The 112,098-nt window shown below is 37.6% G+C and overlaps 1 protein-coding gene and 2 long non-coding RNA genes across 3 annotated transcripts; 1 reads left to right on the top strand and 2 right to left on the bottom strand.

The window, feature by feature from the left end:
* Positions 1 to 10,366: 10,366 nt before the first annotated feature.
* LOC135297896 (uncharacterized) lies at positions 10,367 to 28,253 on the top strand. Its single transcript, XR_010359824.1, has 4 exons — positions 10,367 to 10,461; positions 12,701 to 12,951; positions 14,911 to 14,993; positions 24,003 to 28,253. It is a non-coding gene; the product is annotated as an uncharacterized LOC135297896 (long non-coding RNA).
* Positions 28,254 to 42,804: 14,551 nt separating this feature from the next.
* APOB (apolipoprotein B) lies at positions 42,805 to 78,907 on the bottom strand. Its single transcript, XM_064411804.1, is given in 30 exon segments — positions 42,805 to 44,048; positions 44,050 to 45,660; positions 46,714 to 46,897; positions 47,754 to 47,868; positions 48,360 to 55,940; positions 56,683 to 57,059; positions 58,775 to 58,920; positions 59,189 to 59,376; positions 59,501 to 59,676; positions 60,910 to 61,120; positions 61,687 to 61,808; positions 62,026 to 62,208; positions 62,548 to 62,759; positions 63,940 to 64,107; positions 64,856 to 65,047; positions 65,338 to 65,514; positions 66,056 to 66,293; positions 66,632 to 66,843; positions 68,276 to 68,422; positions 68,585 to 68,702; positions 68,873 to 69,100; positions 69,884 to 70,103; positions 70,828 to 70,913; positions 71,114 to 71,238; positions 72,164 to 72,319; positions 72,503 to 72,656; positions 73,676 to 73,821; positions 74,645 to 74,760; positions 77,381 to 77,419; positions 78,759 to 78,907. Coding segments are annotated over 30 exon segments (13,896 nt in total). The 5' UTR covers positions 78,817 to 78,907; the 3' UTR covers positions 42,805 to 43,838.
* A 24,366-nt stretch (positions 78,908 to 103,273) lies between these two features.
* On the bottom strand, positions 103,274 to 109,667 carry LOC135297895 (uncharacterized). The gene is made up of 3 exons (XR_010359823.1): positions 109,575 to 109,667; positions 106,825 to 107,079; positions 103,274 to 103,705 (listed from the first exon to the last, which is right to left on the bottom strand). It is a non-coding gene; the product is annotated as an uncharacterized LOC135297895 (long non-coding RNA).
* Between the last annotated feature and the right edge of the window lie 2,431 nt (positions 109,668 to 112,098).

The raw sequence follows: 112,098 nt of genomic DNA, 5'->3' as shown, positions 1-112,098 counted from the left end.
TGCATATAAGGATTGTTTGTGTGCATGTGTGTTCACGTGAATATCACATGTATATTTAATGGTAAGTAAATCTAATGCACAATTTTTGATATACAATACATAGCTGTCATTGAAAATAGGTGGATCACAGGGGAGCTGAGGAGATCCTACTGGAGTTAGTTGCCAGTTTCCAGAAGATGTGTTTTTTCCCTTTAAATGAGTAGATGAAGTTTTGAATAAAAATTTTAAAGAATGAAAAGTGTTGTAAAGTTTCAAAGCCATCAGCCACTGATAAAAATTTAAGTGATAAATGCATGTGAAATATCCAGGATGGGAAGAGCTATTAAGAGCATGGATTATTTAAGAAATATCATGCTAATATTTTGTGCTAACAGTCTCTGCCAAGCATGGTCACATGGCATTTACAGGCAGGATTTCAGGAGGACATGAATATATCCACGTATTAGATCCATTTTTCCATCTCCATCTCTTCTGGTGAAATATTCATGCAAAACACTTAATGAATTTCCATATTTTTTCTCTCTTCCATTAGACTCAGCACAATCCCACACATCCTCAAAGCTGAAATGACCAAGGAAGAATATTGCAGCTGTTTCCTTACTACATATGGAATGTTTTTGCAGGTATTGACCTGGTGCAAAGTTGAGAAATGTGTCTGGTCCAGGTTCATCAATTTGGAGCAACTGTTTAAGGAAGCCACTGCTCCTGGAGGTACCTCCAGGACCCAGGACATGACACTCCCAGGGGATGTTGGCAGAGTTGGCAGGGTGCAGCAATCTCTCCTGTTCAACTTGCTGAGTGAAAATGAGTGAACGGAGGTAGTGCAGTCCAGGTCAGTGCCTCGCATGTCATTTGGTGGCCTTTCAGTTGTTGATTGCTTTCTCCATCGTAAGGTCTTTGATTTTAATTGGATCATTGTGTGCACATATGGATATTCCTGGTGGCCTAACCAGTGAACATAATTAAAAGAAATGATTGCCTTTCACTTTAAGCAAACATCTGGTTTTACTTGAAGCAAGATGACTTAGCTGTTTCAGAAACATTCTTGTAACCCTGGATTCACATTTTCATCTTAAAATATATATTTTCTCTGTTCAAGCAGCATGTTAATGTAAACACTATATATAACTGACAACCAAAATTTTCAGAAGTATTTGGTGCTCTAAGCATTAGTGAAACCACAAGAATTATTACATTTTTGATTTGATCTCTGTAAATCTGTTTCAACAGTCACTCTGATTTAAACAATTATTCTGATTTATATTCCAAGAACTATAATTTGCAGAAAATGTAACCATGTGAAAACATGTTTTTGTATAGTATATCTTGGCAACCTTGTTTTGTTGTGATGTCATTGCCTTGGGTTTCATGGAAATACTGAGGGAATAAAAGGAAAACAAGACCCTCTCTTTGAAGTATATTTGCGCATCCCCTCTCTCTACCTCTAAAACAGTTTTAATGTCCTTTTTCCATAATGACACTGAGTTTTCTGTTATTGCTTGACTGACATTATGGCCAGAAATGTACTAAAGACTCTCATGAAGGGAATTTAATTGAGAGGGAAGGATTTGTCACCTTTCACTTCTCCCAGTCAGGTAGTAATCATCATTTATATAACGAGATATTTTGTGATCCCGGGGTCTTTACTTTCATGTTGTTGCAATTCCAGTTTCTAAACAGTTAAACACAGGCACGTAAGCAAGGTACACAGAGCAGAGAAAATGAAATTTCAGACCATTTATCAACAGCAGAAGTAACGCTGGAACTTTATCCATTAAAGCTCTATCTAATCTGGTTTATTGTAACATCTGAGAGAAGATGACTGTGCTTTATTAAACCAAGAGCTCTCATTCACTTCACCACATCTGCTCTTTCTAAAAAAAAAAAGTAAAATAAAATAAATACAAGGTTATTAAGAGTAGCCCTTCCTTATAAAAAGCATAAGTTACAGATACGTACAATAGAATGAAAAATGGCAGAAGAAAATGTCTTCATATGGAAGCAATCCATCTGGATACACCTAGATATGCTATATGGGGATTTCCAGTACTATTAAAAAGGTTATCCCTAGTACAAGATATTAAAAATATGCCTTGTATGATTTAGGGATTCTAAACATTTCCAGTGTTTTTACTGAAGGAAAAGGAAAAGAAAATGGGGAAAAGGAAAGCATCACATTCAGAAACATTCCTGACAGGCTTCATGATTTTGTTTTTTCAGCACCAACACGAAAACACATCAGAGACGAGCTCATGCCTGTCAGAAGTGATCATATGCTAAATCAAATGACATCATTTGCTAATTTCATTTCCCCAGTACGTGCACTTGTGTGTTTGTCTCGCTGTTATGTCTCTGGGATGTTTGGAAACTGCAGATTTTTCTTATCTGCTTTGTTGCACAATGAATTAAAAGGAATTTTTCTGTTGGGGCTGATTGTGCACTTGGTCACCTTATTGCTTATCCTGAGCAATTTCATTGATTTCAAAGTCTTTTACCTGATTAAGAGAATGGGTGGAAAATTGTCACTACTGACCCTGTAAATTTTATCAACCACTTAAGTGCTTAACTACTGTGAGTTCTCTCCTTTGGCACTCTCTATTAGGCATAGGACCAGGCAAGTAATGCATCCTTTGACTAGCACCAAGTCTTTGTAGGATCAGATAGGATAGATTTTTTCATAGGAGAGATTTTTTTTTTTATAAATGCAATTTTCAAGCAGTTAAAAATCACAAATAGTTTATGTTGGTTCTGAGTTTATGGGTTTGCTTTTAAATTATACTTTTTAGCCTACATTTAGCCTACCTCTACATATCTTCTCTTCAATATATTATTATCAAAAAATCCCTTTCATTTTGTGAATTGGCAGCTATTTCATCTCCTCTTGCAAAAGTAAATGAGCAAAATGTACATTGGACATGATCTCAGCACTAGTCATATACTACGTTATAACTGTTGAAGGCAATGGTCTATAAATCTCTACAGGTATATCCATAGATTTGAGTAATCTACCATATTTCCTTCAAAATGCCAATCATGAACCTCATCTCTAGCAAATTTGGTACTTGTTACAATAAATAAAATTAATGTTCATGCATTAAGAAGAGCCACTGTAAATCATTGCTCCCTCTTTCAGGGCTATTGCTTTAGCAGTTGGTGTAGGAAATGAAGTCGTTTTGGGGGGTAGGAAACAGCAAGAGTTGTAGAGTACATTTGAAACTCAAGTTAAAGCTGATCTCAGCTCACCTCCACATTAGTCACTCCAAGATCTACTGCAGGTGGTCTTCACACAGAAGCTCAAAAGAGTCCACTTGTGCCAAAGCATGGAGCTGGGAGGGGAAAGTGATGGAGCATTCACAGGGAACAATAAAGCTTTCATTCTACGGAAGGAGTGGAGAACCAAGCTGAGCAACTTGGAAAAATGTTAGCATGTAGAAGGCAGAAATAAGAATATAAATTTAAAAAGCGTGCAAAAAAGAGAAAGGCAGACTTTGTCTTTGGGTAAGCATGGAAGCAGTTCCAGAAGAGACACTGCTAAATTGCCTATCTTCTGCTAAAATATTCTTTTATAAAATAAGTAGAATCTGATCCCAGCTGAAACAGCACAGTCAGTATTGACAATTTTTCCCAGTTCTACCTCAGTTGAAATTAATTATTAATTTTATTTTTTATTGCACCTCCAACATTTCTCCTTTTTCCCAGTTCCATCACTTTCTCCAAAGTTGACTTTTCACCCTGCTGGGACTAAACTGAGGGTGAAGTCTTGGCGCTGTTGAAGTTAATATAAGTTTGGCCTCTGCAATGAGGTCTGGATTTTACATCGATGTTTAAGAAGTTCTTTGGGAGCATTCTTGCCTTCACTCAGGCATTTGTCAGATTGTCTCTTTCTCTCCACTGACCTACAAGGATCTCAGCTTCTTGTATGAGATGAGGGGTAAACCTTGCATTCCAAAGTGTCACTGATGTTATTTTATTCTGAATCTGAACAGTTAAGTCCCTAAGGGGGAGTTATGTCCTCTAAGCTTTGTGGAAACCTGGACTAGAGAAAGTAGCAATCCCTTCAGAAATGGCAAACAAGGGGTGAAGGCAAAGAAGTGTTTCTCTTACGCAGACAGACTGAGAGATTTGGAGCTGTTCAGTCTGGAAAAAGAAGGCACCAGGGAGAACTTATAACACCCTAAGTACCTAAAAGGGCTACAAGGGAGCTGAGAGGTACTGTAGACAAGAGCCTGTAGTGATAGGACAAGAGATAATAGCTTTAAAACAACAGAAGACAGATTTAGACTAGATATTACAAAGAAATTCTTCCTTATGAGGGTGATGAGACTCAGGCACAGGTTGCCCAGAGAAGTGGTAGATGCTCCATCCCTAGAAGTGTTCAAGGCCAGGTTGGATGGGGCTTTGAGCAACCTGGTATAGTAAAAGGTGTCCTTACCCATGGCAGGGGAATAGGAACTGGATGATCTTTAAGGTCCCTTTCAACTCAAACCATTCTGTGATTTTAAGTAGTGCAGAAAAAGAGCAAATAAGGTTGTGATGGCAAGCATAAACAATTTGCATGACTTGTAAGAGCTAAGGTCACTGAAAATTACAGATATCCTACAAGGGGATTTGTTTACTCTTGTCTTTGCTGTTTCCCCAAAGAACACCCTATCTAGTTGTCCTAGACCAGAATTTGTGTGACAGTAGTAGAAGAAGGCTGAGTCAGGAGATCCCATTTCCCATAGGACAAAAGTGAACTCAGAAAATTCCCCACTTTCAAACAAACTGTGCTGGAAGATAATGACTGGGGTTTTGCCAACATCATCTCTTTGGTAAGTCTGCTGTTCCTCTGCTCTGTGGTTAAGTTAGGAGTCATACTGTAGCTTACAGCAGAAAAAGGGATCAGACTTTATAACTCATCTTCTGTTTATAAAACCTACATACTGCATCCCCCTAGTGCAGCAGACAAGATTTAGTTTCACAGATACGGCTTCAAAGCGAAGCAAATTCAGCAAACTTCAACATGACTTTAGTTGTGTTAATAATGCAGTGGGAAAATCCCACACGCTTAGGGTTTTGCTGAATTAGGATCTAATTCTTCTGCTTTCTTCTCAGCATGTCTTGAAAACAAATTTGGAATGAATCAGCGGAAAAAAGAGCCTGAACATCAAATATTTGTTATGCCACATGACAACCTTAGTGAATTTTCCTGTAGAAGCTGTCTGTATGTGACTGGTTTTGAGCACGGTCGCTGATATAAGTAGCACATGTAGTGTCATTTCCAGGTGACAGATTAGCAATGGTACAAGGAGTTGGCTGAGGAAGAGTTTCAGACATGTGAATGAAAGACTGTGGGTGTCATTCAGCAGTTGCTGATGGAGGTTTATTTCTGCTTTAAGAGATAATCTTCAGAAAATTTTAAGTTTAATAATAAGCAAAAGCCCATGATATCTATCTCTCAGAAATTCTGCTTTTCCCATCTTCAAGTGCTATTATTGCTACAGTGGTTTATAGACAAGTGATTATTGTGTAATTCTATGTTGTCAACATTTTTGAGTATTGTGGTGTATATAACCACAATTTGAGTATTTGGTGTATATAACCAATATTTTACAGGGCAAAAGGAATCTAACAGACACTCAGAGTATCCCAAATCAAGCTGAGCTTAAGATTTGCTGGTTTACTCTTTCCCCACAGGAGATCAGGGGTAGTCACACAAGGGAACTGACTGCGATGCTGAGGTTGCGGTTCTGAAAATTTTCCTATTCTGTATGTAAGTTCAAATTCAATATTTTACTGTCTAGGTTGTAGACCTTCTGACATTTGGCAGAGATCACCATAAAATAATCTATTTCTATTAAATTAATTAGTGAATCAGTGATTATCTCTAGAACTACATCGTTATGACATTACAGTGCATGCCAACTGCTGCAATCATATCTGTGGTTTAAACGGGTATGCAGAGAATTTACAGGACTGAGTGAAACATCTGTGCCATTTATTTTGTGTTTAACAATCAAAGTAGAAGTAGAGGGTGAAATCAGCATCATGCTCCATGATATGATGTGGGAGAGGCCATGACATCCTGGCACTACAACGTGCCTGGCTGGCAGGGTTGCCATCCTCACCATCATGACTGGTCTACGCTGTCTCCTCTTCTCATTAGAGCCATACATACAGCAATGTGCTTTTACTGCCTTATTGCCCTTATTGCCACATGGAAGAGTGGTTTGGGACACTCATATGCCTGTGTGCATGCCAGACTACACCCCATTTCAGACCCTACTATTGTGACCCAAACTTATGATTTACAGGAATCTAGTCCCAAGTATCTGTTGGCCTCTTAAATAATGAACTGTAGCTTTAGTATCACCTGGATTGGATAAATAAATATGAACTCAGAGGTAACAAAGCTGATCAAAAAAGTATTTTATAATCACAGAAACAATGTGAAGCCTTTTTACAGAGAGTTATTTGAGTGAAATTTATGCTGATGAAAAATTAAACTACAATGCAAACTTGAAATTTTTGAGACACATTAAATGGCTGAATATTTCATTTATTAAACCACAGAATATTCCATAAAACAATGGTTCCCTCTTTAATGAAACTCTATTAAAGAAACAGACCTGTCAAGGGAATACATTTTTATATCCAGTTAGGTTTTGTATTTAACAGATTCCCACTTTGTATATTTTTCTGTGGTAGCTGCTAAGTAAAATATATATACTATTGAATGTTTGCTTACTTCTGGAATAGGAAATTTCCACACAATTTAGTGATTTAAGAACTGATTCTAATCTAATAACAATAATAATAAAGAAACCCTTTGGGAATACTCAATGTCACTCAGCCTGTGGAACAACAGCCTTTGTTCATTTAGAGCATCATCTAGTTCCCAGAGTCTTTCCAGAGGTTTCATGGGGAGCTGAAGTGCACCCTGGAGCCTCCAGTGTGCCAAATTGCTGCTCTGACTGATGTTTGGGCTTCATTAGACCTTCTGAAGAACAGCTACAGAAGTTTATCACCTTTCAGTGATTACTCTGTCACTCTGTCTTACTTTCTTAAGTAGATTAATAATAATAATAAAAAAAATCCCAATAATGATGGTAATCAAAGTTCAGGAGGAAGCACAGGAAAGCTCAGCTAGATCATCATGTCACTGTTCCTTGACAGGCTGCAATACATCTGAGGTGCTCCCACTGACTGTGAACATACTGCTACCACATGGAAAGGGCCAAGTGGCAGAGTGAAGCTGTCAGGGGCAGAGAATTTAAGGCTAAATTACATTATATTTGCAACAGTGCATGCCTGCAGAATTGCTGAAGCTCCATTGGTATCTTTTCACTTGTTAACTATTTGCCATCATCAGGGATTTTGTCACCTCTCAGCTTCACAGTGCCCCACTGGCCCTACATAAAGATGGGTGTCCCCTAAATGATTTTAAAAAAGAAGAAGATATCCCAAACCACAAGCCACTCACACAAATCTTCTCACTATTATCAAGAAAGAATGAAATACTTCTGAATAGCAAGCTTGATTAAGAGTTTGCAAGACAAAGACAAGCAGAATCCATTAACTGTTTCCCAAGAGCAAACAAATAAATTTCTTCTCCATTACAATAAATAAAGAGCAGCAGCTTTGAAATTGTATTTTACCACTTACAGAGTCACAGGATCATTTAGTCATCTGGTCCCATTTCCTGCCCAAAGCAGGGCTGAATCCAAAGCTAGACCAGATTATCACAGAATCAGAGAATGGGTTGGGTTGGAAGAGATGGTGCAGACGTCCAGGGATGGGGCATCCACACTCAGTGTTTTCTTGTGAAGGTTATAAACATATCCACAGATGGAAGTTTAACAAATTTTTCATGGTGTTGGTTTCTAATCATTATTTATGCTTTCTGAAACCCTAGCCTGGTAGAGAAAATTGTTATTTTCAGCCTCTGGACTAAAACTCAGCGTTTGACCCCAAATCTGATACAGTGTTTAATTTAAAGATTTTTTTTTTCTGAGTTATTGAAATAATTTAAAATTTCTTTACAACTTGAATCCACAAGCAAAATTCCAATCTGGATAGTGAATTAAGCATTTTAATAGTGGGAAGTACAAAAAAGGTGTAAAATACAAGCTCCAGATTATTGTTCAGGTTAAATCAGCATTTTTTCCTTTATCTAGTAGATCAGCAACTTTGCTAGGCATCTCTGCCATTTTTCACTGAAATATCTTTCTCTTTTGTACATCCTGTTCAGCTATAAAAAAAAAAAATAGAAAAGCCACTTCCTGACAGTTTCACTTGTAATGACTCCAGCCACTTTATCACATTTAAAAATGATAATAGAAAGTCAATCAGAAGTTGTCTGAAAATATTTCCCATAGTATCTGATTCAAAGCAAGGTGACTAGAAAAAATGTTGTCTATTTAATGGAAGTCAGAAAGTGTGGATGATGCCATCCAGTTTCCCTTTCCAGGTTCTTGAAATACTTTTTCTGTAAGCAGAATTGTAGGTATGTGCAGGTATAGTAAATAAACTCAAGTACAGCTGCTGCAAGTTTTCTGTGTGAAAATGCAAGATGCCACCAACTCTCTGGCTGAAAAATGTCACCTCATCTGTTCTCCTTTGAGGCCAGACCCATTTTAGCTGTGTAATCTCTGACTTGCCTTAAAATGTAAGATATTAATAGCTTCTGTCTCACAGATTATTCTGTAAAATGTCAATGAGATATTATGGCAATGTAAATGAGGCTGAAAGACATCCACTCTACTTACTTCATATTGGCATAGAAGATATAAAATATCTGTATAATAAATATAATGTACTGGATAATATATAATGTAGTGGATTCTAAAGCTTTTCCTTATAGAGGATGGGACAAAGGTGCTTTGTCAGAGTGTATAAATCCCCAATCATTCAGTTCCTTTGCACAAAACTTACTGACTGAGCACTCCAGCACAATGGCACACGTTACATTGTACCCCAAGCACTTCCCTCTCTTTAGGGACAGATCAATATTCACACTTGCAAAATCCCTTTGCCACAACAACACAGCACTTTTCCAGAGGAATGCATGTACAAGGGGGATCAGAGGAAAGGAAAAAAGGCATTTGTAGAACAATTTCCCTACTCAACATTTTCTAGTTGCACATACATTGGTTCCATTCATCTGTACCTCTGCTGCGGCCAGGCACTTCACTGAAATATCTCATTCTCTTCACCACTTTATTTACAGAGAAAGACGAGCCTTAAACCATTTCAGTTTTGCTGAATTTTTTTCTGAAGTGATTTTTCTTCAACTGTTTGTTTTCATTTCTTCACAGAGGAGCTGCAATATGTGAGATGTTTGGTTGCCAGCAGAGTGCCCTGATTACCAAAGACAATGCTGCTATAGAGAGAAAATATACTTTTGTATGGCATTTGGCTCAGTTTCTTCCAGGAGCAGACAAGTGAGAAATTCTCCTTGGTCCTGCCATTAAAATGGAATCCCCAAATAAACTCAGTAGTGAGCAAGGCCAGCATTTTTCACAGCAGTGAGTGCAGAGAACTGGCTGCAGCTCCTCTTTTTAGCCCTAGTAGATGGTCAAGAGTTTAGAGCAAACACAGGAAAGTAAAGAGACGGGGACGGGGTTGGATTCAGGCAGTACAGATGTGTAAGATCTATCCCATCATATTCTTCAAGTTGCCATACAAAATGGACAATGAGTATGTGCCAGGTTTTTGTGGCTATGCTTCATTTCCATTTCTTTCTGCTCTGTTTTGGGTTTTGTACACCTGTTATTCTGATACAAAACTTCTATAAGGGTAAGCAGTAGACGACCAAGTTTTATGCCAAAATATAAATATCTAATGGTACCCTTAGGAGTCTAGCTATGGAGTGCTGCCCCAGGCCAAAGGCCAAATACCCACCCATCTACTCACTCCCTCTCCCCCAGCAGGATGGAGAGTGGAGGGAAAAAACTCTCACAGGTTGAGATAATGATAGTTTAATAGGGAAAACAAAAGCCATGTGTGCAAGCAAACCAAAAAGAGGAATATGCTCAGCATTTCCTATTGGTGGGCAGTTGTTCAGCCATTTTGAGGAAAGAACGTAACAGTTGGGAAGACAAATGTAATAACCATGAAAATCCACCTCCCATTTCTCCTCCTTTCCCTGATCTTTTACTGCTGAGCACAGTGCCATAGGGTGAGATTGCTCTTTGGTCAGCTGGAATCAGCTGGGTCCCCTCCCAGCACTCCCCACCTCCTCACTGGGAGCAAAGTCTGGAAGGACAACTTGCTGCAGTGCAAGCTGTGCTCACGAGCTGTACAGCCACTGCTGTGATATCAGCACTGCTTCAGCTGCCAGCTCAAAGCACAGCACCCTGCAGGAGTGTGTGCTCCTCCACCCCAGCCAGTCCCAGTACACCAGGACAGTCACTGGAGTTGGTGAGTGAGACACGGGACCTGCCAAAGCCTGCAGCCCTCTGAGGCACAGATGAATGCCAGGTAGGATGCCCTGAAGCACCTAAGGCAAAAATAAACAGCTATTTTAGGCATGCCTATGTTCTGTAACACTTTGGGTCCTGCCTTTATCTCATTTGTATTAGATTTTTTCCTCCCATGATGCCATATTGCTGTGTGGTGGCAATCCCTGATTGGTACCATTGCTGAGTGAAAAACAACCACAGCTTCTGAATGTAGCAGGCACTTGCTTGGAAAAATGTATCTGAATGCACATGCATCTGGATTTTTCTATCTCTACCAGTGATAACCATGTGTTGGCCCAGTTGAGCCCATTTCTGATCCTGCCAGATGTGTTGGTATCATGTACTTTAAATCACTTAGAGAGGCCGTGTGTCTTCCACAGCAAATTCTAGGAACAGGGAATGAAGCATATGACAAAGCATATGACTCTTATGACAAAGAGTCATATATTGGTAAGTAATTTCCAGTCCTGGTATAGGGCTTGGCTTATGCAGCACAGATGGACAGTTTTGACATGACATCTTTATGTCTACTCAGTTAGTGCCTCTGAAATGTGTGCTAGCAGCCAGGTAGATGTTCAGATGCTGAACGACTTTTGGTGCTCTTGATTTGAACTGTAAATCCACGCAAATGTTATTTCTAGTGGAGAATTTATTTGCTATAAACTAAGGAGGTGAATGTAACATATGTAGTTCAGAAGAATTATAACTCTTGACATCTTTTTACTGGCTGGTGGGGCAGCATTTTTGGCTTGGTATTGCTTCAGAAAGGCTTTAGGTAAATTGTACTTAAGGGGTCTTTAGTAATGAGGAAAAAGGACAAGTGGAATTTACCTGTCTAGACAACTGTATCTGCATGGGATAACCCCAGCTGGCAAGTATCAAACTCTGACACACTTGAGGTGCATCTGAAGATTGAATGCCATAAATAAATTAGCTTTTCATTTCAAAAAGAGGCATTTTGAAGTGCAGGACAGTCACCTTTGACCTGTGCCTCTGCTGCTGTAGAAATAGAGCAGCTTTGCCAACAAGTCTGTCCCACTCCTCCCTGGATTGTCAGGTCTGGTTTCTGCAGGTCAGGGGTACAGCTGCCCATGACCTCAGTAGTGAAACTCTCCCATCTTGGCAGGCCATTGCTTTCAAACTGCTGAATAATTTATTGGCACCTAAATGCTGTTGAAAAACACAGCATTCATGGCTTTGGCACCAGAGTAAGTGTTAAATGGCTGGCAGGAGGGCTATCTGCAGGGGCAGGAGTGGTGTTTCACACCTAATTATCACTTTCCAGTGTCCTCTGGCTTGATAATTGAGAACTGCAATATGGAAAGGTTTCAGAAATATTTTGGAAATGTAATTACCTAGCTAACAGTAAATTAAGCTATAATAATGCCTTTTCCCTCTGTCCTTTTGAAAGTGTTTTCTGTTTTCTTATTTTCTGGAAACAAATTGGCACAGGAAGGGTCAGTTTTCCTGAAACAATACAGGGACAATCATGTCCCAGTTCCCTCTCTGCAGACATATGTACTGTAAAACATTACCAAAACTAATATTAAATAAGAAGAGGCACTCAACAATAGCATGTGACAAGCAGGTGGCAGAACAATATGAAAAAAAAATGAGTTGTCCTTCTTGCCATCAGCTCTGTCCTGTCTGTGGGGAGCTGGGTGATGACTGGAGAAGTGGATCTGGGTAAAGGAGTACAAAAAAGGCCTGAAGGAGACAAGGCCACTGCTGCCATGGGAAATCCCAACCCAGAGCTCTGTTGATAAAGTTATAAACTCTTGAGAGAAGGTATAAACTATTTGTATTCCACTCTCCCTCTTTCAACAATCCTCTGCTCCAAAGATTAAAAAGGGGTTTCTTTGTTTTTAATTTGCCATCTGCATTTATTTCTAGAGACTTTATATCCATTTATTTTTGTGTCAACATTTTCTCCAGCTTCTAGCAGATTTATTTTCCCTGACTCCTGTGTTGTTCCTGTAAATTTAAATAATAATTACTTTAATAACTAATTAATAAATAATTAATTTTTTTGTTTTATTTTTAGAGCTAGAGCAACAAGTTCTAGACCTCACAGGTGCTGATTATGTATTCCTGTAAAAACAGATCTTGTTTCTGTCACAGCTTAAATTTATCTTTACAGAAGATGGAGATTCAAAAAGGTTTTTAAATAACTCAGTCACACAGTTCTTCCCAGCTGCTTTTCTTTGCATTCATTGCTGTTCTCTACATTACTGCTGGAAATATTCCTTGTTGTCTAGTATCCCATGTGATGGAAAAGTTGCTATGAGAATTTATCAAGAGAAATCAGAGGAAGAAGCTCCTGGAAAGACTGGTGGTCTGCTGGGATCTGGAGGAAATGAGTTGTGAGCTGGTAAATTGGATGACTCCTCTCTCAGAGTGAAGATTAATGGGATAACCCTGCTACTGATTAAAGGCAGCTGAAAAGGGGATTGTCAACAGCAAGGGACCACTTTATGCATTTGCTGCTTTCATGAGAGACTTTCTGAAGGTGAGGAGGAGTGAGACAGTAATACAGAAAGTCATTGTGTGTTGGTAAATTAGGAGCTGTAACATGGGGGGGACTGTGGTATTTTGCTACCACGCTGTCCAGGCCACAAACCTTTGCTCAGTAATGTCTGCTGTCATGACTGCTGATAAACTCTAGAGAAAAGGGCTCCAGATCTTGCCAGTTTAATGCTAAAGTCTCTAGACGCTTTTTTAAGGGAACAAGTGGCTCCCCACGTGTATCTGTGATGGCAAAGACTTGGAATGTCAAAATCTGTCTTAAAACAAGTGACAGCATTTATCACAGTCTGAATACCGAAACTTGTGTTAACTATGTCACATGGCAAACTTCTTTAGATAATAGGGCACAAAATTCTCTTTCCACTTCAAAATGACCTGAAGCCAGGCTTTCTGAAGCTTGGATTTTGATGCATTTTATTGCAGAAGTTACAGTATACAAATAACTAGAAATGAAAGAGAGTAATTGTTCAGAAAGAAAGATGATGTTTTAACTAAATTGTGCAGTGATACTGACACTTCCAAGTCAGCAGGTCTGAGGCACTAGTGTTAAATCCTAATATTTCCATTTAGACTGATGTTTGACAGTATTATAAAAAATGGGGAAGTCAAAAGGACTACTGTTCCCGTGGCTGACAAGGAAACTATTTTATATAATTGTTTCAGCCTACAGAAGAGGGTAATTCCTTTGGACATTGCTGGGTTTTATTTTCATAAAGAGTGAATAAATTATCTCAGTCCCCGGATCAGAGGATGTTAAGTTCAAATCCTGTCACTGAAATAATCACTACAAAATAGTTCAGTGTTGATTCTGCAATTTGTGGGTAGTTTTGATGGGAAAGGCATTTTTCCAAGTTTGCTCTCTTGATGTGTTGAAATTACAGAAAAAACTGATTTCTCAAAAGGGTGGCCAGGATAGTCAAAATGGGAATTGGCTGAAATATGTCCAATAAAAAGTAGACTAAATTCAATAAAAGGTAGCCTTGCTGTTATATTTTTGTATCTACCAAAAGCCTATGACAACTTAACTAGATCTGGCTATTTTTATGATTTTTAAGATGTCTCTCTTAGAAGTCCTCAGGAAAGAATCCACATGAGTTTTAAGAAATCGCACATTGAGTTTCTGCAGAATTTAAAGGTGTTTCCTTGTGAAGTTTTTTTTGACTGAAGGCTAGGGAAAATCATGATCAACCATATCAAACATGGACTTTATTAATTCAATTCACATTTATACTATTTATATTTCAGATTTATTAAATTTTTATTTTAGAACTACTTCTGATCAATTAATTTTTTTGGAAGGTAAAAACAGTTCTTATTAGCTTACAAACAACATTGTCAGGAAAATAATCACTAATTATACTTAATATGTGATTATATTATAAAAATGTTTATTTTCATGTTCTAGTCTATCCTTTTTGTCCTTGAAGAACTGAAAAAGGTATTTCTGGGTTTTATGAGGCTTTGTAAGTTATTTCCAGGGTGCTTTAATGTGTGGAAAGCACAACAAATGAATGTCCCTTCATTTCATATGCAGACTAAACTTCTGGGCATTTTTACTTCTTTTTTTTTTCAGGCAAAACCAGAAATATATTAGCAAAGATTCTCATAAGCAAGGCATTAAAAGAATTATGAGAAAATTATTTTTGTCTAGCCAATGAAAAAGCAAAAACCCTCAAATCCCAACAACCTGAGTTAACCATTGGTGGTGAAATGATGAAATGACAGCTGCTGGGACACAGTTACCAGATGTGTGTGTCCACCAGAGTAGTGAAATTGATCTATTAGATACATTTTTTTTATTATGATATTTAGATCAATTTTGCCTAAAGTCTTTAAAATATGAGAACAGGTAAATCAGTGTTCACTAACATTGACAATTAATTTTTTTATCATAACAGATGACTTTTCTGCATCTTACTCATTTGGTTGTTTTCTTGCAAAGCAATTCTTTTCATAGCCAGTCCATTCTCAACCTGCAAGATCAGTGTCACTTACAACAACAGAGAAGTCATAGAGATTTGAGTGGTGAGTAGCTCACTGTTTTGTTATGGTTGTAGCTAATTACTCTTCAAGCTCTGCTACTTCACAGGGATTTCACTCTTAGGGTCTCTAAACAGAAATCAGTTAGTTTTGGCAGCCTCTGGTCTGCTGTGTAACATTCATCAGTGTCTTTCCCTGGCGTTTCAAAGGCAACACTTACATGTAATGGTTTTGCTGTGAAACAAAACAGAGAAGGAGTATTGTGGTGTTGAAAACACATTTCACAGGGTTGTTACAGTTTTTTTGGAAGGATGCCCTTTATTTAATTAATCTTGCTGCCTTTTTTTTTTTTTTAATTTTTTTTTGCATTTTCCATCACCATTTTATTATTCTCTGATGGACTTGGTCCCCAGAGCTGGCTCCAGGGAGAGGTCTGCTGGATCAGACTGTGGTGCTTTCCACTGCAGTATTTCCATGAGCCCTTCATGGTTCGCAGTGTGGCGTGCAGGCCTACTGTGAACCATCAAATGATCTGTTTTCTTTTCCCTTGAGGTGAACCACATTCGCTTGTATAAGAAAGCAAAACCTCCACAGTAGACCTGAAAAGCAGCCTACTGCTTTGGAGAGGGCTCCAACAGGCCTTGATGTAAAACCCTGACCCCTGTTAATGGGATTCTATTGCCATAAAGCCTCCTTCAGACATTTATTTATTAGACATGTATTTATTATGTAAGGAGGTGATGCCAGTGTGCTCTGCTGGATTAAAGGTTGTTGAGCTTCATGATTATTCTAGAAAGATTTATTTTCCTCTGCACGCAATTACACACCAGTCCAGCGAAATGAGCACAGTGGAAAATCTCACCCCACTGCTTTGATGGACTAAGCTGGTGCCATCCGCAGTCTGCAGACAAGGGCTAAAGAAACTGAGACATTTTCATAATGTTACTGAATGACAGCTGAGGTGTAAAGTAATTTCTGTGGTAGACAAGCACCTGGAAGAAAAAAAAGTAGCTTGCCTTTGGCAGAGCTAAGGCTGAACTCATTGTCCAGGCTGGGATCTATCCAGACACGTCATGACTTTGGCTACATCTAAATAAACAGCTCTGAATGCTGATTTAGAGGTATTAATGTGTTTCTTGAATCATTTATGACTATGTGTAGTGACAATTGTGCTGCAACAAATCCACCACATAAATCAGGTGTGTGTTTTGGCATGGTCAGTCCTGCATGGAAGAGCAGCTTTTAGGTGAGGAAAAGAAAAGTTGCCTCATAAATGTCAATAAGATACTCATTCCATCAGATGCCAGGAAAAAGAGAAAAGCCCCTAGTAGCAATAGCAGGGTTACCATCCATGAATGCTGATGAACTATCAAGTAACTGTACACTCAAAACAAGCTTTTGTTGTCATTAATATTCAGAGAGATTAAAAATAAACTGGCATCACTTTCTTTTTATTATATATAGGCTTGTATGCATCTCTGTGTGCATATTTGTCACCTGGCAACACAGCTGCAGTTTATTTAAACAGTTTTATGAATTATATATATTTAACAGTTGCTTTAATCTCTATTTGCAAGCTATGTACTGGCTGAATGTAACTGTAGAGCAAGATTGATAAAAAGTAATGTAAAGCAGTAAGATTGTCTGCATTTTTGTGCCTGATGGTGTGGATTCTCATTACCAGAAGTGCATTAGTTGAGATGTGGACTTATATTAACCACACATGTGAGAGTCACACGATAAATTGTTCAGCTGCTGATAGCAGGCTTGAGCTCACTTTTCTCTATAGCAAAGTCTGTTTGAGCTTGAAGTCTTAAGAGGTTTTTGAGAATTTACAAGAAAAATTTGTGTTTATTTTGATTTTAGATATTGGCAATTTTAAAATGAGGTTGGCATTTCAAATGCTACTCTGAGTTCTGGAACTTAGATCCATCTTGGGTATTCGAGACATTTTAAAATCTAGAAGACTTTACATCCCCAGCAGTCATTGAAAAAAGACTCTCCCAGGGGACAATTCAGAAGCTGCACCACATTCAGGGACCTTCTCTGAATCCACTGGCCACAAGAGGAACATAAAATCTTATAGGGTCCTCTGACTTGGTTGCTAGAGCTAAATGCTTGACAGGAGGTCACTGAATCTGAATTTGAGTAGGAGGAAACAAGCAGGAAGGCACAATTAATGAAAGAAAAACAGACTTTATCCTGACTTCTTTTTGTTCCCTTCCTCTTAAAAAAAAACTATTACAGAGTCATTAATTTGTTAATTTTTTACTTGCTTATAAAAAATTATCTTTGTGACACCCCCTTTCCAGGTCCTGTTCTTCCATGATCAATTTGTGAAATGGAAATTCAGGATACTTGATACCAGACTCTAGAACAGCTCTTTGCCCAAGTCATACCAGCATAACCAAACTGGAGCTGCCTTCTTTGGGAACCAAGAATACAAATCCTTTCTATGGATTAACAGACATATTTCCGTTTTTGAAAACATGAGCAAATGTTCCATCAAAATAAATATTTTACATAAATAACTTATCCAGATATTTAGCTACAGAACAGTGCTTTATGAAGCTTGCCAGCTCCAGCTTCCAATATGCTATTATCTGTGTTTAACAAAAGAAAAAACAAGAAAAAACCCAAACCAACCAACCAATCAACCAAACAACAGCCCCTCCCCCAAACCGAAGCCAAAACCCCAAACAAACCAACAAGACCACAAAACACAAGTTTGTTGAAAAATAACAACTTGCCACACATTCCAGGGTATCTCCTTCAAGCAAGAAGAGGTGACCCTCTGGATGCTAGTATTTCCAAGACCTTATCCATGGCAAGCAGAATATAAGTTACATTTCACTTACTCTAAACCTCCTCAGCCAGCAAGGGGTCATTTCCACTCATGGGAAGAATGAGGCAGATCTCAAAATGAACTCACTTTTTGATCTTCTGCATTATTTATGAAGTCTTTTAGGAACACACTCTTTGTGTGTGAAATTGAAATGAGGAGTAGGGTGAACAAATATACTTGCTTAGTGTATTGGTACAATTAGTCATTAGAAAATAAACCTGTGTAAGGATGAGTGATGGACTTGGTAAAAGCTGGCAAAACATTTTGGGTGGAATACACCTTTATTTCTGCCTATAGTTACTTCTGATTCAGATGATGATATGATAATTCAGGTGCTCTAGTGAGTCCAAAGGTGCTGGAGCATGTCTAAAGAGGGTAATGAAGCTGCTGAAGAGTCTGGAGAACAAGTCTGATGAGGAGTCGCTGAGGGAATTAGGTGTGTTTAATTTGGAGAAATGGAGGGTCAAGAGGGAATTGATCTCTCTCTCTAGAACTACCTGAAAAGAGGTTGTGTGGAGGTGGGGGTCACTGTCTTCTCCTGGGTAACAAGTGGCAGGATGAGAGAAAATGGTCTCAAGCTGCATGAGGGGATGTTTATGTTGGATATCAGGAAAAATTTCTTCACTGAAAGGGTGGTCAGGGATTTGAAAAGGCTGCCCAGGGAAGTGTTTGAGTCACTGTCCCTGGAGGTCTTTCAGACATGTACATGTGGCACTTGGGGACATGATATTGTGGGGGATCTGCAGTGTTTGATGCCAGGACCCCATGATCTTAGACATATTTCCCAAGGTTAATGATTCTATGAATCTATGAATTTCATGTCCAAATGTGGCTGTGGAACTGATTCCAGTGTCCCATGAATTCAGCAGGATGGCTGAGGTGCAGTGGTCCAAGCTAGAATAGGATTTAGGCTGTAAGAAAAACGTTCCTTATGGATAAAACCCTGCTTTGTAATTTAGCAAAACATATTAAGGAATGGGTTACTGTAGCAAAAGGGAGAATGTGAAAATACTGCTCAGCAAAGTGATTTCTATTTTATGCCTTTTGGCAGCCTCATGGTTTGGGTTTCTCCTGTATTACCAACATACAGAAAACCCAGGCTCCTGGATTTCTGGTGTATTAGCTGGTTTTTACTGGGGGTTAGCTCGAGTGGTTCAGACTGTGTTTACCCTCAGTACAGCATCACCTGTCTGCTGAGAAGACCCAAGAGGCTCAGCTGTGATCACTGCCAGTGGAGACTGTTCAGTGTTTTTATTGCAATCTATTCCTGGGAACCAATCCTGAGCCATCCAACTCCTTCACCCTGGACTCTTGCATGCCTCCTTGCTTCTCAAGTCCACTCCTGCATTTGGCCAGGCAGAGAATGCAGACTGGTGCACTCAAACAGTTTTTTGTACATGGGATAGTTTTCTCTCATGCAGAGATATTTTCTTTGTCATGGAGACTTCATTACCTCTGAGTTGTTTCTTTGACAAAACAGGTTGGATATAAGAAGGTTGGTAAAATCTATACACTTTGTGTGATGTGAATGTTGTTTCAAAATCTATTTTAATGACTTTTTCCCCCTTTTAAAGTTTCTAAGCACAAATATTATAAGTATTTATGCACATGACAAAAGCCATTTAAATAATATTCATGCATATGCCAAAACCTTTTTACTTCTGATCAATATTTATGTTTCCTTTCTATCTGCTCTTCTTAATTCCACTCATCTTCTCCTTGGATCATTTAAATGAATATTAACAGCAGGATACATTCTGCCAGATTTCCATTTCTCTGCCTTTCTCCAAACCAACACCTTGAATGCTGAAAGAAGAGTTTGATTGAGAGCAGATCTGTACAGCTCACCTTGCAGAGATACAGAATAAACCTGGTCACTTCAGTATCATCTGTCCATTTGCACTTGGAATAAGGTGCCTTGAGGAATCAGGTGAAGACAGGGCAGAGGTGGCAGACACCCTGATGTTGTGGCAGCCCCTTTCCCAGCCACACTGTACCATGTGGTGCAGCTCTGAGTGGGAGTAGCAGTGCCAGGACACAGGAGTGTGTGTGGACCAATAGCCATGATGGCACCTGCTGGGTGAGCACACAGACACAGAGACAAAAAACTCCAGTTAAAATGCCCTGCAGCATAGAGAGCATTAGACACACATCCAGAGATCTCCTTTTACACTGTGAGGCTGCACCAATTCTGCTGGTCATAATTTTCTGTTGATTTACTCAGTGGTATAAAACTGTTAATGGAAAAACACTTCATATAGAAACAACTCTGATGAATAGTACTATCCTTTTTCCTTCAGAAGAAAAAAAAGAAGCATATTTAACAACAAGTTTGATTACAGCTTTTCTATAGGAATGATAGGATGCCTTTTCTGACTTATCTCCAGATTTGGTGTGAATGAAAAAAGAGAAGTAAGCCCTTGAAACACTTGTATTTTGCTCAAATCTTGCAGCTTTGTCCTGTTTTCCCCATAATGCCCCACATTTGCAAGGAGACAGATCATCACCCTGTTCTCCTTTTGTCTGTAAATCTTATGAATTGAGGATCTATTTTTCCCTTGGTTTACATCATATTTAGTTAAGCAAATTTATACCAAAGCAGTGTTGGAAAAGCAATGTTTCAAATAAAGAAGTGTTTCCCAAAATCACATGAGGAAACCCTTTAATCCAAAGAGTTACTAAACGAGTTAGCATTCAGTTTTGAAATGGATGTCTCAGATGTAAAACAAAAGCTTGAACTGAGCACAACATAGTTATGTTGTAATGCTGAATACTTCACTGTTTTTCACTGTGCTGAAATACAGCAATAAGTTAAAATTACACACATTTTTTAAACACAATTGAGAGATTGCATTGAATTACAAAAGCCGAAATTTTAGTATCAAGCAATTAAAATTTTCTGATGAAAACAACATTTGTCACAAAGTTTTGATCTTGGATGATGCATTAGCAAATTGGGAAACAACAAATTACTAAACTTTGCATCCTTGGCCTGTTTCTGGTTGCTTAATTGCAGGCTGGCTCCTCTGCAGCTTTGGAGGAGATGGCATCTCTCCCCCCTGCTTCCTGTTTAATTTCACATGGTTTCACCTACACTTCATTGAGACCTGGACCCAATCTCGTACCACAGAAGCTGTTTAAGGATGAGAGGCAGAATTAACAGGATCACCATTTTTCTTGCTCTGGGGAGCCAGAGAAATGTTCTCTCAGCATTCTCTGCTGTGCAAGGAGTAGAGTCAAGCCCTTCTAATATTCCTGAATGTGGCAGAAACTCCTTTGCTATAGGATTTCCTGCTATGTAATTGAAATGTTTGCCTCAGACGAGGAATTTACTTCCACCAGGCACCAATCTATCCTTACATGCCAGACTGGCAGCTTCCTTTGTTGTTTTGAAGAGGCTGAAAATTCTTTCAGGAATTCTTTCAGACCTGTGGGACTAAGCCTACTATTTAGTTACTTTCAATTGTATCTTTGTGGGATATTGAAGGTTGAACAATGCCATTTCAAGAGCCCAATTCTCATATTTTTCTTCATTATTTCTTACATGCTGCCAAGTTATAATTGTGACCCTCTTGCAGTAGGTGTTCCTTAAACATTTACACAGTCCCTCTCCCAAAGAGTTTGTAATTTAGCACAAAGACTCAGTCAAAGCAAGATTAAAGTGGAAAAACTCAGAAGCCAATCACTTGGATGGGGTTGATATACACTATGTCAGGCAGCACCAATTGTTTGCTGAGGTTTCCAATTCCTCTTACAAACTTCTTGCAGACTCCATATTAATTATTAAAATCACCATATTTGCATATATATCCATTTTTTAAAATTTCCTTCTCCCACACAGACTCCATTGGCAGATACTTATGCATACCACAGACAACACATTGAATTCAATAACATGGATAAATAAACCAAAAATTCAACCTATTGCAAAGAGGGCTCCATCTAGCATCCTGTCAGAAGATTCATTCCCTCCCTTCAGCACACATAATCAGGGCAATCTTGACTGAATGCACAGGGATCAAACCACCAAACATTTCTTGCTGATGTGTTACAAAAGGTTTATTCTGTCCAAGTTCTGTGACCTCCTTTGGCATTTCCAGTGAAACGTGGCAGATCCCAGCTGGCTGAGTTAGATTGGCTATGATGCAGAAGCAAGTGACAGAAGTAATTTTTCAGCCTTTCTCAGAAGAGGTGGCCATGGAGGGCAAGCAGAGACTAGTGGGGTGTGAAGAAATCAAGCTTCAAAATTTTTGGAGAAGGCTTGAGGGAGACCTTATTGAGGCCTGCCATTATATAAAGGGGGCTTACAAGAAAGATGGAGGAGATGGTTTACCAAGACCTGTGGTGGCAGGACAAGGGGAAGTGGAAAAGGGTAGGTTTACATTGGACATGAGGAAGCTGGTTTTTTTTTAGATTTGATGGTGGAGAGATACTGGAACAGGTTGTCCAGAGAACTTGTGGATGTCCCATTATTGAAAATATTCAAAGTAAAGTGGGATAGGACTTTAAGCAACCTGGTCTAGTGGAAAGTGTCCCTGCTCATGACAGGAGGGTTGGAATAAATGGTCTTTTAAGGTATTTTCCAACCAGGAGCATCCTGTGATTCTGTTAACATATCTATATCCAGCAAAAATGTTCATCTTGAGGCTCAGTGACCTCAAAATCAGCATGTGATGGACATAGATCACATGGATGTGTGATGGATATGATGCCCAGTGAATCAGTAGGAAGAACACTAAATTTTGTTGCTACAAGCATGGTTTATTATCTAAAGGGCAAGGCAGTTTTCAACTTCTTCTGGTTTTGGGCTTTTCAAGGTGTGTCTCAAAGGTGTCTGTGGACAATGTCTCATTGGCAGCCACTGCCACTGATGGGGGCTTTGCAGTGCACATTAGAAACCATATTAGATGTGGGGAGAGACAATTTAACTTCTCATATTTGGGAAATAAGATTTTTACTGTTTCCTTTTCTTTTACTTTTAGAACAAGATAAGTGCTAAGGTTTTTTTCTCTATCACCTCATAAACATTAAGTAATTCTCTAAACTGTGCTAGAAGAAAAAATTCAGAATTAACATGGGGCAGTAAATAATATAAAAAGGTTTTTAATCAAGCCATGTTTATTCCCATCTGTACAAGACAGAGTAGATAAGCAGAGAGATGGACAAGTAATACCTTAATAGTGACACATTCACAAATGTTCCTGGAAATACAGAAATTGAAAGCATGTTATAAGTGTGTGCTGTTAAAAATGCTGAAAAGCCTGCTTACTTCTTGACACCGTATGTCTGTTTTTTGTATTAAAGGGTTCAGAAACATTGTTTATAGATATTGCATGACCATGAATGCCAAAAATAATAATCCTATTAAGTTTAGTCCAAATAGCATGTAATGAGATTCAAAATGATATGTTAAATACACATTCTAATAATGAAACTCAAATTGCTTTACAAATAGCATCGCAGAACATTAGCCTATTTTGATTCTAATAATTACTTGCATCCTGTGTTCCAAATCTATTCAATATGCTTTGTGTAAGAACAAATATTTGTTCTACTAATTGTTCTGCAATTCTCCTGGTTATTTTTAAAAGGCTAAAGGGCTACACAAGACCAGCAGTTGTCTGTTAGAATAAGATCTGGTTGTTTTTTTTACTTTAATCATCTTACAGAATTTGAAGAAATTAGGTTCTCTAATACCTCTGTCTTTTGTCCAGATTTCAGTTGTCTGTGTTTTGTATACTATCATTAAACCACTTTTCAAGTGAATCTTTGCCAGACTAAACATAATTTTTCCTCGTAGAACATTCCTTCCAAACCACATACAACCACTGTAGCCCTTTCTGGATTGTCCTAAGATGTAGATTGTTGATTTTTAGGCTAGGCATTATTTCTAGTTTACATATTAATTCTTAACTATTAATATATTATGATCATATCATATTGTCAGTTAAAAAGGAGCTATCGATATATTTTTGACTGCAGAAAAATGTGAACTATCTATAAAGAAACCATATGGTTTAAATGTTTCAAAATATTGTTTTAAATAGAAAGAGAACAACTATGAATGGGAAAGGAGCTCAGCTTTCGTTCACTTCTGGCTTCACAATGAAACAGCCTGGGATCTCAGTGGGTATTAGAAATGGACCAGAATTGTATAAATGCTACTTTATCCACCCCTTGAAATATTTATTCAGGTTTCTCTCCTTAAGTCTTTTACAGATGTGAAGTCGATTAGTCTTCAGTCTCACTGCCACAATCTCAAAGACCCAGTGTGTGGCCTCCAACACATGGAAAGATGACCAATGTGCAAGATGCACAGGGGACTTTTCAGATCTGAAGCCAACAGTCTGAAAAATAAAGTACCCAGGGAAAGTGTGTCTTCTTTCCACTGACAGTGAGATCAGGTTCAGGGAGAAGCTAAGCATGCAAGTTAGATATGAAGAAAAAAGTCAAGCAGACAGAACACCATTGTCTTAATTTTTCACCACACTGTATTTGTATTTTGTTCTTTTAAAAAGTACTTTAATTTTGTTTTGTGCCATCCAAATGGAGAGTATCTGAATACCACTGTTATGTTACAACTCTTTGATAGCTTCATGTCTTTCCAATTTCTCTGTGCTCTACTTAAAGAAGTAGAGGAGAAACAGTCAGATAGTAAAAATGCCCACTGCAATATCGTGGCCTTAAAAATATCCTGTGTTTGAATGGCAATTCCTTTTTTTCTTAGCTGAGTTGCGTGTAATTCTTTTCACATATATGGAATAGTCCTGGGTATTGAGTACAGCTGGGATTTCTGAATACAAATTCAACCTGACTGCATACCATTGAAATAGAACTCAGTTGCTTGGAGAGTCTATTGGAGAATTCCTTAAGTCTCATTAATCACGTATGTGGTGACACTGGAGGGGGCTCTTTACTTTTTTATTTCTCATTTGTCTCTGATATTCCCTGTTTATTACAAAATCCCTTCCTTTGCTGGATTTATAATGTGGCTATTTTCCAATACAGTTGTATCCTTTCACTCCCAAGCGGAGCCACCCATGTGTGAGAGCTGGGAACCTGGAGCTTTTTGATGAATATCCTTACTTGCCACAGAGCAAAGAGACCATGACAGACCTTGGAGATGCTTGATGGTGTGGCCCACCAGGAAGATGACAATTACAGATGGAGTTTGCTGATGCTGTGTGCACAATCAGATTCCAGTTCCCTCTGCAGCAGAATGTGTCTGTCCCTCCGCTGTTCTTCTCCAAGAAATTTGTCATTTGTTAAAGAAATATGCACATCTAATTAGGAAATTCATTAATTAATATTATTTGCAGCATAGTTGCTGTCTTTTAATATTGATGCTGAGCTGAAAATTTGTGAAGATATTTAGGTATCAAGATGTCTGTGAGGCCATGATTGCCTAATGGGCATCCAGCTTCCAATGCCTTAAACAAATCATCTTTCCCATTTCTAATTTTCTCATGCCTTCTCCTTCTCTCTAATCCAGATTCCTCTCTTGATCTGTGCAGTGGTAAATCATGACCACATATTTGAAGTTCCAGTCAGTTTTTTACACAAAGGTGAGATGCTAGGTACATGGAATGGATTTGCAGAGGGGTTTCTCCTTGTGTTGGAAGTGTGGCAATTGAAAACACTTCAGAGGAGGCACTGCATGCTATTGATACTGCACAGTTACAGCTCCAAAACTCCACTTGGTTTATGTGCAGATGACAAATTTTCAAGTGCACATGAAAAATGTCACTTTTTTTTTGTGTGCAGTGCTCATACCTCATTTGTCCATAGGCATGAGAGCTGAGCATGAAACCATAATTTTCTGTTAGGAGGCATCTAAGGTCCTTTTCCTTGTAAGCTCATAGCAAACATTCTTTGTTTGGAAAAATGTGACCTTTCAGATGAAGAACTATGTATGGGTATAGGGACCTAGTAAAAGTTGTAGATGTGCAAAAACTTACTCACCTTGGAGAAAGAAAGGACTAAAGAGGGATTTTAGTTCTGTTTTAAAACTTGCACTGACATATATGGTGCATTTACAATGTATAAGCATTACTCATAAAATCACCCACACAAATAAATTTCTAACTACATTTATGGAGCCTGACACCTTTTCCCCCTCATTCCAAACAATACTTAGGTGGTGTTTCTTCCCCTTGTTTGATGTGGCTTATTCTTTTTCTGGTTTTGTGGTAGGAATTTGACATAAAGGACAGCACCACTGCAGTGATTTCTATTAATTGTCATGTTAAGTAACTTGATGCTAAGAGCTACCATAGGTGTTAACAAAAAATTGCTTCCAGAACATAAATGTGTGCTGCCAGCAGAATTTAACCTCAGGCTGTAAGAGTAACACTGAGACATGAGGAGGCTGAAGTGGAGTTCTGCCAGATTTCCCTGTGCAGATTATGCAGGTGTTTCCCTAAAAAAGAAAAGTCGATAATAGATACTATGGTAATTTATTTCCTCCAAATGATACCACAGGCAAGCAGACTTTTTGGCATGAGTTTTGACCAGGAAATAATTGTGATCTCCTCAGTATTACTTAAATACATTTTTTATAGAAAGCATAAGGAAATTTACGTTAAAATATATCATGTGTCAAAATCCCTGTATTTGATAAATGAAAAATGTTGGTGGCTGTTCCCATAATGCTTTTTGAATTATAAATATGGGGAAGAATCAAGAAAATGGAAAAGATAAATACTTCAAAATGAAAACATTTGAAATAGAGAAGGTTTGTTTTTTTTTTTTAGGAGCTCTACTTGGCAATTTCAGGAAGAGTTTGTTAAAACTTAAACTGCTGACTCTGCACACTGGGATGGAAGATTGCCTTCTACTCCCTCAATTGTCAGGGTCAGTCCAAATAGGTAATAGATTGTCCCACCATGTCCTTAGTTACAGCAGTTTAATTTCCAAAGACACCAGCTGAAGTCATACCTTGGTAGAGAGCAGAAGAGTAACCTGTAGGGTGGCTTCTTCTCTCATTTATAATGGTGTAAATGAGCTAAAAGCAATGGAGGCCTGATTCAGAAATGGTAGAAAGTGGGAGCTGGGCTTCTAGTTTTGACCCTCCCCAAAAGCCCATAATAAGAACCAGATGACTCAAAGTTGCTAAATTCAGATGCTAAGGGATTCAGTAAAACACGTATCCAGCACTTTGCAATGACAAGCACTCACTCCTGGAGGGACAGACCCACAGGGTGACATTTGAGCGCAGGGTAAAGCAGGTGAGATCGGCAGCTGAGTGAACCAAGTGAGAGTAGGTGTGGCCCTGGCTGAAGTTAAACTTCACTCAGTGCACTCACCCCCTCAGCTGCCACACAGACCCCTCAGCCCACTCGAGTTGGCTTTATTGAGCAGGCAGGATGCAGTTCAAACCCCACTGTAGGGGTTTGAGAACTGCTGAGAAGGCTCCCATGTATTTGCGAGCTATAGGATGAGGAATACAGACACGGTTTGCTTTGGGAAGCAGCATTATTGCATGAAGGTATCCTGGAGTGAACCAGCTTGGAAAAAACAGTCTCACAGCAGTGATGTTGGAGTGGGATCTTCCTCTGCACATCCTCATCTATTCCCTCCCCACCATATATGTACTGTAAAATAAAACTGAACTCAGTGTTGAAAGCTTAGGAATATTGTGAGAAACATTATTCTTGGAACAACATATGTATGCATTGAGGGATGACAATGACTGTGCTCCAGTGTAGAGTGGTTAAGGGGGCTCCAACCACATTTAAACTCAGCCCATGAACCTGATGAACATTTTATTCCTGTTTGCCAAAACTAAGAACTGAAATGGAGGACAACAGAGGAAAAAAAGGAACTCAGCACATTTACAATGTTAATCTATGTGGGATATTAATGAATAAGGTTAAAAATGGAGGGGCTTTATTAGTGAAAAACATAAACTGAATACTGACCAATGTTTGCTATAAATGCAATCACAGTTTAACAGCATTTTGAAATGGGGGATCTGCAAACTGAAAGCAGGCCTGGAGCTCCTGTCTGTGTCCAGGTTTCATCCTGTCATGGGACAACAAATGTGTATCAAAGTCAAGGCATAAACTCTGCTAATTCTTCAGTATAACCTTTTCACATCACTTGGCAACTGCCCATTTAACTGAAAACTGCCTGAGGAATATGCTAACAAGGAGATTTAAAGGTCTTCTTTATAAGATCAACATATCTCTCCCCCACATAAACTCTGAGAAAAAGAGTAACTAGTAAACAGAGCTGTAAATCCTTCTCAGTTTTTGAATAAAAATTTTAGCTTTATTAATGCAGCAAGTTTTCCTTTTCATAATAGGACAGAAGTACTACAAAAAGTAATATAATTTTATTTTGTTACAAAAAAATCTGTTGAGTTCTTTCATATGTTTTAATTTCTTTAAAAGGAAATTGATTATGAGTGGTACTGTCAAAACCTGCTTTTAAAAAATTTTTCAATGCAATTGTAAAATGCAAAAATGTTGGCCAACTATAACAATGCAATGTTTGAACAGTACCTCTTTTAAAAAGAGCAATGTCATTCATGATGATCAGTCAGTCACTGATATTCCTTGCTGCCTCTTGTTTTGCAGTGTGGCATAGGAAAGAGACTATTAAAATCCAGCTGATGGTCTAAAATGATTCCTGTGTCTTATGTTAAGGGCTACAGAAAAAGAGAGCTTTGATGCTGCTAAGAAACATTTAGCTTGGATTGTATCAAGAGAGGTAACTTCAAGATCTAAAAAATAAAACCCTCAAGCTCTGCTGAAATGCTTTTTTCCTCCAATTTCCTTCACAAAATGGAGTGGAGAGTTTGAGCTATGCACAAGTTGAGTGAAAAGGTACTTTTCAGCTATAAGAACCAGCTTGTTGCCAATTTCCGTCAAAATAATGCCCCAGGTTAAATCCTGGTGCTATTGAAGTCATTGTCCAAATGCTCATTGGCTGCGAGGGGAGATCAGGATTTGTCCTGTTCAATTCATTAGTGATGGTATGAACCCCAAGTAGTATTACGCTTCCTTTAAAGAAAGAGAAGCTCCTACTTACTGTTTATATACTAACGTTATTTCTCACACGTTTATTGTGTTACTCGCCTTAATTTGGTGCCATGCTGGGTCCCTGTGGGATGCCACTCAAACATTATGTCAATGTTCTCAAAATTGAACTCCAGTGCTTTATTTTACAAATGGCTTCTAGCAGATGTGTGGCACACTTTATTAACTTAAGTACCCATTAGTTGAAAATTTCATTAGTTTGGGGGAAAGGGATCAGTTTCATCAATAGATCTGGTATGGGTGGACCCTTTGTGTCAACCTGACCCATATCAAAACGGATTATTGTTGTAAGTGAGACAAGTGACCTAATGTTCTGCCTATTATGCACACATGATCTATAACCTTTTAAAATACTAGTGTGGGAAAGGAGCACACTTCAGTGCGTCCCCAAACCATGGATTCCTAACAGGTGGCAGTTCCTCTCTTAGCAACGTTTGCCATGGGCTGTCTGCACCAGCATATGAATTATCAGGGGGTACAGTTTCCAACCAGGTAACCAGGGGAAAACTGGGATGGAGAATGAAACCAGAATAATGAATGGCCAAGCAGAAGTTTTAATGAGTGCAGCTGGTGGGCCTGGGTCTGTAGTGCCATCGTCTGACTGACCAGTGCATTTCAGCTGAAGTGTTCAGCGTGCTGCCTGGATCTGTCAGGCTAATAAAGCCCTAGAGGTAAGGCTGGCTGTCATTACAGCAGGAACATATGGTACATTTTACTCCACAGTTTTAATGTTTTGATGCTGTTTGTTCTTTGAATGATGGCAGCAGTAGTTTCCAATGCATTCCCTTGACCTTGTTTTGGAAACCATTTTAGGGCCAACTTGAAAGTCCATGTAAAAATATTTGGCGGGACCACACACTGAAAGGTGCACTATACAACCCTTTGGCTGCTTTGTGCAGCAGCTCTCACACCTGCCTTGAACTGATTGACCTTGTGAAGAGGAAAAAGTAAACCTGTCTGGAAGCGATGAATCATAGAATCATTGAGGTTGGAAAAGACCTTTAAGATCATTGGGTCCAACCATCAATCTGACACTGCCAAGTCCACCAGTAAACATGTCCCTAAGTGCCACATCTAAATGTCTTTTAAATACCTCCAGGCATCCTGACTCAGCCACTTCCCTGGGCAGTCTCTTCCAGGGCTTGACAACCATGAAGAAATTTTTTTCCAAGTAGCCAAACTAAATGTCTCCTGATGCAACTTGAGGCCATTTCCTCTTGGCCATTGCTTGTTATTTGGGAGAACAGACTGACCCCTAACTGGCTACAACCTCCTTTCAGGGACTTGCAGAGAGCAATAAGGTCTCCCCTGAGCCTCCTTTTCTCAAGGCTATACACCCCAGCTTCCTCAGCAGCTCTTTATAAGACTTGTGCTTCAGATCCTTTGCCAGCTCCTATACCTTTAGGATCTCCCTGTTTCAGAATATCCAGTCTTCCTGCACTTCTTTGCCCTTCAGGACTGCCTGCTGTTGCAGGGAAGGTCATGCAGCTCACTTCTCCTGAGTTCTGCACACTGTGGAGTGGAAAGCAAAAGTTAGGCTGGACAAACTGCCCTGTGTGGGACAGCCCACTTCAAGTGCCATCCTTGGGGCAGCCACTTCCCTGCCATATATTCAACACCAGAATGCTGGTGATGTGATTAGAGGTGTGAGAAAACCAGGAAGGCACCAGCTGGGGTAAATTGGAGTGCTCTATTGGAGTCCTTGACCTGATTTGCAGCCAGTTACTCCCAGCAATGTCTGGGCGGCCTACAGACAGAATCAGCCAGACACAACTGATGTGGAAAAAAGTCTTGTTTTCAATGTTGTGAATTTGGGAGACAAAGGGAAGGTTGGTTGTTCTCAGTGTTTGTAGAAAGAAAATGGAGTCACTTGCTCATCTTCAGTGATGGAGAAAGAAAAGTGGAACAAGACAATTCCCCCTGTTGATAATTAAAATCAAAAGCAAAACACAGAATCAGTAGACTCCAAAATCAAAGGAACTGACACAGGCAAACTAGATTTCCTAGTTTAGTGGCAGCTTCCTTATTCCTTCTGCCAGCTTTGATTGATTCTCAAAGTTTTTGTCATTCAGTTGAACAGAAAGAGGTTGTTTAGCTGCTGCAGACCTGACAGGTATGCACTTATTCCTCTAGGAGACACAGGTTAGGTGCAGCAAAAATGACTGAGAAAATCAGAAGAATGGAATATGTGCCTTGGCCAGCATACTCCCAGATTCTAAATGGTTGTGGGACACTTGGTTCACTTTTAGTTGCTCATGCTTGTTTCCCATCTCTGAAATTTAGGTCTAGTTGCCACCTACAGAAAGTGTTCTCGGGTAGACTGAAGAAAATTTTAGGAGAGAATGAAGTATGTCAATTCTTATACAGTGTCACATCACCATAAATCATGTTCTGAAACGAAACCATGCTAATGTTATTATGTTTAAACTTCTGTCTAGTGCTGAACAGACAAAAAATTTACAGATATTTAATTCCAATCACTGCTTCTGCTGACAAGCTGAGGTCTTCCCTCTCTCAAGTCAGTAGGGAAACATACAGTTGCTTCTTCAGCTCAGGTTCATTGCAGTAATTTCAGTATATTTTGCTGGAAAGTGCTTTCTCACAGCCAGGTCTCCCGTGGTACCAATATGGAGTGTACACTATATTCTTTCCCTGTTTCCTCTAGAGCCTAATATATCCTTTGCAGCACTTTCAGCTTGAAATGAAGTGTATGACCTAAAGTCTATAGAATAACATGAATCACTGTACAATAATTTATAGGGTCACCTCGTAATTACTATTGAGTATAACATGACTCCGTTTATTGGAACATATACAGGAGAAAGGTTATTTTTGAAATTTTTCTTGTTTATTCAAGCCAACATTACTCCGGATTTGAATGGATTTATTGACACCACATTAAAAGTAGTCATTGTCAAAACAACTGGGAGAAAAAAATCAAAAGGTAGAAACTTCCTGCTCCCGAATCCTTCTTGCAGAAAGGTGGGGAGAAATCTATGGCCCATGGCTTTTCTGTGAAAGGTGATTTTTTTTCATATCTAAAGAACTGAAATTTACTCAAGGATTGGTAATAAGAATGGACTAACTGAATGATAACAAAGCATGTTGCATGGCAGTGTTCAAAAAAAATAATGCTTTATTTGGAAGGAAAGCAGATTCAAGCAAGGAGAAGCCAATGATTTAAAGGAGGAGAGTTATGTTTTGAGCTTGTTTTGCAGATTTTCAGGTTTCTGCACTTACTATCCCTGTTATAATCCCCCATGCCTTTGTCCATGGGAAAGGACAGGGAGCGGTAGAAAGAGAAGTGTGCTGAAACCAGTGGTGCCCTTGGTAGTAAATGGAAAACTCTTCAGGCAATTCCAGAAGTAGTGTTGCACAAAAAGTCTACCTTTGGCACATATTTGTGGCACCAGAACCAGAGACCTTGCTGAATTTTACCAAAATTTGATGGGTTAAAAAGCACCAAGGCTCTTTACACCACAGGGGTGTTCATAGAATCTTGACAACCGGAGAACATCAAAGCCAGTGCAATAAATATAAGTGCTGTGTTCAGAAGCCCAACTTGTTTCTCCTCTGGTATTTAGGATCTCTTAACGCCATCACACATTCCAGATGTGCAGTCCAGGCTGTGCCAGTTCTGAACGTATGCTTGGCTTGCCCAAACATGGAGGGTTTTATTCCAAGTAGAGATGTATTCATTTGCAGTCATCAAAAAATGTATACTTATGGAGGGAATTTTGGGTGCTGTATGCCAACACACCAATTAAGAGTGTGTTGAGTAAAGAAGTACTGTCAGGCTGCATATGTTTCAAATATATAAATTCAAATACTTAGAGACAGCAGATGGATTAGTGACACATTCAGAAAACTATGGGTACACATATTCTGGTAAATTAAGCAGTGTCAAGGGATGGGCACAGGCACTGGGATTTACTCATCCACACTATTCAATTGTTAGAACAGTCCTTGGTGTGGTTTTGGTCTAGGTCAACTAAGAAACTCCCAAAAAATTCCTAGGTATGGCTTGTGAGTTAGTTCAGGCCAGGGACTATTGCCAGCAGGCAACATGCAGGCAGCTGTCCTGTGCTAGAGGTTAAGAGAGTTTAATATTATGGATGCGTCAGATTGTTCCAGATGGCTCAGTGGCCCTGACACTATTTAGTTTACTAATATAGATTTAACCTTTAGGTTTTTATACTCATCCACTTGGACCTGTGACTCACGCACACCAAACAAGCAGCTGTGGTGATTTAAGATGTTATTGCACCTGAGCTCTTTGTTACTGGCTCTTGCTGGAGGCTGCTGACCCCACTGTAGAGCTGCCAAAAGTAATGTACTTCAAGTGTTTCAGGACCAGTGAAGGTCAAGCCACGATGTGAGGTCTGTACATGTACTGAATATGGGGAAAAGATCTGTTTAAGATTCTTTCCCTACGCCTTGAATCCATGTATTTATAGAGCCCAGCATAAGGCCAGAGCTCTCACTGGTGCTGTTGCTGCCTTACTCCTCAGCGCAGGATACCCTTAATCATGAGTGACCTTTTGGATAATGACCCTGTCCTAGAGCCACTATTTGGCTTTCATGGGCTGCACTGCTTTTTGTGAATCTGTGTTTTTCTCTGTTTTTCCAAAATATGTCCTTCCCCTGTCCTGCCTTGTGCAAGAGTTTTGCACCCCAAAAACTATTATATTTTCCATATATGCAATCACTCCTACCTTTAGAGACAAATTAGCTTTATAGATAATTAGTTGAAAGACAATAGTTTGATGTCTGTTCAGTTGTTCCAGGTAGGTTTATTGTAAACAGAGCTTCCAGCTGCCAGGAGGACTGGGGTAGGGTACAGAGATGCAAGGTGGTGCATGGCTATGAGGAACTATCCCCTGCTGGTAGCACTACAATGATGGTACCAGCTGGTACTATGCCTCTGCCTGAAGGGCAAAGAAGTGCATGAAGATTGGATATTCTGAAACAGGGAGATCCTAAAGGTGCAGGAGCTGGCAAAGGATCTGAAGGACAAGTCTTATAAAGAGCTGCTGAGGAAGCTGGGAGTGTTTAGCCTGGAGAAAAGGAGGCTCAGGGGAGACCTTATTGCTCTCTGCAAGTCCCTGAAAGGAGGTTGTAGCCAGTTAGGGGTCAGTCTGTTCTCCCAAATAACAAGCAATGGCCAAGAGGAAATGGCCTCAAGTTGCATCAGGAGACATTTAGTTTGGCTACTTGGAAAAAAATTTCTTCATGGTTGTCAAGCCCTGGAAGAGACTGCCCAGGGAAGTGGCTGAGTCAGGATGCCTGGAGGTATTTAAAAGACATTTAGATGTGGCACTTAGGGACATGTTTAGTGGTGGACTTGGCAGTGTCAGATTGATGGTTGGACCCAATGATCTTAAAGGTCAAGACCATTTGCCAATGAAGGGCAAAATATGGAGAAATCCACCATGGCTTCCTACCAGACACTTCTGGGGTTATATGTGAACAAATATGAAAAGGGCATAAAAAACTTTAAATGGAAGAGACTGAAGAAATTACAGTCCTCTGGAAAAGGTTCATGACCTCTGGTGTACACATAGCAGTGCTGCAGACACTCGTAGGAAGATATGCATGTCTGCATGAATGGTCTTTTTTTGTGTGTTATTTCTCTGAGTGGAAACAGTCTCAAGAAAATTTTACTTGACAACCTGATAGCAAAAGGCAAACTCAGAGGTAAAAATAATTGGACATAGGCTTTTTGTCTTGATCAGTGTCTCCTTGTTTTCCTGCAGTGCTTCTTTGGCTGGAGAAACACAGAGCAATAAATGTAATTTAAAAGGCATCCTTGACATTTGTGAGGTCCTTACCATCATAGCACATGCCATTCTTGCCCTCCAAAATATGTAGGGAAAGTGTGGTCATCTCACACAGAGCATAAGAACAGCTGCTGGATAATGGTTCTTCTAATCACAAGTGCATTCTAATAACAAACAAATTCTACTACTTCTTATTTTAAGCCAAGTTTATGTGTTTATTTTAAGAACAAAATCTCAAATGTGAAAAGTGTCAGAGTTGGTCTAGCCAAAAAAATTGTAGTAGTCCCATCCCTCCCTTCCCCAAAAGAAAAAGGAAGTGTTATCTGGTTGACTGCGAGAGCAACATTCTTAGATTAATCTCAAAAGGCATCTAATGAGTAAGAGGAATGTATTACGTCAAAACAAAAGATCACATTTACTGGCCCATCTTTCCACCAAAACAATTTCTACATGTGTTGAAGGTAAACAACAGCAGCAGAGCAGGGATTCTGTTACTACTAAATGTTGTGGCATTTTCTGTGACTTGAAATGTTAGTGGGAAGCAGTTCACTTACATTACACTGAATAACTTTGGGAGCACAAGAATTGCTGAAGCCATGTTTGATACATATTTGTGTTGCATGGTTGAATGTGAGTTCCACTGGAAGATTTTCCTGTGTAGGACATTCATAATTAAGCTTTTCTTTGAGAAATCTCTGTCATTTAATGGGTGTGAATTTGCAGCCTTTCAGTGGTTTTGGGAGGCAAATCCCAAAAAGGGTTTAGGTCTTATCATGAAATAGAATAACTCAGAGTGTAAAGTACCTCTTGTGATCATCTGATCCATTCCTCTACACAATGTAGGACTAACTTGGAAGTTATGTGGAATTTTGAAGTCAAATGAAGTTGTTTGTGAATGTTCCCATCTGAGTTCTGAACATGTCCAAAGAAGAACATTCCACAACCTCTCCTGGATCTGTGCTAGTGTTTGATTATTCCCAGGGCAATTTTTTTTTTATCCTTCATATGGTTTTTATTTATTGCTTTTTGTCTTTCTGCTCTGAGAAGAGCTTGATTCTGTCTTCTCTATAACCATGCAACAGGTCATGGAAAACAGAAATAATGTCTCTCCTCAGTCTTTTCCTCTTAAGACTCAGCAAAACCATCCATCTACCACTTGTTTGCATGCTGTGCACTCCAGCCCCCTGAGTAGGTTGCTGGCCACTGCTGAACTCACTCTGGTATGTCCATGGTTCTCTTGCTCTGGGGATCCCCAAACCAGACACAGTAATCCAGATGTGGGTTCGCAAATGCCAAAGAGAGGAGAAGGATCTCTTCACAGACCTGCTAGCTGCAACTTCCCAGTATGTGGTTGGCCTTCTTGGGCAAAAGACCATACTGCTGACTCCTGTTCAACTTCTTGCCACAAGGATAGTACAGACAGGTAGATATAACATGTAAATGCATATATTAGACATTGCACATTGCATATTATATCTATATATATCCTAAATTTTATCCTCCCCAAAGGAACAAAGTGGGCTTAAAATGTTCTCTTGCAACCTTATCCAGAGCGGAACAAATGGGCTATCTGCTAACTACATTATGGTGGATATCAGTAATCACTATGGGAGTACTTGACTTCAGAAACACAGACTGGCTGCAAACCAGACTCAGAACAGAAGTGGGGGTAAAGAAGCAGCTGAGCTTAGCATCAGACTTTCTAATATGTGCTGACTTTTCAGTATCAATCTTTGCAGGCTATGCTTCTCTACTTTAAACACTTTTTTTTAGTTACAATTATTTGTTTTTTTAATTGGAAAAAAAAGTAATGTAATTTTATTAAATAAATCATCTTCTCCTTGTAATATCGACTAGTTTCATGCCTTGCTAAACATTAAACCAGACAAAATGGGACTTGGTTACATACAGTTAAGTAGCACACTCTTTGTGCACGGTAAATGAGATTACTATTTGTTATTTTTAAACAAATGTTCACCCGTAAAAAGAAATATCTCTATTAGACAGAAAAGTGACTTCACAAAGGTGCATTATGTGGCAGCCAAAAACTGAAATGGGCGGCAGATTATTTCCAAAGTTAAAAGTTTATGGTGAAACCACGATATAAATTAACTGCTAGCAGCCGTTGAGTCCATTCCTCGGATCATTTATCTGTATGAGAGTGTTATATGTTTGATGCCTGGTATGTATGATGGTTTTGGGGTGGACTAGAGTGTTTCTGAGTGATTTAGCACATGAAATCAACTCCAAGTTTCTAAAACAATAAACATGATGATGGGAGAGAGAAGTCAATATCTTGTTGCCATTACAGTGTGTCTATCTACTTCAGGGTCTTCAGCACTATGAGATTTACCAGATTATCTCCAGGTCATGAGTTAGTTTCATTCTGACAATTCCACTGAAAAGCAGAGAAGTATAATTCCCATTTTACTCATGGGAAACTAATATATGAGAAAATGAGATGGATGAATGATGCAGTGGATAAAAAACTTGCCTAGGAACTGAACCCAAACAGAGAAAGTGGGTTATTAAAATTTGAACTTGTCTCTTCAATGGGTAAGACATTTTAAGGGAAGTCAGGAATGGGGTATACATCAGAAGATTTGTAAAAACCAAAAAAATAGTGATGTTCAGTGGAAACCTGAAGAGGGATGACACAGAGTGCAGATGCCACACATACACATGGCCACAAAGAAGTTAGCATCTCATTACCAGGCTAGCAAAATATCAACAAAATTTTTCTTTTAAAAAAGTGTGTTCCTAAAAGGATTGGAAAATTTAAGCTGAAATCTTTTGGAGGAGGAACTGACCATTGTTGAATAAGATCAAATGTATCACTTTACAAAACTGTGCAATGTTTTCATCAGCACATTTCAACTGAAATGGAGTGAAAAAAAAAAAAAAAAAAAAAAAAGGAAAGCTGCCTCCCTGCAGGACCCCAAAGCTATAACTTTCTGATTCTGCGTTTCTGCGTTTAAACAAAAATTGAAGTTTTGGAAGATGAACCTGGTGGAACACCACTGATGAAACTTCTGGATTAATGGGTCCTGAGTGGGAAGAGCTACATCAGCTCGCTGCTGATGGGAAGGCTTGGATGGTTTGATGTGCTGAAATGAAGGGGATGACCTAAGGATTAAGGATTAACTTTAGGCTTTTAACTTGACAGTAATGTACATAGTACGTGTGTGTGTGTGTGTTTGCATAGACGTTTGCACATATAGACAGCTGTGTCTGAGAGAGAGACGTTTTTTGGTTTGTACTGCTGGAATATGGGCTATGTGTGAGAGATGTGTGTTCCTTCAGATTTGGCTGGTTTTCTGTTCTTCAGCTTTAAAATAAAATGCTTTTGCATAACTGTCCATATTGTTTGCAAGTAGTTATAAGCCAGTCATTTCCATAGAGAAAAACAAAGGCTTATTAAATAAACAAATATAGTAACAACAGAGAAAGAGCATTATGGAGAGACAAACAGCCTGCTAAAAATGGGAAATGTCTGTGCAAAGTGTCATGCAACACAGAGGTGAGAGCTTTTTTTTTTATCCAGCTTCTCTTTGAGATCATTCAAAGGTAGTAATCTTGAAATAAATTAAATTTACACCTATGCTGAACTTTGGAGACAGTGACACCACCTTTCCATTTTTTTCCTTTTTAGCAGAATATGATGCAGTTTCAGTGGGATTGTGAAGTGTAAAGGAGCGTGCATATACCTGGAAAATGGGGAGTTTCTGGCTAAATGCAGAGGTTTGATTTGGTGGCTTTAGTGTAGGGGCCTAATAGCACCTTGTAACTGGCTTTGGATCTTCGCTTCCAGCCAGGAGAGACACTAATTTAAAACTTAAGAGTATTACAGGTATTAGAAGGAAAGAAACAAATAACCTTTCAGAATGACTGGTTGGCACAGTGCAGGGCTGTTTAGGAGACTGGTGGCAAAAGAAGCATGTTAGCAGATAAAGAGATTTCTGAGGTTTTCAGTGCAAAAGCCTTCCACAGGTGAAACCAACCAAGAGAACTGCAATTACCACTGCTTTTGGAGCAGTGGTAGAGCTGAATACAAACACATCCATAAAATACTTTCTACAGAAAACAGTTCTGAATAAAAGCAGTATCGAGGTTTTTAGAAATAAAGTTTTGTAGTCATTAAAAATACTACAGCAAAATAACAAGTTAACAAGTATGTTAACAATTTTCCTCTAATTGGCACCAACATTGGAATACATCTTAACTGTGGCAGAGGTAGTAGCAGCAGGGAAAATATGGGAAAAGGAAAGTATAGTGTGGAGGCTAAGTGTTTCCTTTCCACCCTTAGTCAAAGCTGCACAGAAACCAGAGCAGAATATTATCCCTGTAAGAATAACCAAGTTGCCCAGAAACCCAGGAGTCACCAGCCTCCTCAGTAGCGTAATAGAAGTGGCAGGCAACACTTAAAAAGTTGTAGGTCTGATACTTTCCCCATGCATGGCCTTAATTAAGACCATCTTTACTCATCCCAGTGGCCTCCTCTAAGTATCTAACCATGCCATTTGTCTGGTAGATGCAGTGAATATTTTAGTTCTTCATGCTCTCTCTGCTGTGCATTTGGTTCACTCCTTGCTTCAGACCAAGTCCCAGGTCCCCCAGGCACCAATGCTGCATATGGCTTTTGGCTCACACTTAGAGGAAACTTGGACACTTGAACAGAGAGTTGTTCCAAGTCTTATTTCCTATATTCTATATAATGTTTGAGCTAGTTCGTATCACTTGTTCAGAGACTAGACCTTGCTCCTTGAGTCCCAAAGGAGGTATAGATTAATAGATTTATCCATAAATTCAAGATTGTTTTAAACATGTTCCCTTGAATTCATTTGCTGGGAAATCAATATGAGGCTATAACTTGTGGTGGGTCTCTGCTTACAGCAAATACCTGGCAGATTCTTCACAACAGATGCATGGTATAGGCATTTGACCTTTGTTACTTCCCCAAGTTTGTAGTGGATCTGCTACTCATGTACTTGATCCTCTCACTCTGACAATGCTCAGCTTAGCAGAGGACCCCTCAGCCACTCTGAGAAGATGTGCATCTTATTCTTCTAACAGCTACCACAGTCATGCTGTCAGAATATGAATGGTAATAATCATAACATCAATTCCTGCATATTGGAAAAACCTCTATGGTTTGGTATGGCAGAGGTATTCACATGAAAAGCATAGAAGAGGAAAGATACAGAACCAGCTAAGAAGGCTTCAATTGCAAGGAAGCTTCAGGGAATTTTAGGATGCCTCATGGCTGCAATCAGAATTAGGACGTGTTTACATGCAGGGATACCATGAAAATTTCTGTCTATGTATAATGATATATTACAATAATGATGCAGCAAATTGCTCGTAAACCATTTACCAAAGGGTAGGTGAAGTGGTAGAGATGGCAACCTAAAGCCATATCAATTTAGTCACAAGAGAATCACAAAGTAACTCAAGTTGTAGGGGACTTTGGGAGGTCTCTACAACCTACTCCTCTAAACAGAGGCAAGCTTTAAATCAGATAGTGTTACTCCAGAATTTTCCCAGTTGGGTCTTGCAAACATCAACACAAGTTTTTATTCTGTACGGTCCCAGATTCCCTTAATGCCTTAAAGGGATAATGAAACGAGGGAAAGGGCGATGAGATGTATGTGTATATTTCCATGTCTAAGGTTTGGGACCAAAACCTAGAATTCTTGGCCCTGACAGACTTTCTCTGTGATACAAAGTCATACTGGGGTAAAAAATTGTAAAGAAGCTCTGGTTAATGTTGTACAGGCAAGCTTCATTCTGATCTGACTCAAATTTGTTAGTGATTAATTTTCTTGTCTGCATGTTTTTTCAATGATAGTTTTGTGTAGATTTTAATAGATAATAATATAGCTTTGTCCTACAGGATCCCAGAGTGCTTCTCAAGTTATACACCTAACTGGCCAAAGCCTACTCCTGCTGAGGCCAACAGACATTTTGCTATTGATTTCATTTGGGCCAGGATTTGGCTGTGTAGAAATGGAATACGAGCAATTCTGTATGTCCGCATGGCCTTTAATAAATTCTGGTTTCCCACCTGGGCAATAAATCTGCCAGCAGAAGAGTAGTACAAATTTTGGTGTCACTTACTGAACAACTAAATATTTTAATATAAATTTTGAAAGGTATCAGTAGGCCATAATGGCAGTTGCTCTAAAAGTATCAATAGCACAATTTAGAGCCAGAGGTGGAAGATGGTGTGTGTGGATGTGGATAAGTGTGTAGAATCTCTGGATATGCAGCAAACTATGCATGTACTTTTAAATCACTTAATAAAAAAACAGCTTCAGTTGGTTGCATAATCTAAAATTCTGGAACATTTTTGCTGTCCTACGTCTGCAAAAGTTTTTCATTTAGGAACACACACGCTTCTTGTCAATGTTATTTCTACAATCACTTAGTTAGAGCAGGGCATATTGTTCTCTCAATTTCTTGTTAAAATGTTTCACGTAATTAAACTTTTACAACCAGTTCTGCTCTATGTCTGATACCTGCTGTAAATTATAAAGAAAAACCCCTCTGGCATTTATGAGAATTCAGATGATGAAGACTATAGAGAAAAGGAAAAGAAAGAAGCAGTGTCACTGAGCCCCAGACAGTTGCTGATTCCCTGTTATCTCCCACAAAATTTGATTTCATGAAATAAAATATTTCCTGTTATATAAACTAGACTGAAAAGAAGCCAAAATAGAACTAATAATATTATAAATTATTATATTGCAAACATTTCATAAGTTGCAACACAATTTGAATAATTGTGGTTTTGTCTATATTTCTGTAACTTACTACATGGGAAATAAGGCTAAAATTTTCTAGAAACTGAAAGGAAACAGCAACAACAACCAAACAATAGGAAAAGGAACGGAAATTAAAGTGACACCTGGTTGTATGTGCTTGTGTCACATGTGATCACACATGCAAACATAAACAACCTCTTCCTGTGTCAAATATTGCCCGAGTTTCAAAGGGGTGCTTCAGATGACCTCTCTGGTGTGGAGATGTACAAAACAGATAAGTTCCAGTAAGATCAATTTTGAGAGCAGTGTTCTGCTTCCAGGCCCTCCTCAGACCAACTGTGGGATGACTGCAAGATGGCACATCCATTACAGGATGGAGAGCTTTAATCCAGTTGGCGGCAATGCTGCTCTGAGACTTGGAAATCTCCTCTAACCTCTAACCACAGTTTAGTGTGCAAACTATTGTGTTTGCTCTTGGGAAGCTTCACTCTTGCCAGTAAGAACCAGTATTTATACTATTTGGCATATTTATTATTCAGTTAACCCATTCCTTATAAGTAAATCCTTTTTTAGCATTTAAAATCCTTCCAAGAACAATGGATGATGGACAGAAATAAATAGACATGAGGGGGAAAACAAAAGAAAACAAAACTTTAAATCACTCTTCTCCCATAACTATTATAATTTATTCTATTGTCCTTTGTTTCACAGGGTTGTTTGTCATGACGAAGGGAAGCAACAATCAGTCAGTGTCCGAGAAATCTGGTTGTGCTTAAAGATTTGTGAAATTCAGGGAAATGAGTTGTGTAATCTGACATCCAATAAAGATCAGGTGACCCATAGCCTTCGGTTTCCTTGTGAATGAAGGTGAAAGGGCTCTGCAGCCAACATCTTTTTTACTGGGATGCTCAGTAGAACATGTAAACAGGGATTTTTATACCTTTGGTTCCCCTGGGCAGGGCAACATATATAGATTAGTTCTATTCAGAATCAAAACATATTTTATAGTTCACAGGGGACTATTCTGCCTCTTATTCTGAGAATGTTTGCTGTAATTGTGATATCTGAAAGTTCTGAAGATATTTACCATACTTTCTAAGAGACAACCACTTGCTGACAGCTAGATAGGCGTGTGTATAATAACATGCTTGTGAAATTCTGATTTCTGGGTTAATGATAAGAATCTGATAAGTATCTGATAAGAATCATTATCTGATAAAAATCATTACTGGTAAAGTTACTCAGGTAATAATATTATCTATCAATAGGGATATCAAAGTCTGTGTGCTCCATTGCTTCATGTATGTACTCTATCACACCATGGAATGAAAACAGATTTTCTATTTTCCCATTAATGAACAAGAAAGAACCATATTACAGAGTGAACTGATTGTATCAAAACAGATATGCACACAAACTTTCTAGTGTTGTTTTTCAAAAAGTTTATTCTCAAAGAGGCAACATTATTTCAGCCCGAGCATGCATTTCTCTAGGAATGTCTATATAGTACACCACTGCAGCTCAACATATTTTCCACTTAAAAACAGTCTTATTTTGTGAGGGACTTCTTCAACATCTTAAATTCATCTTTTAAACTGAGAATTCATTTAAATGATCTAGGTTTCTGCCTACGAGGGGAAAACTTTTTGACTGCCACATACACAGTAATGTCCATGAAACTTTGACACTTGACTAAACTCATAGTAAGTAAAACATAGACAATTTAAAGTGAAACCAGAAATATCATGGGGAAACAGGTGAGAAAACCCTGTATTTCTGAAATATAAATTAGCCAGTAGAAAGAAAACTCATATAAAATTCTTGGTATAGATGTCTGAAAACTGACACAGGCATAAACTAATTCTCATTAAAAAAAACATTTGTATTATTATCTGCAATTTTCCAGGAGTCAGATTTCTACATATGTTCATATTTCTATGTTAATTTTCAATTTTTGATGCCATTTTCAGAATTTATAATTTTTTTTAATTCATGTTTTTATACATGCTCTTTACTTATCTATGAAGGTATCTCTGTGTTGGGAATTAGATGTGTTTCCAAGTCTTCCTTCAACTGGCTTATGAATGTGACCTTTATCTTAAAACCTGTTTACTTGATGTATTCCATAGCTTTTGTGACTATTTACAATATGCATTGCACATTAACTTGATCCAACATATTGTGAAATTACAGAAATAACTTCCCATTGACCTTGAAAATTGTTGGATTAAGCCTTATGCTCCAAGTAAAAGTAGTTGCAATGAATGACACAAAAATGTAGTAAAGAACTCATTTATTGGCTTATTAAGCTTATTAAAATAACCTAGTGTAGATTATCAAGTTTTCATTTACAAATTCAGATTCAAACATATATACCTGAAGCTCCAGTATACTGATTGCTGTTATATTTAAATACATTTTGGTAGAAACATGTTACTTCTCCTCTTCTACATGCCCATTCAGGTGTTCATGTGCTGCTGAATATTTTCCATAATCTCCTGAGGACTCACTTGCTCAGTGTCAAGTTGTTCATTAATGAAGTGTTTCATTTCTTTCCATTTCTTGGAGCCTTTCTCAATGCCTTGCTGAATCAGAATGTGTGTCATTTCCACTTTATTCCAGAGTGCCGGTCTGCTTTTTTGGGGCATTTGGTAAATGGACTGCCAGTCACATGGGCACTTGTATTCTGAGCTCTCCTTGACGAACAGCTACATACGGCTTTATGCTCTCAGCTGTTATTTGCTCAAGCCAGCGAAGAAGCTCTGAGAGATATTGCAGGAAAGCAGAGTAATTTTCTATAGTTACATCAATTAACCTCTTGGCTTCACTGATTAGCTTTTCTTGGGACTGGCTAAGCTGCCCATAGATCTCCCGGAGCTTTTCTTTGAGCTGCTTGTTATGTTCATCGATTTTCCTCTTAGCAGCTGCAGACCAATATCGGATTTTTTCCTGAGCAGCAGATGAGAGTTCCACGATCTTCTGTTTTCCTTTTCCTTCAAAATCAGTTATAAGGTCATAATATTCCTGACTGTAGATTTCCGCCAGTTCTCTTACTTGGTCTGTCAGGCGTGTGGCGATGCCAGCAAGATCTCCAACCCACTGGTTGTGCCAATCTACGAGAACATCTATGATATTCTTCAGCCATGCCAGTACTTTGTCTTCCACCTCATAATATTTCACTGACAATCCAAGTGCAGTTGGGTCAAAATATTCCTCCCGCAATGACTTTACATAGAGGAGCAGCTGATGCACCTTTTTTGAAAGGTCCCGGAATGTCTTCTGGCTGAAGTCTTTGAACTGAGAAATGTATTTTTTAACATCTTTTGTCAAGGATCTCAGCTTCTGGGCAAAGTCTGAAGTTATTGCATCTTTGTACAGCTGTTGTGCTTCGACTTTGATGTCTTCAAAAGTTTTGGATTGCAAGCTTCTAACCATTTCTTCTACCTTCTGAAAAACTTGTTGCACTGCTTGTTTCAGTTGCTTCAGCCTTCCTGCAAAGTCAGCTTCCTGAAGAGTAGCAAATGTCTGCCTGATTTTGTTCTGCAAATCTTTCAGCATTTCTTTAATTTGATCAAGTACATTACGGCCTCTAAGAATTGTTTCAGAAGCAGGAAGTCTGACTTCCAGCTCATTGATAGCTGCAATCAAGGCATCAAAGTACTCCTGAAGTTTTGAAAGGCATACATCAGCAGTTTTTGCTACCTTCTCTGTAGTCATGAGGTATATTTCTGCACCACTGTACTTTTCAGACAACCCAGGGACCTGAAATTTTGTGGTTTTCAGGAATTCAGTGGCTGAGTCAATTACGTGCTTTATTTTCTGGTGGTACTCTTCTATTATGTCAATTAAAACATTCAGAAGTTCTGCTTTTATTCTTTGATAGTCAAACTGTTCAGCCTGATCTGCTGCTCTTCGATAAAGCCGTTTAGCTTTGAACTTCAGCTCCTGATATTTGTCAGAGGCCTCATTGGCAGCTGTGCGAAGCTGAGAATCTATTTCATCTATTTGATTTGCAGCAAAAGTGTATGCTTTTTCAGCATTATTCTGCATTATACTCTTCATCTTTAAGGTGGCAGCACTAATTTCCAGTCCCATATGCTCCTTATGGTACCGATTAACATACCTATAGACTGCATTTGTCATTTTAGGCACTCTTTCTTTCAGACCCAACAGCAAGTCTTTGGCAGCATCCTCGTTCCAGTTGAATTTCATTTGTATCTGGTCAGGTTCTTTGAGGGATATCTCACCTTTTAGTATGTCAATGTCATTCTGGGGAGCAGACTGAAAATACAAAACAGGGTAAGAAAACTCCAATATTATTATGAGTGTATTTTAACATTCTCATTATTGCAACTTCAATTTTATAATTTATTAAGACAAGCACTCTCCAATTTTTTATCCACTGTCTGTTTGCTGTCTGTTGGCTGTCATCTTGAAAAGTTATTTTGGAAGAAATTATCTTGTGCCAAGCTACTTCAAGCTTCTTCAAAGTGCAAGACTAGAACATAAGTTAGTCTGGTCTTCAATATCTGACTGCAAACAAGATTTTTCCTTCCTTTGTATTAAATGACTATCATGTCTCATAAGGCAGGTGAATTACTTGGGAAAATGAGCCTTCTACTCATTCCTGAAATCAATTAAAGTGAATTCAAAAAAATCTTTTTCATATGAAAATATTAGAGGATTTAATTGTGTAATCATTTAAATAAATGAGACGGTTTAGGCAGTTATTCAGAGTAGTTAATAAATCCTCAAATAAGACTATATTTACATGTATAATTTTTCCATTTATAATAAAAAATAAATAATGAATTATGAGTTGCTTCTGATCCTTAAATTAGTATAAAATTTTGGAAGGTAAGATTTTAAACTGGAAATTATTGTAGTATGCCAATAATAAGAGCATGTATTGTAACATAATAACAAATTAAAAAAGACACTTCACAGATGGTCTGACCTCTTCTAGTCACCTTATTCCTACAATGGTCACTTATGTAGTAATTCTAAGTAGCCTGATGGCTATCTATTAAATGTGATGGGTAATTTATCTAAAACTGACTTTGTACATTCTTCATTTTCAGGGGATGTGCCTTCTTGACCATAGGAGACAGAAAAAATAACTCTGTGAGGGGATTGAAAACACCCTTTAACACAGATATTATTTTTAGTACTGGAAATGCCAGTGTAGGAAATACAACCTTTAATTACTGATAATATAGTTTTTATTTGGTGGTTAATTTATATCTCAATGTAAACACAGACAAAATTTAAAAGGGAACTTTTCCTCTGACCACACCAAACATTTTTGCTTTTTATTGCTCATATTAAGCTTACCTGAGTTTGGTAGTACACTCTGGCAAGGAAAGTTTCATCGTCCCCTTCTATGACATAAGCAAGGGTCCCGGCTGAGGGTGAGGATATTGAGCCAAATGATTTCCTTTCATTCTCTTGGTAACGCACATGAACATCTGTGAAAGTTGGGCTGATGATGTCTAGAGATAAAGTGTCCTCCATGGCTCTGCAACCACAGTAAATGCACAAATACACAGCTATGAAGCAATGCAGAAAGCACAAGCCCAATGCTGTATGTCTGAACATAGTACCACCTATAATTTCATATACATATATATATATATATATATATATATATATATATATATATAAAAGTAAACAATGCCTTAATGGTGAAAAGAAAATGTCAGGCTTATTATCCACATTTCTCAGAATTTAGCCTGACGCATTCAAAACTTTATGTCACTCTACTTTTCCTGTTTTAGATAAGACTATATTGAGCTCTTTTCTGAATTTTCATTAAATTAGGGCAGGTAAACAAAACCTGTAGCTGTACCATTGTCAGCTTTCTACAGATTTCTACAAACTGACTGCAATTTTTCCATCAACACAATTATAGGCACTACAGTTTATCTGCATTTGTACTTGCCTTCACTGATTCTGTCCCTTGGATGTATCAACACAACACTTGCAGATTAAAACAGGCAGTAAGAGAGCCAAGTCTAATATTGGGCACTTGTGAATAAAAATTACTCTGTACTGGCTTTGGGTGACAGAGGGATCCACTGGGAAGAAATCCAACTATGTTTATGGCTAGATCTAGAACTGCTCCTATTATAAAATACTGTGCTTATGTCTCAGTGGTTTTCTGACAGAGAAAAGCTGTTCTAAAAACCCTGATAGGGAACAGCTTTCAAGCTACCTTGAGGGGGAAAAGGACACAAACAATAACGGCAAGGTAGATATACATACAGATTCTTATTAATTACTGCAAAGCACCTAGGGGAATTAGAGATCAAAGCAACAACACATCATTTGTAATTATGCGTATTATAAATTACATTATTAGAGCAAATCTTTACCTAAATCCTGAAATTGTTAGATTTTCCTGGTAGTTTGCACTCATGTCACGATGTGAAAAGCTGCCAGCTGTCTTCACAACAAACACGCCTTCTTTATATTTGTAGTTTGAAACAACTGTGAAAAAGATTTCAAGGGTGTATATTACCAAGAAGAAATACATGAGACATATCCAATTGTATGTTAGATGGCCAGTTGTGGGGTATTTCACTGATATGTCAAATTATGCTTCAAGAAACTGAGTGGCCATAATGTTCCAAATAAAAAGACATGGAAACATTTGTTTGATTGGAGCATTTTAAAATTCACATTATATCTCAACATGGATATGGCATATCACATTCACATTATATCATCAATATGGATATGACACACATATACACACACATATATATATGTGTCATTAGCCTCCAAGGTGACTGACTGAGACTCCGATAGTAATTTATGAAAAAATGCCACTGCTGATAAAAGAAGTGTCATCTAACACCAATGCTAAACAGACAGAAACACCTTCATTGCAAAGTCCTGGGGAAAAAAGATCTGGAAAAGCCTAGTCTACAATAATTTTTTCGTTCAAAATCATGGCATATAGAATTTCAAAGTCTTACCATTCAGATCATATTCCAGGAATTGCAATGTTGAGCTGCAGGTAGAGTCAATGGAATGTTCAAAAGAATCCTTCTTATTTGTGAAGTCTGTTCTCCAGGTGACGTTGTACAAAGGGGAAACAACTTTGAAAGATCCAGTCAAGGCACCAAATGATGGGATGTAAATTCCAGCAGGCAAGGATATTTTCAGAGGGGGGATGTCAATTTTCTGTTCAGGAATGGTAATTGTAGGCATTTCAAAATCTGCAATTTTATTAGCTACTTCATCTAGATCTACAGAGAAAGTGCCAAATGAAACACTCTTTGGTAAAGTGAATTGAGACACAGCTATTTGGTATTCAGGTATTGTCACCTCAAAAAATGGCATTTTATATTCTTCTAATGTAATATAATTTGCTCCTACATCCACTTTGGGGAATCTTAGCTTTGGCAGTGTGGGTAAATGGACATCAAATGGCATTGTGCTTAGTGTCTGTGGAATTTTTATGTTGCGCAAGTCAACGGTGTATGCTGGGACCTGGAGAGTGGTGAAAGGAAGGCTGAACTCTGGAGTGCTGAGGACAGGGCTTGGAGCCTCTAGGTGTAACCCAGGAATAGTGACAGTGAAGCCATCAGTCAGCTTATTCACAGGTATGGGGAAAAAGTAACCATCCTCACTCTTGGTGTACACGAGGGATGCCGAGCCATTCAAGTACTGTTTCCTGTTAGCACTGGTAGTGACGTCCAGCTTCAAAATATCCCATAAGCTCTTCTCAGAAATGGGACACTTGATGACTTTGAGGAAGTCCATGTATCCTTCCAAAGATCCAGAAACAACAAATTTTGCCTCTGAGTTTTCATTTGATAACTGCATATCATGACTGAGAGATAGTGAGTGAATTTGGCCTTCACCCTTCCAGCCAGCTTTCTGGTTTGCAGGACTGATTTTCACTACAACAGCCTCATTAACTGATGCCATGCCCAGGAAGGGATTTGGCTGAATGGCTTGAATCTGAAGATCTGCTGATACATCCCAAGGAGCCAGCTCTAAGGTTGCTTTGCATCTCTGAGTCCCTGTTGTTGTGAAACGAGATGTACATCGTGCACAGTTCTTCCCATTGTGCTCCCAGACTGCATAAATATGACGGGGAGATGCTTCAACTGCAAGTAATTCTTTGATTTCAATCAGCCAGAGCCCATCTGCTTTAGAGTGGGCCTCAAATCTGAGGGATGACCGAGCTCCATTAGCATTTAAATAGGCATTTGCCTCATGATCTAAACTCCCAGAAAATGCATTTCCAGTATAAAATACTCCATCAATATCCCCAGTTGTAGAAGATTCTACTGATATGTAATATGTAAGGCTCTCCAAAGCAAATTTGTGAGCAATTTCTCCCTTAGCACTGGTACCATATTTGGGAGTATTAAAATCATAAATTAATTTTATCTCTGAGGAAAGAGTGGGTTTAGATTTTGTATTTCCAGAAAGTTCTTGGCTGAAATTAATTTTTAAAACTGGTGTGTCCACTTCTATATTTGTTGCCACCGAAGCTTCCATGATCCTCTTTAAGAGAGTGACAGTGCTATCATGGTTTCCTCCTATATATTTGTTATTACTCAGGGACAATGCTGTGGCCAGCTTCAACCCTCTTTTTCTTGTCAAACTTGTTGAACCATCCAGCTTAAATTGCAGAGCCTCAATGACAGAAGAGGATGAGACACTGAGATGTCCAACAATATCTGACTGATTGAACAGCCCAGCATTTGCAGTTAAAGTCATTACGCTGGATTTAAATGAGAAGTCATAAGTAATGTTGCCCATGGCTGGAACTAAGATGTTGTTTGCTGAGCTGTTGATTCTGAATCTAGGAAGTTTTAGAGTGCGTAGATCCTGGGGGATATGAAGGACTGGAAGCTCAAAAGAAGGTACGACTAGTGTGTAAGATGGAACTGAAAAGCCAATTATTGGGACTGTGAATCCTCTTGTGCTTATTTCTTTTGGAAGTGTGAAACCAAAGGCTGGCATCTCAGCAGTGAAAGGAGAAACTTCAATATTCACAACTGGAATGGTGTATCCTGGAATTGTGAGAGTCCGTGGTATTTTGTTCAGTGATGTTTGTATTTTGTATTTGTCCAGTTTTGTTTTGGCTTCATTATATGACTTTGTAAGAAAATCTAAAGCTGCATTTCTCCCTTTCTCAAAATGCTTGTTGAATAAAAGGATGTTCTTATTAAGTACTTCATGCACTTTTGCTAAAGGAAGTGGGATTGCATGCATGTCTTTGTTTTTCTCATACTGAGCATTCAAATTTAAATCAAAGGATTGTCTTGTTGTCTTCAATAATTCCTTCAGGCCTACATGTTCCCACAGTGAATAATCTTTCAGCTGAGGTGTTTTGATTCCAGTGTAGGGAATCTGAATCTGAGGAATGCTTAGAGGAATGTTTAAGAAGTCCAGGTTGGCATCTCCATTCATTTCGATATGAGCTTCAATTCTGTCCTCATTGCTGCCAGCAGACATATTATGGAAATATCTGTATTGATTGAATCTACCAGTAGCTTGCCAGTTGACCTGTTGAACAGAAGAACTGAGGGCAAACCCATAGTTATTCAGGAAGTCAATTTTGCCAGTTAGTTTCATTGGGAAGCTGATTTTCACATTTCCATCATTGTTTGTTGAAAGACGAATTTCAGAAGGGTTTGCCAAGAAGGAAAGTTCATTATTTACAGTTCCAGTAACCCGTCCATGGAGCCGAGCATTGTGAGAGCCTGTTAATTCTACTTTCATTCCTAGAAGTTCTCCTGTGCCTTGCACATTCAGAAGGCTACGTCCCACACGCTGTGACTCAATTTCAGACAGAATCTGAAGTGCTGCAGACATTAATGAATGACATTCATATTTCATAGCTTGGTTGACTTTCAGATACTTATCATTTATTCTGTTGTTGGCAGAAAATGTAATAGTGGGGCCCTCAATCTTGAAAGTGGCATGTGAATCATGAGTGCCTTCGTCGGAGAAATTGGGTGAAACCCATTTCCAGTTTCCTCTACCAGCAGAGGTAAATGATATGTATCCTGCTTCTACCTCTGCTGTCATGTTATTGATCAGATCAGCCTGGCTGGAGAAACCAGCTTGTGGAATATTCAGTCTGTGAGAATATGCCAATCCACTCTGCATCCAAATTTTTCTTTGCAGCTTGACCATCAAGTTATTCTGTAGCTCTACTGAATTTTTCTTTGTATTTAAGTTTGCTCTAGTTTCAGCTTCACCTTCTACCGAAGTCCCTAAAAATACCACTTCATTGGTATGATCAACTTTAAGGAACCTATGGTTGACTTTCATAGCATTTTTAAGATTCAGCTGCTTCATGTTAGGGGCCAGCAGACGTGAATCTGCAATAACACTAAAAACTAGGAAGTCTAATTTGGATGTTGTTTGAGCTGAAATGGAGGTGACAAATTCTGGACTGTTTGCAGATGTTGTGGTATTACGAATTTCAGCTTGTGTAGACAGTGTGAAGAATGGCGAGGTGACTCTGAAAGCACCAGACAACTTGCCAAATGTAGGGACAGTCACAGTATGTGGGATACGTGGGAGCTGGAACTCTGGTATCTTCATGTTAGGAATCTGGAGCTCATTCAGATTTAGCTTTGGAATCAATAATTCTGGTATTTGAAATTGAGGCATTTGCATTTCTGGAAAAGAAATGTCGGAAAAGGGCATATCTCTCATCTTCAGGTCTTTCAAATAGACATCGATAGATGGGAACTGAAATTCCGCAGACATGATTTTGTCTATTGTTCTCACAATCAGAAGCTTAACTTCAATCAAGTCAATTGTGAAGGAAGGAATTTGAAAGGCATTTAGAATTTTAAATTCTGGGGTAGTAAATTTCATTGGGATTTTCAAGTCCTTTAGTCTCTTAATATTGATCTCATAGGAGGGGATACGGAGATCAGTCAGTGGGACAATGAATTCTGGTGTTCGAAATGTTGCTTCCCGAAGACTTCGGAGACTAACCTCAAAGGCAGGTATAGTGACTATAACTGCCCTGATTTCAGGGACTTTAAATCCAGTTTCAACAAACTGTTTTACACTTTCAGCCCAATTTTTTAGATCATACTCTTCAGCCAACGCAGTCATTTTTTTGGAAGCTGTGCTCCATTGGTCAGAGATGTATATGACAACAGAGTTGTAGAATTGGCTTATCTTCTGAAGACACCACTGGAATTCCTGAGAAATATCCATTTCAGAAATCCTCTCTCGCAGGTCTTCCAGATGTTCATTTACCTTGGCTTTGAGATTAGCAAATGTTGTTGAGTCTATGAGCTCCCTGAGCCAGTTAATTACTGCAGCAAGCTTCGTGTCCTTTAGTTGTTCCATGTATTTTGAAATCACAGATCTAAAATCTCTTATATACTGTTTCAGTGCCTCTGCTTTCTGTGGAAGTTCTAGATTTCTGAGTTCTTCATTTATTTTCTGAGTCACTTCTCGAATTTTGTTATTTGTGTCATCTACAAACTGGTCATAATCAAAAGCCTTGAGCTTTTTAATAACCATGTCAAGGAACTTGTTGACTTGCTTTATCATCTTTTCATAATCAAAGGTTTGCACTTTCTTGACAGCATCATCAACAAAAGCAACAACTTTATCAAAGCATGACTTCACATCAGCATTTTGCAGGTAGATGGTCAGTTTCTGGAGAGTTTCTTTTATTCTGTATGTTTTAAGCAGTTCTATTATTCTGTCAATTAAAAAATATATCTGCTTATCAATTTCATATTTTATAATCAATTTGTGCATATGACCACGGAAAGTGCTGATCTTCTCAGATAATTCATATTCCTCTATCCAATTTAGAATGAAGTCTTTGATTTGTTCAAGAATTTCATTAATTTTTTTGATTGGCAAAGATCGCTTAAATTTTTCTAAACATTCTTTAGCATCAAATGCTTTAATCTGTTGTTTCAAATTTTCTGCAATGCTTCTGAGATCAATATTCTGAATCTGATTCTTGAGTAATTCTAGGTTTTCCTGTATTTTTGCTGTAATCCCGTACTCATCATCAACATTTTTAATCCAAGCCAAAGTGCTGCTTCTGATTTTGTTAAGATCATATTGTTGGAAGAAAACCCGCAATTTTTCAATGATGTTGATTACAGTTGTTCTTACCTGGTATTTGTTATCTAGAGCTGTCATTGTTTCAACTATTTGATCAAGAAGTTGTGCAATAAGTCCTTTAATGTCATACTGCTCATAACAGTCTTTGATGTATTGCTCAACTTCTATCAGATAGATCTGCAGCAGAGACAGTATTTCTTGAAGATTGTCCATGGCTTTTTCCAGAATAATTTGGAGATCATCCGATGTTATTCTGTAGTCCTTTGTGAAAGCAACAAAACTATTTTTCATGCTGCTAACTTTGCCTTTGATATCTAATTTGTCCATGTAATCGTTAATGTCCTGTGGCAGTTTGTTCAAAGTTGCCTTGTATTTTTTCATATGTTGTTCTATATCTATGCTCTTTAGATACCTTTGTATGGCCTGCAGTGTGGATAGAATGGTGCCTCTGAGTTTTTCAAAGTAAACTGGTAAATTTTCCAAGAAAGGTAGGCTAATAACATGCATATCTTTATTTTTGTCATACTTCAAAAAGCCAGAGATGCTGAATTCTTGAGGCTCCGATATGCTGTTCCTGAGACCCAAGAGATCAATTAAATTAACTTCTTCAGATGTTAATGGTAGTGTGACTGACGTGTCCATTACAGAGAGATCTGCTAAAGCTCTTCCATTAAGTTCCACACCGATCTTTTCTGCATTATTGTAAGCGCTGAAATCTTGTGAATATACATTATTGTTTAGCTGACTTTTCAGTTTCCAAGCACTTGACTGCTCTGATGGAGTAAAAAGCATATTAACTTTGTTGTCAAGCAGGGTAGTGTACCTTCCTCTAGACTTCAAGCTATGGCTGGTAGAGCCTCTGTAATCATGGGAGAAAGTAAAAGCAAGAGGCTCTGCTTTAAACAGCAATTTGCTGTACAAGTCTCCTGTGTGTTCACCCACAGCAACCAGCTTTCCATTAGCATTGGTGTGTACGTCAGCCGTGATGACAAATGGGGCCATAGTGGAACGCACAGCATTGCTGAAACGGAGAGGTTTGGAATCACAGTTTGTGTTCATGGTAACTGAGGAAGAAAGTCCTGCCACATTCAGATGAGCTCTGTGACTCACTGCTGCGCCTTGAATGTTTGCCACGGTGTCTATTTTCAAGTCTGCAGTTAGACCAGCACATGTAAGGGTGTAGGTGTGCCTTATTTCATCTGCTTCATGGACTCCTCGGACATTGCCATCCAAGTTCATATTCAGAGGCTCGAGAAGGAGTTCTGCTTTGTTGGAAACTTCTGTTTTAGTGTATTTAAGATTATTGCTCAGTTTAGCTGTCAGTGAGCTAGGCTCCAGTTGAAGGTCAAAAACATGTTTGTGGAACTTGTCAAAGCCGAAGCTGTTGTCTAATTTTGAAACAAATGTTAAGGATAAGCCTGGAATATTCAAATCATTTGTGTATTCCAACTTAATCTCTTTGAATGATCCCTGCAAATTATTTGAAAACTTGAGTCCTTCTCTATTAACTCTGAAATTTAAAACATGTTTGTTGTCCATACCCAGAACCGTACTCTGATATTCACTTCCCAGTGTTATTTCTGCTAGGCTCACTCTTCCACCTATATTGAATTTTGCATTGTTTTTCCCATAGCGCCCGGAAGAGGACAGTGACATGGAGCCTCCAGCAGTGTCGAGCTTGGCATTCATTTCACTCTGCATTGCCAAGGGACTAAACTGCATGTTGGTGGTTGCAGTGCTGGCTAGACCATACCGATTGACATTGAGTGATGACTTATGTGCAGCTCGATTCTTCTGATCAGTCAGGGAGATATCAGTGTTGAAAACAAGGTCCTGGGAATTGAGAGAACCTGCAAACACGGCAAAATACTGGATTTGGTTGTAAGTGGCTTGGTATTCGGATCGAAGTGCCGCCATCTTCTTTGACAAAATTATTTCAAGCTTATTGACAGCTGCAGTATGTTGATACCTCCCATTGGTTTCAGATGACATTTTCAGCTGGCTGTTTTCACACCTCAGTGAAGCTGTGTTCTTTAATAGCCCATTTTGTACATCAGAAACTGAAGTAATGGAAAATGAACCATCACTGTATCTGCCAGATATCTGATTGGTTGCCTGAAGGTAAGAAGACTCCAACTTCAGATCTGATTTTCCTTCTAAAACCCGTCTCTTTTCATTGTATGTGGTGGACAGAGCGTAAATGCTTTTTGCAAACACTGAAGCCACTTCCAGCTGCCCTTCCATATTGACATTATTGGTATTCAGGTTATTTATCTTTTCAGAAACAATGTCACTGGAAAATGAAAGCCGGGGACCCAGAGTACTTGATGCTGTAAGTGATAAAGTGTAGTTTGCAACTGGAATAGGTTCATAATTCTTTCTGCCAGACAGCTTAAAAACTGATGTTAAGACTCTGTGCTTCAGGTGATTTTCATAAGCATAGATGAATCCGTTTCTGTTATATGATGCTTCTCCAGAACCTTAAATAGGAAAAAAGAGATTTTGATATTTGAAGCTAAAGTTTTGAACTACAAATAAACTAAGTTTATACACTACACTACTAAATATAATAATGTAAAATTACATAAAATTATGTCATTATTTAAACTTAAATTAAGAAGATGGACTCAAGAATAGCCCATATCTAACATTCCTAGATTTTAGTGTTTTCTTTATCGTGCCTCAGTTATCCTGAGGAGTTTAGAAGAAAATTAACCTGAAGACAGGTTGTCTGTTTGCTGTTTAAGAACCCAAACTGCAATTTTAAGGTAATTAACTTAAAAATACCATATTATGGCAATATATGGACAAAAGAAATATAAGACAATTTTATATACATATATACACATATTAATAGACTGAGAAATAAATTGTGGGCATACCTACACATACACTTGCACACCTGATTTTGAAAAGAGTTGATTTACCAGCTGCACAAGTGTTTGTACAATGCCTTCAGTTTTGAAGGACATTTTCTTCTGTAAGGAACACCCAGGAAAATACGGACTGTAAAAGTCTTAACTGAATTAAACTGACTTCAATTTCAGTGCCTGAATAAACAGACACACCAAACATCTTTAAAATCAAAGGGAAAGTGATTCAAGATCGTGCAACACCTGTCTTTAAATAAGTGCAGGCAAACGAGTGTACTGTACCTGATATAAGGGATACAAAATAATTAAAGTAGGTTTGCAAACATTGCAGTATAGCAAACACGCTTACCTTTCACACTGTAGGAAAGCAGCTCAAGAACTGAATCAGCATTTGTGTTATAGGTAGCTTTAACGCTGGTTGCTCTCTCTGTGGTGCTGTTAGTCACGGTGTACACGGCTGTCCAGTTGTAATAGTTGCTGTACACATTAGCAGAGACCTCTAACTTGCCCAGCAAAGGCACACGGAAAGGGTAGGATTTTGGAACAGTAAATGTTGGGATTCTGTATTCCTGAGATGGCACACTTATTCCCATGGACTCCACTACCAGAGGAGGTGTTTTAACAGTCTTCGGAATCCATATCTCATCAGACGATTTTCCCGCAAATGGCAGTGGAATGTCAATTACAAAACTGTTTTTATTGAAGTTGTATCTGACCCGGCCTTCACTGGAAAATAAAGATAACTCTGTTAGAAACTAAGTTCATAAAGCATATACAGGAGTTTTCATTATTTCCTCCTATGCCCAAGATACTGAGCCTACTTACATGCTTATATCAATGTCCTGACTTTAGTTTTAGAGAGAAATGTAAGGATCAAACATTAATGTCAACATTTTCAAGCACTCATTCATCAGAATTTATCAAAAGTATTTTTGGTACCAGGAAATTGTTTCAATGTTTTTTCCTCTTATTTCATAAACAAAGGGACTTGTAGGTAAAATAAAAAAAAAATCCTCCAGAATCACTGGCACACTTGTGGGATGCTGAGTACCAGAAAAATGCAATTATGTTTTTTTTAGAAGTGATGTATTCTTAGAGAAACGCATGAAATCATATTAGTGTTAAGAATTTATCTATCTTTCCCATTACAAGCATTTCAAAGGATCATCTAAATATTTAACTTTTTTTTTTTTTTATTCTGAATAAAAGGAAATAAAAATCTAAACATGTGACCAGGAACTAGGACTGGAAAATGGATTGTTGGCTGAAAAAACTTAATTAGGAAAAGGCAACACAGAAGGAAACTTGGCCTTAATTTCTGAATGAACAATAAGCTGGCAAAGATACTTTTCTTGTTTCCCTAACTGGTCTTTCATATTGCAAAATCTTGAATTTTTACACTTAGAGCTACATCCTAAGACAAAAATTAAACAAAAACTTTTGAAATTTGTTCCTTTACAAAAAGATTACAAATTTACAAAAGGAAATTTGTTTCTTTAAAAAGCTACATAAAGGAGCAGTAAAACCCCCTAATATTATTGTTATTATTACTGTTATTATTATTGTTATTATTATTGTTATTATTATTGTTATTATTATTAGCACAGATGACAACAACCTAGGAGAAAAATCCAGTTTCTTCCTTGCTTATACTTAGCTCAGGAGCACAATGGCAGCAATAGAGATGTGTATCATTAACACACCATATCATATTAGCACAATGAAAGATAATACATGGAAAAACAGATCTAAGAGATACAAAAGTGAAGACTCTTCTCCATTTGTTTTTGACACCCAATCTTACACTAGCCTCTGTTGTCCTTTGCACTTATTTCAGCATTTCATTTCTACAAAATTTAACACAAGGGTAATGACATTCATACAAGTCCTGTGAAATTCTATTAAGTAGAAGAGATGGGACAAACTAGTGCAAGCACCCAGTCCATATGTGTGCAACTTCCCTCTGAGCACGTCAGGCATGGGAGGAGGTCAGGTTGCTCTACTGGTGGGCGTTAACCAGTATGTGTAGGGAAATGGGAAAAACTGTCCAACAGGACTGCACAGGAAAATGCAGAGCTATGAGGGTTATGGCTGACGTGTCAGCAGGGATGTAGGATACAAATCTATGAGAAACTCGTCTTCGGTATTTCTGTGGCTTAAAGACTGTTGAATGCTGTATTTTTATTCAGTACATTTGTAACAATACAACACTTTGGGTTCTATTAATATACTACATGAAGTCAAATCTGTATTAAATATGTGCATCAATTCCTACTTTCATTTCTCTGACTGTAAAGTTCTTTGTTATGATTCCAATCTTATGCTAATGTTTACAGCAATTCCATGCTGTTTTATAAAACCAAAACACAATAAAGTAACACTAAAATGAACAAATATCTATTTTCAGTTTCCTGTTTCACTATCCTGATTTCATTCCCTACCTTTTCAGGAAAAGTTCTTCAGGAATGGTGATAACAGGCAGGTTAAGTTTCTGAATGTTCAGTTCCTGCAGTGCACTCAGTTTGTCTTGCAGGGTCTGGGCATAAGGGACATCATTTGATGTCTTTTGCAGCCAGGTGTTGGTTGCCTGCAACGAGGAGAAAAGTTTTTCAAAGTAAATAAAAAGTTTTAGGACCTCCCAGTAAAGGTATTTGAAAGTTATTTGAACTACCCAAATACTGGGGTCGAGCTATCTACTAAAGTGACTCATTCTATCAAAGCTGGAAATACATAGCTTATTCACTATGATGAGTGGCTTTACACGTAGTTCTTATTTTAGCTTTCATGGGGGAGGCAAGAATTCCTCAGGGCTATGTGCTGAAGCTGTAATATCTACTGCATGTTGAAAACCATACCACAATAAATTGTGACACGATATGTCGCAGTGTCATGTCTGTATGAGCCACTTTCCGATCCAGAAGTTCGTTGGTATGCTTCTCTAGAGTTTTTGGGTAGTCTGAAAAGTCAACTGGGAAGGCAGAAGACAGTTTTTTCACAGCAGCACTGGCACCTGAATTCCACTCTAGCTCAACTTTCTCAGCATCTAAAAATTTTAAAAAGAAAAGGGTAAAATCAGTAATATTCTTTTCTTGAGAGATACTATGAACTAATGTAAAAAGATGCTTAAATTTAAAGGTTGTGTATGTGGATCATGTTTTTGGTCCTACCATATCTGAGAAGAACTCTTTTTGAAATTGAGTTTCCATGAATTGTTGCAGCTGAGCTGATTTGAAGATATGCTTTGTTTGGTGAATAATTAACCAATGCTTCACTTCTAAGTTCTGTTTCCAGGCGAGGAAAAGAAATGGTGCCTCTTAACATTGCTTCTTCCACTCCAGCATATCTGTGAAAGAAAAAATATATGTGAATAAAAATATTTAATTGTATTTTTTCAGGAGGATTTTCAGCATTTAAATCTGTAGCAAAGGCATAATAGGTGTTATAAAAAAATTAGATAGAATCAAACTTGTAAACATTGTTCTAACTCAATATTTTCAGCTTCTGCTAGTTAGTTTGAAAAACCTGTAGTAGACTATTATAGTGCTGCTCTGCAGATACACACAGTAATGGTCTGTGTTAATTTCAAAGGAGTGAAAAGGATGGAAATATGTACCTGTCCTGGTAAAGTTGTAACTGAACCAAATTCTAAATGCCTTACTCAAGCTGAATTCTCTACTCAGGATACAGACTGTGGCCATGAATCACATAGAAACAAAACACTTGGCAAAATATATTATGCCAGTGGGCTTAATTTTCCTTTATTCACATTTATTTTATATCTCTAACTTTGTTGACTCGAGCAAACTTCTAATGTTATGTTAGTGCAAATGAAAGGGAATTGAGGTCTCTGACATCTGTCCAAAGCTCCCACTGATATCAGAGGCAATTCTACATGAACAGCAAAGACAAAGACTCCCTGGGGCACCATCAAGATCACAGAATTCCATGGAAGATTGAGGTTTATTAAAGAATGTGATCAGCCCATTTCACTATGGGCTTGTGAGGCAGACAATTTTAGAAACCCTGGCAGGCTGAACATTTTTGTTAGCTCCCCTGTAGATGTTCCCGGAAATATTCTCATCAAGAAGCGTGGGAATTTTTACAGGAAGCTCTCAGTTATTTTTGGTTTTGTTTCTTACTGAGTGCCATTAGATTTCTTCATGGGGAGATGTAATAACTTTTTTTAGAGCCAAGCATATCCAGTAAAAGATAATACCTCTCTGAACAAACCTTGCCTTGTTTATATCCTTGGATTATCACACCTGCAATAACAGTAGTACAATGCATTTTTGCAGTCATGTGTGTGCAAACATGGAAGAACTACCTCAAGGAACTTGTAATTCAAATTATATCTATACATATAGTAGGAAAGATCAGTCAATGTGTTATACGTATGCATTTGATTACTATTACAAATAAAATTGAAGTTTTTTTATAATGGAGTTTCAATGGCAAGTTTATCTGTCTCTGTATTTAAGAAATTTCTCCAAAATGAGATAAAAATTTGCTACATTTTTACATCCAGTGAAACCTTTTCAAAGGTAGCTTTTAAATTCTAAATGTTTTCCTGATTTACCTTATCTGGCCAGTAAGAGTTACTTCTGTAATCTTATTGTTGTTGACATCTAAGACAAAGGTGTATGCTTTCTTCCCAGAAATGGATTCATCAGTAATTCTGAAGTTTGTACCAAAGTCAACACCAACATCTGGAATCTGGACATCACTGGTCAAAATCTTTTTTCCTCTGTTGTACCTGAAGGTCAATGTGGCCTCATGCTGGTTTACACCTAGAAAATATAATGTACTTTGGTTATTATCAACTATGGGATCTGTTTGGACTTTTCTTAAAGGGAGAACAAAAAAGAATCAGCTGACAATTATATCCCACTAAAGGTCTAACACAACTTTTAATGAGTCTGATTAGCAACTAGGTCATCTTTTTTCTTCTCATCTACTAAACACACCATGGGCTGACCCACCAACTCATCAATACTTTTGTAATTTAAATGACCCCACAGATTTTTTGTATGCTTTCACTCCATATTTCATAAGAAACATATTTTTCTCTTGCTTATATAGACCCCCTGAACATCTCCTCTTCCTTGCTTCCATTCACCAACATCACACTTTTATTAAAATCATGCAAAGTACAAAATCAGCCTCTCATCATGAAAATCCTGCACTGGGATTACATGAAAGGAAATGTAGTTAAATTGTGGGCCTGCTTGGGTGTGAAAATGGTATTATATTTTACATGGTTAAGAATAATATTAAGAGTATTAATAAAAGTTCCTTTTCTGTAAAATGACAGTTCAAAACTGAGAAAAACCACACAGGTTTTTTTGACTCTTACCTTCTGCCTGGACAGCAAACTTTAAGGTGTCTATCTGGTCATTTCCCTCTCTCTGCAGTTCATAGTTTGCAATTGCAGAGTATTCCTTTACTTCGCCTGTGGGCACTAATTCAACCTCAAATCTACAGAAGGAGTAAAGAAATGTGTTATGAGTAACTTTTTTGTCCATGACCACAAACAGAAGAAATCATACAGTTCTGAACAGCTCTCTTTCTGAGCTGCTGCTGCCAGTAAGTTTTGAAAGATTTTTAAAGGTAAGCTTGATGTGAGAGATTCCTGGAGAATAAGCGGGAAGGTAGTTAGCACAAAATAAACACAGTTTAAGTTGACATGACTTACCTGGATTCTCCAGTCAAGGGAAAGTATGGAACTGCCTCTGCATCAGTGGAATTAGGGTACAATACTTTGGTGCAGAAATTTAGACCAGGAATGAAAGGCTTACAAGAAGTTGAAGTTTCTTGGTTCTCTATCAGAGTTGGAATCTCTTCAGTTTTGGCTGGAGACACCAAATGCAGTGTATTGCTGGAACAGAAAAGTTAGTAATTTATTCCCAGGACAAGTGCTCAGATGTCCTATTAACACAGTTACTTCGGAATAAAACTCTCTTAATAATGTAGAGGCTAACTGAAATAACATCTGGCTTTAAATGATGTATGTATTATTAGTGATAATTATAATTTAGTATACTAAGCCATTTTTTCTAAAATTAATGTAAGTAGTTAATTTAAATTCAATTTAAAATATGTATTGCTATTATAGTAATTTTATGTGAAAGAAAACAAAATAAAAATTCCACCACAATAAAAACCAAGGAGAGAAGGAAGAACATAGCCTTGAAAGCTCTCATTCAGTTCTCATTACCTGATACTGAGGAGTTTTACTGGACTCTTTGGAGCAGGAATGCTGAATTTCAATTGTCCAGCTTTTACACTAACATGTGCTTCTATTCCAGATTCATGGAATATATTAGAATTCATCTCCACACCACTTCCAGCAAATTCAGGCATGTTTATTCCCAGGTGTGTCACAAACTCAACTGCTACTGAAGGTTTAGCAATGAGATCTGCTTGCATCTATTTAATAAAAACAAAACAGGGTATTTATTTGCCCAATACACTTCTTGCTAGTTATACAAAAAACCCCATGTTAATACAGAGGTTAAGTTTTAGAGAATTGATTCTGTTATTCAAAAAATCTGATTCCCAAATCACATAATCAAATGGCCCATATAAGTGGTAACTGTAACCAGCAAGATGATAACATCAAGGATCCCTACCTATTTTAATGTAAAAATACTCATGCTTCAGAAAGATTTTTGTATATAGAGCTACTTGCATGTATTTTTAAATCTGAAGACAAGAGCCAGTTCTCCATTGTAAGAAAAAAAATAGCAGTTTTCAAGGACAATGAGCAAACTATTTTACAAAAAAGAAATCGATCCAAGATTTTAATTTCTCTAAACACACACTGGCTTATTCCAAGCTTTTTCTTTGGCCATTAAGAAAGAAGGGACACCATGAAAAATTCTGGAAAAGATTCCAGAGCTAACTGAAAGGCAATAAGTACTAAATTTGAGTATTTATTTCTTATTTTTATTTAGATCTTGGTATATGGCAGAAAATTAAAAAGTTTAGATTAACTGAAACTAATAAGAAGTTCTTACAAAACATTGACTATGTTAGAGCAAGGTAGTTATTAGAACTGTAAAAAGGAATAGAAGCATTTATTTTCTTTTAATTTTAAGTGGATAATTAATTTTGTGTTACATGCTTTTTCCTTGTTATAATTTTAAGCTGCTTCCTCTCAGGTGAAAAAACACTTTACTTGACTCAAATTTCAATATTTCTTTTAAATGCTAATCAAAATTTTTCTCTTTGAATTGGCCACAACAAAATGTTTTGTTAACTTTTAGGCTTGAACAGCAAATTCACGTACTGTAGCTTTCGTACTGTTGTATTTTGAGTGCAGGGGGAGAGATAGAAACCGATTAAAAAGTTTTATTTTTGAAAGAGTGGTTGAAATATTTTAAATTAATAAATTTTATGACTCATTTGTAATTTATTATACACATTGCTTCTTAATCTAATTTAAATGTTATCCACAAATTAACCAAAGACCTCTAATGAGTTAGGATTTTTTAATTTTGAGAACATTTTGCAATCTTTAAAATGTTTCTAGTGTTACAGTTCAATCCATAAACTAAAATGTAGATTATTATTAGGAGAAAAAATATAGACAACTATTGGGACTTACGCTTTTTTGTTGAAGCTTTGCAGCTACTTTTGCCCCAGGTGTTGTTATCCCAGACAAGGCAAACTTCAGTTGCAAACCTGCTCCAGTTGGAAGCTCAAACTCATTGTCCATGAATATGTAGTGGATAAATAGATCCCTGTCAACACCTTTTGAGATGGCTTGTGCAATCTGGGAATCAAACAAGGAAATGAACACTAACAAATCCACACTTTGGAATATGCACATTTTGTAGTTTTCAAACTGATCAGGGAATGATTGCAACTCTATAATCCAAAAGATAATTTCATATGGAGTAAGAATCTAATTTCCACAGATTCACTGCTTCTGAACATATACTAAAGACTGTCAGCAAAATCTGAATTTTAAATGAATACCGGATTTTTTACCAGCCTTGACACACACATTTTATCTACCTTAACATACACGTAAAAAGGCAAATTGGCTTAGATACCATGTAATGTTCTGGTTTCCCCAAAGTCAATGGCAAAAGATTATTTTACTTCTGTGAAAGAAGGATATTACCAAATATTCCTAAAATGTACTCCATCTTTTTTTTTAAGATGACAAGGATGACATTTTTAATATTAAAACATATTTACATAATTAAAAATTTAGTCATGTAACTTAATACCAAAGTACCAAAGTTTTTGGGAATTGTTCCAGTTGATATCTCAATAATACAATATGAGCTGAACTTTCCCTTTTTCCTTCCCCTCACCAATCCTCTAGGAGGACTCTACTTGGTTATTGAGGATTCTTCACAGATTTCTCAGTCCTTCAACACAAGCCTGGATATTTTATAATTTTATTTTCATGCTGGTATCAAATATTTTTACATAATACAATCTAAATCTTAAAAAAATCTGTTTGGAAAAAAAGAAAGTCGATAATGCACATTGCTGCATCAGAAACATACCATTTCAGGAACAGTCTGAAGAGTTTTAACACTCTTTAAAATCAAGCTTCCCAGCAGTTTAAAATCATTGAGTTTCATGTACCCAAGCTCTTCTCCCAGGATCCTTAGATATGCTCTTCCTTCCGGAGCTTCCTTGCTGCCCAATTCTTTTATCAGTTTTTCAAGGTTAAGTATTATTCCTTTCACAATATCCTGAAAATTCAGTCAGAAAGCAATACAACATTTATAAGAAGTATGTGAGGTCATATATCTAGAACAGGTACTTTGTGAACGTCAGCTACTCTGCACATACACTTACAGATTTCTCATCACACAAACATCCCTCAAATACAATTAAGAAAACAGGTTGTTAAATAACATTAAGGATTTCTGTTTATCTCACCATAGAGGGGAAGGAACATACAGAGTAAAGCACTAAGTGCTGTAATTACTGTGTACAAATAGGAATGCTGTGCTGTACAGAGAATGTTTTCAAGCTGTACCTGATCCTGCTTGCCATCCTGTGAGTAACCAAAATAGTCAAAAAGTGCCTTGGAAACCTTCTCTGGCACTTTGCCATCAACCCAGTACAGGGCCTTGGTTGCAGTGTCTGGGAAAAATCCATTTTCTCCAAACAATGCTTCCAGTGTTGGTTCAAATCCCTTTCCATCCAAGCCAAGCTGAAATGAACAGAAAGGACAATGCATAGCTGAGACACTTGCCTCCTTTTCTTTGGAACTTTACAACAAACAGACTTTCTGGGGAGAAAAAATGCACTTAAAGTGTATCCTAGAAGCCCATGACCCTTAGTGGAAGATATGGAACACTATGTCTTATAATTCATTTTATTTGTATGGTGAAGTTCAACAAAAAACCTATGCATAGGTTGTATCTCACTAAAAATCTACTGTGAGTACTTCAGTGTGCCAGCAATGATTCATTAGCACAAAGTCAATTTGATATGGATGGGTTCATTTTACCCTGAGCCCTTTAATAACTTCAGCAGGGTCGTCTATCCAGTCAGTGGCAAGTGACATCACATAATGAATGGCTTGTTCTAAAGCCCATTGAGACCAAATCAAAGTCCCCTTGTAGTCACAGTGATCTTTAGATTGCTCCCAAGGTTTGTAAAATATACATTATTCACGGAAGGTTGTTATAAGAAAACAGAAATGAGAAAGAAAGCAGCTGAATACTAGCAAATGTTTTTGATAATTGTACCTCAAAGACATCACTTGGGTCAAATCCATAGGCATGCAGGGTGGTTTTCAGCATGGTCTCCTTAGGAACATAGCTGTTTGGATCAAATATCACGTTTCCTTCTACTTTGGCAGAGATGGGGTCAATTCCAGGTACAGAAACTCTTTTTGAGATCTGATAATTTTGTGAGAATTTTCTGAAATCTTTGGCTGTTGGGAGCTGATTTCCATTCAGAGCTTCTTCAACTCGGCTTTTCAGACTAGGGAAGAAGATAGCAATTAAAATATGATTAGTATATATTCCAAACACTTATTTAGTCTTAGTTAAGGGATTTTTTTATGGCTTTGCAGACATTCATACAGCTGTGCTGATTGCTAATGGATAGGTCTCTGCACATATTTAACAGTAAACATAAGACTTAATGAAAAGACTATAATATGGCACTGTCCTCACAAAGCCAATTTACTCAGCTGATGTGCTTGTACAAATAAACAGAAAAACCAGTCAAAAACTCCACTGCTAGTGAACTACTACTGCAACTATGGTAAAAACTTTTTTTCTCCCAATGAGACCAATATGCACCTAAATTTCACTTACTCTTCAATGCCCAGTTCTTCAGAGTCCAGGATGTTGGCAATGTGTGAGGCAACAAAGCTTTTCACCTGCTCACTCTTCTCCTTTGTGAGGACTCTCAAAATCTTTGCAAGATCACTTGGAGAGGGATTTTTCATCACTAGGAGATAGGACGCCAGACGTTTCTCTGTGGGTGCATCCAGTTCTTGGAAAGCTTTGAGAAGGGCTGAACGGTCCTACACAGATAGAGAAAGATTTGCATCAATGAACTGGCTCATGGATGATATTGCTAAAGCCTTTTGGGAATATATAGGGTGAAATAATCACAGAATATTCTTAATTGGAAGGAACTCATAAGGATCACTGAGTCCAAGTCTTTAGTGACTGCATACCTATTTTTGTACTTTATTTCTACAGTCTATCACCACAGTTTCTTTGAAGCTATTTTGTTAAACTTTATTTTGCTAGAAAATATTATAGAAGTTATGGCTTTATTAAAAGTGATTTTCATAGAATCAGAGGATCACAGAATCATTTCTATTGGAAGGCACCTTTGAAAACCATCTAGTTCCAGTTCCTCTGCCATGGGCAGGGAAACCTTTCACTGGACCAGGCTGCTCAAAGCCTGATCCAGCCTGGCCTTGGACACTTCCAGAGATGGGGCATCCACAGCTGCTCTGAGCCAGTGACTCACCACCCCCACAGTAAAGAATCTATTTCTAATATCTAATCTAAAACTATTCTCTTTTAATTTGAACCCATTCCCTCTTGTCTTGTCAATAAATGGTCTTGTAAATAGTCTCTCTTATCCTTTGTTTTCTCATATTTTAAATTTATTTTTCCCCTCTATTTTTTGTTTGCCTTTTTTTAAAATCTTTAATTTATTTTTTATCTTGTACATACAGGTTACACTTTTACTTAAGAATTCCGATTTTTGATCATTGGCAATCATATGTGCAGACAAATTGTCAAAATTTGGAAAAAAAAGATAATTCAATTTAGGAAAAGAAGATGCTCAAAATCTACTGCTACAGGAAAATTAAAAACATTGTTTAAAATGGAGTAATAATTAAAAAATTAAATGTATTAAACTGAATATGAGGATATGAGTTTCAGGTGTTTCCAGTCTCCCAGACCTTTTAAGCCTTGTCTGGAAAAAGGAGCATATCTGAAACCATCTCACCATGCTGAGCAGAAATGCTCTGTATAATGATATCTATTCTGTCAGGGATGCTGTAATGTCACTGCGTTGTAAACACACATCTACCCAGTACTGTTAACAATGACAAAAAACCACCAATATAAAACAGGGACATGACTTTTTTCTTAGCTAAATATATTTATGTCTGGGGTAATTAATTAGTTAACACCACCTTTAAACAAGCAGAACTCCACTGAAGACACTAAAAGGAATAGACTTGATCTTCCCATTTAAACCGAGACTAACTGTACAGAGAAACTGCATCTCAAAAGAACAACACCCACTAAGTCAGGAGGTTTCCCAGCTAGGTGTATGAAAACTTACTAAAGGGGTTCTGAAAAGCTGGAGCCAGCTAAAAGGGAGATAGCAGAACTGAAACAATGGGAATAGCTTTGCATATTCAGTAACTCCTGTGAACAGTCAAGGTGAACTGAGAACAGCTTATCCTGGATCTTGCACCAATTTACCTCTTCAGTAATTGTCATTTTCCTGAATGCCTGGATGGCTGCTTTCTGAACTGAAAGTGATGTAGCTTCATTTCTGATACATGTCTTCAGAGAAGATTTCACACTGGGTTTAGCTTTCTCCATTACTGCACCCATGTTTCCAATAGCCTGGCAGTGAGGAAAACACAGAAAGATGATAAAACCTTCCTCTGCACTAAGAGAAATAGAATAATATATGTGATAATATAATATAATATAATAACATATAATACAATATAATATTAGCATTATTATAATAGCCTGCATAAGGAAATAAGGAAATAAAAATACCCGAAGTGTGAGGTATGTGAGTTCATCTTCCCCAGAGCAATCAGTGCCAAGCAGTGATACCATGAAGTCTGCAACATCTGCTATTTCTTCTGTCACAATCTTCTTCTCATTGTAGAACCTAAAGAAATAGATAAATACATCAGAAACACAAGAGGAAATTGGGAAATGTCTATATTTTATTCCTAAAGAGCAAATACGTAAAAATAAAAATATCCTCCAAAAGTGAACACTCTTAGGGTTTACTCAAAGCACTGTAATTTTGTACAATTGCATGCTGTCATTACTTACTTAGTAACAGAATGACTCAAGCCATAAAAGGAAGCTCTGCTTGGCTGATACTGGGCCATGTTAAGAATTTCCCGTATTCTTTGTGGAGTTGGAGAAGGCAACAGTCCCAGGGTGTATGTGACCAGGTCTGCCACAAGTGGATTCACATTTCCAGTTCTCAGGATCTGAAGGATTGCACTGTAGCACTCTGGAGTCCCACACTGGGCCAGGGCTTGGACAGTGATGGAGCTGAAAGGAGAAGAGATGACTTTTATTAATTAATTCCCTGTTTGCAGTTATCACTGCATGTTGATTGTTTGAAACAAACGTATGGCAGGTTTATTACGGTGTTTTAATATAAGTGATGTAATCTTATGTTTGTCTAGAAGCAAATTATGCAAATTCTTACCAAAAATAAACTTCTTGGTTTTACATGTTATACTAATGACCCAATTAAATTAGAACATGTATTAATAATATGATCATTACATGGACGTATCTTTTTTTTTTCCTTCACAACAGACTTTTCCACAACTTTAAGTATTATCATCTAACATATTGACCCAGACTGAGGCTCTAGTTCCTTTACAGGTGGAGGACATAAAGGATATGTAACCTGGCTCAAGTCCAGCTCGGACAAAAGAGTAAGGGTGTGGAGTGAAGGGCAGGGTCAGACCAAACTAGCACTCTTCCATGTCTGCCAAAGTCTCACACTCAAAACTGTGTTCTTTGCTGTAAGTCACACTTGGGGATTTGGAATTACAGCCATTGTCCTTGAGCAAAGCTGCATGAAAGATATTTGGCTATAAAAACGCATCCAAAGGATTGTGTCAGGCACACACAGTTGTCTTGATGCTCCCTTCCTTATTTCCCTCTCTGTATAGCTCTCAGAGCACTTATCTGTCTGAAAGACACTCATTACATTCAGTACGCTTCTAATTTAAAACTATTTGCAGAAAATCATCAACCATAGCATGGTTTTGCCAGGCGTTGATGTGTGGTGTTCTTGCACTGTGAACTGCTGAAACACACCTTGAGGTTTCCATCATCTTTGGCACAAAAGAGCCAAGAGTGCTGTTGTGTAAACTTCTCAGCCCAGAAACAAATCTGTAAAAGAGTCTTGCTCTCTGCTGGTTCTCCTGGGAGGTTGCAAGTTTCTGCATTTCCTGCAGGGTTTTCAGAACAGCATCACCCTGCCTGGGCAGTTTGGCATCTGTACTTTCCAGTGCAAGTCCCTTCTCTTCCAGTGCATCTAGAAATTGGAAAAAAAATGCATTCTTTATGTCTTTATAAGGGAGCTGTGTTAATTTTTATCTTCTATCATACATTCAGGATAAATACAAAGTCTGTACATTATTTAATATGATAACTGTTGACGTTCAACAGCTGAGCAGTTTATAAAAATAATGCTGTGGAATTTAATATTATTGTCCCAAAAGTTGAATATTTGTACACATTCTTTTATATTTTCGTGAAGAGTATTCCTTAATACTTCTCATATTAGCACATTTTGCTTTTTTAACTATTAATAAATATATGTTATAAGAAATATTTTATGACTGGGATTAACAGCTGCAGGTCAGAAAAGTATGTTTCAGAACAAAATATATGGTAATAATGGATTGTTTACATTTGCAATTGAAGCTAAAAGATGCTTAAGAAATTATGGGTAGCTGAAAAGGGTTCATTAAACTAATTTCCAATAAGATTAAAATTACTTTTCAAGCAAATGATACATTTTTAATTTTTAGAGAAGAATTTTAAAATGAAAACACAATTATTTAAAATTAGGGTTTTTTTTAAACTTCTTGGGTTTTTCCATTTTATACTTAACTTTTCCTTACTAAGTTGATAAAATTTCATTTAAAATGATGAGTTTATTTGGTCCCCTCATCTTTAATTACTTTAATGAAAAAAATTGTCCATGTATTTGTATTTTGTCTCTGTATTTATAATATTGAGAACTGCAGCCATACCTCCATCAAAATTTTTGTTAGTGATCTTTGGGGTATCTTCAAGCTTCAGAGTCTGGTTGACCTCTGTCATGACACCATAGCGTTTTCTAGGAAAGAAAGACAAATTTTTGTCTTTAGTTAAGTGCTTTAGTTAAGTCCAAGTGCTTTTACAAGGTCTTGACAGGTCTCCTGTCTTCTTAAAAACAAAATGTCCATTTAGGGATGTAGTCAGGGCAGAATGTGATACATCACCATTTAAAATGGAGATTTATAAATATAGGCGAATAATAAATAGTGAGCAACCTACTTGTATGAGGAAGGCAGAAACAGGTGTTTTTCACTGCAGACAACATCTCTTATGTGCCTTTTCTTTGCATCAATATTGTAATGACAGAACTGAGTGCTCTTCAGGAGGGCAGATAACGGGGTGTTCTGTAAAATAAATAGTTTGGCAGTCAGCCTACTGAGTAGAATAGGAAACAATCATAGTTTTAAAGGCTGACACAGTTTTACTGTAAGATTAACAGTTACATGTTGGAAATGGAGATGCACAACTGGAATCATTCTTACACAAAGACAAAATTGTGCCAGTAACAATCTTTGGACTTAAGTCCAGAAATCCCACTGAAATGTTCCCTCAGGCCTTATTGAGGTGCTTGGGTTAGTAGTTCATGATTGATCCCCTGCTGCCTACAAAGGCTCCTTCATGAAAACAATTTGTATTTTTGGAATAGTTCAGTCCCCTTGTAACAACTCTGATGTTCAGTCTCATGACACAACTGTTAAAGATTTCTACAAAAAAACTGTAGAAGTGTCAGAAATTATAAAATGTGTTTTCCACATTATATGCAACCTTTTTTTTTTTTTAGTTAAAACACCCAAAACCACAGATGCCATGAAATCAGAAAGCAATCTGACAATATTCATGCAAGCAACTGCATCTGATCATTGTGGACTAACGGGTAGACTGAACATTTTGTCAAACCACTTACTTCAGGGCATCTAGAGCCCTATCCTCCTGAACCTTATAGACACTTTAGAGTTTTGGATAAAATTAGAATTTTGAAAATCATGACCCAATTTGGCTATGCTCTGATAGATTATTGAATAATCAATAGTACTAACTCCAGATATGAAAAGCTCTCCTTAAAATAGAGATCAACATGAAAGAAGGTAATTACACTCTTTGTTTTTCTCTATTGACAGCCAACAATACTGCCAGTCTGATCTAATGGAAGGGTGCAGTAAAAATATGTTTTCAAAAAATAAATATAAAAGTAGTCATGGTAGTGATATTTATAATTTTAAGTGCAGGTGTGAAAAATGTTACTTATATAATTTTTAATGGCATACTTACTAGTCCTTTTACAATGGCAATGGGGCTGACATGATCTCTGATGGGACTGAATTTGTCACAGCCTTTCAGGTACCTGGTAATTGAAATATCTTCTGCAACATTCCCTTTTCTGGATTTGAATTCAACTTCACTGTCACACTTTCCATACACAGTATCCTGGAAAGAAGAAAGAAGTCAGTGCCTTTGCTCATGCTGTCAGACATTTTCTGATCTACCTGAAAGGCACCCTTTCTGATCTGTATGTCCAGGCCTTTTGCAAATGATGTTAAGGAATAACTGTCTAGGTGAGCTTTTTTCCATTGGCTAAAACAATAAAGTGAATGCTTTCAAAATACCTACCATTGGAATTGTTTTTATGTTTTCCACTGTTTCTGTTGGCACAAGGAGAGCTGAGATGATACCTCTCTTGAGATTCAGTACATTCACAGGCTCATCCTCCTCTGGATACAGCTTGACTTTTGTTCCATCCTGAATGCTGAATTTTAGCTCATTCCTGCCCCCCAGAAAAACAACATTAGTATGAAGTCATATTAAAGCCACACAGTGAAGAACATGTTATCAATAACCTACTGGGCTAGAGATAAAGCATCATGTTTATCTTGGTCTATCATTATTTACTATTCACTGCTGTTACTAACAGAAAGTACTACTATTAAAGCAGCAAAATTCTAACCAAGGACATTTTGATTTCACCAGATTACGTCATCTAAGGGCAAGCAAATACCAAGAGCAATGGCTGAAAGTTGGAATTGCATAAATTCAGAGATGAGATAAATTTTTAGAATGAGACAATTATTAACTACTGCAATAAACTACAAAATGATGGGAAGGATTCACTACTAGTCTGAGTCTTTAAAGAAAACCTTGACTGTTTTCTGTAAAACATATTTTAACACTGTCTCTAATTGGTTTGAGATCTAAAGCTAGTGAGAAGAGATGACTACTGAGGCACTGAAAGAAGCATGAAGGTGAATAACTAAAATGTGCACTGACAAGCACTAGAGTATAGATGGGTGGAGGGAGTAGAAGAAATTACTTACAAAAGCAAATATGTAGGGAAAAGACTAGCTAAACAGGCTGTTAGAGATTGGGATTGGAAATCTGGATTTCAGTCTCAAATGCCTTTCTATTGCACAGTCTGTTAGCAAAGGAAAATTATCTTAAACCAGCTGAGTGCAGCCATTTGAGAATGTGCTTACAAGAAGGAATAATAATTACACTTGCAATAATCTTTTGAGGCACTACCCAACAACTTCTATGGATGACAGAAATGAAGAAACCATTCCAGGTGAAAATGTTGTATGTAAAACTCCCTTCCCTACTGGCAATTGAGAACTATGTTAACTCTTAAGTGTATCAGGCATAGTTATGCTGTGGAACCAGCTCACAAATCTACCATGTTATCATGAAATGTGTTCCATTCCTAGAACAACATAACCAGGGTGGACTGTTTACACTGCAGCCTGTTCCATGCCAAGGTCTCAAGTATTGATGACAATTAACATTGCTTACTTTGACATGGCACTTGCAAAGTCCTCAGAGTTCTTGGACTTTTTCAGAATAGCCTTTCCCTCGGTGTCTACACCAAATGTCTCCCTCAGGGAGCAATGCATTGTCCTCAGGATGAATCGGCATAGCTGGGGTACCTCCAGCTCAACCTGAAAAAACAAATATTATACATTATTTTTTTTAGCATTATCACATTTCCAGGATCACCCTGCTACTGCTTTGTAAATTCCTTGGGTTTTGTAAAGTGTCAGGATCAGCCTGCTACCAGCTGTTGGGAAAGACTCCAAAGTGCTCTAAAGGGCTTAAGGTAACTCCATGGAGGAGATAAGAGGGCAAGTATTTGCCTGGCTAATATTAGGGATCATACTAAGTAAGCAACTTAGTTTCTCAGAATTTTGAGTATTAGAACTGTATGAAAACTTGAGTCATTACCCTGATCAATGTGTTTAGACTCTATCAGAACAGTATGTGCTAAATAAAAATATTTTTCAGAGTTACTTAATTTTAGGAAAAAAAACCCCTTAAAACCAACATGATGTTGAGAAAGTTTTGGGCAAGATAAGGTGACATCGGGTAGTTAAATGGCCTATGGGACTCTTTCCATCAGCAGGTTCTCATGTGATCTTCATGGTATTAATGAGTTATTTTAATTCAATTTCTAGAGTGTTTCATGGGCATTGGTAGACCAAGCTTTGGAGCTAAGGAAAACTGAAGTACCAGGTCTTGCCCCTTTCTCATGTAAAAGTACAGCCAGGTATTGAAATGCACAAGCACAGAGATGTGAAGGACTTCTGCCATCCTCAGTGCCTCTGTCCAGAACAGGGCGGGGCTTAGTCTTCATGATCTTCAATATGTGCCCTTCAAAACGATGATCTTTTTTGGAAAATCATTGAAGGATGGTCCCCAGCTGCCAGTTCCCATGCTGTTAAGTACACAGTCCCCAGCTGAGTGTATTTACTCCTCTTTGCCTACCTTGCAAGTGATCTTTGAACCGCTTCGAGACTCTGTTGTTCCTGTGATCCCACTTGATGTCTCTGCTTCATATGAGTAAACATATTTTCTGAGGGGTTTAAATCTGGTTGCATCCTCTGCAATTGGGAAAATGAGAGTGGTTTTATGACCTGACTAGAATATGTATGCATATGTATTCCGTACATGGTGTGCTTAGTGTTGTGTAAACAAAATGAACGTCAGAAAAAGGAAGACTGAAGACTCATGCTTCCACTATTTCCTTTTACAGAATATCTTTCAGACAGAGAAGTGATGACTTCACGTCAGTTGGATACTTTCTGAAGCATAGGACAAAACTTCTGGGAGCAGCATATGTTTTGGGGTCCACTGCTCCGATGGGATTTGACACTGTGACCCCACCTGTCCTTCAAATCATGCCCAAAAAGCAAATGAGAAAGACAGGAGAAAACTTGAAGTGTGAAACTGATTTAAACCTACCCTATGGATTCTAAATTGAACCAATCAAATTGTAATTTTCAAATTGGTAATAAAAATACTCCTTTCAGCTCAGATTTTTCCATCATAATGCAAATACAAGGTGCTTTACCAGTCACATGACTGAGACTGAAAGCAAAAAACCGTAGAAATAGGCAACACACCAAAACTACCATTCCTCAATACAATTTCACCTGAATTTATGGATGATCTTTCTGCGTCACACTCTCTGAAATATTATTTACTCTAATTCACTTATTAGATCAGAACATTTTACTAGGGTAGATTATTTTTAATGGACATAAGCTTCAGTTAATTGGAGAACATCCAGAACAAGGGAAAAGTACTAAATTATGATTAGAACTATCGCAGGAGGGAGTATCTCCAGAGGTGTTTCTCTTTCTATCAAAAACCTAATAGGCTTTCTCAAAAGAATAGATTCCACCTGTATTTAAACTCTACCTGTTGCCCTCAAACCCAATTCTCTGTAATTTTAAACCCTGCAAACACGAATGAAAGTGCTAATAGAAATATAAAGAAAAAAATAGTCTCTATGTCAAATACAGAAATATAAGATATTCCTTTGGTGTCTGGATTGAGTAATAGAACCAAAACAATATCCTCATTCATAATTCACTCCCACTAAAACTGCAGGCATTGTTTGAAACTAAAGATGATAATTAGGCACTTGAAGTGTCTGTGTTTGAGCAGTCTAGATCAATCTGAAGCAGAAATTACCGTTCCTCTGGTTTAGACTGAGCAACTCACTGGAACTGATTCTGTTGTGATCCTGAATGAAAGGCAATTTCCTAAATTGCTCCTCTGTGGTTATTTGTGACTGCCTGACCATGTGCAGTCCTGATCTACTTTTATAGAAAAACCAAAGATAGGTAATGCTGGCGTAAACCGAAATACCCACCATCAAATCTGCATGACTTTGCCGGCCTGTGCCTGCATGAATGTAGCTTAATCTTCTTTTATCAAATCTTTGTCACATCAGAAGCCAATGGTAATGCTAACATTGCCCTTTATGCCACACCATTTCATACACAGGGAGGACAACAAATTAGTACCATAAATCTCATTCCCTTACTGCACTATCACTTTTATAAGCTTTACATACTTTAGCTGAGATTATTTTCATGTAATTGCTAAACAGAATTATTGCAATAATAACTAACAATCATATGGTAATCAGCATCTTAAAAACATTTGAAACTTAATTAAATTATCTATTTAACCCTAGAATTTGCTACCATTAAAAGATTCATCACTAATCCAGTCACTTTTGGCTATCCTCGTCTCTGACTGTACTCAGAAAAATTTGCAACACCAGTATCTGCATTTCTAGAGTGGAAATTATTGCTTCATATCCTGCTTTTAAACAGAAACCAATGAAAAAGGAATAGAGAAATGATAAGCTTAGAAATACACACAATAAATAAGTAACTGTCTCAAAAACAAACAAGAAATTGGCAATGTAGCCCAGCAGTCTCTGAGGTGGTTCAGCCACCTGAAGTAAACCAAATTGCCTGGAGGTGGTGCTAAAGCACCCAACAAAGGAAAAAAAAAAAAAGCCCCTGAAGACTAAGAACAAACTAACTCATTCGGTACTTTGACCCTGTGGTGGAACATTATGTATCTAACCGAGCAGTCAGCACCAGTCAGAGTTCATGACAAAGATAGTGCATAAAGTCAGCATTTCCTGACTCTTGGCTTGTTTAAAGAAATTGCTGTCCTTGCTGACAGAGTTGATGATTTATTCTACAGGTATTTAGTTAGAAATCTAAGTGCAATTATGTGGGCTTAGCAGCAGCTGTGAAGGGTAAATAAAATGTGAGATTCAGTCCACACTGAGGTGTAGTGTACTTAACCTCAATGTTATAGCTTCACATTTAGTAACCAGGGATTTCTAGATTAAGGAATTTGCATCTGACAATTAAGAAATAAATAAAAAAAAAACCCAACCGAACAACAAACCCACAAACCCAATGGAAAATAGTTTCTTAATGAGAACTTTAAGAAAGTTCAGAAAATTAACCTCAGCTTGTCCAATCTTAGGAAAGTTTTTAAATTATTTGAACCAGACCTAATGGATAATTGAATACTTAAAATAAATGGCAAGAAGTACTTAAGAATATTGCCATCACTTTCATTTTAATTATTTCAGAAGAAAATATTAGGAAAACTCAGGCTTTGAAAGATGTTTTCAGTTAAAATAGTGACATAAGATAACAAAAGGAAATGCAAAAAATCACTTACTTGAACATCCTGGATTTGCACTTTCAGGTGATTCTTCTTCTGTAAAAAACCCAAACAAACAACATTAAAAATTGGAAATGCTGTTTACAAAAAGGTTTGTAAAACAAGACAGATTAAATGTACATATAACACATTTTACTTTAAAATTATAGTCTATTTGACCACACAAAAATACTTCAAAATGGATTAATGGCTATACTCTGGTTTTTGTATGTTTAAAATAGGACAACTTTGAAGGTTAATACAAAAATTCCCTGCCAATAAATCTTTTCTGAATATTGAGAGTTTATTCTTTGGACAAAAAGAACACTGGTTGTAAGCCTATTCAAGCTAAGAAGAAATATTTGCTCCAATCAGTCTTAGATATGTTCCACATGATTCTATTTAAATAAAATACAATTAAATTAAATTAAATTAAACATAATCTACTAAATTTCTTGCATTTATTGGGTGCTATGTCATTCTCTAGGATATCACACATGAAGGTCAGCACTTTTCACAGTGTTCTCTGCACACTTTCCACATTTTCATTCTGGAAATTCTAAGTAGACCACCCCATAGAAATAGACTGTAACATTAGTCACAGTAACAATAGCATCAGAAATACTACTATTGCTATTAAAATAAAATTAATAATATCATTAATAGCAATTAGAAACAAGTAATAGCAATACATTTGTGTAACGTCAGTCAGGAACAGAATATTAATTCAACAAAGATGTCCATATGATTAATTAGATCTTCATATAAAACCAGACCTGCATAATTACCTCTAGACTCACTTTTCTCCTTAAGCTCCTTGAAGCCTTAGGTAACACTACAGAGCTGTATTCTAAAAAGCCACTTATTGGGAAGCAAGGATATCTCAAAACCCATAGCATCATATTGATCTCAGTTGTCTTTTCTGATCTTAGGAAAAGACCCCTCTACTGGCCTACTTATTTTACTGATGACTGTGTCCCTTCAGAACAAAATTGCATTTAAATTGCCTGCCAAATACAATTTGCTTTACTGCTCTCTCTTCACATTTGCTGCAAAATAGGTTAGCAACAGCTGGGCCAAGTCTGCATGATATCTCCAAGCTATAGTAGCTCCATGAGGGTTTAAAAAGACAATGCTACAGAAAAACAGTGAATGCCTTACAAGTTGCAAAATACTTTAAATCTGTTCAAAAGCCATCAGGCAACATTCATGACTTTTCTACACTGGGATCTTCCTATGACTGTCCATTCCCATGAAGGGAAGAAATTACATATTTGCCACACTGAACCTTTTTAATTCTAAAAGCCTTGGTCCTTTTGATGTTTTTCAATATTGTTGTTTTAATGGGCTCATAAATAAAGCAGTAAAGAGCACTGACATAAAAGAGAATACTTACGTGTGAGAACACCACTGCTGAGCAGCAGGGAGAGCAGCAAGAGCTGCACAGGGCCCATGGTGAGCCCCGGTCCCTCTTGCTGCTCTTTCTTTATCTATTTTTTCTTCCCTCTTCAAGTCTTCCCTGCTGCCTCAGGGAGAGTGAGCCTTTTGACTTGGATCTCCATTTATATAGTCTGTAGCAAGCAGCTGAGTCAAACAGTTTAGAAAGCTCAGAGCAAATTGCCAAAGGTCCAAAGGTGAGAGTCCCAGATCCTCACTGCGCTCCACACCATGCCCTGCTTTGGTTACTGATAGTCACAGAAACATTTAGGTTGGAAAAAACCTCCAAGATCATTGAGCTAACCTCCAGTAAACTCGGGATTCTCCAGTTAGTCAGGACTGCTCATAAATGATTGACAATGGCTCAGAGAGCACTCCTGCTAGCTCCCCATCCTTCCTCCTCTGAGAATCCAAAACTATCGTTTTGTGAACTCCGATTTCATGACGAATCCCAACACTCTTAAAATACAGGGCTATCCAAGCGCCTCTTCTACCTTGCCTGCCCCTGCTGAAGAGTTTAGAGCCCTCCACTATGGCTGTCCAGTAATTCAAGTCATCCCACCATCTTCCCATGACGGCCACTACAGAATCCCTGCTGCACAACGGCTTCCAGCTCCTGCTGCTCCATATCCACGCTGTGCGCGTTGGTGTTGGTGCACTAGAGTTGTGTTCAGGTCCTGCCACATTTTGAGGGGAGAAGCTCTGATTCCTATGTGATGATTCTCAGGTGCATCCACTGTTTGGAGCACATCAACTCCTGTGTCTTTGCTGCCACACAAGCGGGTCCCCATGCCCGGCCTCTGCTGAGACGGCACATCAAGGGCACGGTCCCTCAAAAACTGGCATGCTGCCCCCAGGCTTATCTGAAGGCACAAGACTGAGCTGGAGATAATCACTTCCAGTTCACTGGTCTTTCCCTTAAGCAGAGTTTTAAGAGCCAAATCCCCCAGCTAGAGACTCTAACAATGTGTTCAAATAAATGTACCACATCTACATAAGTGATTACAATGCATAAATTAGAGATGGAAGAAATTATCATTGCATCGTGTTTTAATACAGATGTTGAGAAGCTCAAGAATATAAGTACTTAACAAAATCAGAATATTGTGCAACTCCTGGCAGGAGACTGAAAGTTTTTTTTTTTTGCTTTGGAACAGAATTTGTCATATGCCTTTTAAAAATATTTTACTTTGACTTACAATATTCAGGTAAAACAGGTCGTGCCTATTTTGAAAGAAAGCTCTGCATAATTATTTTGTTTCCTTATTTTTAGATTAAATTCTTGTTTGCTAATAACAGCAAAAAATGAAAACTAGATGATAAATTTTATCTTAATGAAGAAGATAAAACTATGAAGAAAATAAACTTGATTAAATGCAAACAAATTCCCCTTTTTAGGGTTATGTGTATTGGCAAAAAAGACAGGGTTTATGTCATGAGAAATTCTAGTAGTTTGAATTCTTTCTGTATTCATATTTATCAAACCTAATTGCAGCAAAAAAATTGACTATGGAAATATTTAAGAACATTTTGTTCAGTAAATTTAATTTTTCATATATCTGATCAAATGGAAATGTTTTGACATTCACATATTTAAATATTTTTCCTTAGCTTGTTGAATCAAAAATCAAATTTTGGCTTAGCTAAGCAGTAATTTCTATAACACTGCAATGTTACAATTTCACCATACATCATGGCACTTATCTTTAAAGTCTCATATTTCTTCATACCCTTTCTCTCTTGGACCTAATAGCTGGATTGTATTTCCCAGGGTGCACTGAGATCATGTAACTCCTAACATCAGCTCAGCCAAATGGTAACCACTGATGTATGATGGCCTGCAGTCTCCAATAAGGAAGGCATCTTTCTTGTAATCAGGATTTTGTCTGATGACATTAACAAAAGTATGCCATTTCATAGACATTTCCTGCAAAAATTCCTTTTGTGAATTCATTGCTGTTGGAGACACCAGAAAGAAAGCATTTCTTTGATTTCACCATTCCGTTTTCTGTCCTTGGCTTATATCAATCACAGATACAATAAATCAATACAGATTTTAATTTTTTACTTCCAAAAAGTAATATTTTTTGTTTACTTTTGTGTCCACAGCTGCCCTAAGATGTGCTGTGATGTGTAAAAATAACTTTTTCTTATAGTAAGATTGTACCAAAGAGACTCCACAAAAACAGCATTTTGTTCACAGCATTTGATTCATTTTTTCATGCAAACATAATGGCTTTGACTATTTCCTAAAATCTATTTACTTGTTCACTGTAGCACTGCAGATAAACAGAGCTCTGGAGTGCCCATCATTCAGAGTTAGATATTTCCCTATTTTACCTCTGTCTCTTCACTGCCTTCATGTGGTTATTTGGGCTGAAGTTGAACCTGACTGTATTCATATCATGTTGCATGGCTATAAAAAGGTTACAGAAGTTATGACTCAGCCCACAAGCATGCTGGTAATGAATGCACCAATCTTGACAGTTGTATACTGCTATATTACCTAGTGTCCTGGTTTTGGCTGGGATAGAGTTAATTTTCTTCTTTAGTAGCTGCTGCAGTGCCCTAGTTTGGATTTAGCACGAGAATAATGTTAACAACTCACTGAAGGTTTGCTTGTTACTAAGTAGTGTTAACCAAAGTCAAGATCTTTTTATTTTCCCTTGCTCTGCCAGTGAGGAGGTTCACAAGAGCCTGTGAGGGAGTGTGGCCAGGACAGCTGTCCCAAACTGGCCAAAGGGATATTCCATACCAAGGAATTCCATACCAAGTTTGTGGCTGGAGCATAAACTGGTGGGATTGGCTGGGAGCTGCTCAGGGATGGGCTGGGCATTGTTCATTGTGTGGGGAGAAATTGTACTGCGCATCACTTGTATCCATTGGGTTTTATTTCTCTCCTATTCTTTACAATACTTCTGGGTCACAAACCCATTGTTTGTACATTCCTCAGACATACTGCCTACGGACTGAATCAATGGTCTTAGGAAATGTAGGAAGTAGGACAATACTTCTGATATGATGAATTAATTTTATACAGAGAGATAATTTGTGGGTGTATATTATGGATATACAAAATCTCTTACATGCTGTGAAAGCCTTAGCAATTGTGGAATTGTTAAATGCATAGAATTGAACAAAAAAACATTTAGCATTCAAACTTTAACTGAGCCTATTAAGCTGATTTGGGTTTAAATTTTGATTCTAAACCATGTTGTGCATTAGCACTTTATTTTTTGAAAGCTCTTAGTTGTAATTCTTCTGACTTTCAGAATCTAGATTTGTTCCTTAAAAGAACAATTTATTTTATGAAACTCTGTCTTCAGACTTCACCTCTTTCCACAACTGCAAGGAGAAATCTGCATCAAATCACTCATCTGAATTCACTCCATCCTACACTTGTGTCTTCTAGTGAGGAGCTACTTTTGTTGTGCCTTTTTTGGCAATACAACAATATTTTCTTAATGCTGATATAATTAAAGTAATTCCATTAACCTTTAATTATAAATTCGATAGTGTATATGCAAAAAATATTTTGGATCTATTATGTATGTGCATATATATGGCATGATATATTATAAATGTAGTCGTTTTGTCTGCTTGGTGATTCTGAGAGTTTCTTTGTCTCTCTGGAGACTGCTCAGATGTTTTGACAGTACTTCTTGGAGAGGTCTTTGCACAGTCTTAGGATAAGACTTTAATTAACTCATTGAAACACTTTATTAAGTTTTATATCTAATTTTCATTCAATAACTTTTGCAAGAAAACAAAATAGTTTATAGGAGCAGTGATGGTTAGTACTAAATTATATGCCTTATATTCCTTCCTAGTTATATTCCAAAGAATTATTTTGTCTTTCCTTCTGTCCCTCTCTCTTCTCTTTTTCTTTTTTCTCTCCTTCCTTCTTGTCTGTCCATTTTCTTCCTTCTTTCTTTTTTTCTCTTCTAAGAAATATACCCACTATGTGGTGTTCACATTTATTTTTATCTCGCTCAGGTCAAGGCCCAGCATTTCTGCTATTTCGGAAACATTGGTCTTAGCCTTCTACCATGTTTCCCAGTTCACAGTGTCATCTGTTCAGGTCTTAGCATGTTCCTCATCAGAGAAAAATGGTTGTATTTTCTGGTGAAACACCTCTGGTGCTAACTATAACCCAGTGGCAATTGGGGGAAACTGTGTCTCCCAAAGGAGGTGTTGGAGGTGCACAAACAAACCCTCTGTTTGTCTAAGAAATGCTGCCAGAAGCCTGCTGAGGCATCAAGAGTTGAAAAATATTTGGCATAAGCCATCTCCTCCAGAATTTCTCTCCTTGTAGGTAGTGGAAAATGTTTCCTTTTTACATATTTATTTAGTTCTTTTGAGTATATTCTTGGGCAAAGGGTCTGACTTCTTTTAGCACTAACAAGAAGATGTACTGAATCCTTTGAACCTTTTATTCCTACTCTCCTCTCAAAGTATTAAACCTCCTCAGTTCTTTCATTTTGTTTTGTTATTAGGCAAATAAATTTGCTTTTCAAAACTGTGGTAGGTTGGATCTCTAAATTCAGTTTTGAATTTTCCCAAGACATTCTTACAAAGATGTTGCAAACATCTGATTTATTCTTTCTCATCAACAAGGTGACATCATTAAGTTCTTGATGTATTTCTAAACTGGTATTTTTTTTCCCATTTCTTTCTTATTTGTCCATTCTTTCTATTCAAATGCCATTTTTTTAGCTCACCACTGGAAGACTGATCATGTACTGTGTCTTTTAGTATTAATAATACTGTTTCTGGTACAGATGTTCAGTGCATCTGCAAAAAAGGTAAGACTAAATAATCCATTTAGTCTAAGAACGATAATCTGGGGATTTCCTGTAGTAAAATTACATGCTGCTATTCTAGTAACTTCCATTGAACCAGTGGCATTTTGTCATCCTTTCTGTCCAGGTTGCAATGTTTCAGTATTGCCTGCCCTGCCAGAACACTGTATTCATGACATAAGTGGTTCAGTGAGCCATAGCTTTTGAGAGCTCCAACTTGAAACTCTGTGCACCTTTTTACTTCATCTCTCCCATGGTTTCAGCTCTCCATCACTTTCATACTGCTGGAGCTCATGCTGTGTCCACAGGCTTTTATGTACACAGGATGCCATCCTTGCCTGAAAAATTCCAACTGCTTTCCCGAAATTAATTCACACCACACTGTGCTTTCTATGATGCTTTTCCTCATCTCTGCATCTGGCCACTTCTTAGAGTCTGAATTTTTTTTCCAGACTTATAAGCTGAATTAATCAAAACAGAAACAGTTTATTTACATTTTGGGGTTTTAAAAAATGATTATTGTTATTTCTTTTCAAATATTTATCTCTCACATGTCAATTTCCTACAGAATACAATGTTCCTCAAATAATCACACTATAGCAAAATAGCCTTCTGCACTTCAATTAAATGGAAGCTTTGAATGTAAGAATTGTCATTCATGGTAATTGTGCCTTGCTGTTTTTCCTTTTGCTGGCTTCTACTGCTCAGTAAATACACTGAGGAGCAATGTTTAAATATTTTCCAGTTGTTTTGGGAGTTCATTTTTTCCATTACTCTGAGCAGTTAATTTTTCTTTCTGCTTTTGAGGGCTGTTCAGTAATCATTCAAAGCCAAAGACTGACAGGTTGCTTTCAGTCTCTCTGAGCTGATCCATCATTTTCAGTTGATTGATATTGTGCAACACAGCTTTCTACACAATATTATATGGAATCTTACTAGATAATTCCTGAGTCTTTTTAGGACACTTCTCCTTGGAGAAGGCAAAAAAAAAAATCCATCTCCATATTAGTGATAGGGAATAAAACCACAAGCAGACTATAACTTGCCTTACAGAGCACAGGAAGCCCTCACTATCAGCTTTCTGCTAATGTTAGATAATGGATACTGCAGAAGATGCCCCCTGTGACACACCAGGTGCTCGAAGGCCACAAGGAAGTCTCTGTGGATTCACATATGACTGCTAAGAAAATAGGTGTGACACCCAGTGTCTCATCTGAGGAGGAGAAAGAGGTATCTATAACATAATTTTTCCCTCTACTAAGGGGCAGATGAAATACAAGGAAGGAAAAAAATGAGTCAGTGCTTTTGCATGATACCAGAAATGAAAACAAAACACGTGAAGCCGCAAGGGTGACGACAGCAGATATGGCTGTCAGGTGGGGACTGAACTTTAATCTCCATTTTGACCAGGTTTAATTCTCATTCCTGGATGATGAACTGCACCTGTTGGGCTGCAGGCTCTGAAAAGTTAGAAAGAAGGGGGACATGTTCTGCATCTGATTGGTAGTGACATCAAAGGTTTTTTACTTTCTGGTCACCTTTGATAATATAACCTTAATAAACACTGGGTTCAGCTTACTTGCCTGGGTATAAATGTTTTCAAAATTAGAAACATTATGGTAGTGCTTGTGATTTTAAATTCTGGGACAGGCCAAGAGTCACCGAGATTTCAAAAAAATCCCCGCCTTTTATCTCTAAACATAGATTGCATCATTGAAATATCTTCAGTTTACCCATACACCTGAATATTTTACTGATTAAACAGCACAAACTACTGATGACACCCAAAATTCTTCATTTTTAGAAGGCATCTGAGAAGAAAGGACTTTTAACCCTCTGAGTTCCTTTCTAAACTCAATATACCAGCCTAGATTCGCATACAACTAACAGGAATGAAAACAATATTTTAAATATATTTTAATATACTTTAATATCAAGGTAATATTATTGCATGAAATAATTGTACCCTTACTTGTATGGGACAATATATGGGACAATATTGTGGTGCATAAAAATATTTCCCTATCACAGGAACAAGACATCTAAAATAAGCTGTCAAACCTAAAACTTTTGCAATATATTTTAATGTATTTTTGTAAGTAAAGCATTTGGTGCACTTCATTATTTTTTTTTAAAAAATTATTTTATTCTATTCTATTTTATTTTATTCTTTGATTTTGTGTTTCTATGATTCAGTTATTACCAGTCTGGATTTAAAAAAAAAAAATTATCATTCTTCTAACTAGGATAAGACTTTTTTTTGTTATTGTATTTCTGAAGAAGGAAATGTGTCTCCTAAAAGACATATTAGTAAGAGTTATATGTTTGCGAAGGAAGTTCAGTTTTGATGAATTATAACCTTGATGGAATATAAATCATTATGAGAGAGGTATATTTATTCAGTATAGTATTATTATAATATATAATAGTATATTATTCAGTATAGTAACTTGTCTCTATTTTCACACAGCAAATAGAAGTTCTACTGCAAACATCTTACATGTGGAATGATTGTTCCCTCACTTGTCTACAGATACACACTTCCATACATTGATTAATACAGACTTCTGACTAAATCAAGGGGGTTCCAAATCTAAAGATTTGGTTTGAAATTATTTCCAATATTGCTACATTTTTTTTTCAGTAAAATCTGTTATATTTTAACTCCAGAAAGAATGGTGCTGGAAATAAGCATGCTACCCTTTGCTGGCCCTGCCTAAACATTTGATGATGTCCCAGGGGCTAGACTGACATTGTAACAGGATTCTGTATGGAGCTTCTGTTTTGGGGTCTGCAGGTTTGAAAATCATCTGTGATTTTCCATGCTTCTCAGGAGAATAGTGAGTTGCAGACAGTTGCCACTTAAGCTAAAACTCCTTTATTCAAACATTTCAGTGAAGATGGAGCATTTTGTCTTATGTTAGTCCATGACTGTCCAATTGTCTCTGCTATCAACAGTGTAGTGATTCATTATGCTGATCATTCAAATGAAACCAAACCTCATTTAACACTAAGATAAGGTATAACTGCGAAGATAGGTTAAGGTTTATCTTTCAACAGCAGCTGGAGCTTAGAAAAAAAAAAAAATTGGGAACATCTTGTTGTTCAAATAGTATTCAGTTCAGATGTTATTTAGTAACAGAGAGAAAACTTTTAGAAGTTAATTTTTTTTAAAGTTCTTTGCAAACATGCTTAGTCAAGGTAAATAAAATATCTAACTATTTATTTGGATGGCAAGAGTGAAGATTTTTATTTAGACTTTTTGGCATATACTTCCAACATATTGGCATGCCAATTATGGCATATTTTAATGAAAAAGGAAGAGACATGTAACACTAAGAGTCACTTTATTTGCATCATGGTTGACCATGATGGAGTTATGTTAATCTATCTGATAGGAGGACTGGGCTCTATTCTGAAGTTGCCTCTTTGCTGTCATCTGATGTGCTCAGCAGCTATTTCTCTGTTGACTGCCCCACATTTTGCTTTCTATTCCTTGACCTTTCAACATTCTTCCCCTTATATCCAGGACCTCTATTTAATTTTTGTTAGCCACAATTGCACCTAAGAACTATATTTGCTAATGTTGTTCTTCCATTTCTTCTTCCTATTTTCAGTTTCAGCACATCACCCATACCACACACTATCTCATTGTTATCTTTACTTCTTCCTAATAGCTAGAATTTTGCTAAGTCTTGCTTTAGTGCTATACTGCTGAAATCTCCTCATTTCCCTGTTCACTAAGCCCTTGTAATCCATCATCCTCTCCGGAATTCCTCTGCTAGGACAACCTAGCAGATTCTTATCATACACCATTTCAGCTCCTTAAAGTGCTCACTTTTGTAGCATTAAACCATGCATAACCTTGGAGTGCTTTACTGTGGGGCTTCCTGAAATATCCCTCTGCCCATTTCCTAAGCTCATGATGCAACATTTGTGCCTTGTTTCCTAGTGTAGAGTAGACTTCAGGCCTCCAATATTCAGATGTTAAATTCAGGTAAGATGAATTCCACCGTAACAGTAAGGATTTGGTGGGCAGAGAACATGCATATAGTGAGCAATTCAGGATTGTGGTCAATGTGTAGAGGTGAGAAAAAAAAAAAGTAACATAATAAGGAAGAGAAAGGAGAACAATGTTAAAATATTATATCAGTACTGTATTAATGCAAGCAATGATATGTTCTCAACAGCAAAAATAAAAATAATGGAAATCAAACAGAGCTATTATTCAGTTCCAGTGGTTCCAGTTCAATGAACATGTAGCGGAATCTAAGAACCATCAGAGAAACACAGGTCAGAGCCACACCATCTCTTATCTGAAAGACTGAAGAGGCTCTAATTGTGTGCTTTGAAGAGGAGATAGGAAGAACTAAGATAAAGGCACACAAACCAATTAGAAGTACTGAGGGTCTACTCTTCTTGCAGTACTGAAGACATTTGGAAGGTGCCTGTGTGTGAAATCCATTCCTGACCTAGTGCCAGCCAAATGTATTTTCAGCTCCTTGGCTATCAAGGACACTTGTATGGTGGCTGGAAACAATATATGGATTTTACAGGAGATTTGCAGCCATCTCAGCTAGCAACTGAAGCTTAACAAGACAATGCATCATAGGTGAAAGTATACTAGATGCACAAGCCTTTAATCTTGCATTCAATGAACTTGAAAGTTGGCAATACATCTGAATGTAAAACCTAATCTAACTGAACAAAACCAAAGAATAAGTATGACCCACAGATAGCTTTTGAGATCTCAGGTTTAAATATATTTATCAACGTACGTCCTGGTTTTGTTTACCGCCTGGAAGTCCTATTCTGGTTGGACTGTGAAGGTGTGTTTTACAAAGACATAAAAGAAGACTTCTCTTGACTGAGCTGGTGATCTGAATACAACCTAAAGATACTGAAGCAGGCAGATAGAACAATGTAAGAATACAGGAAGGTTGTAATTTATGTATTTGCAAACTTGAACACCTTAAATAAATTTATACCCTAGAGGATCTTGTCTGGTTTCCAGCTACCACATCAAAAGTTTAAGAACCACTTGTTGATAAAATAGCTGCCATTTTTGAGGAACACAAGGAAACTCAGATAGTATTAGGTACTCATCTGATTAAGCATTTAGATCTCCACAGAGTATAATGCAAATGTAAATATTTCTATTACCTGCACACACCTACATGACAGATAACAGTTTTGAAATGGTTCAAACTGTCATGTTTAAGCATATGAACTAAGAATTTCCCTTCAGAGCAAGGTAATTCTGTAACTCCTTCTGATAATTTCCAGCATACCTCTCTGAATCACCTTTCATTGCTGGGGAAAGGATATAGCTGTTTCTGTAAATCTACTTTATATTCTATAAAAATCCATCTTTCAGTCTAAATAGTAATTCATAAGGCCTGATTCTAGTGGGGCTGGAAAATAATTTTTAAAGATTCAGCTACGTCCTCACACAGAATTTTCTCTTCACAGGCTCACATAGGTAGACATTTGTTTGTCTGTACTTAAGTGGAATAATTCCTGATGCACTCAAAAGTGTAGAATGTAGATTAAGGGAGAACGTGGAGGGTAGAATAAAGTTACTTGTTGATGGATAGTAGAGTTTAAAGGAGGTAAATATGAGAATGTAAAACTCCAAGTCTTTGAAATGGAAGTTGTGCTTAAAATTCTTAGTTAGTATTTTTATTATTCAGTTTCATGGGATTAATATCAAGCCTAATGTTGAATTTCAGTTACCTGAGATTTATGTTGGGAAAGTGCTTTAAATTTTCCCATGACTTTATACTTTGGTAAAAATATTATTCTGAGGTGAATTTACACATGGGCTTACCAGCTCTTAGGTCAACCAGTGCTGGAAATTTTCAGCCCTTAATCACTGCTGATGGACATCCAACTCAGCCAAAGCACAGAAGTAGGATTAGATTGAAACACCAAATGGTTAGCAGTCTACAAACTAGTAACTAAATAGTCTACAAACAGGTAACTTTGGATGGGATTTTCCCCCTATTTCTTTAAAGTTTGCGTCCATAGAGAGAAGGTGATGATGGTTAGGAAAGAGTCGGTCCAGAAAGCCAGAAGTTGTATAATCTCTGGATGACTACTTGGATGAAACTACATATTTGAAAAAGTAGAATATAAGAGGAAAAATGTCAGAGGAGTGGAAAGATGGTGTTTGAGTAGGGATGGAACACAGAATGTAGGAGGTGACTGTGATGCTCAAATATTCACACACCTAAAGATGCCCAGAAATGCAGATAATAACTTGCATGAAGAGAAATTCAGACACCCCTTGCTACAGAAAGATTGCTTTGACAAACAGATTTTGGTAGTGGAGAATATGAAAGACACAAAAGAATTTTTTCTGGTTTTTGCCAGAAAGCATCCGGCAAAAACCAGAAATTAAACTAGTTACAGGGGAAAGGGGTGATGAGGACAGTTGAGTTTGTTTGTACTTAAAAAATGAGCTCACACATAAAATGGGTCAAGGATAATTTTCTGGGTCAGAGTCGAAGGGTCACAGCACAGTCCATGTCCATCAAGTTAAATCCTCTTCATAGACATGAGATGCTCAAATGCAAAATGTCTACTGGGAATGATTCCTGACAGGAGAAGTCTGAAATACTGCCTGGGCACTAAACCCTGCTATTGACTCTGCTATTTAGATGTGAGAAAAAGTAAGGGTCAACTGCCATTGTTTTGTTTAGTTTCCTAGTGCAGGTGTAGCCTGGGAGAGTAGAGTCCAAGGAGACATGAAGATAATATACTGAGAACTGCAATGGAATGCCATGACCTAAGGACCAAAGAAAAGCAGGGGAGAAGACATGCTGGAATTCCTCTCAAATCTAAGAGAGGTTGGATCTAAAAACCTGGTGAGCACGTTATCTAGAATTAGTCAATGAGCCATCAAATTATCATATTTTGTCATCAAAGTGTAGGCAATGAACAAAAGTATGGAATGCTAGACAAAAGTAAGGATACGAAATACGAATCTGAGGAAACCTGGAAAACTTTCTATTAATTTTTAGGTAAGTGGAAAGCAATGATTCTGCTGGTTTCATACTAAAGCAGGTCTATTTAGTTTAGTTTAGGGAAAACAGTCAAGAAAGTGTTATTTCCAGTGATTCTTCTAGTGCAATTGCAGAGATTTTAATTTCAAATGAATGGAAAAAAAAAAAGGGAAGGAAGATAGGTAGAATATTAATTTCTAGGAATCAGAGAAATGGTCAGTCAATGATGAGCATTTATGAAAAGAGAATATTTTTAGAGGAAAAAAAAATCAGATTAAAAGACTGATCTGCAGCACATGGAAGTAGAATGCAATTTCTTTAGAGCAATATTACTCCTGAATTTCCATATTAAACAAGAGGATTAAACCTGAAATTAAGAACTCCCAGCCTAACTGAATAAATCATATAATAAATGTCGGAAAATACTGTTAAAATAAAGAGAATATTAACAATTACTTGACTAAGAAAAGAAGAACCAAAAATTTCTGTCTTGGAAGGTTGAGGGAGTTGTGTCAAAACTTCAGAGGGAACGTATGAATGCTGCAAGAAAAAAAAACCAGAAAGCAGGACAGGGAGAAAGCAGTTGACAGAAAGCTACTGTTAAGCTTGGTCTAAAAATTAAATTGGCATCAAACTCAATTCTCTATCAAAGCTTGGGGCACACACAGTGGCAGAACTGCTGTGATGTTTTCTAGTGACAAAGAGAGGTTCTTCACAAGGACATTGCCATCAGAGATGGGGAGCAACCCAGCAGAAAGAGCAAACCTAAAACTGAGACTGAATCCTATCACATCTCTCTGTGGATCTAGGCTATAGTCAACATAGAAGAGATCAGAAGGTGGCCCAGGAAGGAACTAAATTTACTCTAAGAATTCAAATATTAGGAATGAGTTTCTGTAGTAAAAAGGGAAAGATCATTCATTTAGGAGCAGATAGGAGGAACTCAAAGTATTGTACTGATGGTACTATTATGTACTACAATGTAACCATAATTACTGTTTATTCTCCTTGGTACTTCTGGGATTTCATGTAGAACACTCTAAGCACTTGTTATTTATATTCAGGAAACATGATTTCAAACTAGATGGGAATGGAAGGACTATGCAAGTCAACATGGACTCAAAAAATATTTTTCCAAGAAGAGAGAAAGCAGCCTGACATGTCTATCCTGGAAAAGTCTAAGAGGGTGATTACTGATCCCTGTAAATTCACAGAAAGAGAGAAGAGCCATATAAGCTTAAGGATGGTATTGTTACAGGCACAAAATAAAGCAGACAATGGTACGTCAAGGCTGAAGATTGGAACTTATGCATTAGTCTATGAGCCTTTGTAGAAAAACAGTGGCATTTAAGGAACCAAACCCAAACAGTTTTAGAGCCTATTTAATACGTTTATGACCAGCATAAGAAAACACAGTTGCTTGTGACAGGAAGTAGTACTATGATCCTAAGGATTTTGATAGACCTTTTCATTTTTTTTTCTTCAGAAATGCTGCAGAACTTAGCTAAGCAGAAATAATTAAGAGAATGATGAAAATACACATTCTCTGCTTCTTAGAGTAAAACTACAGAGTTCTTACAGAAAAGCTTTTCTGTTTGCGTGCATTTACACCTATGGTTAAACATTACCCTGAAAGGTGAAGCCACTCATTGCAACATCAGATGGTATTTTTCCTTGAACAGATGGGTTTTTAGAAAAAGGAAAAGGAAAAAAAAAAAAAAAATCCTACTAACAACCTACACCAAAGATTTCAGGAATGCTTCTAAAATAAAAACTGTGGATGTCTATGGCTGACAACTATGGAGAAAAACACACATTAATAAAGCCTTATGACATTGAAATATTCAGGTCCAGTATCACACTTTTTATGTTTCATTATTAGATGCATGATTATATCAGGCAATGCACAACCACAGAAGAAGACAGAAATATTTTCAAAGGCACCAAAAACTGCTTATCAATGGAAATCAGGTGCCTAAGAGTTATACCTTTACATATTGATTCAATAATTTCTGCAATTAGTGATGTACATAGGGCTACCAGTTGTATACAAAAAATGTACACAATCATAGCAATGAATCTAGGATTTCTGTCAGACCAACTGTTCTACAACTGGATATGTTTTTTCCTTTCCCTTAAAATCAAATTTTGCTTTTACAAAAGAAATTGGTATCATCGCACTTCCAACAAAAAGAAATGCTTTCATAATGCAAAACAATATTAAAATAGACCTGTTCTTCTGCTATGACTGAAACTGGTAGAAAACAGCAGGTTTGTTCAATAAGGTATCTAGTTTAATGTGACAATGTTATTCTTCAAAACTATCTAATAAACAAAGACAGGCAGCCTGCTCCCAAGAACTCTGCCTGCATGAAACACTGTGTTTATTAAACATTTCACATTATTAATTAATGTAGAGGAATAATGTTTAAAATAATTTTCTTTGAACTATTTAATAAGGTCTGGAGCAAGTGGTGGACAGGATTTAAAGAGATTCATTCCCATGGATTATCCCAGCTCCCTTCAGCAGGAAGGTTTAGCCACCTCTACTGACAGCCACACCTTGACAGATCCTATTTTGCCCTTTGCTGTCTTTTCTTCCAAAAAGCTCATCATTTGTTCTTCTCTTCAGTGGCAATTTTTATTTGTAAGAAATTTTATTAAGAAAAACAACTTTCTGGATCATTGCTTACTAGAATACACTTGACAATCCATACCATTTTGTGGCAAGAAAAGAATTATAAGGACTAGAAGGCATTTCAATGAACTGTTCAATGACAGCAGAATTCACAAAACTCTCACAAAACTTGAATTTATCTTTCTGGTTATAATTTGGGAAATGTGATGGCAATGCAAAGAGCTTAATAAAGTACTAAATGTTGCAAATGAATGTTGATATTTTACCGGTGGAAAGTTGTGACTACTCTCACATTTGCAGGGTTGTGTGTGTGTGTATTACTCTACCATGCTGCCATTACTCATGCTGATTATTAATAATATTGTAAAGATTTATTTTCCATTGGCATATAAACTGGCTGCTTATGTCAACCAAGAAATGATATTCAGGTGATGTGGGGGGAAAACGTACATTGCTCTTCATTAGCACAGGCATAAATTAAACTACGAAAAACTTATATCATGAACACAATTAAAAGACAGACATTCTTAAGTAATTTATCTGATATAGACATACACAATGATGAAAGGATTTTGAAAAATTGTAGTAATTAAAACAAGGCTTCTAACTGCACTAAATATGGGTGCATAGTAAACCAACTGGAATAAGCACCACAGAGATTTTTTTCACAATCAAGTCTCCATTAAATTTTAAAAAGTTGATTACAAAGTTGATTGCATGAAAATCAGTTTTCAACACTTATTACAGACTTAGGAGCTTAAATTTTTAAAAATAATTAATTTTTTTAAAAAATAACCTTTTAAAATACTTTTGGCCTTCTTTGGCCAAAAGTTTAATAATTTATGGATGTTTGGTGATACCTTTCATTCTTTTTTTGGTGTGCACTAGTGACATGTTTTTTGTTCACTAAAAAACAAAAAACATGTGTACTTTAAAAAATGTGGAATAAATTAGTTTTCAGAGTTCTTAGTCACAATGGTAAAATTTCCTCAAGTATATGAAATTGCTTAAAGGCAGTAACTCCAACTCCTGACATACCATTTCACTGCACGTGAAATGTGTGTCCTGTGTAGACTGGGAATTCATGTGAAACCCTGGAGAGAGGCACAGGCTTAGAACAATTGCTTCTTGGCCAGAGCAGCAGTTGCTTCCATGGAATATCTCTGAGAAAGCAAGAAGTGTCATCAAAAATGCTTTGTCTTTGAACCTGCATTCAATTTAGTTCAACATTTTTATGCAGTTACAGACATTAAAGAAATACACAACATCAATTATTGCAGCATCAGTAAATCTGCTAAGATTTTAATTTCCTAGTGTCTTGCTACCATCCAAGTATCAATTCTGGCTTTTAACAGTAAAATGGAGGGAGGGCAATCTTAGATTGTTGTCAGTCATGACAACAAAGCAGCAAAGCCCACCTCAGAAGTTGGGTGATTGACTGGCAGCAAAGGTGCTCTGAGCTCTGCCTGGGCTGGCTCTGCCTGAGAACAGAACCATGATCACAGAGGTCAGGATCACCTCCCTGCTCTGCAGCCCTTGCCACTCAGATACATGCCAGGCTGATTCCTCAGTCTGAGGAAGGGCTCAAGGAGCAAAGTGCATGGGATAAAATGAAGAAAGACCAAAGTAAAGACACAATAAACTTGTTAACCTAACAGATAACAAAGGCATTAAAATAGAAGAGAGTAAATATAAAAGTCACATTAAAAAAAACTACAGAATTCATGTGTGACATCCCCCACTCAACATAACTTACAGCTGAGAGGAAGTCAGGATTTGCTTATGTTGTCCTATTATGATACATTTCATATGATTATACAAGCTGGCAAAAATAGTTTTCCTAAAACTAAAAATCATGTAGCAATGACTGCAAAGAAATTTTTTTTTACTGAGTAGCTGCCTGCCTTGCAAATGCTTTCATTACAGGAGGGCAGTGGAAATGATTAGACAAAAGGTGATTACTGCACAGGCTTATCAGACCACTGTTAAAGGTTGTTGCTGCAGCCCCTGGTTAGGGTCACCAGGCTCCAAAGATAGGATTGAAAAAACAGAAAAAACAGCTTATGTAAAAGACTTCTCCCTCTCCCTCTCTCCCTCTCTCTAAGGCATGAAATATCTTTTCTGTGGCACTTACAGGCAAGAAGAACGATTTCAAGTCTTCTCTTTGATAAGAGACATTGAAAATTAACATGCAACTTCAACTATTGTATAAGACAATTTTCTTACTTGCATCAAATTATTTAGCAGATGTGCTCCTTTGAAGCAGAGAGAAAATGAACAGACCACTGCCCTCAGCCTCAGTTAGCTCCATATAGGAAAGATGTTCCCAGACCATGTATGGTTTGGGTTTTTTTGTATAAAGCAGTTAATAGTGGGATACTCATCTCTAACTCAAACATATTCTATGGAAAAATATATTAATTAAAATACTCATGTTCTCTTGTATTTTTCAATTGCAATTTTAAAAATTTTTGACATTTTCATATGCACTCTGTTAATTCCAGTTGTTATTTTTCACGTTCTCTTGGAAAAAAGGTAGAGTAAGGACTGTAGAAAAGGAATCCAGTTCTCACTTACTTAAACATTAGAAAATAGCTCATAATCACTATAAAGTCCTGTGCCATTAGATATATAGCACCACTCTGCCACTTTTTCTTTATTAATTATTTCCTTTTGAATAACAATCAGTGAATCCAGATGTTTGAACGTGAGAGATCTTAGCTGTGGCATCTGGATCCTTCACAGATTCCAAAAGTAAGTCTGCTATTGGCATTTAAACTGAATCACACTCCATGTAAGTATTTATACTGCCTTTGGCTTGCTGTGTTATTGTGCATTTATTAATAAGCCGCTGTGCTTACATTTGGACTTGGGAATACTCAGTGCACTTTGGAAGAAATCCTATCCCCATTGAAGTCAATGGGAGTTTTGCCATGAACTACAAGAGAGCCAGGATTTCATCCTTTGAGTTTTTGTTCACAGAGAGCAATACAGCTCGCCTCAGGAAGGGCCTGCAAGAACCTTTCAGGCCTGTAAGATTTCATTACTTATCCATTAAAAAATCTGCTAAGGGAAGAGATTAAGCCAGAAAAATCCCAGTTTCTCCATTTTTGTATTATCAGCACACTCATAGATCTCTGGCTTGGACAAGGGTTGGCACAGAACATGCTCAGATTGAGACTCTCAAACCAAATAGGTGACAGCAGGTAAAGGCTACTGAAATACAGTTTTTGGCCCAAAGTTACACTCAGGGTCTATTTGGATTACAGCTGGCTAAAAGCAGTTATGTGCCATGTTGCCATGGGCCCTCGCAGTGGTGGGTTTGCATTTCTGCTCCCTTACAACACCATGCAGAAGCCACAAATATTTAAAGATGCATCACAAAAAAAAAAAGAGCAAAACCACAAAATAAATCCAAAATAAAAAACCCGCCCAAAACCCCAAAGCAAAACACTGAACTCATATATTTTAAACTGAAATTTACCATGTTTTTGATGGGTTTTTAAATACTTTCTAAAGACAGAAAACTTTTCCTAGAAAACTCTCTACAGATTTAAGAAGAATTTCTCATGAAAACATACTAGTAGAAAGCAAAGTGTTTTGAGACTGGAGTTCATTTTCTTGAATTTTAAACTATTGTTTTCCATGAAAAGGGAATGAAAGGCGCTGGGAAAACTTCTGTGTATTTTTCAGCATCCTGGTTACTTTGCCAAAGAAATCTAGGGCAAATTTATTTTAGTTAAACATTCATTTGGTGACCACTGTTTCTACAAAGCTTATTTTGCTATCCTCACCATTAACCATTTGTTTCTATGAGTGCCAGTGAGTACCACACTATTCTATCTACAAAGAGGTGTAAAGGAAGTATTGTCTGTTAAACATAAATTGCAGAACTAGTTCTCATGATTCAAAATATTGGGGTTTGCAGCTTAATATAGTTTAGGTCATGAACCATTCCCACTGCTCTATAGTAAATCATAAAGCATATAAATCCCTATTATCTTAGAAATAATATGCAACATACATGGCTGTAGGGTTTTTTCACATGACTGAATGCTTATCCACCAGGAATAGAATGAAGGTTTAGATGAAAAGCCAAGTTACCAGAGTAATTCTCCCAGCTCACTCCCAGCTTGCAGCAAATGCAACTCAATGTCAGGTTAAGCTCACATCTCCATAGGGTTAAGCATATGTATGTCAACAGAAAGATCATCTTAGCTGACATGAAATAACTTCTGAAGCCAGAATATATTGAGTCTTTATCAGAGCTAAAAGCTGAACACTAATATTTAATATTTTTATTTTAATAAATACAGTATTTTGGTCAGGGATTTCTTAGGTGGACCACAATTTGATTAAAATAGAGCATAAGCTCTATCTGCACTTTACATCTACTACTCCTGAAAGTGGTGTAAGTGGTAAAAAATGGTCAACATATTCCTACCAGGAAAAAAAAATACGTGAGGGCACAACAAATACTAAGGAAAGAAAGAACTTTATATTAATCTTGCAAAATGTTACTCTTTTGGAACTGAACCTTAGCTTTGCCACACATTGACAATAAGGAGTGGCAGGGCTTATGTGGTGCCTAACATAAAAGTAGAAAAAAAATCCTGAATTTAACTGATCCTATTCAGGCTCCTCTTCTTGGACACAGATCTGGCAAATCTTTTGAGATTTATTATAGACATTAGAAAGATGCACTTTCTTCCTGGGTATTTATCATTCTACTCCTCCACCTGCAAGTGATATGCAGAGTACTGCACACCCAAGGCAGTGACCACGCAGACCAGAGCTGCCCATGCTGAGGACTCAGCAGCCATAGCAGACACGTTGTGCAGACTTCAGACCAGTCTTGATCTGGTCCCACAGACAATGCAAGGACTGGAGATGTTAAGGTGCACTCCTGCTTTAATCTCATTTCAAAGGAATCCAGTTTGTGCAGTCCAAGACAGCTCCAATGTTAATCAAAGCAGAGTAAGGGGGAGGTTTCCTTTAGGAGCACATGCTGCTCCAGATTAAAAAGTGAATGTAGCTGTATCTCCAGATAATCTGAAGTGATTCATTACTTCTTAGAGTACCTACCTGCATGACAACCCACTCCTCATTCCCCTGTGTCTTCCTCATACTAGAGACAGCCAGAATAATAGTCAAAAAAGGTGTCTTGTCCTTTTACACCTGAAACAGCTGTCACTGGGGAAGTTTAGCTATTCATGGTTTGGCTATTTTGTTTCCTTTTATTTTCTTTTGTGTTTTTGTTTGTTTGGTTGGTTTTTGTTTTGTTTGGTTAGTTTTTCCTATTTATCTTGGTTGCTTCTTTTTAATTTCTTTGCTTTTATTTTGTGCACTTAGGAAAGTAAAAGGGTTACAGTGTTTTCTCCACTAAAGAACAAGTGAGATTAAGTATGAAGTGGTATTTTAAACTCAGGTTAATTCAAAGAATCAGTATGCTATCACTATTATTACCACTTCTTTAGAAATTGAAAAGATGGTCTTAGCCTTCTTTTGTCAATGCTACCTAACTTTGTAAGAAACAAAGCTTAGCCTGGTATTCTTTGCTTGCCCAACTTATCTAGGTAAGAATTTTGACCCAGCATGCAATGCTGGGCTATACTACACAGACCTAATATCTGAATAAAAATAAAAATAAAATCTTCTTCAGATTAATTTTCTAAATTATTGAGTAAGAGGAGTGGTGACTGGTTTGCCTATTATGTTTGCCTAACAGCTAAAGGGTTGAGCAGTCACCTGGAACCTGAGAAAAGTCAGATAGAACATGTATGGACTGAGGAGAGTCTGGAAATCCTAACTCCCATTTCCTGGACAGTTGGTTTAACTCTCTAGACTGTTATACACAAGTCTGATGCTTCCTCCAGCTGTACTCTTGGATGAAACTGTCTGTGACTGCTGTACTTTGTATTGAAATAAATGCTGTCCATGTGTGTTAGAGGTGCCGGGAGACCACTGGTTGAACTGACCTCCCAGAGAAGCTGAGGTTGAAATGCCTTGTTTGCAAATCATAAACAGCCTGAATGGAGAAGCCAGGACAGTGATGCTTCAGGGAACATAAAGCATTTTGGCACCAAATTAAGTTTTCACTAACATAGTAAGTATTCACAAAACTGTAGGTGCCCAAATAAGATTTATATAGACTCTAATGAGCTTGGTTGCTTAAAATTTTAACTGCAGTCAATATAATGTACTCAAAGGTGTTTTTTTCCTTGCCCTTTCAGAGCAAATGGATGGAATTCAGGCTTTGGGCTAATCCAATGCACTTCCATAAACAGTATTCTACATGATCTCCCTGTAAAACATGAATGTTAAAAATAACCAGATAAGTTTGAACACTAGGAATTAACAATGTGAATATTTCTGAAATTTACTCCTGGGTTTTTTTTTTTTTTTTTTTTTTTTTTTTTTTTTTTTTTTTTTTTTTTTTGTTTAAAGAATAATTGTGTGCTAATATCTTGCCCTGTTTTTCTAACCTAAACCAATGAAACCCACAGAAAAGAGAGCAATGGCTACAGACAGATTACAAAAGCATTTAAGAATCTTGTGATACATAAAGGTACCTAATGGAAACACCAGTTTATGTTTCCCAATTATGCCACTACTTCAAGCAATCCCACTTACGTCACTTATACTATGCTGCCTGGATGCCTTAAAGAATTGTCTTCCCAGGGCAGCTCTCTTTAAAATTCCAACTCTTAAAACTATAAAATTAGGTCTGTTTCCTTGACTGAAAAATGAAAAGGTAACATTTATTGAAATATCACGTGAATTTTCTTTGCTCTTCCTGGGGGGGAAAAAAATTCAGGTGAAAACAAATAAAATACAATTTGAATTATTTATCTGGTTTTAGTTTTTCAAAAAGCATATCAGTCCAGCATTAGAGTTGGCACATATTAAGTACTTTTTCTAGGCAAAAGGTCCTTTTTTTTGTTTATTTACATCTGACTCATGTCTGAGTAAAATTCAAACATTGCTATAAAGCTGCTATTAATTAACAGTACTGAAAGACAAAGACTTTTTTCCTCTATTAATTTCTTTATTCAACAAATTAGACCATACATTTTCTGTAGAGCAGTGCTTCCTTCTGCATTTAAGTGTAATTTTACATGACTAACTTCAAGGAATTTCTTTGTTTTTCTCTTACTAACTCCGTGAGCTCAGTGCCACGCAGCAGACATACTTATTGTGCCGTGCAAAGGTTGCAGCCAACAGAGATTTGCTATGTGCAAAGTTCAGGTATCTGGCACCTTAGCAATTATTAAAGCTAAGTGGTATTTCTTGCTGCTTCTTTATAATCCGAATGAGTTCAGGTAGAACAGCTTCTTTATAACCCCTCTGATAAGGGCTGGGGTAAACAGGAGGTGCAGGCAGTCGCTGGTTTCAGGCTCGTTCACTCACGGACACCAGTTTTAACCTACATGCGCAATCCTGATAAATGGCACTGGAGTCAGCACTGCTGATAAGGCTCCTGCTCCCTGTACAAATACTTCACAGGCCTTGCAGTTGAGAAAAACCACTAGGCTATTTGTCAAAGTTATTTTCAGCTAAAAACCTACTACACTGCACTTGCATCTACAGCATCGACTCTTGCCTGGGCACCTCCGCATCCATATAACTGAGAGGAAGTACCAGGAGATGTGCTGGGAATGTTTTCAATAAAAATGAATCTGAACCATTGTATCTAGGGTAATTCTGCTGTCTATCATGAACTAGACATCACAAGTACTCAGCTCATTCTCCACTGGATGATAAAACTAACAAGAGGAAAAAAAAAATCACAAATGGAATTATAAACTCTAGCCAGAAAAGGGAGATAAACAAGTGAGCAAGTATGCACTCATCAACAGGAGTTTAAATGCACTCCTGACTAAGTACAGAAATCACGTTCCACTCCCAGGTAATGGTCTTAGTGTTACCAGGAACCAGTACAAATTTATCAAAATCTCATTATTATCATGTCTATTTTTTAGCTGTCAGAGCTGCCACTGTAAAGGTTGCTAATTAACTGCAAGACTATCATACTCTATAAATAACTGGTACTGAAATCTTTCTACTTCCAAAGAATAGGTTCCCTTTAATTTCTTGGGACAGCTGGTGACACAGTGGTGGCTCTGCCCAGTACAGTTCCATGGCTCAGATATGTGCTAATGTATAAAACCATGACAGACCTAACTGGATTTCAGTTTTGTTTCTTCCCCAGTGCTAGTTTCTTAGCATTAAACATGAGCAGGTTCAGTGCACGTTCATTCCCTTCATCTCAGGTGGAAAGGAAATAAACAGAAAAAAGAGAGTAACTACCCCTTGGCTCCCAAAAGGGAGCCTTTCCAACTGGAAAGGGCCAAACGCAAATTATCTCATCTTCCAGAATCCATTCCTATGGCAGGCATGGATTCCTATTAATCATGACTACATGGAACTGGCAGTTAAGACTATTTAATCCCTGAAGGATTTAGGATTTAAATAGGTACACTATAAATACACTACACTGGATATTTTGGTTAAAAAGCACTGACACGAATGACAATACTGTTAGTAATATTGGAGTTACTGCTATTTAAGGTTAGAAGGTATTTCCAACTCATACCCCTATATTCTGAAATGTTTTAAAAATGGTTTCAGAATACAGAGATATTTCTGTGACATTACAGGGATTGAAAAGCGTCCAATTAAGACAGCCAAAGAATGGTTTCAAAAGCTGCATCTTTTGAATCTGGACCAGCCAAAATACATTTCTTCTCTATATTTGATATCAACTTAGATGAAAAGTTATGTAAATTTGCACCATAAACTTTACTTTTCCTTTATATTTTTAAGGGATTCAGCGCTATTTATGTAGTCAAATTTTAGTTTTCTTATTTTCTTACACAGAAAGTAAATTAGTTTAACAATTATGGATATATTATATATATTTTGTCTTGATTTGTGGTAGTAACAATGCTATAATCCAAACTTTCTACAGGAAAGTTCAGAAATTATGGGGGGGTAAGCATTGAAAAGTTTACTGGTTTGATCATAGAACTGCATAGGAAATTAGGCTGGCAGAGAAATCAGGTTGCTATCTGGTCCAACCATTTCTCAAAACACAGCGGAATTCAAAGTCTGATCAGGCTCCTTAGGGCCACATCCAGATGACTTCTGAATAATCTCTAAGGCTGGAAATTTCAGAATCTCTCTGGGAAAACTGGGCTACCATTTGATCATGCTGAACATTCTTTTCCGGAATTTCCCGTGTTGCACTTCATTTCCCTCAGTCTTTCACTGTTCACCCCTGGGAAGTGTGCAGCTCCACTTCCTCAAAGATCTATCCATAAGGAAGTCAGAGGCAGCAACAAGACCACGATGTAGTTCTCTTCACCTAAGGCTGGACAAAACCAGCTGTCCCACATCACACATCACATGCTCCACAGTCCCAACCCTGTTACCAGCTTTCCTCCAGACTCTCTTCAGTTTGCCAGTTCCTCTCTTCTACTTCAGAGCCTCAGGACACTGTATCTCAGATGTAGTTTTAAGAATACTCCATGAAAAGGAATAATAACTCCCCTAGACCTGATATTGTGACTAAATGCAGCTTTTTTCATTAGTCTGACTTCTGGAATAAATATAGGCCAAGAAATCTAGTATTTGTGGAATAAATTGCATGTAAAAAGAGTGCCCACATATACAGTGTCAGGGTCATGATATCTATGTGTAAACTTTTTAGGGCAACAATTATGTTTTAGCTCCATAATTTCTAATTGTGACAAACTAGAATTACTGTATTGCAATTAACAGAAATTCTTTAGTAGATACGGATCAGTGCTCTGTGTAAGCAAAGAGAAAAAAAAAATCATCTAATTAAAGTAAGATAAAAGATGATTCCTACATGTCTGACCCAGAATAAGTTAGTGGTTAAAAAGGCCCCGGAAGGTAATGAATGCAATTAACAGCATTGTGTGGTAAAAATGCACAATTATTAGCAATCTCCAAGATAAATTCAGGATTTCAAATTTCTAGATATGTGAAATTTCTAGTGTGATTTAGCAAAGAGTTACAGTGTGTTTATGACTTGAGGGAAAGTCTCCCAAGTTTTAAGGTGCTCTTGTGCACACTGAGCTATCTTCATTTGTTCTACTTTAGCATTGGATCAATTATATTGTCTATATTCAGTGATTTACTTCCTAAAATTACCACGGCTGTGACTTATTGATTCCAAGGAGAGGTTATATGAGAAATCACATGTATTACCATAATTTCTCTTTAGCCTGTTTTCTGTATTCCTGTTGGTGAAGTTTGTCTGTAAAATTTTTGCGTTTCTTCCCTTGAAAATTACCAATACATCTGTACCATTCATTTGTTTGCAAGGATCCTTTTCTCAAGCCACTGTTTTATTAGTTTTCAGAATACTCTTGAAATGTGGCCTCAGTCCATCTGGGCAAACAGACTGAGTAGCATAGATCAGCACCATCTCCTATGAGGGAAGAATAAAATAATCAAATAAATATGTATGTACATCACAAGCAGCTATGAATTTCTTATACCATAGGATTTTTCTAGAGCAGGAAGACTTAAGAGATGCCCATTATGAAGTCCTCCTCAATTCTGAAGAAACTGGAAACAAAGACATAAAAAATTGATCCGCCCACCCCAAAATTGCTTTTATTTTTATGGAAAATGACAGGTGCCAGTTTACATGGTGCTAAGTATCACTTGCTTTTAGTTCTATAGGAATTTTTTATATTTTGGGTGAAATAAAGGTTTTCAGATACAATTTCTACTCAGCTCATGAAGGTGGAAGCCTTGTGAGATGAAGTTCTCTTAAGAGAACCATAGGTATCACAGTGCTGCCCTATGCCTTATTTAGCAAGTCAGATTTCCAATTCAACTCCAAGTATAATTTGAGTTCTTGGCTATGTATTAGAACTGTAAATTAAAATAAATTTATCAGAACTAGGCTGTCTACAGCTCTGTGATTTCAATGGCATCTATGTGAATGTTCTTATTTTAAGGCAAATAATGTGATAAATGTTAAGTTTGATGTGACACTGTTAAACAAATCAAACATTAGTCTGCTTAATAAAAAATGAAAAAAGATATCATAAAGACAAGTGGGCATTTAAGGTGCAAAATAGGCGGGATTTATTTGCTTAAGGGAGAAATATGGAAAGTCTGTGCAACCTCAAAGCCCATGAAGTTGCGAAGTTTTATGTAACTTCGAAACCTGTGTCAGTGTATTACGTACATTATCATAATTTTGGACTAAAAATTTCTGTGTCTCACTCTAAGCATCAAAGCCAGGCTGAAAGGTAGAGCAGGACAGGGTTCTGGAAAAGTGTCAGAAATTCAGAGCTATTAATTACAATCCACTGAAAATTTAAAGTTGGAAAAAAAATTCCTAAAAATGATATTTTTATTTTATTTAGCAGAAAATATCCCAATCTGTTGAAGTGCCTAGAAAATTCTAGATTTTAAAGAAAAATTATGTTTATACTTGTGGCTGATTTTCAGCTTTAATAAATGAATTAATTTAATAAATTAATTGCTCCCAAATTGCTCCAATTAATGTGTTTTTTTGCTGGGTTTTTTTTTCTTTGGGGGGGGGGGAGGTGGAAGTCCCCAAAATGCTAAGACTGTTGAGAAGAACATAAATCTTCAAAACAATATTTCTTACTGAAACAATCTGGTTCCAACTTTCTTCTTACTTTTTTTTTCTTCACACATTTTTTGACTAAAAGGACCTGGTACATAGCTTGACTTTCAGTCTTGCTCTTATTGAGAATTCACAGCAGCTTTTCTCTGTGTCTGTTGACACTGCAGCTGAATGTGTGACTACAGGGGAGAATGGTCCAAGGAAGCACGAAATGCACTATTTGAAGATGATGTCAGAGTAGGAGAGGAACCAAAGCATGTGCCTCAGGTCCCCCATGCAGTTGCACAATCCATGGTGAAGTCTGTGCAATCACCTCTTTCCTGTTTACCCATGGTAGCCAGTTCAAAGCTACTGAGCTTACAAACTTGCTTATATTCAATACATATTTAAATTCTGATTTCTATTTTGCTGGATATGTGCTCCCAGAGGAACATCGCTATTTGATAATACTATATTTTGTCAATTACTTATTTTTCTGCCTTTTAGGACTTGACTATTCTTGCTACAAAAGATTCCTGATAAGAGCTTTTGGAGGTATTGCACATTGTGCAATTCTTGAAGTGGAGGATGGTGGAGATGGACAGACACGGAGAATGATAAGAATTAGGCAAAGCAAACACTTCAGGACTCAGATCAACAGATAATGCTCAATTTCAGACCACACTGACCTGTTCATCTGAAAGATCACCCTGACACAGAGCACATGAAAGAAAATTATTCACTTCCATGAACTGCTATGACCATTTGAATGAATGTGACTCTCAAGCTCCTCCTACTTTTTCCAGTTCCATTGTCCCATGGAACAAAGAAAATTGCAAGGAGAATGAGTCATTTCCATTTTCAATAACCCTCCTTTTACATTAGGTGAGTGACAATCTATTTTGTCCAATGAAATATCTAGAAAAAAACATTCTGTGACATTTCCAGACAAAATGAAGGGAGATTCTGGGAGTTTCACAATAGCATTATTTGAGAAATAAGATATTCAGGATTATTGTGCTGATTGAGATATACTTAAGTTATATTATATTTATATATAATACATATAAATATATATATACAAAATATATCTTGTGTATTGTGTTGATTAAGATGTATGAATAAGATTCTCATTAAATATAAAGTATTTGTAATCTGTGGTTTTATAGTATCTATAACAGCATTACAGTATTCCATTCATTCTCAAAACCAGAAAGTGACACAGCAAGCATCAGCAATAATTTGATGTAGTGAGACCTGAAAATCCTCACTTGTAATAAACACAGACCTGCTCTTCCTACACAGATTAAGTATCATTCATTTGATGCTAATTTACTAGTGCATTGACTAAGAGAACAATAGCTTCTATTAACTGGAAGCTCTTAATATAGCAGAAAATATATTGCAATCAAACATAGGGAAGGAAAACTTTTCACAAATCTCATCTAAAATCTAGACAGAAAAGGTATACTAAAATTATAAATATTATTATATTTTCTCTCTGATGGAGGTAGATTTTGTAATGGTGCTATAAAAGTGTGAACTTCCTTTAATTGATAAGTAATTGAAATGAATTTATTTGCCGTGTTTTAAACAAAACTGAATTTCATTGCTCCATAAATGCAAATATCAAGTAGGGTAAAGATTTTTTTATCTCACACCAAAATCATTTGTATCTGAACATTTCAAGAAAAACACCAGAGGGGAAAAAAGCCCTTCAAACCAAATAAATTTCATATTAAGCCTGTCAAGTAAGAACTGAGTCGTGTGTAAGACAGCTGGTAAAAGCAAGGGACTAGATTTGATAGATCAGAAGGTTCCTTTCCATGCCATGCCCTTATTTTCAGAAGCATTCATATCAGCATTATATTTTCTTCATACCTGAAGACTGAAAAAAACCTCAGTAGAGTATAAATGCAGTTTGTAGATTAGTTTGTTTTTTGTATTGAACTCATATTTACCTCCATATGCCGTGGATACAGCAATAGTAATCTCAGCAGATCATCATCATTTACCACTTCAGACCACACTGGCTATCTTAAATGCCTCAGCACATGAAGGATTTCAAACTGGTATGTTCAGCAGCATGTGGGAATTAGAGAATGGTTTAATTTTGTGCACACAGGGTTGTACATGTGCTGTGGATAACTGCACCTTGGAATTGCACTCATTTTGAAGACGAGCGGCTGCCTCAGTACTTGGAATCCGTTCTTAACCTACAAGTGAAACACTTTGTTAACAACAGCCAGTAATTCCTTAGGACTTCTTAGTTTAGAACATTCCCTGCTACTGTTTAAAGAAATATATACAGAAAAAAAAGTACTGTTATAAGAATTAATATGGAAATCTGTGGGGTACTATTTGGAGCCACATTTATTCAGCCTTTTTTAGGTAACCCTCACAGCACATCTATGTAGAGTATAAGGGGACTGAGGCAGTTGAGCTGGTACCAGAAACTTACTGTGTACAAGGTCTGAATGTTTTGCATGGCTTAGACTGCAAGTAAAAATAAAGTATTTGAAAGAGAAATCTCCACCTGCCCAGAAATACCACTTTACATGACAGAGAAGGGAAAACTTAAGAGCAGACAGAATGCCGGGAAAAGAGCTTAGCAGAAAACCTGGATTGGGAGGTGCAGCTTACATGATCTTCTGAAAGTGGCCAAGCCCTGAGTCAAGAGGGAGTGAGCTTCCAAAGAAAAATTATGCTACTGAATACATTCTGTCTTTCAACTCTGGCACTATCATCTTTGGAGTGTTGATCCTAGAAACAAATTCACAGCTGAAAATTTCAATGAGATGCTGACAGGCACATGGATGCCCTCGTGTAAGTCTGCCTCTGCAAGCAGGCACCCAAAGTGAAAACTCTGTTGCTCTGGGGACTCGAGAATCAAAACCACTCTGCAGCAAAAACAATGAAGAGACAGACAGACACTGAAAATGTCTGCTTTTTACTATCCATGCAGTATTAGTAACACATGTAATACTTTTCTTGCTGTTTAAATACATGGAGTGAAATCCTTGCCCCAGTGAATTCAGTGGGAGTTTTGCCACGGACTTCAATACGGACAAAAATTTCTCCCGGGGCTGGTGTGATTTTCAGCCAGTTTTTTTCTCTTTAATACATGTGATGACAAAATCCTGTACTTCCATTCCAAGGATGGATCAGCACACTGCAGTAATTAAAATTGCTGTAGTATATCATACTTACCCAGTATATTGTCTGAAAGACCATAGTGAAGAAATATTTTTTACTTTATGTACTGTAAACAACTAAAATTTAGCGGAAAAAATACTCAAACCCAAAGAGTTTTAAGAAATTTTAACTTAAAATCTACTTCTAAAGGAATCTCTAAATTGATGAAAATACGTATGCAGGTATCTCTGCCTGCAGCATACTTCCTCTGCCTCTCTGAAGGTAGGATCTGATCATTCATTAAAAAGAGAACCAGTGCTAAAGTCCACACACACACACATATATGAAAATCTCAAATGCTAATATGAAAGAAGGTTGTGCTGGAAGCATGCAAAGCAAGCATATGTTGTCAAGAACACTGCTGAGATTTGCTGGGAAAGGGGAACCTCAATCTATTCCATTCTCATCAGTCAATTCCAGTGCCAACAAGAGATGCCAAGAAGCGGGAGAGAAATCACAGGTCAGCAGAAGAGCAGCTGAAGAGCAGCCCAAAGGAATTCCTGCCACTACAATCAGTAAATCTGCTTCACTAGGGTCTCATTCTAAAGGCCTCTATGAAAGGCACATAGGACAGGAGGAGTAAATAAATAGGAGGAGTTAGAGATGTACACACAACTGCAGGCCTGTAACCTCACTGGCATCATGGAGACGTGGTGGGATGGGTCCTGGGACTGGAGTGTGGAATGGAAGGATACAGGCTCTTCAGGAAGGACAGGCAGGGACATGAGGAGGGACTGTCACCCTCTGTGCCAATGACCAGCTGGGGTGCACAGAGCTCTGCCATGAGCCTCAGATGAGGAGCCACCCAAGAACTCAGGGGTCAGGATCAAAGGGAAGGCAGGGATAGGTGACATTATAGTGGGGGTTTGCTACAGGCCACCAGAGCAGGAAGAGTGAGTGGATAAGGTACTCTACAAACAGGAGCAGCGTCACATTCACAAACCTTGGTCCTCACAGGTCCTCCTTGGACTTCAACCACCTCATTATCTGTCGGAAGGACAGACAGCAGGGCTTAAGTAATGCAGGGAGTTCCTGAAATTCACCGGTGACAACTTCCTTCTCTATGTGACAGCAGAGCTAACAAGGAGAGGTGCTGTTCTGGACTTCATTCTCACCAGAAAGGAGAGACAGGTGAGAAATGTGAAGCTCCAGGGCAGCTGGGCTGCAGTGACCAAGAAAAGGTGGAATTCGAGCCTCTTAGGGCAATGAAGAGCATGCTCAGCAAACTCAGTACCCTGGATTTCAGGAGAGCAGACTTTTTCCCACTCTCATGAGACTCCACCTGGAGTCCTGCATTCAGTTTTGAGGCCCTCAACATAAGAAGGATGTGGAACTGTTGCAGTAAGTATAGAGGAGGCCACAAAGATGATCACAGGGGTGGAGCACCACTGCTATGGAGACAGGCTGGGAGAATTGAGGTTATTCAGTCTGGAGAAGAGAAAGCATTGGGGAAACCTTATTGTGGCCTTCCTTATTGTATACTTGAACAGGGCCCATGAGAATGAGGACGACCAACCTTTCAGCACGGCTTGCTGTGACAGAACAAGGGTTAACAGCTTTGAACTGAAAGACAGAAGGTTTAGATTAGATATAAGGGAAGAAACTCATTACTGTGAGGGTGGTGAGGCACTGGAACAGGTTGCCCAGATAAGCTGTGGATGCCCTACCCCTGTAAACAATCAAGGTCATAATGGACAGGGCTCTGAGCAACCTGATCTAGCTCAAGATGTCCTTGTTCATTACAGGGAGGCTAGACTAGTTGAGCTTTAAAGGTCCCTTCTAACACAAACCATTCCACGATCTTATTGTCTGCACTATGATTTCAGATTTCATACAAATGGTCAATGATAAATATCAGAAGAGAGTTTTAGAGAACTCATTCTGTTTGTAAACAGAGACAAGACGTAAAATATTTAACAAGCTGGATATAATGATTAACATTGCAGTCTAACACTGTAAGGCTTTTGAGAAAAAGCTAATACTGGACTAGCTTAAACCATGGCTCCAAATGGAAAAGATTTTGACCCCTGCTACAGTAGGAAATGGAGATGTTCAACATTCTTAAACAGAAAGGTCTTTTACAGATTATAGACCTGCACTGTGAGATGGAAAAATGTAACCATACCAGAGCCTTCTTCTTTTCTGACTTATGCTTTTACATTTAAATGAAAACTGTGCATGGAGATTCCAGGTAAGATTACATTCCTTAAACATCATGTGTCCAGCACAAAGATGCATGGACAGTGTCCTGAGTAAAAATTATTATTTTCTTGAGAGGGTGGTAAGTTTGATTTTCCTTGAATGTCTAAAATTCATAAATAGATATAGTGAGATTCTAAGGGAGTATGAATTAGGACCACTCACGTGCTGTCAGATCTGCATCCAAAATGTGTACCTGCACAGACATTCAAGTCTGCAAGAGCCTGTGGCTTTTTCTTCACATAATAGCCTGAAGGTTTGGGACAAGATGTTAATTAACTGATATGAACCATAGAAACTAATAATGTTAAAAACCTGTAAGATTGTTCAGTTTGTCTCTTCAGAGGCAACTAGATGATTTAGCAGGTTTTGTTTCCATCTCTCAGCTCCTACTAAACAATCAAAAATTTTGATCTACAAATCTTCACAAATAAAGTATTTGCAATACAAAATGGAACTATTTGAACTTGAATAATTGAAATTACTATAGTTCTATTCCAAAGATGGTTACTACTTTTTCCCTGTATGGTCATTCTATTGCTCTATTATCCCTACTCCTGCACTGCCATGCTGAAGAAAGGGGAATTTACCCATGGAGTGCTCAAGTCTAAGCTTCCCTCTGAGGTTCTTTTGCGTTAAGTTTTAGTTTAGGACAGGAGATGAATCTCCCTACCATTCCCACTTAGCCTGCTTTGGTCAGCACTGCAGCACACAAATTCTTTGGAATGAAACTATCTCAAATGCTAGCAGACATGCAGGCCATGTAACTACACTAGAGCTAGTCCTCAATAATCCTCCCTCCCTTCAAACCTGTTGATTGGCTCAGCAGCACCACTCATTTAACTTCACAGATGTGCTCTGTGCAGATTGTGCCAGGATGTTGATGTGGAGGAGTCGCTCGCCCTGCACAGCAGACACAGGTACCAGGGCAAAACTGAACTGCAGGGTTTTCTTAAGCACCACTCTGCTCTATGGACCTAAATGATGTTTTAGATGACAGAGTGATGTGAACTTACCCCACAGCCCCATCCATACAAACTGCACAGCAGAGAAACTCAATCTCACTGCTAATGTGGGTCTGCATCTGCACAGCAGTACTGGTGTGGTACAATCTGTATGGCAAAACTCATCTATTTTGGAAGGCCCCTACTAACAGAATTTCTACCTTTTACTTTGTCCCACTATTTGACAACTCTCACTTTGTTCTTTCATCTGTGAAATGGACACATCTTCTGACGTAAAGGGCAAACCTCTCTGCTCTGACACTTACTGTCACTGAAATGTGCAATGTCTATTTTAAGCAACAATAAGTACTCGAAGGTGTCCCTGCCCATGACAGGAAGGTGAAACTTGATGAACTCCAAGTTTCCTTCCAACCCAAACCATTCTGTGATTCAGCCATCTGCTACTGAAAATATTTTGTAAAATTTCTACCCTCTGCTTTCTGATACGTAAGCTGCTGAATTACAGACCAATTTCGTATAAGTGATGATATTAACATACTTTAATAGGAGGTGGTAAAACTGACCTGTGATTTAGTAAACTATCTGAAATGAAATTTTGACTGTGTATTGAGTAAATAGGCACTGTAAATAGATTGAAAATATTTCAAGAGTTACTTTAGGATACCTGAAAACACTTTAAGTGTATCAACACTGACTGTGTGATTAATGTGATGACCCCTCTGGTGAAACTCTCCAGCACATGCACCCTCATATCTCATTGTGGGTTACCCTGAATTATCATTCCTGTGCTCCTTCCTTCTACCGAGGGAACACAAGTGCATTTCCAAGCATCCCGCTGAACTTGCGGCTGTTCCTGCCACCTCGTGGCAACTGCTG

Source organism: Passer domesticus, chromosome 3 (genome assembly GCF_036417665.1).
Source record: "Passer domesticus isolate bPasDom1 chromosome 3, bPasDom1.hap1, whole genome shotgun sequence".
In the NCBI taxonomy this organism is placed as follows: domain Eukaryota; kingdom Metazoa; phylum Chordata; class Aves; order Passeriformes; family Passeridae; genus Passer; species Passer domesticus.
This window is presented reverse-complemented; position numbering and strand designations above follow the sequence as displayed.